General features: G+C 34.4%; 1 pseudogene; it reads right to left on the reverse strand.

Moving 5' to 3' along the window:
• Positions 1-58,756: 58,756 nt before the first annotated feature.
• On the reverse strand, positions 58,757-114,877 carry LOC101441343 (ribosome biogenesis protein BRX1 homolog pseudogene; annotated as a pseudogene).
• Positions 114,878-144,179: the final 29,302 nt, after the last annotated feature.

Here is a 144,179-nt window from a genome sequence, read left to right on the forward strand (position 1 = left end):
GGATTATGCTTTAGCCCTCCATAATTCAGAATCAATAGCTGAAATTGGCACCCAATTATTTCTTCCTCTCCCATTTTGGGAAGTGGAACTTCCATTTCTAGCCATGGAGTAGCTTCTGAGGTGGCTTGGGCTGCAAGTGGAAGATGGGTGGGCACTGGCATCTCTGGTATGGTTTGCTCCACTCATGAATCTTTTCTGCAGATGAGCAGTCTCCCCCTTTCATTCTCTCAAGGATGTTTCAGGATGCTCTTCTGGTCACCTGGAGCCCCACAAACAGGTACTTTAGTTAGCTCTGTATGATTACTCACTGCCCTGATGAACAGAACAGTTGCACGAACTGACTCTAGGAGCTCCTTACTCTGATACGATCTTGCTGGTTGTCTCTAACCATGTTAATTTTAAAACAAACTCTCACATTATGAATTATGTAGGGCAAAGACTTACAGAGACCAAAATTGCCTGTTATCATTGCTGGATTTGTTATATGGTTTAAACATTGCCAGTCAATGAAAAGCAAATCCCTTTGTTTTCTTTTTTTACATAACTATGTACCTGACAGAACTTTAATTGATAATTTGATGATTGGTGGCTTAAAATAGGCCAAGTATTTATACCAAGCAAATTTGCAAATGCTGTGATTCAATGACTCAGGTTCTCTACCCATACCCCCACTTTTATCCCAGAATTATGGTTAAAAAAATTTTCCAGTATACCACTAGTCTTCCAAGAAAGATACTGACTAGAGATTTAAAACTCTAACTATCCCTCCAAACTCTGCTCTTAAACAGAGTTTATTATATATCACTCTGAGTAAAATAATGTGACTGTTTTTGGCTATAAGTGGTGTTTTAATTAGTTAAAGCTGTTCAAAACAGATATCATTAAATGTGTTGGCTTTTATCACTGAATTTATTATCAGCTTATAGTTTTGAGGTTGAAAAAAAATATCCAAACCAAACCATCATCAAGGTGATGTTTTCTTCCTGAAGACTGACTACCAGTGATCATGGAATTCTCTGTCACATGGCAAGGCAAATGGTGATATATTCAGTCTCTCCCTTCTCTTTCAGGTTTCATTGCTTTCAGCTTCTTGCTGCTGTGGCTTTCTCTCTCTTTGTCTGAATTTTATTCTCCTATAAAGGACTCCAGTAGGAGGAAGATTAAGACCCACTCTGAATGAGATGGGTTGCATCTTAAGATCTTACTCATCAGAAGATCCTGCTTACAACAGGTCCACACCTACAAGAATGGATTAAGTGCCAGAACATAATTTCCTGGGGTACATACAGTTTTAAACCATCTTAAGTGGGGAAAATTAAGTGCAGAGTCTTTTAAAGACAGAACTAAAGCGCAAAAGGTAATTATTTGAGTCAAAAGATAAGAATCTGTCAAATGTTCTTATTTTGAGTATAATGAAATTGAGGTACACAGAGGTTAAATAACAGAATTGAAGTCTCAAATTTGGTTTAGTAGTAATTACATTATTTGAATTCTTTCAAACAATTGTCTAAATGATCTCTTTAAAGAGAAATCTACATTATTCTCATTTCAAAACCATGTATGTCTTGTAATTATTCACATATTGAATGCTGATTTTATCTTTTTTGTAAAAACATATTTAACTCTCCATGAGTCACACTGTTCCTAATATAGAAGTCTAGAGACTATTTATTTACTTATTATTTAACCAGCTTCAGCCTCAGGCTTTACACTTTATCAAGGACAAGTAAAAGGCTAAGTTTCTAATATGTTCATAATGTCATTATCTAAAGAGATTTTCTGCAACCATCATTTTGATGCCCTCCCAGTCTTTTTAGATACAGATTAGGTGTAAATGTTTAGGGAATGTATTCTTCTTTTACTTTGTATCCTTTTAATAATATCTGCATGTCTTTGTCATTGTTATTATTGCTTGTCATTTAATTATGTACTTATATTTCTTCTCATGCCCTTCTCTCCTTTGTACATGGCTAGAACTACATCCTGTTATTTTAACTGCAACATTTAAGCCTGTGCTGGACATGTGGCAGTACTGAATATACGTTTTCTGTTTGGATAAGTTAATGAATATCATTCATGAACAGAAAGAGTGAAACCAGGAAATACCTTGTACAAAACCCTAAAAATAATATGAAGCATCTTAGTCTTGAAAACACTAAGGCATGATGAATTAACGATCTAACTCTCACCTGCAGTTTGTTTTCATTAGTGGAAGAAAACAACAAGCTCTATAGTTGATTTTAGGTCTAAAATATTGGAATGAAAAGAGTTTAAAAGCAGATATTGCAAAAGGGAGGGGAGAATACAAGAAGAATGCTAAGGGAGAGATTTTGGTCTTTATTCAATCTCATTTTTGAAGCTTGGGAGGACCAAAATTCCATGACAAAGGAAGAGATGTGATGTATCTCTCTCTCTCTCTCTCTTTTTTTAATAATTCATCAGTTCTATGTCATCAGGCAAAGAAATTAAAGGGTATGGCAGATAAAGCAATCAAAACAATCTCTGTGGATGAAGGATCATTTAGGAATATAGAAGTCAACAGGGAAAGAATTAAGGAACCCAGGAGGGAGGAAAATAAGTTGTTTTGTTAGCCAAAAGCAGCTTCTGTTTAAAGTGACTGTCTAGGGAAAAGCTCATCAGTTCAGGGACTCTTTTTCTAGCCACCTGCTGCATAGCTCACTAAGGAGCAGCTATCCATGTGGGAATGGACTGTGTGATTAGATATAGATTTTTAGCTCTGTTAATTAAATCATTTACCTTTTACTCCTGCTGTCTTGCAAATTCACTCCCAGCAAAAGGAAAGAGGTAGATATTATTTGCAGGACAAAGCTTTCATTGATATTATGAAACTAATACTATAGTTCATAAGAAACTCCATTTTGTTTATTATCAAGATGAAATATGACTCTAAGGAGCAATACATAATTGAATTTATTTAAAATTTCTCTTGGTTTTATTACTGAATGTTTTTTCAAGTGACTGTAATAGCCTGTAAATAAGGGCTGTGATAGAGGTGTATTCAAGGACAAAGGAAGGTGTCTACAATGGACAGGGAGGCTTATGATAGGAATAATAAACTGAATCATTTACACTAAGCAACAATCTTAAAACCAGCCACCACTTTGAGCAATACAATTGACATGGGAAATAATGTAGAGAAAAGAGAATTGAATAGAATTTGTATACTATAGAATGACTAAAATACTAATTATTTGACCTAATTCAGATACATTTTGCCTTACTTATGGAATGTAAATAATAACTCATATTATGCCTCATGATCTTTGCTTTTAATACTCAATCTTTCTGGAATGCTATCCTCCCAGATATAGGCATGGCTTCATTTTTACATTCAAATCTTTTTTGAAATATCACATGGCCAAAGAGACCCATCCTAACCACATTAAATGCTAAATGCTTTATAAATATGTTTTGTAAACTATAAATTTCCTGTGTTTACCTATATAGCAAAGATAATGTACACATTTTCTATTTGTTTGGTGCTCCAATTAATATGTCAATACCCTGTTCTGGTTTCAAATTCCTTTTTTAATCTTATAAAAATAACTCAAAATATGCTATTAGATTTGAATTTTTAAAGTATATCAAACTAGATTTAGGCATATTAGTATTGAATGCATAAATTATTTGTCCATAACTCTGCTAAACTACATAATTTTCAAATCCATAGCTTCTTAATACATTGCTTTCTTTCTACACTATTTTTGGGCTCATTTAAGCTCACCAGTAATAGTCATTGCTTGATACCATTGTCATTTGTTATTTTAAGTATACTTTATGTGACTTTTATATGAATAATGGGTTCAAATAATTAGAAGTCATTATTTTACTAAATACATATACATATATATAATCAAAAAGTATATTAATTGATTATATTATATATGAATATATATTGATTACAAATAATATAGAATTGAATATTTCTTATATAGTCACAGAATTTTGTTATCATTAAGTTCCTTTTTTTTGTATCAGTTAGCAATTAAGTCTTGCTCTTACGTGAAATTACCTCCTGACTCTCCTGAAGGTTTCTGCCTCTGATGGAAACATTTCTCAGATCATTGTCAAATTAAATGTTTGATCAATGATGCTGCAAAATTGATAACTATATTTTACGGAATTTTTTAGAGACAGTGTGAAAAATTATAGTGTATTACCCTACCAAAATGTCTCTTATGTTTGCTTCCTTTTATGTTGCCTGCAGAATATTTTGTCTTCTCTTTGGAATATGTATTTAATATCAGATTATACCTAAATCTAATCTTTCATCAGGTATGGCTGATTTAAGTATATTTAAATTAATTATTTTGCAGCTTTATCATTTTAAAATTTTACTATTTATTTCATTTTAGCTCTCACTTTTATGTTTCACTTTATACGACCCTTTCCATTACTTAATTTTTTCAGTATATATATATGTTTGCATAAGATCTATTTTCACATCCCAAATTGTCAAGTTGCTCTTAATAGCTCATTATCTTAACTAAAGAAAATATAAGGCAACTATGGTATTTTCTTTTCTATGTATTTTAGTCTTACATTAAGTCCTATAATAATGACTTACATTATACATTCAAAAGATGCAGCTGTCATCCCACAAAAGGAGTGAGATAAAAACAATGAGTATGAAAAACTGTGCTAGAAGATATAAAATTATAAGGATGCTAAACTTTGTAAGAATCTAACAAGCATATTTAAAAATATTAATAGTAGTTATCCTATCTTAAAAATTAGTATCCTGAATATTAGTTTATAATTGCTACCATCATTTCTCTCATATCTGACCAAAAGTGAAATTATACTCATTAGGTATTATCATTATATCTCATTAATTATTTCTATAAACTAGATTTTCCCCCTGAAAACAAGTGTAATAGCTTGAATTTCTTTTATGAATCCCAAAGGAGAAAGATTTTATTTATTTCTCTCCCCTTCACCCCCCACCCCCCGCCCCAGTTGTCTGTTCTCTGTGTCCATTTGCTGCGTGTTCTTTTTTTGTCCGCTTCTGTTATTGTCAGCGGCACAGGAATCTGTGTTTCTTTTTTTGTTGTTGTTGCATCATCTTGCTGCGTCAGCTCTCCATGTTTGCAGCACCATTCCTGGGCAGGCTGTACTTTCTTTCACACTGAGTGGCTCTCCTTAGGGGCGCACTCCTTGCACGTAGGACTCCCCTATGCAGGGGGCACCCCTGTGTGGCATGGCACTCCTTGCACACATCAGCACTGCGCATGGGCCAACTCCACACGGGTCTAGGAGGCCCAGGGTTTGAACCACGGATCTCCCATGTGGTAGACAGATGCCCTATCAACTGGGCCAAGTCTGCTTCTCAAGATTATGTTTTTGAACTAATCCATTCCTGTGCTTGTGAGATCCTTTTGATTGGATTTCCTCAGTGAGGCATGATTCAGGGGCCTCTTACTGAGCTGATATAAATGAAGACACAGAGACACAGAGACACAGAGAAAGGAAGTTGCCATATTGATCCTCCCAAGTGAGAGAGAGGACTGCAAGAGAACAAAGAAGAGCTGAAGGCTAAGAGAGGTCCCAGTGTATGGAACCAGCAGAGCATGGAGGCATGAAAAGAGCCCACCCATACTCTCCACCCCCTGAGAGACTGGGCTGAGAAGATGAGCCATATACCTGATGACTTACAGCTGAATTCAGGAAGAAATCAGAGGAGAAAGAATAAGAGAGGAGGTCTGGTAAGAGGCAAGTCTTATTCCTGGTTGCCCATGCTGGGCTCTGGAAGACTGTAGATTCTGGAAGGGAAGGCAGTGACCTCTGCAATCTAATTCTACCTACTTAATAAAAAAGTGTCCTCAAATATTTTATTTATTTATTTATTTGTTTGTTTATTTATTTATTTATTTATTTATGATCTGAACAACTCATGCAAGGTGGGCATCCATTTAGATATTTAATTTTCTATGTAAACACTTAAATCTATTTAGAGCAGCTGACCCTTAACTATGCTCAGCTATCATGTCTTTTGAAAAAGGAAGAGATTTTATGACATAAATGAAATCCATTATTACTATTACTAAAAGTGCATTGTGTTGGACATTTTGCATTTGCATCTTCAGATCATTTTATCCCAGTGTTCACCCTGCTAACTGCCCCAGGAACCTAATTGTAAGAACTACAACAAAGAGTTCTCTTGTCCTCTAGGTTCCAGTTGGATTCAGGCAGTGGAAGCTCCATCAGAAAATTAGAGGTCATCAGGAAGTGAAGTTGGTTTATTCTTCTGCTGGAGTCCTTAGCTATTGTGCCCCTGCAGGGTGTCAATTATCTCCTATCAGAGGCAACAGCTCCTGTCAGGCTAACTTTTCCATACAGCTCTTTCTAGCTTCTAACCTCTCTTTTTATCAAATTCAGGCAAACTGGTGATAATGCTCCTCATCTATGAACAATCCTAGGATCCCCGTGCTCTTTTTCTTTTTTTAGGAATTTCCTGTAACCTTACCCATAGATTGGCAAAATGTTTCTTCACTACATTTTCCTTAATCAACACTTTTGACTATGACTTTTGTTCCCTGACAAGGTCCTCACTGATAAATTCATTCACTAGTGAATGATGCATCACTTTTTAAACAGCTATACATGCTTATAGAAACATAATCTATTTTTGAAAATCTACTATTGATGTGGGCTATGGGTGGAAGGCTCTGTGTCTCTTCAGAGATAACTAAGTTGTTTGACTTGTGGGTGTGGAACAGTAAGAGGTTGCAGTCCTGCCCTTAGGGACAGTGACAGCGGCTCCAGTCCCAGGAAATGTTTAACAATGCAAGGGCTATAAACTTTAAGTATTTAGGGGAAATGCAAAAACCAAGGCTTATCTAGAATGTCTGGAGTCCATGCTAAAAGCTTACCTAAGATGTGGAAGAGATATATGCTAATTGAAGCCTATTGAGAACTGAAACAAAGGGACCATTTGGCCTTTCCTCTCTGTATAAAAGACGTTTGAAAATCTTGTTCGGGGCTCGGGATTCAAACTGAAAGCTCCCGAGTCCGGCCGGCCGTCAATAAACCATTTTTCCTTCTCAAAATCATTGCTGAGTCCTGGCCTCTCTATACTCAAATAATTGAACTTCTCTTAAATTCCACAACACTATCACTCTCCTTCAATTCTAACTTATCTTCTAATTCAAACGAAGTTTACTAACAGGGTCCATGGAAAGTGTATAAAAATCTAACAGTCAGTAGTCAAAGTCTACCATGATTTCTATACTACTCATTTTATAGATCAGTGTGCTGCTCTTTTCTCAGAACCATGCTATAAACATACATCATTAAAATCTCTTTACTCATTTTTGGATAAAAAAATAGGAGAAATCAGTGTGAAAAAAAGGGTGTTTACTGTGTACCTAATATGTATGTATTTGTATGTGTGTGTATGCAATATGCTGTATACTTTTCAATTGCTATTTTATTAGTTTATATTTTGCATGGGAATTAAATTCTTGGCATAGACTAACAAGCTCCAAAAATCTTTATTCAGCAAGTGCAACCTACTTCTAAAAATGAGTGAAGATACAAAGAAAAAAGGATTAATTTGTTTATTGATTTCACTTAGGGTAAAAAAAGACCTTCAAACCTTATGGGATAGTCTTGTTAAAGCTACCCTATAATGGGCTATCAGGTGCAATTATTGCTCTTCTTCTTATTGACATGCACCATCAAGAAGAGTAATTTAGGACACCCTCAAGGTCACTAAGAAAGAGAATGATTTCATTAATGCGATCAAACTTATCTTAACCATTGTTTTTCTCATTATACTCTAACATACCTCTTCTTTACCTGAAATAAAATCAAAATTCAAATTAACTCTAAATGCCTTCACAGTCAGATACTTCTTAGAGAATGTACCCAATCCACAATAACTTTCCAAGCACTCATGGGTGTGTGAAAAGGCAACTACGATTATGAAAAATAAACAAAATTAAAGAAAAAGCATATCCAAAATAGATTTCTCTGTTAAAGTATCTGGTATAAGATATAAAAGAAGAGCAAAATAAATGAAAAGTACAAGTGCATGTTATTGAATGTATTTATCCCTTTTATTGACACTTTTTTTTAATTTTCAAATTTAGCTTCTCCTTATTTTTACACCAAAAGTCTTTCAAAATATAAGACATAATTGTATTAAAACAAAGGAAAAATTTTATATGCCTAATTAAAAACCCTGGAGGGTGTCAGGTGAATTGGATAATATGATTCTTCCTAGCAAAAACAATTTTAAAACAAGAAATAATTTCTGGATGATTTATCTTCAGAGTTTCTTTTTTGTATTATAGAATGAAAATTGTAAGTCATGGAGGGAGATAGAATGAAAACTGGATGGCAGAACTACAGGAACTGCCTGCCCTCTGTGAATCGCACTTGAGTTCTTTAGAACAAACTCATCTGTAAGCATATAATGGTTATTGTTTAAAGACAAAGATAGTAATTTCTGAGCCTCAGCCCTAAAATTACATTTAGTGATGACCTAACACTTTGATGGGCTATAACTTTAAAAAGACAATTCAAATTAGAGAAGGTTCTAATTGGAACACAAATAATGTCATTTTCAGAAATTCTTAGATTCTGTTTTGTTCCTGAAACTCTCATACCCAATATGTGAGACTATTGAAGGCAGTATTTTCATGGTATATTATAGAAATAAAATACTGTGTGTGGCTCCAAATTTAAGATTTTGTCTAAGTTTATTTTTAATTTTAGTTTCTTTAAATTATCCTTGAAAATAAATATTAAAAGTAAGGAAATTGTAAGAATGGTTTAAAATATTTTTGAAAGGCAACAACAGAATATATTCATGGCCTCTATGTGAAATTTTCAATAATATAAGTTTGGGAATTTTACAAATTGACAGCTAAAAGGTAATTTAAAAAGGGACTGTAGGATAAAGTCAAAATTACAAAAAATGCATACATGGGATAGTACAATTAAAACTTGCCTAAGATTTAATAAGAAGAGAAACTTCAATAAATAAAAAACATACTAGTGATGAGGAAAAATCCTCTCCTAATACAGGTGTAAGTGTGAAATTAAATAAATAAGTAGAATAAAAATAATAGAGGAACAACATTTAAAATTCATTGTATGTACAACTTGTTTTCTAGCAGATATGATGGTGGAATAGATGAAGAGGAAGAGGAGAAATTGAAAGCAAAAATAAAATAAATACTAGAAAACACATATTTGAAGTTGTGATTTTTTAATTGTCAAAAGGGTTAAGTAAAACCTGGAGAATAAACAAACACTTTAACATATCCAGATAAAATTGTTTAATTTCAGGAATAAAGAAAGAAAACCTGGACATTACAAAGTGGACATAGAAGTAGAGAGCAAGCTGTCTGTAAACTTCTCAAAATTAAGTGCCAACAGATAAGAGTAAGCAAAACAGAGCTGTATAGTTATAGCTGGATATGGATCTGAGCAATTTATATATTAACTCACTTAATTAGAACATATATTCCCACATTCTTTCTATAAACACAGTATACACATGATATAACTCAGGTAAATGAAAGATAATCAAGGTAAAAAGATCAAACTTAGGAATAACATGTTTGAAAATAATGTAGTAAACATAAACAAGCATTTAAATATAGAACAAATCACTAATGTTTGTACATGTTTGTTAAAAAATGAAAATATTTAGGTACATTTAGTGATGCATCACATAGTAAATTTTTATTACTATTAATGTTGCTATGATTATCATTATGAATAGCAGTTTATAGGCATAAAGCACCAGAATATGCTAAGAAAAACTTTACTGTGGATTAGAAAGGGTGGTTCAGAAAGTGAAAGTATACTAAATTCATCCCCTTCCACAGAAGGGATTAGATAAGATTATTTTTATTTTGTAAATTAATGATTAGAGGAAGGCAGCAGGAGTATGTACACAGATATGCATGGATCTGTTTAAAAATGTAAGATATTGTTTATGAATATAAACTAACACTGCAGAAGTTTGATTGAAACTTTTTACCAAATGACTATTTTTTTAAAATGTTAGTGCATAACACATATAATAAAAACTATTTTTAAAATGCTAGTAAGTAATAATGTTTGTAAAATGGTGTGTATCACTTTACAATCCAAAATACAATAAAAAATATTGGCATCTTACTATAGAAAACAATTTAATAAAATAGATCATATACATAACAAAACTATTTAAAATTAGAAAAATTGCTTATAAAAGAAAGCATAAAAGAGGATCAAATTAAAACTATTTGTATTCTATAATACTACTTTAATTATGGCAAATACCTTTATGAGAGACAAAATTCTCAATTTAGAAGAAATTAAAATCTGAACTTCAAGGTAGTTGGTAATGTGACATAGCTATAAAATTATTTCCCACTTTTCTTTGGAAATAGAATATAAATTATTAATAAAACATAAATTAATAGGTAATTTTTAAAATCTTTTTCAGGATGGCTATAATATAATAGATTCTGGTAGATAGAGTAGCATGAAAGGGGGGAATAAAATCATAAAAGTTCATCTTAAATGCCATCTCAGTGGAAAGAACACTATTCCCAGGATATAATTAGTCAGGTTTTACAGAGTGGGATTGACAGTGAGAATTTCCTTAAAATCATTGGAGTGATACTGGATATTAAAGGTAAACACATTAATTAAGGCAATCTCATAAAAGTCACCAAAAATTCAAAGTATGAAGAAAAACAGTTAGAAGAAGATATTAAATATGGCAAACATGAACATGGTGGTGTTAAGATGCTCAGGGTGCTATTCCCCACCAGAATCTTTGAGCACCAAGCAAAAACTTGCAAAGCCATATTTCTCACAAGCCTGGAAAACTGTTAAAGTGTTGCAGGAAATAGCTGAGGGACAAAACAAGAAAATACAGCTTTAGAAATCTATGGGAGAACTTGTGATGCTTTTGTGGACCCTTCCTCCACCCTTTCCTCCATGTGGGATGGCAGTAGCATTGGCTCCCTTGTGGGTCCATGGCCATGTTCCAGAGGGAGCAGAGTCACTCCTATGTACTCACTGCAGTGTCTAGATATTGGTGCCAATCCAGCAGACAGCAGTCTGAAAGAATGAACCAGGAAAAATCACCAATTAATGCAGAACCTATTACAAAGACCATGAAAGGTTGAAAGGTGCTTTTTGCATTGTTTTATTTATTTTTATTAGCTCAGAGCAATCAAGGAAATCTCTGTCATCACTAGATGGATACACTTAAGGAACAAATAGCTTAGGGGTTAAATACCAGAGATAACAGTTTAAGATACTGAAGTGTACAGTATGGTATTGAAGTGTACAAAAGACTGCAAGACAAACAAAAAAACAGGAAATCAGGGACCATCCAAAGGAACAAGACAAAGATCCAGAAATCTTCATAGAATAAGATCAAACTTTGTACATATCAGACAAAGATTTTATAAAAATGATCCTCTATGTGCTTGAGGAGATATAGGAAAACAGAAAAGAACAAAGAGATAACAGGAAAATGATGAATAAACAATATGATAATGTCAATAAAGAGAAATTTTAAGAAGGAAGCAAAGAGAGCTGAAGACCACAATAACTAAAATAAAAAAATTCCCTAGAGGATTTCAATAGTAGATTGGCTCTGGCAAAATAAAGAATCAATATACTCAGAGACAAGATAATTGAAATGATTCAGACAGAGGAGCAGAAAGGAAAAAAAGAGTGAAAAAAGGGAACAGAGCCAAAGAAACCAGTGGGGCACCATCAAGTATGCCACTATATACATTACAGGGGTCCCAGGAGAAAAAAAAAAAGAGAAAGGGGAAGAAGGAATATTCAAAGATATACTAGCACAACATTTCTTAAATTTAACAAAAGACATGATTATGCACATTCAAGAATCCCAACAAATTCCAAACAAGATAAATTTGCAGAGAACTACACCCTGATACACAGTAGTCAAAAGTTAAATGCCAAGTACAAGAGTTCTGAAAGTTGCAAGAGCAAAGAAAGGTATTACATACAAGAGACCCCCAATAAGATTACATGTTGATTTGTCATCAGAAACCATGGAAGCAAGAATTCATTGGAATGAAATATTTAAAGTGCTGAAAGTAAATAAGTGCCAATCAAGAATTTTACATCCAGCAAGAGTGTTATTCAAAAATGAGGGAGAGATTAAGACATTCCCAAATAAACAAAAGCTGAAAAACTTTGTCAATACTAAATAACCCTAAAAGCAATGCCAAAGGGAGTTCTTCAGACTGCAAAGGGCACTAGACAGTTAATTGAAATGGCATAAAAAATAAAGACCTCGGGTAAATGTGACCATAGAGGTAAATATAAATTCCATTACTATTGTATTGTATTTTTTGGTATATAACTCTATTTTTCTTTTTTTACTGCTTACAGTTTCTAAAATATAAATCCATAAAAAAGTAATGATAAATCTATAGTTCATGGTATAAAATGTATAAAGGTACAATTTGTAACAAAGACAACAAAAATGTCTGTGAAAAGAGAGGTATAGGAAAAATGTATATGCATGCTTTTCAAGTTAAGTTGGTATTAATTTGGCTGTCATGGTAGGGAACTCTTGAAACATCTCAGTGGGATTTCAGAATTGCTATGGATTAGTACATAATTTTTATGTCCCATTCTTCCCTCTGAAAATGTGAGATTTATTTAATGTATACCCTTCCTGTTTCTCATTTGGGTCCAGTTGTCTTTTTCATTCATAAGCTCAAGAGAAAAAGAGTTTCATCTAGACTAAATTTAGAAGATATAATAAGATATTGAATTTGAGGCCAGTGTCATGAACATATAGAATAGTTTTTTGTCTTTCTTTGTGGGAGATGGGTCTGAGTTTATTCCACACAGGGAAGAAGAAGAAGAAATAAATATGTATAACCAAGGGGATGCACTGTAGTTAATTTTTTTCTTGTTTCAAATATTCATATTCACTACTTTATAGCTATCAGGATTCTCAAGGGGAATATCATAATACTCTGCCCTTTTGAAGTTATACTTAACTGTGTGACTTTATTTTAACTAACGAAATGTGAGGAGAAGTAATGTATTTCATATACAGGAAGAAATTTTAGGGGCCATTGTGTGATTCCACCCTAATCAATCTTTTCCCTGCCATAAGATCCTCATTTTGATTCCTGTATGCATATTGAGATAACATGGTGAAGAGCCTTATTCACCCTGAAATAGACATGTAATGTGAGTCAATACCATTGTTTTAAGTCATTAACATATTATGATTTGTTGTTACAACACTGTAATTTCCCCCAATCTGTTTAATATAATATGGATAATCACTAAGTTGTTTATTTACACTATAAATAAGTGCAAAATATAAACATCGAACTCAATAGAATATCAATAGCAATAATTTTTATAAAATTAAAAATTACAGTATTTTCTTTGCTATAATTATTTATAAATATTTCTTTGTTAGTTACAAAATTAATAAACAATGTAGGTAGTTGTTATTTGACCTGGTCTGAAATGAATTTTCAAAAGATAATGTAAAAGTAGATCTTGTGAAAATATTAGGATTTTCTACCATTTTTAAATCATACTGAACTCAGAAGAGAGAAAATAGTGTATAGGAGGTAGCAGCTCAGTGGATTTCTATTTTTCCAATATCCAAAGAAATTTGATAGTATACAAGAAATTTCATGGTAATAAAAACCAGCTTCTCTGAGTAAATAATATCCATTCCTGTCATTGCCTTGGGCAATAATAAAATTAATTTCAGGATTTGACCACTCAGTTTATAGCCATCATTTTTAGATTGTTAGATGAGTCAAAGTATATTGTAGCTGTTACCAGGCACCATTTGTCATCTTCAGTGGAAAGACCAGGGGATGATCCAATGATTTTCTAAATATAAAGTATTTAATTGACATCCAGTCTGAACATCAGAAGAGATGATGTGCTACCATTTTTATTACAATCATAAAACTACTTAAAGTCCACAATGATTGCTTTAAATTTCCAAATTTCTAAGAGTTTGGAAATTTCAGTGTTTTCTATGGAATATGTTGAAATATAGCATAAATTTAGTTAATACTGTTTGCTTTAAATTTAAGCCAGCAGCAGCATTACATAAATTAATTTACTTCTATCTTCCCATTTTTCATTAAGAAATTTGAAAAGCTATCCTTAATGTTTTCAATAAAACATTTTTATTGTCCCCACAGGTAAGAAATTAAACTTCATTTCAAGTGAGTGCAGGAATTACAATGTAAAAATTATATTTCAGGAAATAAAATGTATTTACCACATAATTGCTTGACCAACTGTAACAGTTTGATATTGTCTATGAATTCCAAAATAGATATTGGATTCAGAGGTTTTGTTTTTGCTTGATTAAATTATGATTAAGGCTTTGATTGGGCCATGTTGAGTCCCCACACCCTTGGTGGGCAGGAATTCACAGAGAAAATGACACAACAGAAGAGTTACTTGGAGTTTTGAGCTGGAGACTGGGAAGTAAACACATGGGAGAGAGCAGAGCAGCAGAACCTGGAGAGAGAACCAAGCCCCAAAGAGAGATACAAACTTTAGAGGGCCTGATAGTCTACACCTGACCTTGAGGAGAAAACAGATCAGCTGAACCTGGGGTGAAAATAGTCCCAGGAGAGAGACAAGACTCATCGCAGCCTACAGCTGATATTGGAAGAAGCAGAGACAACAGAGTCTTAAGAGGAGGAGGAAGACTGAATGTCAGCAGCTATCTTGCTCCAACAAGTGGCAACAGACTTCTTGAGGGAAGTAACATGCTCAATGGCCTGGTAACTATAAGCTTCTATCCCACATCAATAACCTTTATAAGAGCAAACATATTTCTGGTATTTCGCATCAGCACTTCTTTGGCTCACTAATACACCAACCCAGATGTAAAATCTATAGAAACCTTCTCTGAATAAAAAAAATTTACAAAAGATAAAGAAAAATGCAAATGATACCCTTAATTTAATGCAAATAAATATCATATATTAAATTTCTATATATTTTCCTGCATTCAGCTCACAAATTGATAACGCCATAATCAAATTCAAGTACCAAAAATAGAAAAAAAAATCTCTGTAATTTGACCAAAAAGTAATTATTCATACAATTTATTTTGTAAAAATAATATAATGAACAAGATAAAAATTTTGTTTTAATTCAACTCTTTGATATGTTAATTAGCAAGAGGTATACAGTTTTCAAATTTTCAGGTGATGAATTAATTCCAGTAACATTGTCATTTTGGTTTTATGAATTTGTAGATATGTTATTAAATGTCCACAGGTTCAGAATTGATGAATCTTCTGGTGAATTTTATTTTTATTATTTTTGATTAATCTTGTTTGTAAAATTTTTTTTTACTTTAAGGTTTATTTATATCCATATAAAAATGTCTGCATTTAATCCTTGGGCCTCTATTTGCCTGGTACCTTTCCAAAACCCCATCTCCCCTTCCTCTTCCCATCTTTATGCCTTCATATTATATCTGACTTTAGGTTCTATACCAGTCTTTTCAAGCAGCGTTTAGAAATACTCTTTTTAAATTTGTAGCAATCTGAATTTTTCACTATAAATAGATTTAATCCACTTTCGTTTATCCAGCAATGAATAAAATTTATTTATTTATTTTTTCTGCATTTCATATTTTCTTTTTCTTTTCTTTCCCCCTTCTTTCTTGCTTGGACTATGCTGTTTTCTTTATTATCCCTTATTTTTATATTTATTTAGAAAAGAAATGATTATGTTCCTCTTCATTCTGTAGTTATCTTAGAACTTTGCTGTGAACACACTTAACATTCAAAGCCTATGGTGTCATATATTGAAACCAAGTGCTGTCTTGGGAGTATGATATTCAAGCAATGAGCAAAACAGACATAATCTATGCTCACAGGTTTTACAACCTGTTGGAGAAAATACAGAATACAGCTCTTACTGGGACATGGAGACTGATTGATCATAAGCAAAGAATTTATTTATTGAGAAGCTCTCCCAATGGAGGGGCCTGAAGAACAGACTTCAGTCCCCCCCACCAGCATGGTGGGGGTCTGAAGAGAGACTTCAGCCCACTCTTGGAAGGGGGGAACTTGAATTTATATAGAACTTTCCTAGGCAGGGAAATGATAGTTGGGGGAGGGGGTTAAGAGTCTGAGTGAGGAGCAGGGACCAATAGGATGCCCTACAGGTGAAAATTTTTCCTGATAGTGACTAGAACATAGTGGGTTAGGGAGTTATGGTTTCTTGGAATGATGCAGGAGCAGATGTTAATTTTCATCTGTAGGGATTAAAGGACATGTAAATAGTGAAATTTCCATCTCAGTCTCCCTCTGATATGCAGGTAGAGGTAGTAAAGATCTCCATCTCCCTCTCATATGCAGATGGTGAAGATCTCTATCTTCCTTTACTCCTGTCTCTATGGGGTTCCTTTGTTTAACCTGTGGGAAAATGCTCTGCCCTCAGACACGGGGGAGGGGGTTTACCTTTATCCCAGTGCATATCAGGGAAACTGAGGTACAGCTTGTTAATTATTACAAATCTCTAACACAACATATTTCGAGTGAGAAAGACTAGAAACACAGAAACAAGTAACTGAATATTGAAACCTAAGGTGATATGTATTATTAAAGAAAAATATAAATAGAAAAGGAAATGGAAATGATGATATGGGAAGATAGAAAGATTTCACCACAAAGTGGTAACAGGAGAATTTTCTGAAGAGGTGACATCAGAACAGAATCCCTAATGAACTGATGAAGCCATTCCAGAGATCCATAAGTACACTTTGGTGAAAATTGTAAATTTTATTCCAATTATTTATGGAACATTTTCAGAGTATTGTGTTGTATAGTAAAATGATGTGATTTATATTTTAATTGGATAATCATATTCTTATGTGAATAATAGACCAAAGAATAGGCAAGGATAGATGAAATAAGGGCAGTTAGGAACCTATTTTGTAATTCAGTTGGCAGATGATGGTAACTAGGCCTATAGTAGCATCAGTTAAGGGGATTAGATTTTGGACTTATTTAGAAGTGGAAGTTTATTTTATTTGGCTATGAATTTATTATGGATATGAGAGAAAGAGAATTCATTTTTAAAGTTATATTTTTGACATGTTAATTCTGATATGCCTGTTTAATATCCAAATGAAGAAGTCAAGGAGAGAGCCCAGAGAAGAGATCAAGAATGGAGTTATAAATTGGGGAGTAAACAATGTGTAAAAGATTTTGAAAATCAATGGATTGGATAAGATTACTCAGAACACACACATACAGAATTCCAAGGGATTAGTACTGGACATTCCAAAGTTTGGAATTCAATGAGATGAGAAGGAAATGGGAGGAAGAAGCCACATACTATGAGGAAACTTTTTTAAAAAATTGCCACCTGGAAAATCAAGTTTAAAAAGTCAAGAAATGGTCATGATCAATTTTGTCAAAGCCTTTTGTTAAGTTGTATAAATGAAGGAGAGTTGACCTTTGAATTTGCTTATGTGGACATCATTGATCAATTGGAATAGGTCTATGAGAGAATGGAAGAAGATGCAGTGGTGAGAATGAATAGTGATGATTACTTCCTTGAAAATTTTGCTCCAAAAAGAAGTAGAAAAATCAAGTAGTTGTAGGAATATGAAAAGGAATTCAAGATTATATATATAATCTACTATTGTATTCTTGAAAACATACATATTAATAAATAAAAAAGGATGGGAAATAGAACATGCTGTTTCTATGTTGATGAAATTAAAGTTATTGGGGATAACTGATATCATATGGAAAGTGAGAGCATTTTTGCAGCAGCAAAACACATGGAATAATTGAGAAGAGATGTGATCCTGTGAATTGGTAGAGTTGGCTTAGAAAGGATCAATGACAGTTTATCTAAAGATAAACTCCAAAGATCTCTCTTATTTGTTTTAAAAATGATATTTTTACTTCTGTTTCTGATTCTTTTTGATGCTCTTAGGTGATGTATGGTCTTTGAGAAGAGAAAGGGAAAATAGTAACTTTATTCAATTAATTTAAAACTAACACTTGCCTATGTATTTATATTTTTCTTTATATTTTATGCTTTACTATCATTTGTTTGATGCAGAGAATACCATCAAAACATGACACCAACTTGATGAGATGTTCCTTGTAGCACAATTTGATTATCCCACCTTTTCTCTCCTCTTCATTATGTCAAATATATATTATATAAATTAGAGGGGAATTGAATAAATGTTTTACCTGAATTATATTAAAATTAATATTTGGTTGAAGCAGATTATGACTGTAATGACATAATTTTCTGATACACCAGAATGAATCAGATTTTAAACAAATATTTATTACTGTAACAATGTTATAATAAAATTTAATAAGGCAATATTGTTATTAAAATTTAGTAGTAAAACAATTATATTTTTATATCACTCTCTCTGCCTGGTTTCCTCTGTGGTCACTCAACTGTGCATTTTCCATTAATAAGAATATATGCCTTATTTTATTTCCTTTAAAGAAATTTGAAACCAGGATTGGTACTTGTTAAGTCTTTTAAAAACCATTTATTTTCATTGATTAACATTCTATAGTGTTTGTTTTAGTATTAAGGTCCAGTTTACACACTGTGAAAGTCAACTGTTTAAATTGTACCAAGATAAATTTTTCTTTAAAATTTTACCTACTAAAAAGACTGTAAGTGCTCATTTTTCCTAAAGCACATATTTGAATTATTTAATTTGAAATTTGTTGGTGAAAAATATTTTGAGTGCATTTTTCTCTAATTCCTTTCTTTGTACTATTTTAATCCCGAAATAAATTTTATGTCTGAAAGGAAGATGGCTTATTGTGTTATTTATTTTTCCTCAAAATAAATTGAGAGTAGAGAGGCAAGATGGTGTTAGTTTAAGTGAGCACTCACCATCTCTTTCACATATACAAAAAATGGCTGAGAAGGGACAAGATTCTGCCTGAGTGAGCTGTTTTGGGGACTCAGAGCAGGAGGATTCAGGGCATCAATCTGGAGGGAATGGGACAAGGAGATAAAAAGTACAAAGGAAAACCATGAGTTTTTTTTGCCCTGGTGGCTGGAAACAGTGGGCAGCTAAGCCACACCTTTAAGGCAAAAAGCCACTGTGAACCCCAGGGCTCCCACCAGCCACGGAGAAGCGACGAGCATTCTCCAAGAGTAAGAAGGTTCTGGTTGAAGGGTGGATGGGGTTTCCTTTCTGTGGGTTTGGTTATCTGGACCCCTCTGAACTTTAGGGACCATACCAGCTGGGAAGAGATGGCCCTGGGAAGAGGGGAGAGGTGAATCTTCTCAAGCCGTCTGATTACCTAGCTGACCTGGGAGAGAGAAACTTGGGCTATGAACAGGCAGAGCCAGGCAACTGACTTGTCTGGTACTGAAAACTATCAATATTTCAACAGCCCTAAGGGAGGTGGGTAGTAGGACATGCTTAATAAACACCCAAGGTCCCCTGGGAGGAAGAGGAAGTCTGGAAGAGGCCTGAGAATCATTTCTCTGCATGTGTTTAAATACCAGGGTTCCATGTGAATTTCAGAAGGGAATTAAACCTGACCAGGAGAAGTGAGGGGAGATATGATCACACAGGCTATCACATCCTGTTGCCCTGGGAGAGAAAGCAATAATAATAGAAAAGGGACAGGGACAGATAGGCTCCTAATCAGCAGGACTATACCAAGATGCAGAGTCAAACCTGCCCTAGGAACAGTGCTTGGATAGCTCTCCAGCTAATAGACCCAATGAGAAAATGCAGTGCAGTGGAGAAGTCTCTGCTTTGTTTTTTCTTTTCTTTTCTTTTCTTTTCTTTTCTTTTCTTTTCTTTTCTTTTCTTTTCTTTTCTTTTCTTTTCTTTTCTTTTCTTTCTTCCTTTCTTCCTTTCTTCTTTCTTTCCTTCCTTCTTTCTTTCCTTCTTTCTTTCTTTCCTTCCTTCCTTCCTTCTTTCCTTCCTTCTTTCTTTCTTTACTTTTACCCATATAACCCTCTCCCCACCCCCCCACCACATTTGAATATTTGAGTTCCCTGGCTCAATTCCCAGCTTTTCTTAAAGTAGAATGGTCTGCAGGGTTATTAAACACCCAGCTGATATTTTAGGACAGGGAACACATAGAAAGTATTTTTGTATTATCTTATCTTGAGTCCCTTATTTTTCTTTAAAAAGTTCCTTTTTTAAAATTTAACTTAGTTTATTCACTAAAATCCATTTCATAACCTGAGAAGGCAGGCAGCAGGGTAACTGATTGATGAACACCCGCAGCCTGAAAGGCTTCTCAGAGGCCTAAGAGGGAAGGCTGTTTTTCCTAAGATTTTGTTTGATTGCATGTTTGTTTGTCTTTTGTTCTTTTTTACCCCTCTTTCTTTCCTTCAACCCAGGTTTTGTTTTGTTTTGTTTTGTTTTAATTAGGTGCTGCTGGCTTGTTTCTTGTTTGCTGTGTCTCCCCCTTCCTTTGTGTCCCTTTTTTATATGCCAATTTTGTCTACCTACACTATTTCTTTTCTTTCCTTCATCTTATATTCACTTTGTTTTTTTTTTTGTTCTTACTTTAACCTCTCTTTGTTTAATCTTCAATTTTTCTTGTTTTTATTCCTATTTCCTCTATTGTCTATTTTCTTTCTTTTTAAATATTTTTTCTTATTGTCTTCTCTCCCTCTTTTCTTATCATTGTGGACTTTTCATTCATTCTGGGTACCTTTTTCTATTCAGTTTTTCATTTCATTGTTTGTCCTTCCCTTTTAAATTCTTATTCCTCTGCATTTCTTACCCTTTCTCTCTTCTTACCCCTTTCCCTTTCTCTGGCCCTAATCTTTTTCTTCCATGGGAACATGGACAACAGCAAGCAAATAGAATAAGAGAAAAAAGTACCGAAGAGAATACTTACCACACACACACACACTAAATAAAACCATAGGGAGAAAAACTCATCAACTGAATAAAGCCATCAGGATAAAGAGATGTGTAAACACCAACAAAAAAGTTGTAAACCAAACTAAGAAATAGGAAGACATGACCCAGTCCAATGAACAAACTAAAAACTAAGAGGAGAGGCAGAACATGGAACAACTAATTAGTGCTTTCCAAACAAATGGCATGAACCAACTTAAGGAAATTAAGGAAGAGATGAAGAGTTTTAAGACACTGGGAAAACATACTGAAGAAACTATAAACATACATAAAGAGATAACAGATATGATGATGATGAAAGGCAGAATCCAAGAAATCAAAAATACACTAGAAGCACACATCAGCAGATTTAAACAGGCAGAGGAAAGAATTTGTGATGTGGAAGACAGTACATCTGAAATCAAACAGATAGTAGAAAAGAGATAAAAAGAAAAAAAATCCAGCAGGGACTTAGGGATCTGAAAGACAACACAAAATGCTCAAACATATGTATTATATGAATCCAAGAGGGAGAAGAGAAGGGAAAGGGGACAGAAGGAGTGTTGGAGGACATAATAGCTGAAAACTTCCCAACCCTGTTGAGGGATATGAATGTACATGTCCAGGAAGTGCAGCACACCCAAACCAGTATACATCCCAAAGGTCTACTCCAAGGCATATACTTGTCAAAATGTCCAATGCTCAAAACAAAGAAAGAAAGCTGAAGGCAGCAAGAGAAAAGAGAATCATTACATACAAGGGAAGCTCAATAAAATTAAGTGCTGATCTGTCAGCTGAAACCATGGAGGCAAGAAGGCAGTAGTATGACATAGTTAAGATGCTAAAAGAAAAAAAAAAATTTACAGCCAAGAACTCTATCCAGCAAAGATGGCATTAAAAAATGATGGAGAATTAAAATATTCACACACACACACACGAAAACAGAAATTAAGAGAGTATGACAATAAGAAATTTGCACTTTAAGAAATACTAAAGAGAATGCTGCAGGTTGAGAGGAAAAAATGAGAGAGAGAGTTGGAGGAGAGTGTAAGAAAAATTTTTAAAAGGAGAAATAAAAACAACATATGATGCACATAAACTCAATATGGCTAATATAAGTAATTCCTTGAGAGTAATAACATCAAATGTTAATGGATTAAACTCACCAGTCAAGAGACACAGATTGGCAGAATGTATAAGGAAATATGACCCATCTATATACTGTCTACATAGTCTACCTTAGACCCAGGGATTCAAGAAGGCTGAAAGTGAGTGGATGTAAAAAAATTTTTACAAGCAAACAACAAGCAAAAATTGTTGGGAGTAGGTACACTAATATCAGACAAATTAGACTTTAAGTGTAAAACTATTGTAAAAGACAAAGATGGTCACTATATATTTGTAAAAGGGGCAATCTTTCAAGAAGAAAAAACAAACATAAGCATTTATGCACCTAACCAGGGCACATCAAAATACATGAGGCAAACACTGGAAAAACTAAGTGGAGAAATAGATGCCCCTATGATTATAGTGGGGGACCATTATCACCATTAGACAGAACATCTCAACAGAGAATCATTAAAGAAACAAAGATTTTGAATAATACATTAGAGGATCTGGACCTAATAGACATGTACAGAACACTACATCCAAATATAGCAGGATATACTTTCTTCTTGAGTGCACATGTGTCATTGATCAAGATAGACCACATGCTAGGCCACAGAAAAACTCTCAGTGAATTTAAAAGATTGAAATTATACGAAGTAATTTCTCTGACCACAGTGGAATGAAGCTGGAAATCAGGAAAGGCCAGAGAACCAGATTAGGCACAAAGATATGGAACTTAAACAACATACTCTTAAACAAACATTGGGTTAATGAGAAAATTACAAAAGAAATCAGTAATTACCTTGAAATGAATGCAAATGAAAACACAACATATCAAAACTTACAGTATGCAGCAAAAACTGTACCAAAAAGGAAATTCATAACTATAAATGCATATATCAAAAAAGAAGAAAGAGCTGAAATCAAAGACATAACTGCACTCCTAGAGGAATTAGAAAAAGAACAACAAACTAACCCCAAAAGAAGAAATAAAAATCTTAGGGCAGAACCAAATGAAACAGAAAATTTAAAAAACACTAGAAAAAATAAAGTCAAAAGCTGGTTCTTCAGGAAGATCAATAAAATTGACAAACCCATAGCTAGACTAACAAAGATAAAAAGAAGATGCAAATATACAAAATAAGAAATGAGGAAGGATATATCATCACAGATCCCACAGAAATAAGGCGTATCGTAAGAGGATACTTTGAAAAATTATATGCCTACAAAGAAGGATAATTTAGAGGAAATGGACAAATTCCTAGAAACATACAAGCAGCCCACATTGATGAAAGAATAAATTGATGATCTTAACAGACAAATCACAAGTAACACGATTGAAATACTTATCAAAAATCTCCCAACTAAGAAGAGTCCAGAACCAGATGGCTTCACAGGTGAATTCTACCAAACATTCTGGAAAGAACTAACACCAATCCTGCTTAAACTCTTCAAAAAAAAAAAAAATTAGAAGTAGAAGGAACATTGCCTAACTCATTCTATGGTGCCAACATTACTTTAATACCAAAGTCAAACAAAGATGCCACAAGAAAGGAAAATTATAGAACAATCTCTCTAATGAACCTAGATACTAATATTCTCAACAAAATACTTGCTGATCATATTCAACAACACATCAAAAGAATTATACACCATGACCAAGTGGGTTTCATCCCTAGTATGTAAGATGATTCAACATAAGAAAATCAATCAATGTAACATACCACATAAACAGATTGAAAGGGAAAAAATCACTTGATCATCTCTACAGATGCAGAAGAAGCATTTGACAAAATACAGCACCCTTTCCTGATAAATATACTACAGAGGATAGGAATAGAAGAAAACTTCCTCAACATGATAAAGGGTGTATATGAAAAACCCATGGCTAACATCATATACAATGGTGAAATCCTAAAAGCTTTCCCTCTAACAAGCGGGAACAAGACAAGGATGCACACTATCACGGTTCCTATTTAACATTGTGTTAGAAGTACTTGCGTGAGCACTTAGGCAAGAAAAAGTTATAAAAGGCATCCATATTGGATGGGAAGAAGTAAAAATTTCACTACTTGCAGATGACATGATCCTATATATAGAAAGTCCTGAGAAATCTACAACAAAGTTTCTAGAGCTTATTAAAGAGTTCAGTAAAGTTGCAAGTTATAAGACCACAAATATCAGTAGCATTTCCATACACCAATAATGAGCAATCTGAGGAAGATATCAAGAAAAAAATTCCATTTACAATAGCAACTAAAAGAATCAAATACCTAGGAATAAATTTAACTAAAGATGTGAATGACTCATACACAGAAAACTAAACACTGTTAAAGGAAATCAAAGACAACTTAAATAAGTGGAAGAATATTCCCTGTTCATGGATGAGAAGACTGAACATCATGAGGATGCCTATCCTCCCAAAACTGATCTACAGATTTTATACAATCTCAATAAAAAATCAACACAGAATTTTTTTACTGAATTGAAAAAACTACCACTGAAATTTATTTCGAAGGGCAAGAGCCAAAGACATATTGAAAAAGAAAAATTAAATTTGAGGAATCACACTATCTGACTTTAAAACATACTACAAAGCTACAGTGTGCAAAACTGCATTGCATTGGCACAACAATAGACTTACCAACCAATGGAACCAATTTGAGAGTTCTGATATAGATCCTCATATATACAGTTATCTGATATTCAACAAGGCTACCAAGCCCACTCAACTGGGAGAGAATAGCCTCTTCAACAAATGGTGCTTGGGGAGCTGGATATCCATATCCAAAAGAATGAGAAAGGAACACCATCTCACACCTTATACAAAAATCAACTCAGGTGGATCAAAGTTCTATATATAAGACACAAAACCATAAAGACCTTGGAAGATAATGTGGGGAAGATACTACAGGACTTTTTAATAGGAAATGGTTTCATGGACTTCACACCCAAAGCATGAGCAGTGAAAGAAAAAATAGATAAATGGGATCTCCTCAAAATTAAAAACTTTTGCACCTCAAAGGAGTTTGTCAAGAAAGGGAAAATACAACCTATCCAATGGGAGAAAATATTTGGTAGCCATATATCTAATAGCAGCATAATATCCAGCATATAAAAAGAAATCCCGTATCTCAAAAATAAAAAGACAAGCAGCCCATTTTAAAAATGGGCAAGTGATTTCAACAGACACTTCTCCAAAGAAGAAATGCAAATGGCTAAAAATTACATGAAAAAATGCTTACCATCACTAGCTATTAGGGAAATGCAAATCAAAACTACAATGCACTATCATCTTATACCCATTAGACTGACAGCCATTAAAAAAAACAGAGGACTACAAGTGTTGGAGAGGATGTGGAGAAATGGAACCTTCATCTACAGCAGGCGGGAATGTAGAATGGTCCAGCCATTGTGGAGGACAGTTTGACAGTTCCTCAAAAAACTAACTACAGATCTGCCATATGATGCAGCAATTCCCCTGCTGGGTATATACTCAGAAGAATTGAAAGCAAGGATACGAACAGATATATGCACACCAATGTTCATTGTGGCATTATTCACGATTGCCAAAAGTTGGAATCAACCCTAATTCCCATCAACAGATGAATGAATAAACAAAACGTGGTTTATACATACAATGGAATATTAATTAGCTGTAAGAAGAAATACATTACTAACATACATGATAACATGGGTGAATCTTGAGGACCTTATGTTAAGTGAATCAAGCCAGGCATTGAAGGACAAATATTACATGACCTCACTGATATGAATTAAACAAATTGAGCAGACCCATAAGATAGGTTTATAGAAAGTAGAATGGGAGAAGAAGGTTGTGAGCCAATGCCCATATGGGCAAAATCTATGATAAGGTGGAATTGAGTAGTTGTGCAGTAAAGGGGTATGACAGGGCCATAGTGACTCTACTGGTTTGGGCAGTGCCGGTTTGACAGGGGGTGGGTTGGGGAAGGTGGATTGGACAATCCATGAATTGGGATAGGGCTGGGGGAGGGAACAGGTGAACACTGGGGATTGACAGGTATGTGGCAAAAACTACAATGTTGGAAAAGCTTGTTTGGCAATATGACAAGGAAGGGTTACTGGTTTAGGGTGTTGGGTGGGGGGCATTCAAGACAGGGATCACCTGGGGTAGTCTTCTAGAGAATGTTCAAGTGATCATTTTGTCATAGTGTGTTGTTTCAGTGGGAGACTCACATAACGAGTGGGAAGGAGTTGGACTACCATCCTGGGGAAGTCCAATATGTTCTCAAACAGAGGGGTGTCTCGAGAGCATGGGTGGTTCCTAATTGGGAAGGACAGACCAGTGTGTCAAACACTCAATGTTGCTGCAAGTAACTATGAATCTTGTCCTTCAAGGAGTGAAGCCTGGTGCTCGCCATGGGCCCTGAGGGGAGAGGGAGGGAGGAATAGAGTAGATGGAAGATGGGTTAGTTAGGGGGCAATGGAAGTGTTCTTCATGATCTTACACCGATGGATACAGGACATGTTGAAATTCACCAGAAATTTATAATAGTGTATGGTCTAGAGTTTAGACAATAATGTAAACAATTGACCTTGATCTGAGGCTATGTTTCAATATTTGTACATCAATTGTAACAAATGTACCACCCACATATAAAAAGATTATTGATCCAGGGAGGAAGGGGAAATGGGGAGGATGTTGGGTATATGAGAATCCCTTGTGTTCTGTATGTAACTTTACTGTGACCTAAACTTTTTAAAAGACAAAATGAAAATACATTAAGACACCCAGGAAGAAATGGAAGAAAATGTCACTGTACATACAGGACAACAGATATTAAAGTGATGAAAGGCAAAATGTAAAAAAAGATTAATTTTTTTCATTATTTTTTAATAACCCAATTTTAAAATTTTATTTTAGTTTTAGTTTTTCTAAGTTATTATGTGTTTTATTTCTTATGTTTAAACCTATCATTATTTCATTTTCCTATTAATTGTATTTGGCAATATTCTCAGCTTCATTTTTGAAGATGTTTTGGGCCACTGAAGGATTACAACTGTGGCAGGAGAGGATCACTGATGTGGGGTGTCAGGGATGGGGGATACATGAGAGGAAGTTCACCCGAGCATACCTGTAAGGTATATAAATGTGTTCAAATGTTCGTGGGGCATTGTCACAGTAGGTGGAGATTCACACAATAGCCAAAAGAGTATTGAATTCCACATTCTCTAATGGAACACCAACAATCCCTCAAGTGCAGGGTAATGACTAGTGAAGAAGGATGGTGCATTGATGGGCCCTTGATATTGACAGTTATGCTTATGACCCTTTGCTCTTGAATTTGCAGTTTAGCCTAGTGCTGTAGGGTGCCTAAGAGTTACCTCCTAAGAGCCTCCATGTTTCTCAAATGTGGCCTCTCTCTAAGTCAAAATCAGCATATAAATGCATTACCTTCTCCCCAGTGTGGGACATGCTAACAGGGATGAGCCTTCCTGGCACCAAGGGATTACTACCAAGCACCAATCAGCAATGCAACTGAAAAAAGACCTTGAATAAAAGGGGGAAAGATAAAGACAAATGAGTTTGTATGGTTAAGACTTCAAAATGAGTTGGGAGGTCATCCGAGAGGTAATGCTAATGCACATCTCAGTAGGACCTCATAGATTGCCAAAGTAGAAAATCCCAAAGAGTGGGGCTCCTGAAGGTTCTGGAGACACCTAGGTCCTATGATCATGGCAGATACCTCTGGAGTTTGGTGCCTTGCTACTTTGGAGTTTGTGCTTCTGAGTGGGACAGAGTTGGGCAGATGTGACTTCTCTACAGATGCCTCTTCTGTCCCTTCTATTTGAATCTATAATTGGTGCTGGAGTTGGTAGGTGTATGTTGAAGAGACTTGAATCTTCAGACTGTCTATGTGCCAGCTGGGCCCTGAGACTCAGCAGAGTTGCAATACCTATTCTGCAGTTCACTGGACTCCCAGGACAACTAACAAGGAGGTGAGAATGGGCAACCTCCAAGGAACTGAGAGACTCTACAACTGCCAGCAAGAGAGTCCCATCCATCAGCAATATGGAATTGAGGTCCCTCTCAATTAGAGATGAAGTAGGTGTTACCATCCCAGAATCCTCAGGATTGAGGCATAAAATATGGACTAAAGTGGACTTACTGGTACCCTATTATAGACTTATTGTGATTCTAGCAATGGAAGAAATTATATCATTGATGTGGAGACAGTGACCCCTGGAGGTGCTGAAGGCAAGGAGATGAAAATAAGAGGTGTAAGATGAAGGCATGTTCAGGACTTGAAATTGTTTTGAATGACATTGCAATGACAGGTAGACCATTATATATCCTGCCATAACCTACAGAATTGAGTGGGAGAGAGTGTAAACTACAATGTAAACTATAACCCATGCTTTTTGGCAATGCTCCAAATGTGTTCATCCAATTGCAATGAATAAACCACACTAGAAAGAAGTTGTTAATGTGGGGAAGGGTGAGAGGTATGGGGAGTGGGCATATGGGAATCCCTTGTATTTTTGTGTGTAACTTTTTATGTAATCTAAGTATCTTTTAAAAAATAAATAGATTTTAAAAAAATAAATAATAAATCAAGGTGGAAAATTTGACATTTAATTCTTCCTAAAATATCTGAAGAATTTCATATATAACTATTTTGTGAAATAGTTACGAATAATAACACTAAAACACTAGAATAGAGATCTTTAAGATTTTTTAAAATATGAAGAATTGTAATGCTCAATTATACAATGATGAGAATTTTGATATAACAATCTTTATTCTTCTGCATTTATTTTTGATACATTTTGTAATTTATTTTTTTATTCATTTACTCCCCCCCCCCCCCCTTGAGGCTTGTTCCATTCTTTTTCTATATCTTCTCTGTGTCCATTCACTGCATGTTTTTCTGATTCTGCTTGTCTCCCTCTGCTACATCATCTTGCTGCACCAGCTCTCTGTGGTTCATGGACCGTCAGCTCTCCACGGCACATGGGCCAGTTTGCCTTCACAAGAAGGACCTGGGATGTGAACCCAGAGCCTCCTGTATGGTAGACGGGAACCCAACTAATTGAGCCACAGTCGCTTCCCTATTTTTTGATACATTTTTATAAACACTTGAGGAAATACAGACTGTTCTTGATAGTTATTCAACAAACTTCTCATATATGTCTTGACTTTATATCTATTTCCTATTTAAATTAATTATTTTAAAAACCTTAATGATTTTGATCAAACATAAACTCATTGCTTTCACAAATATTATTGACAATCACATATTGTTCCTTGAAGTAATATTTATACATGTATACATCGCCTGGTTGATAGAATTTCAATATAGTAACCAATAAGGTAACCTTCACTCTAGTTTTATCTTGAATGCTTTCTTAGATTTCAAAGTGAAGATATATAGTTACATCAATATGAATAATACGTCTTGTTCTTTATACTGGACTTATTGAAACTCTTATTTAGATATAGTGCCAAATTAAACAATCACATGGTCATTGATAATCCCTTAATTTAGGTCAGGGCTGCCCTGAAATGATGTTGAGGTGACATTCTTCCATTTGGCCTTCCAAAGATCAAGGCCAGTGCCAATAACAACTAAGAGATTTGAGACAAATAAAAAGGTGAAATTGAACTTAATACTTCATATCACCAGTTACGTTTTCTGCACTATCAGTTATACTTTATGTTCCTTCTCTGAGAGTTGATTTATTCCTGGGTATTTATTTACTTACATTAATTTTCTATCTCTTAGCTATTAGAATCTTTCTTTCAGATTTTAACTTGGATATTTATTTAACAAAATGAGTATTAACTCATCAGTATTCCTGAGGAAAGTGGGAGGAAATCTAGATCTAACTGCAACCCACTTGTAGAACTTATATTCTGTGTGATCTTTTTCTTTGAAACTTTAGAACCATGTTATGCCCAATCTCTCTTTTGAGTGTGGTTCTAATTCACAAAATGGGTGAAACTGGCACATGATGGAGAAGTCTAACTTCATTGCCCCCTTTGAATACAAATACTTGGTGTTTTTCATTATAGCTGATTCAAATTTTGTCCCTGAAAATCAAATGTTTAAATGTGCTCTTCCAATCTTACCATCTTTCCCAGCCTCCAGTCCCTGACCTTATAAGTCCAGAGAAAGTGTCGAACTCCTTTTGACTTTCTCTGCTTCTGGAAATGAAACATAAATATTGCTTTCTCAAATAGATAGTCCAAGTTAATTCTTGTTTTAGTTTGTCAAAGATTGCCTTTGCAAAAATTACCAGGAAGGGGTTGGCTATTATAATGGGGATGTTTTAGGATAAAAACTTACATTTCTGAGACTGTGAAAATGATCAAATCAGGATATCATCAGAGATAATATTTCAGCAAAGGTTGGCTGCTAGAAGAACCTGGAGTCTTGCAAAATGGCAGCTCTCCATCTGGGGCTCTGCTTCTCCTCCAGTCTGCTTTCTCCTCAAGCTCATTGCTGTAGGCAATCAAGCACATGATGTGGCTCATCTCATCAGCTTTCAGCTGCTGCCTGGATCTAGCCTCTCAGGGGCCTCTTCTATGCCTCTGTGCTTTGCTGATTCCAGCCTCTGGCATCTCTCATAACCTCTCAGAATTTCTCTGGCATTCTCTCTCATCTGTAGCTGATCCTGGATTCCTCTTTCACATGGCAGGGTATAAATGGTGGCTGTCTTTCTCTGTATGTTTCTGTTTTCAGTTCTCAGTTTATATAAGACTACAGAAGAGGATGGAGAATTAACCTGAGTCATGCTTCGCTGATAAAGTCAAATCAAAACACTCTAAGGTGATCTAGTCAAAAAGTCCCTTAACTGAATCTAATACAATCAATGGGTCCCACACTTAGAGGGTTGGATTAATTCTAAAACATGATCTTTTCTGGGATTCACAAAAGAACTTTGAACTGTTAAAATTCTTAATATAATCTGCCATCTGGTTCTCTGCAGTTAATAAAAAAGTAAATTACTGCTATTATAGGCATCTTCCTTTAGTTAAAGGTGCTTAGGTATGCTCATCTTGTTTTTGTCCTTTGTTTAATCATTCTAATTGGAATTTGGAAGGTGGATAATCCACATTTCCTAGACAGTGGGTAGTATTGTAACATATACCGTAAGTATACAAATTAAAAATGTGCTATTAAAATTGTCTTTAACCTTTTAGAGAGAGATGAACCAGAAGAAAATTGCACAGTTTATATGAAAGCCCAAGACAAGCATATAATGTCTCTAAAAGTTTTAACTTATTTAGAACATTCCAGTTGTAAATCTTAAGCTTTCTACATTTTGATCATTCTATTATTAATTTTTCAGTTAAATAGGCTACAGACTATGACATTTCAGTATATTCACCTCTAATTTGTAATAATACAATAAATGAAAGCTAACCTAGAAATTATCCCCTAGTTACCAATGACTAATCCATGCTTGATTTTTATTGGCTTAATATTTTTATTTCATCTCTTAAGATAGAAATTCCTTTATTCTTTATGAAAACTTCATGGTATACTGCACCACTTGAATGCTTGATAAGTAATTATGTTATATAAACAAATGACTTAACAAACTTTTGAAATGGTAGGGTGTGGCAATGTGAGTTTTGAAAAATGGGAAATATAAAACTACTTCTTTGAAGAAATTTGAATCCCTAAATTCTGTTCCTAAAAATTCAGGACAAAATTTGGCAAATGTTTTTCTGTAAAGGGTGAAAAGAATAAATATTTTAGGCTTCACAAGCCTAAGATCTCCATAGCAACTACTCAATCCACCTTGTCACCCCAAAAGCATCCACAGGCAATGTGTAAACAGATGAGTGTAACTGTGTTCCAATAAAACTTTACAAAAACAAGCAGAGAACTAAAATGTCCTGTGGGCAGCAGTTTTCCAACTCCTGATTTAGGAGCATGATATTGATGATTAAATAAGTGAAAATAATAACCATCGGTATTATATACACACACATACATACACATAAATATCCAAAAATGCATATAGATAGATAGATAGATAGATAGATAGATAGATAGATAGATAGATAGATAGATAGATAGATAGATAAATAGATATAATATCACATCTGACTGAAACAAAGGTTAGCACATTAGCAGATCCTGGCAGTGTCCTGTCCATATCCCCACAAACAGTTGTATAGCAAGACTGGAATTGAGCATACAATCCCCTAGAGCTGCTCTCACTCAATGACAGAGGATTTGGTTTCTAAATACCCAGCTCCCTCCCCCTGAGTTACCCACTTTATACCAATCTCTAATCCTCCAGTGGGATAAAGCCCCAGTTGCCCACAGTGGTAACTTGCTTGAACTCATCCCCCATTGTCTTCCTTATCTTTCCTGTCTTACCTGGCTCCTATCCATGAGTGTTTTCTCAGATCTCTTCCAAATTTGCAATTTCATCCCCACCTTAACTTTCTTCTTTTACAGGAACTCAAACAAAAACACAAACCACAGTAAGTAAATAGTACTTGTATATACAGAAGGAAAAATAATTGGAAAAATTTGAAAATGATTAACAGATGAATGCAAGTAGACTTTATATTAAATGCTGTGATAATGTTTAATTTCTTAATTCAGAGCTTCTCAAGAGGGGTTTGGCAGCTTACTGGTGTATCTCAGTCAATTTACGTGTGTGTCAAGATAATGATTGTCTCATCTCTGCCTGATCAGAGCCCCTGATTAAGGCATCTCTACTCAAAGGCAAACTCATCTGTTTACCCTACTGTACTATATAAATATTATCACACCCTGAATGTAGCAATAATTATAAATATTTTCACAAACTGCTGTCATCACATTTCTCTGCAAGCTATGTAATAAGCAAGTTTCTATGAATATAAACTGAAGTTAGCATCTCTGTCGTCATAGCAGGTTTTCTGCAGTCCTTTAGTCATATTGAGGATTACATTTTTGGCAATTTCCCATGGATTAAACAAAATATAAATATATCCAAATATAATCTTTAAACTCATATAAATATTTTCAACATTATTGTTGTCTCATGATTTTGATTAATGTTATTTAAGATTTAGCAATTCTCAAAGAGATATTTAACCTAGTAAAAATATTAATAACCAGTGCTGTAATTGTCTCTGCTGATGGAGAGAAGAATATTAGCTGGGTGAAGCAATAAGATCTTAATGTCAACCTAACCTCACTCTCCTTTGTGAAAAGTGCAAATTACTATCCTTGCTCATATAAAATATAAATAAGACACTACTCTCATATGTACAAAAGACATGCTGAATACTCTTCTCTGTACTGTGTACCAGAGATAAAGAGTAAAATTTTTCTTACTATGGATAAGGTCAAATAAAATGTATTCTCCCACAAGAAGATCTTTTAGGGCAAAAAATCTCTAGAGAGTTGCAAAACTTCAGAAAAGCTAAAAATTAACTGAGCATGCTTTTAATATTTTCTTACTGTTTGGAACTAACTCTACACCCCAGTTTAGTGTATACTTGACCATTATTATATTGATCACATTATCTGCTTCAACTTTATAGTTAGTTGTTATTGTATTGTAAAATTTTAGTTATAGAGTCTAATATCAAAGGAATGTGTGTAGGGGAGCGTATTTGGCCCAAAACGGATAGGGAGTCCACCTACCACATGGGAGGTCCAAGGTTCAAACCGAGAGCCTCCTGACCTGTGTGATGAGCTGGCCCATGCGCAGTGCTGATGCACACAAGGAGTGCAGTCCCACACAGGGGTGTCCCCTGCATAGGGGAGCCCCATATGCAAGGAGTGCGCCCTGTAAGTAGAGTCACCCAGCGCAAAAGAAAGTGCAGCCTGCCCAGGAATGGCGCCACCCACACGGATAGCTGACACAGCAAGATGACACAACAAAAAGAGACGCAGTTTCTAGGTGCCGCTGACAAGAATACAAGCAGACACAGAAGAACACACAGCAAATGGATACAGAGAGCAGACATCTTGGGGCAGAGAAGGGGAGAAAAATTAAATAAATTTAAAAAAAGGAATGTGCGTAAACTTACTAAAATAAAATTAAATGCTTAAATTTTAAAAGAAAGCAGAATCACTCTAAGAATTGAGGAACTTACTACTATTCAGCATTTCAGATGAGTCAATTAGAATTTTAAATTCTAAACATAAGACTTTTGCCTTTGTGTTATTTAGAATTCATTGCATGGAATACAGACTTAAAAAGCAAGTATATTTTTCCTGTGAAAATATTTGGCAAGAATTAATTTTTAAAGGATGTTACTACATCTATAATTGCTTAAAACACATTGGGTTGCATAGCAGATAATGACTTGAATTATGTTTTACAAAGTGTTTCAAAAACTCCCTCTATGAATAGAAAGTTATTTTTCAGTTCCTCTGCAAAGTCTGAAAGCCTAATTTTACACTATAAGTCAGTCATGAAAATAAAGAGTATTGGGGAGTTATATATGAAAGTACTAAGATCACAGTATTTAAGTCAGAGATTTGCAAAATGACTCATAATGCATGCTTAATCATAAACTGCAAGGGTAGTGTGTGAAAGTATTTATGTAACATGCTTTTTAAATTCCTTATTCCACTTTAAAAGTGATTACATAAAAATCTCCTTTTTATTTTATGAGTATATAAGTTCCAAAGTGAAAAGAATTCAGGTAATTGATAGGAAAGTAATGTCTAAGGTATATTTGGCTCTACGATCTTGTTGATCAGTTATTTCTATTGATTAGAAGTCTTTTATACACATTCTGTCAATTTATCATTCCATCAGAAATTGTATTACTCCCCAGTTCTATGACTCACAGTTGCAGTTCAATTGCTATTTACCTGAACAGGTAGGCAGTATTCAAAATACCTTGAAAACAAAACTTTTTACATAATAATATAACCAAACATTTATTATCCCAGGATAACATGTTTAATGCTATGAAGTTTCTTATAGTACTAATCAAAGCATTAAAAAGTTACCATAAAATGGAGAAAATTATTTGAAACCTGAAATGTTGTAGAAAATTTAAGTGAGTCATTTGATCTTTATCATAAATCACTATTAATTGAGGGATTGTGTAAAGATAAAATTATAGCTGGGTAATTGCCTAAAATAGTATTTTGCTCAATATATATATTAAGCTTTAGTTGAAACTTGGGAAATCTTTACCCAAAAAGTCGATCATAGAGATAAGAATCTAATTAATAAAGCAAAGGCAGAGGATAAATTCAAAATAATTACTGATCCAAGCCAATCTATGCTAACATGAGCCAGATTAAATGGAATGAATACAGAATTTTTCCTGTACTCTTTTTATATAACTTGTGTTTAAATCTTATATTTGCTATGTAATATTGCATATATAGTCTACTTTATATTAGAATCGCTCTCAAATACTTGGCAATTATTTGATACTCTATACAATCTATAATATATTTGCTGTAAAATTGTTCAATGGCAAAAGAGGTGATAGATGATAGATGGGAAAAAAGAATGGTCACCATGGGTTGAGCATAGGAGCTTGAGCTGGGCCATGGAGACTGTATGCTACCGGGAAAAAAATTCAGAGTATAAATGTTAAAGCATTCCAAGAAATAAAACAGCATGAAAGGAAAAAGGAAGCAGGTGTGCATGTAGTATGATTGGGAAACAGTGATTATACAAATTTGGATGAAACTAAGATTCTGAAAAATAAAATGAGAGAATTATTTCTTTTTATAACACTACAATACAAAAAGAAAGTATTCAGATTATGGTATTTAGATAAAATGTATAGAGGTCTTTTTTTAATCTGGTAAATGAACGGGGAGGGCACAGCCCAGACTTGGCAGAGCTGCTCGCAACCAGAGAAATAAGCAATTGTATCCTCATTAATTCCCAACTATTCTTTTCTGGCACGCATTAGCGAATACAATGATTGAGTAATTCTATGATGTTAAAATCTGACAGCTCTCCTGAAAGTATTTCTGGGACGGTATTTTTAAATGGTTTTGCTTCACCAGCTGGCAAAGGTCTCAGAAACCTCTCTAAAATGTAACTATCTTCATCCTTTTAAGCCATTAGTTTATTGGTGAAAGTGATAGCAGGCCCAGATCCCATGCTGAGGACATCTGCATCTGAACATCATAAAGCAGCCTTGAACCTACTACAAACTTTAGTTAAAAAACTGACTACTAGCATTTGGCTTGAATATGAGTGCAGAGACTTGGATTTCTTTTTTCTTTTTTATCTCCAATAACTTGATCTGATGGTCATTGCAAGCAGTATTCTAAGTTGATGAAACATAATTAACTGCTAAGGAAAATGGTAAAAACTAAATGAATGAAATTAAGGGTAAATTTGAGGGAGATCACTTTCATACTATCACTCCCATGTTCATGTAGTTAATCTATTCCTCAAAAACAAATTTTATAGAAAATGTAGAAAAATATACATAAGGACTGGAAAGGTGATTCCAAGAAAAGTTTTGAAAATTAAAATTAAAATCAAGTGTCATAATTTGTTATATCTGAATGTCAAGTCTTAGATATCTTTTTCTTTTCCCTTAAGTATCCTAATTATTGGGAAAAATTACATCATAAAATGCTTTTCAAGTGAGAGTAGTTTCTGCTTTGATTCCAGACAAGATCAGGTTTTTAATTTATAAGCCTTCATAGCACTGTGGATATCTTCTGAGCACTTTTTATAGAATGTTAAAAGTAATTTTCTCCACTAGACACTGAAACTCCATAAATGTAGGGAAATTCTCCAGTTGGAGCACTACATTTATCATCAGTGTAAGCCATTGTCCACAAACAGCGCATAGTGTAGACTGAGTTGCTATGTGGTGTGTTGTAGGAACACAGGCTTAGGCATGACAGACACTTCAACAAATGGCTGCTTTATTATCTACAGAACACAAAGGATCTAAAACAGCAGGGGAAGAGATTTCATCATGGCCGGTCTGAGGAAGACAACAGCTTGGGCCAAAGTTGGTGGATGGCAAGTCCACATGCCCCTACTCATGTAAGAGAATAAAACCAAATCTGTGGAGTGCATGGTAAACTCAGGAGGAGGTCTATGACAGTTCCCATCCTGATAAGCAGTTGGAACTGTATGTTCCTGGTTTCTATGTTTTTAAGTTATAGTCAGGCATTTTCATTAGACCTCACATCTTCCCTAGGCTGCAGAATGGAGACAGACAGAAGCAAGCTGTAGGTGAGGGCTGGGAGAAGGCTACTAGGTGTGTCCCAGACTTTGCCAGCACACAGACTTAAGTAACTATTACGTGAATACATCCGTTAGGTAATTACAAAAATACTGAGTGTTACAAAGAAGGAATGAGGGTGCTCAGTTCAGTAGGACCTATAGGAAGTCACATTTAAGCTGATACTTGAACTATGAATAGAAATTAGCTGGGAAAGCAAAGGAGGAAATCTTGGCTAAAGAAAGTGTTATGTATTCAATAATATCTAAATTACCAAATAATGATGTGTATTTCTATATACATGTCTACCTATATATCTTTCAAGATATATAGATTTGAAATATAAATACATGCTTAAGAACTTTTTATTTATAAAATCTGTAAACAATACTTAGGAATATGAGGATCCCTTCTTATCTGTTTTACCTTCTCAAGGATCTTCAATTCATAGGTTTTGGAACTACTAAAAATAATATCTTAAAGATAACTCCAAAGACCTATAGAAGTAAATGGAGTCAAAAAAGTTAACTTGGCACCACTTAATTTTAGTGATTGTTTCCTTCTTCTGAAATGTTTCTTCCTAGGCCACTGTGATAATATTTTCTCCTTGTTTTCTGACTCTTCCTTCTATGTTTTCTCACTGGTTTTTCTTCCATTTTTCATCTCCTGAACTGCACTATCTCTGGCTATAACTGGGACTCTGCTCTCAGCCTTTATGTAGATGTCTGAATCTCCTTTCCTCTACTTAAAAAAAATCCATCTGTTTCTTTTCATCCATTTTTTTCTACTGTTTTATTGTCAAATCTGAGACATGCTGTTTTATTTAAATCTCTTATATCATTTCAAAGTTTCAAAATCATCACTAAACAATTCTACCTACATGAAATGACATTATGTTAAAATATGAAGACACATGGGGAGAAAATGTATGGTATAAATAGAAAAGGGTAAAATATGGAATTCTGGGAATAATCATTATTTCCATGCAGGGAAAACAGAAACTGTAAAGAAGCTGAAAATGAGCTAGTAGAAAATAATGTGGAAAACCTGGGGAGTGATGTCAAGGAAGTCAAAGGAGGAAGGGTTACTGAAAAGAGCAGTGATGTCAAACATTATCAGATGCTATAGATAGAGAGATGATGATAGAGGAACGGATAGACAGATAAAGATAGATACTATCAAGTAAGAAAAATCAACAAGATGGTTCATTAGCTTTAGCAATTAGGACATTATATGTGATTTTAAGTAGAGTTTCCACAATTGGATTGGCAAGTAAGGAGTTAGAATTTGTCAAGCTATGAAGTGAATGGACAAGGAGATGTGGAGACAGAGAACAGATCTGGTCCTTTAGGAAGTTTCAATTTGAGGTTGTCTTTGATATAACTATAAACAAAAGAAAGCATACTGGAGGGACATAAATTTCAACCTCAGTCCTCAAGAGGGTCCCTTAGGGGGGATTCTTGAGCTGAATCTTAAAGGACATATTGTGTTTCCAAGATAAAAAGGGTGATCAGAGTGTTATTGTAGAGCAAAATTACTAAAGCTCAAGACATCATTAAGAATTTAAGTAGCAAAATAAATGCTTTATGTAGATGGAGATGGGGCTGGAAAGAAAATAAAGGGCCACTTGGTAAAGGAGTCTTACATGCCTTGCCAAGAAACATGGACTGAATAATGAAAATATTAATATCAGTCACCATAAACTTATTTTGTATCAAACTATGGTAAGTTTTTAATGATAGTTTATTGACTTCTTCAAAAACAAAAACAAAATAAGGCGTAGCTTAAGAGTATGACCTCTGGGTTCAGACTGCCTGGGCAAATTATTTAACCTTTCATTGCTTTACTTTCCTAAACTATAAAATTAGAGTATTAGTACCTACTTCATAAGGTCATTGTAAGATTTAATTATGATAATTCATGTATAGCTTAGAAAAGCTGATAGTGAGCAGTTAAGTATTTATTAGTTACATGTATGCCAAATTCTCAAATTCAAAGCTTATTTTAATTGATAACTTCATAAACAGAGCATTACTAAGAATACAGAATATCTAGGCACAGAGTTCATATTACCAATATAGGGACTCATATTAAAATAAGAAATATAAGAAAAAGCCAGTGCCAAAGGAAAAACAAATTACTTCATTTTGGACATAGTAATTTTGAGATACTACTTTGACTTCAAAGTGTAGCCCAGTAGAAAGAAGGTGTTCAGGTCTGCTATTCAAGACATAGATCTGGATATGGATACAGAGTTGGGAGTTGTCAGCAAAGAGTTGCCATGGTCAATGAAGATATGTTCTAGGCCATACTGACCACAGATTTGATGTAGCTCTAAAGGAAAGGTTGGTCAGAAATAGAGTTTCACCACCAACATGGTGAAAGTAAGGCTTTAATAAAGGAGCTCAGGAAGCAGTGGCCCAAACCTTTGAAGAATTCTTGTCAAAAAGTTTAACCTAAATCTGACCATGTCCCTATATTCCTACCTCCAATTTATAGCAAATACAGAATGTAGAGAATGCCACCATAAATATTCAGGAATTGGGAAAATTCCCCGTTACTTTTACAAATTAATTGATAGGGTGGGTGAGAGAGAGATGGAACTAAAAGCTTTTAGGTTAAAAGGAACTTAAAGACACAACAATCAGTCACAAACTATAAACATTACTTGAATCCAGCCTCAAACAAAATTTTATATTAAAAAAATTGAAAGGCAATTGGAAATGTGAACATTGCCAAGAACAGCTGATATTAATAATTATAGTTAATTTTATATATACCAGAATATTTTGCCATTATATATTTTAAAAGAATATTTACTTATCTTTTAGAGATGTATGCTAATGAAATAATATGCTATCTAGGATTAACTTTAAAATTATAAAGGCCAGGAAGTTTGGGAATATAATGAAACAAGATTGCTGTGATTTGACGATTGTGGAAGTTGGAGGGTGGACATATGGGGCTCAATTATACTATTCTGTCTACTTTTGTATATATTTACATTTTTTCCATAATTAAAGAAAAACTAAAATAAAAATAAAAGACTTTCCAGAGAAGTAAAATTATAATTAGAAGGATAAGTGAAGGGAGAAAATGATTTCAAGAACATGAGCAAGGCTAAAGAAGGATCAAATAAAGTAATAGGATGGAGTCTAGTGAATTTGATACTAGTGAAATGATTGATGGCCTCACTGTTTTTTATTGTTTACACAATTCTCCCAATCACATACTTGCACATTCATAATCCTTGATTTCTAATTCTCCCCCAAATAAACATTCATTTCTCACTTGGTCCAAAGTTATGCAGAGGCACATTCTAGTTTATCTAAATGCTACACCATTTAGTCCCAAAGTGTCTTTTTCAAGTAAATATAGTCTCTTATCCTGGTTATTATTTCTATGTCATTTATTACTTGAAATTATGCAAATATCTCAGCTTCTCTAAGAAACATTCTTCTGTTATGTAAACCAGAAAAAATACTTGTAAGATAATTAATACATGTAAAATGCTTATATTGCCTAGCACAAAAATGTTTTTAAAGTTAATTATTAGTGGTATTATTATTAGCATTAGGGTCTGATAGGCAAATAAGAGCTTCCATTGCTCAATTCCATGGTACTTCCTGTGTGAGAAAATTAAGCCTTCCCTTGGCCCCAGAGGTACTGGTTTTTTACTTTGTGCCCATTTGAAGCATAATTTCTTATGCCTTATAAATAAAAGAACATTTTATTTTTCATTGAAGACAAAGAATTTAAATCAGCCTTAATTAAACTAGAGTGAGAATTAATGAATTAAATAATTTTTCAAGCTCTTTAACAATAAGAAATCTGTGTATTCACAAGTTGATGTCTTTCTCCAAAATACCAAAGTAATAATATTAGCCACTAAATAACATTTTTTTCCACTTTATATATAACTCCGTTGTAGTGCTTATAATGTCTGATAATCGTGATTGAAATAAACATATGGATTTTCTTGTGGGTAACTGAGACTATGAATAAAATTGGATGCTTATTGTGTGAATGAAGAAGCACTGAAAAAACTGCCATAGGATGGGTAGTAAAAAAAACACCAACAAAAAACCCTAATATGTATTGGGCATTTAGTGCTTTGCATATCAAGATAAATAAATACATGTTAAAACATTTTATTAATCCTTATTACATTCTTCATCCATTGTCATGTTCTCATCTTTCCTTCTTCCTACTTCTGAAGCTGAAATTTTGGCACCAACACATACTGGCTGTGTCACTTCATTTGATTTATTTAAATTCGGTATGATATGGAAATTAGAAAAAAGTGTTTGGACCCAGAAGTTTTTTATAAAAACTAAATGTGATACAGTATGTATAACAGTATCTGTCACAATGGCTAGCATTCAACATACATTTCTTTTCTTCTCTCCTCTTAATTAAATTTGACCCATTTCATTTGAAATGCAATCTAGAAGTGGTGTGAAGTTTAAGAAATTTTGTGCCACTGTGTAAAATTAGTATAAAAGTAATAATAATCTTTACATGTTAAATGTTGCTAAGTGCTTTACATGATCTCATTTAATACTGACAAAAGCCCATTGAGACAGAGGAGGTTAAAAAAAGGTGCCTGTGGCTATACAGCTAGTAAGTGACAGAGAGAGACTTTGATTTTGCACTGTCTGATTGGGAGCTCTTAATCACTACATGCCCAGCCAGCACTGAAATATAAATTTGAAACTCATTTTTAAAATTCTTTTAAAAATTTTGTTTTTATTAGAGAAGATGTGGGTTTACAGAACAATCATGTGTAAAATACAGCATTCCCATATACCACCCCACCAACAACTTGAATTGGTGTGGATCATTTATTTTAATTGGCGACAGCACCTTTTTATAATTATTAAAGTTATAATAAATTTATAATAATTTATAATTATTAGACTATTAAACTTTTAAGTATATGTTGAGGTTGATTTCAGGAAAACATTGGTGTTTATGCTAACTTGTTCCATGCTTACTGTTTATACATTTTTAATAATGGAAAAAAATAACTTATAAAATCCCTAGACTTACTATCTTATCCAAAACATTTCCAAGCTACATTTGTTATGTATTAAGACAAAGACGATATGCTTGAACTTCCTATAATTATAAAAGGTGAACCAAATAAACACAGGGAAATTTTACACGGACAAACCACAATAGGGAAGAAAAAAAGTTAATTTTGGATGCATTGTTTATATCCTTAAAGTCTTATTTTGCTTATACAAATAAATAAAAGATTTTCATAAGCCAGGTTGTTTTGTCTTTCCTCATGCCATTAAAGTCTCCTACTCATTTCAACCACCCTTTGTCTTCTTGTACAATTCTGTCATTATACACACATTAGCAGTCATTTAGTAGGAAAATGGATGGCATCATTTTGATTTATTTTTCTCTGAGGTAAACAAACACAACATGCTTGAGAGAAGTTAATGGTTATAAGCAGTTTGATAGTAAAAAATATATAACTAATATTTCAAGCACTTTGTAGCTGGCTGGCTCATTATTTTTATTTTTTTTCCTCTCATCTCTCTGACTCCATACTATCTCTATCTCTGTCTTTCTTTCTCTTTCCCTCTCTCTCTCTTTCTCTCTCTCTCTCTCTCTCTCTCTCTCTCTCTCTCTCTCTCTCACACACACACACACACACACAAACACACACAAACACAGAGTGGATATAATACTAAAGTCAGACAAAAAATCAGTTTAAATGCCAGTTCAGCTGCTCACTCTCTTTGAGACTATGGAGAAGTTAATATCTCTATGGTTCATTTTCCTCATCTGTAAACTGAGAATAAAAATACTAATCTCACATAGTTACTGTGAATATCTCATTAATGGATTTCCGTAAGTGCACATCAGTTAGGTTTTATATAATACTATGTAACCAATGAAGTACTGTTATGATCATAGTTTCCAGACTAAGGTTTGATGTTATTTATTTAAGAGTGCAGAATGTTTTTTGCAGTAGGTATATAATTTATAAACATAAATGTAAATACCCACAAATAATACTAACTATTGCCAAAAATTGGACTATAAAATCCTGGGAAGAAGAGTTAACAAAGGTGCTGCAACTGACTCCAGCTTTACCTTGGCATGGCCAGGGTAATAAATAACCTCATCCAAATCACCACATCATTGGCTTCAAATAAACCACTTTGTAAATACGTTGATGGCATTTGCTAGTGGAAAAATGTTCCTATGTAGACAATAATTTAACAGGCGTTACCTGCTCAGATAGAATTGATTATTGTAAATAAACTTGAATTTATGGATTCAAAGGGACATAGCTCTTTGGAGAATGGAAGGTAGGCACATAAACATGTTTTCTTCGGTAATTTACAAAGTATAAAATGGAAGAGTATCCAAACCAAAATTGCCCCATTTAATAAACTGTTTTGTGAGCAGAACTGGATCTAGATCCTCTATCGTGCCTTTCTCACAGTCCTTGAAGAAATTAATGAATCTCTCTGTGCCTCTTATTCTGTCTTTGTAGAGTGTGGAAAATTATTTTCATCCTTCATTTTTGCTCTGATTATTCAAAATTATATACATGAAACATCTGTTATATAGTAGATATTAAAAAAGGAAAACTGATTCAGTTCAGTTAAAACCAAATCAAAATGTATCATAGTGCAGGGTACAAACAAGCCATGTTTTTCAAAGCTGTATGTGATATATTAGAGCACTTTTAGAAAGTAACATCTTGTCTATGCCTTGTGCTTGCCTGTATCATATAAGTCTTTAGAAAAGTCCAACAGGAAAGATCCATGATTTCTGTGTATCTACCTTGACAGTTCCACCCTTTGTGTTAATACAGCATCTGATATGACTGTACATGCACATACACACACACATACACACAGAAAGAGACAGAAATCACTTATCACTATATAAAACTAGCAGTAATATTTCATTATTTTTATGTCCTCAACTTCCCTTATTATTCTTTTAAATATCACTAGGAAAGTGATGTTGTCACATGCAAATATATCCACTCTATAATTCCCTGAAATACATGAATTCTTAATTACCAACCAAATCTCATCTAAATTGATAAGCAGCTGACAATTCTCTGAATGGATCACATCAAATATAATTAAATAATAGTTATGGGATGATTGACATTAAGAGATTTATATGAAGAACACAGAGACAGAGAGGAACTCACAGTCACTGAAGAAAAAGTCACAAGAGTAAGAAATTGAAATCAATGGACCCAGAGAGAAGCAGTAAGAAGCTGAAAGCAATGGTACCTGGAGGAGGAGGGAGAGACCAGCAGATGCCACCATGTGCCTGATCACTCTCAAGTGCAGCTCAGGAAAAGACATCTCCTGATTAAACTTTGATTTGGAACTTCCATGGCCTCAGGGCAATAAGCTTATCGACTAATAAATCCCCATTATATGAGCCAACCCATTTCCAATATCTTGCCTTGGCAGTCTTTAGCAAACTGAAACACTATCTAAGGCATACAAGTGAATTTTTGTTTTCTATGTTTCATTATTCCAACTATAAAAATTCAAAAGAAAGCTTTAGTGTTTATTTCACTTAATTCACTTCACCTACCCTGACAATGTTCACACACATTTGCTATCCTTTTACTATTTTTGCAGATAAGGAAATTGATGGTAAATGAACTTAAATATGATTCCAAGGCACCACAGTTTATATTTGGAGCACAGGGAAAATCACAACAAAGAGAAGAATCTGAGAGCCACTTCCAAAGGCAGATAGCATTGCTCCTAGCTGACAATTGGTGCACTCAGTGGATTACTATGTGTGGGCTGTGGAGGAGAAAGGAAGTGGCTTTTTACTATATTTTCAGACATCCCTAAGAATAGATAGACCAGAAAATTGTCCTATATAATTATTATAGCAAGACATGTACACTCTTATGTCCATCTGTGTCTTCTTTTTAACTAAATGTATCACTTAAAAAGCCAGGGTTGGGGGTACTAAAATGGAATTAGGTTGATTAATCCTAGAAACTAATTTAAAAAGAGAGATTTGTAATGAGCAGATACCTTTGTTTCCATTCCTCTTTCTGTTGTCCTGCTTCGTAGCTTTAAATCATCTGTCTTAATTTCTCAACTGCTATTACAAATACTACCAATGGATTGGATGAACCAGCAGGGTTTTATTGGCTCACAGTTTCAGAGGCTAGACGTCTTGCTTTTTCCTCAGGCTGGTGGTGTTCTGGCTGGCTGGCAATCTTCATTAGCTTTCCCATCACATGGCAATATATTAGCTTTTCTCCTCCAGTTTCCAGCTTCTGGCTCCTCTCTGTGGCTTTCCTTTTGACACTATTTCCAGTAATATAGCACTTAAACCCTTCCTGATTCACTTGGGGCTCTATTTGCAATGGGCTCATACTCACAGGAATGAGATTAAGAACATGTACCCCATCTGGAATCCCACCAGAGGGTACATAATACATCTACCACAATGTCTTAAACTTTCTGTTTTACCAAAAGGATAGTGTATTCACTATTACAGCATTTTTTTTCCAGATAGTTGACTAAAGTGTTTATTCTTCCTCTTACCACTGCCTACAAGGCTTGCGCAGCAGACATTTGCATGTCTAGTCCCTTTTTCTCAGTCAGGTCTATGGTGATTGACTTGTCCAGATTTCATCCCAGGCAAACTGGGCTGTGAGCCACACTAAGTCTCTGATCAAATATCACCTCCTTGGAGAGAAATTCCCCCTTCCATCAATCAAAGTAGTCCCTCCTACCCCACAGCCAGTCAGATTCTAATAAAAACCTGCTTCAGTTTACTCAAAGCAACTATCCCTATGTGACATCAATTTGAGTATGTGGTATTTGTGTTTTGCACATCTCTCTTTTTTTGTCAGCACTTAAGTGATATAAGGGCAAGGACACTTTTTATTCATTCCTAGAATCCAAAGACTTTGCTGCCTATTAGGTGCTTGGTAAATGTACATCTACCGAATTAAGTAGAACTTTCCATTTTTTAATTTATACATCTATTGATATTTCATATGGGCAGTTGATTTTGGGATCTCAAAGATGTTTCTGAGTTTCAAGTACTTATTTCCTTATGAGGCTCACTTTCCTGTCACAGGGATTGTGGAAGCACATGTTGTGATGAAGACTCTAGAACCACCTGTCCCTGCAGGTCAGGAAGAACAAAGTCCTTCTTCTCCCCACCTCTCACAGCATTGGACAGGGACCATAAGAAAGAGCTACTGAAGATAGAGCTTTTGCTACCACAGCATAAGGTAACTGTTGATGCAACTGGATCTACAGGTTGCCATGTCCCCAATCAAAGATTTTAATGTTGAAGAGAAATATGTGTGTACTATGCAAATCAATATATTCTAGATGACCAAAAAACCACAATAAAATTAAACACGAGAGAAGAATAAGAAATGACCAATTCACTCAAAATTAGAAATAGATATTGCATAGGTACGTGGGTGTAAGGAAAAGAGAATTTCACTAAGAGTCAAGAGAACTCTTCCAGCTTTCCTCTTTCCTCTTTCCTGGTGTGCCATGGTAAATTGTTCAATCTCCTTGAGACTGTTTTCTCTTTCAACTGGGAAGGAATGTACTAATATATTGCCTTTCTGTATTATGGAGATTTACAAAGATAAAAAGAAACATGTATCTGGATATATTTATATATTCATATCTTTTTAGAATTTGTTCTGTATATATATGTGTGTATACACACAATTCTATAAACTATAAAGTGTTTATGCAAATGTAAATGATTACTATCATTTAGTATGTACCTTTTATGCTACCTTTCACTTGGCACTAAGGTTTGCCAAGTGTTTTTTAAATAATTGCTGTAATTTTGGCAGAATTTCTAAGGCAAAATTTCTGTCCTCATGGAACTCGTAGTTTAAAGAAGGAAAGAAAACAAAAAGAGCAAGGCAAATGTGTTTTGTAAGAGGAAAGAATCAGGCCAAATTATGTTGGAAAGTTAATTTTTCAGATTTTGTATCTTAAATAGCAAACTTTCTCTACTATAGAATATACAAACTGATCATACAATATGAATCTGTGAGAAACTCATAAGTTATGTTTTATCTTTTTTCAGACTTAGGAGCTGAAGAAAACAAGTTTGAGAAGCCTGTAAGTTAAAGATCTTTCTTGCACACAGGTTAGCAGATCAAGTCAACTTGTCATGCCTTCTGGATAAGTGCTTTACTTAAATCCGTTCAAGGAGAGCATTCTGGAATTAAAATTCTGTGCTTCCTGTGTTCTTTAGGAAGGTCAACTAATTCATTATGTATTTTTCATCTGAAAAAGGTATATCATGGAAATATTTTAAAGAGATGTGAACATGAGCAAAAGTGAATAAGTACATTCAGTTTAGAGAGAAAACATATATGATTATGTGACCTTCACTATTTCTCTTACTCAAAAAATTCAACAATACATATCTAGAATCAAAGATATGCTTGGCACAGTCTAGGTGTTAGAAATCCCATAGGAATTAACACTTCCTTGCCTTCCATTACTTACATTTTAGCTAAACAAATAAGCACATAATACAAAGGCAATGATAAATGGTATAAACAATAGTAAATGTGGGTGAAGTAGATGGGAAAGGTCTGGATAAGGATGTGGTATTTTAGTCATGTCAGTGAGAATTTCCCCAATAAAGTAACATCTAAGCAGACAACTAAAGAAAGTGAGGCAAAAGAGCACATAGGTTAAGTGGAGAGAAAAACAAGCAAAGAGGGAAAATGTGCAAAAGCCAATGAAAGGTTTGTGTATGACCTGTATTTTGAATAAAAAACAAGGATCCCCACCCCCTGTAATATCATAATCTGACATTTCCAAATGACTAGAATTAAATGAGCATGAGTTTAGGAGAAGAAAAATTTAGCGAGGTCAGATTATGGCTCTAATACAAAGTCATTATAGAAGGGATCTGAGAAATTTGTCATTTTATCTCCTGCTTAACACACATTATTATTTTATTTCAAAATGATACCTATTAATTATGTAAATAGAAATAATAGAATATGAATAAGTGCTGAGATACAAAAAATACTGAATTCTAAACCTACCGTCCAGTAATAAATACTATTGATATGGTGTATAATATATTCCTTTCTTATGACTTGTGTGTTTGTGGATGTGCTCTCATGTTTGTATGGGTTTCTTTGAAAACTGCATGACAAAGTAGAATTCTATAATTTGTATCCAGCTAATTTCCTCATTAAAATTCCACCCGGTAAATTTTCCATTATACTCAGTTACTTTTTTTTTTTAAGATTTATTTTATTTATTTCTCTCCCCTTCCCCCCCACCCACCCCAGTTGTCTGTTCTCTGTGTCCATTTGCTGCGTGTTCTTTATTGTCTGCTTCTGTTGTTGTCAGTGGCACAGAAATCTGTGCCTCTTTTTGTTGCATCATCTTGTTGTGTCAGCTCTCTGTGTGTGCAGTGCCATTCTTGGGCAGGCTGCACTTTCTTTCACGCTGGGCGGCTCTCCATACAGGGCGCACTTCTTGCACATGGGGCTCCCGTATGCAGAGTGCACCCCTTCGTGGCAGGGCACTCCTTGCACGCATCAGCACTACACATGGGTCAGCTCCACATGGGTCAAGGAGGCCCAGGGTTTGAACTGTGGACCTCCCATGTGGTAGACAGACACCCTAACCACTGGGCCAAGTCCGCTTCCATTATATTCAGTTACTTTTAACAGCACATTTTTTAATGCTTAGAGGTATTAACCCTTATGAATGATGCTACGGAAGCAGAGAGATTCAGTGATCATGTATGGACGCTGGACCACAGAAGTAGAAATGGTTAGGTGTCTGCAAAGGCGGCACCTTTCTAAAGTTTGTGGGGAACAGTGTTTATTTATTTATTTATTTATTTATTTATTTATTTATTTATTTATTTATATGTGTTTATATACATATTTTTAAGTTATTTTATGCTGTTGGTTAACCCCAGAGAGAAACTGCAATAGACAACAGGATTAGGCATGAATTGTTAATAGTTTTTGTGGTAGAGGAGAGAACTGAGAAAAGGCATTTCTCTTTTCAGTTAAGCCAAAGGAGATGAAGAGGCAAGGTTTTTAAAGGGAAGTCTGGTCTGTCTTTTTCTTAGCAATAGGCATTTGGGCTAGAGTTAAAGGAAACAGTTGAATTTGACATAGACACTACTTAAGTTTCTTTCTTGAAGACGCATCCCAGGCTGTTCAATGACTGGCACTCGTATGTTTTGTCAGGTGTTTCTGGTGAACTGGCACTCTTGGGTAGCTGACTTTATTTAGGATTAGACACCAAGCTGGACATACTTTTAGTTTTAATAGCTGTGGGAATGACCATAACTATAGATTTTTATATTTTGGATTTAATTGAGCAACTCTTGATAAAAAAATTTTTTGGAAAACCCATTTGGCTAAGCTGGTTAGGGTATTCCTTCTGAGATGAGTGCCTTGGTGGAGTTTATGAAGGAGTTTTACTGCATTGTCCCTGGCAGGTAGACTTGAGTATTTTTAGCAATCCACCTATCGATTTCCAGGGTACACCCCAAGCTAGTTGCCTGGTTACACTGTGGAACTTGAAGTATTAATATAGGGGCTGGAATAAGTTTGATACACCCTTATTTGTACTTTGGGGGTTTTTAGTAATTGAGTTTTGTATTAGTTAACTGACTACCTGTAAGCCACTGGTGGCTCTGGACTCAAGCACATTTTTTTACCTGGTGTGGGGTGAAGACTGTGAGAGATTGCCCCCAAGTTCATCTGGTGGTTTTTTAAATTAAAAATATGTTGGCTTTACTGCTTTTTCATAAGGTGGCCATTTTTTATCTTATAGACATGTCTATTAACTATTTAGAAAATGAAGTTGACCAGGAATTTTAACATGTCCAATGATTTTCTGCATATGATTTATCAGAATCATTACCATAGTTATCAGATATATATCTAGAATAGGATATAGGTACAGTACTTAATACTAATTAATGTATTACTTAATGGATAAGTTGTTTTTTTTTTAAGCTGCAATTAATAGCTTTAAGCTTCAGGTTTGCAATACCATACAGATTTTTTTCCATGGGAGCAAGCTATAGTGCCAATTGTTCTTAAGTTCTGCTTATACAGTATTCTGGTATTTATTGTTCCACTTTGTATGTTCTTCACAGAAGCTGCAGCACTGCTGACTCAAGAGAGAAACTAGGGAGCAGATTTTACTGGCCTGGTGCATAGTGTTCTCTGGCACCATAGTGCTAGTTTGGAGATGATATTCATTGTACATTTGGCTATACTTAGCCACTGTTGGCTGCTGCAGGAGTTTGAACCTGCAAAGTAGTTCTCATCCACTTCAGGAGCATGACCAGAGATGTGGTAGTATTTTTATTGTTTTAGGGGTCAGTGACCAAATTAAGTAATAACTCACAAGGAGAACCCTGAATGTACAAGAGGCTTTGACAATGTTGAAGTTTATCTTTTGATTTTTATATATCTTAAACACTTTTAATGCAATGTGTCATATATTAAGTGAACTTTTAGTACTTTTTTTATTTTTATACTTTTACCACGAAGATGTTAATTACACAGGTATTTTATTTTAGCAGTAGAGGGAAAAACACTTTTTCATTTTTGAAATAAAAACTGAAGATTCCTAATGGAATCAAGGTAACTTTTTACTACCACCACTTGAATACGCACATTGAGGTGACTTTTAGACAGGTTTTATTGTTATAAAGTTACTTTTTGCTATTAATACCAATGCAGATTTTTAATTAATAATGGCTTTTTTGAACTAGCCATTCAAATGTTTTAATTTGGAAGATGTTCTTACAAACTTTTTATACTTAAACACAATTACATAGACTGGTTAATTTACTTTAAATTATAATTGGAAACCAAAGAATTTTACTGTACGCATTTAGGAGTGGGCATATTTACATTTTCTTTAAACTCAATTTTATTAAACATGACTAACAGCTTTTTATTATTTTAAAGATTTAATACATATAATTCTAACTTATTAACCTAGTATCTTATAAACAACACTCAGGCTAAATAAGTTGAAACTGTTATTATTTAAACATAGAATGTTGCTTTCTTTTTTATCTTTTTTCTTTACAGGGGTTAAACTTCTTGTCTTTGATAAAACTTTAAAACTACAAATAATCTTAAAAGCATACTGACTTCTAGGCTTTGAAAATATCATATAATTATTTGATTTGCTTTAATTATAATTTAGTAAGGATTTTTTCATAGCTTTCCCAATAGTTTTTATATTCAGTTTTCTATATGACTTTTCTATACCACTTAGTCTAGTTTGGATTCTGGGAATATTTATCACATGTATAACTCCATATTTAATTTTAACAATTTGAGCAAATAGGCAGACATGAATAGTTTGACATGGAAACACAGCTTAGTTACTTAAAACTTTTCTTTTTCTTTTTACAAAACAAGTTTAACTGTAAAACAGCACTTAAAAGATTTTCCAAAAGGCTTTTCTTTGCTGGCCTCTCCAGACAAGGGGTTCACGGTTTCCCCTCTCTGTGGCTTTCTTAATCAATGGCTTATTACCAAAATGTTTCTAATGTTATGACACAATTTTTCTTTGTTTTAGAACCATGAGCAGAGGCAAGGAGTGAGCCCAGACTGGCAGTAACTGTAAGCAAAAGTAAACTTAGTTTTTGATTACCATCACAATAATTGAAGTCTAGGAGTAGGTGAGGTTGGTTATAAAATAACTATAATTAAAGGTAAATTTAAGTTATAATTATTATTACTATAGTAAGCACTAAATAAACTTGAAGTAGCCATAAACAAAAGTAAATTAGTTTAAAATTACTATTACAATAGCTGAAATTTAAGCTACATCTATTCCACTGTAATAATTTCAGTTATTAATTTTCTTTATATATATAAGGGTACTTATACAGTGATTTCAACTCTTAGTTTCTAGAAAGTTTTTACTTAAAATTAATTTGGGTACCTTTATTTATTAATTATGCAATTAAAGCAATTTTATTAGTAACAACTCTGTGCAGTTCTTCCACCTTTCCAGCAATTAAATTAATTTCACTTGTGAGTTATACATTAAATTCACTAGCAAGACAGTATTGGCATTTAAAGATTAATTTTTAGGTTACTTTTCACCATAATCCAATTTGAAACAGGGGGACCCCAAATCTGATTTTCTAGGCACAAGCAAATTGACAAAGTTAAATACAGATTTTAAAGTTGAACACAAGGTTATGCATAAGTCAAAACAGAAGAATTTTATGTGCTTAGCATTTGTAGGAATTCTTTTACCTTAATTGATAGCACATGAGGTTTTTTTTTTTTAATTTTTTAAGGAGACACAACATGAGGTTTCTGGGTTTCAGATTTATCTATTCTTTTTCCCCTTACACTGGTTTAACTGGAATTCAGGGTTTATACAGAGGCTGCTCTCCAATTCTCATTACTCCAGGGAATCAAACCACTGCCCTATGACCCAGCCATCCTGACTGGGATCAGATTTTACAAGCCTGGCTGTGTGGCATGGACATGGACATGGAGAATTCCTGAGCCCCAGCAAATGGCGAGAGCAGTGCACAAAGGGCAGGAAAAGGTTCAGAGGCAAGAGAGTGGTTCACATACACTTTCAGGCTCCACCATCTGCTTTATAAACTATCAATTATTCTACTCCTTTGCTAATGGCATGGGAGGGGTTCCAGCTTAACCAAAGTTCATTATTTTACACAATTCAGTACCACTGTCTGGAGGCATGAAAACATATACCAGCATTGAATAAACTGACAAACACTAAAGAGCTATGGCAAACAGACAGAAACATAAAGCCCATTAATTTGACTTATAATTTCCATTTTTCCAGTATGGCGATTTTTAAGCAACAGCTTGTTAATTATTACAACCCTTAGTGAGGGGGAACTTCTAACACCAAACTTTTAACAGGACTTTTTGCCTACTCTTGCTGTTTACAAAAAAAAAAAAAAGCTTATTTGCAATCTAGCACCAAAACAAAAACTTATTTCTGGCTAAACCTTTCCACTGTTTAACTCATATTCAGACCAAGCTTTATTACAAAAACCAATCCATTTTTCTGTAACTAATATTTTCCACATCCAGACCAATTTTTCAGGATGCATTCTAGTGGAAAGTACTGGGATATGGATGCCTTATTTTCTATGGTGGCAGAAAGTGAGAGAGAGAGAGAGCAGCCAAAATAAGCACACAAGTGGCAGCAGGTGGTTTTTCCCTTTTTTTTAAATTTTAAAGTGAGGTAGTGAGCAGGACTTAAACCCATCACTGCCTCTTCCACTGTAACCAAATCTTCACTATTTTAATAAAGGCAAAACCAGGTACCAACCTGCAGTTTGCTAAACCAAACATCAGGCTTTTTTTCTTTTCTTTTCAGATGTGGAAGACGGCTTCCCCCCAAACTTTTGGAGGTATTAGGGTCTTCTTCAGGAGCTGATCAGGCCCCCCTTCTAACATTTAAAGTTAGGTTTTTCTGACATTATGTCCCACAGGGGTTCTTACCTGTCTGGCATGCAGAGGTTTTTCATTCCAGAATTTCCTTTTAGACCTTCTGGTGCATCTGATTTTCCTGAGAGAACTCTGGTGGCCCCCATCCTCTTTTTGGACTGAAAGGAGTCCAGAGGCACTCAGATTTAGGGTTCACTTGAGCTCTCCTGTCTTCCTTGGAGATGTCCAAAAGGGGCAGCGAAGTTCTGCCATCTCTGGTCTTCACTGTGATCCCAGATGAGCCCCCAAGAAATGTTATGGAAGCAGAGAGATTCAATGATCGCATATGGAAGGCTACAACTCAGGAATATTTTTGAGAGGGAAAATTTATTAATGACTGGTTTGGCATGGCAGACTCTTGTCCAAAAAGGCTGAGCCCTGAATATCAATTTTGGGTCCCTTTTATACAGAGGATGTAGGAATAGGGAGTCAAATGGTGCTTTGAGTACCAGATAAGCTTGAATTAACATATATCCCACACATTCCAGGTAAGCTTGAATTAACATATTTAGTCTGCATCCTCCCTGAATATCCAAAGCCTATAGAGCCTATATTACTAAATTGGCTTTCTGGGAACTAGGCAGACTGGAGTTGTTGGCATGGTTACAAAAGGCAGGGCAGCAGTTCTTATTGTTTGCATGCACACATGGCTGATGCTGGAATCTTAAGTTTTGGAAAGTTTACACACACAGCCCCCACACATAGCCCATATCAATGACATTTAGGATCGTATTGACTTTTCAATGTAGTAAATAATGCAAGTATAGGAACAAGCTTGCACATATACCCACACACATAAATACACAAAAAGTATTGCGCATACTTTTTTTCACTTTCTTAATATAAATTAGAAGCAACTTCATTTTGCCTCACAAAATGAAAACAATTATGTTGCTTTGGCAACATATTCCCAGAATATTCTATAGTTCATTTGTATGCCTACCAGTACCCTTTATATTACTTTATAAATGTCAGAATAAGGTTTTTAACATTAATATTGAGAGGTGAGGGATTTTGTTTTTTTGTCTGTTTTTTGTTTTTCATTATTGAAATAATGAAAATGCGCTAATGGTTGATATGATGAATACACAACTCTATAATTATACCAGATTCCGTTGATTGTACAATTTGGATGAACTGCATGCTTTATAATATGTACCAATAAAATAAAATTTTATTGATTAAAATTTTTCAGTCACATTGGTTAAAATGCATATTGCTGTTTTATATTACATACTCTATTCATAAGCCTAAAATTTTCTTTTCTTTCTTTCTTAAAATTTCTTTATCTTGTCCATCTCACTGTTTTACTGTGTGCTTATTCCTATTGATTCATTTCATTTTAACAGATTATTTTTATTTTCATATATATTTAAGTTAGATTATACAAGTTTCCATTTTCCATTTATATATGAACTGTGTTCATGATTTTTGAAGTGCAAATAGTTTCTTTAATTTCATTATATTATATTAAGTGTACAAATTATCCCAGTACAATGCTTTTCATAACTTTGATACAAAAATATATAATTTAATAAGTACTCATAAGAAGTATCAAGTTATTTTAAGTTTTTAAAATTATATATTATACAACATTTCTACTTCTTCCATTTATTTATTTATTTCCTCCAAACTAAATTATAGTACATGGCCCGTTTCAGTCCTGTATAAGTTTGTGTGCATGTTTATGAATAATAGAGATAATAAAATTTATTTAATAATTCTTTTAATAAATCATAAACCTTAAAAATGTGCTGAATCATATTGTTAAATAATTTTATTTTTCAAATATATTTTTAAATTGAGATGCAAAAAAAATATGCTGATAAGAAGAATAGCATTTTTTTTTTTACAATTTTTCTTCAAATTTATTTCTGCTTTATTATTTACCCTTTAGGACACTACTATTTTTCTAGTCTGTGCTTTAGTAATCTTTTTGTCCAGCTTTGTCATTACAATTTTATCTGGAGAATGAAAATATTTTAATGGTATCCTTTCCTTATTTGTGCTGCATCTATTATTGTAGGAGAATCTAGTTGTATGAACTCTACTTAATTTTCTTAATGTCCAAGAAGAGAGATTGTAAAGGAAATATATATTATTTTCTTTTCATAGGATAATAATTTACTCTAAGGAATAGATTGTTTTTTTATATTTTTTCAAACTTATTTTTCAAATAATTTCTTCCAAAAACAATTTCCATATTCTCTGGAAAATAGTCAATTACTTGGTGAGGTTCAATTGATTATTTCAGCAATATTTTATTACTTCTCTTCTTAACAGATATATAGTGAAAACTTGGTCATGTCTAAAATAATTATCACTGAATTAACCATGTGAATTTAAAAATACATATGCTTTAAAAGGGAATGTTTGCTTACTAACTTACAAAATGGAAGGAAATAACTCTTAACTGTCAACAAACATCCTCATAAATGAGTGGAAGAGGCTATGTCATCAGAGTATCCTTAAATTTTAACATTAAATTTTAATATCCTTATTATTCACTTTGGAATGTACACCATAATAAAATATTTAGTTTTAGTGCCATGATATTAAAAAATGCAATATAAAAGTAAGGTTACTTTCTGTAAACCCACAACTTCTTTCATAAAAAAAAAATGACATTACTGAGAAGAGAATTGAAAAAGAATATATATAAATAATATATTTTTCTTTATTTGCTTACATACACATATAGAATATAATATTTATTCATTTATTCATTGATTCACCCAATATATATAAATAAATTCTTTAAAATAGACGTTGTGTTAAAGGCCAAAACAACCACCACCACCACAACAAAGCAAAATCAATGAAAGGTGAATGAGGCCTTCCCATTAAGGAGCTTACATTTTGGTGCGAGAGGAAAAATAATATACAATGACAGGGTAATACTAATAATATTAACAATTAGCCCTACATCAAACTTGTGATGTAAGTATTAATTTCCCCCCATTTTATATATGAATGAAATTGAGATATAAAAAGTGATTAATTAATTAACCCAAGGTCACACAGCCAGAACATAGCAGAGCTCACATTCAAAATATTGCTCTTATCCCACCACTCTATACTGATTTGGAAGGAACCCTACAATAAGAGGAAATTCTTGCACATATTTTAGCAGATAAAAGAGGATGCTGACAAACTCTTGAGGACGAGGGAGCCATTAGTGGAGTTGACATTAAAAAACAATTTTATTGAAGTGTAACTGCCACTTAATAAACAGCACATGTACATTTCAGTACTGTTAGTTTTCTAAAGTGTGTAACAAATTTCACACAGTTAATTATACCCATTTATGATCTCACAGCTCTGTACGTCAAAAGCCTGGTATGTGAAGGCTTGATTCTCTGCTTAGAATAGGATAAAATCAAATCAAGTTGTTTTTCAGACTGAGTTCTTGGTGGAGGCCCCGGGAAAGCATCTACTTCCAGGCTTGTACTTCTTGTTTCAGTTTCTTGTGGTTGTAGCACCCATGTCCCTGTTTCCTTTCTGAGTGTCATTTGAGGGCTGCTCTCAGCTTTTAAGTGCTGTTCATATTCCTTGCCATGTGGTTCCCTCCATGTCCAAGCCAGCAAGGTCACACCAAATTTCTCCTGTGCTTCAAATTTTTAATTTCTCTATCTCTGAATACTATATTCAGATTTCACGGTCTCACCTGATGAGGTCAGACACACCTGGGTAATCTTAGAGTATACTGATTTGATCTGCAAATCCCATCACAGCAACTCTTATATTAGCAATTGATAGCACAAAGTGTCATCACAATCAGGGTAATAAACATATAGATTACCCCAAAAGTTTCATCAGACCCCTTTATCATCCCTCATTCCTATCCTTTCCTGTCCCCTCCACCATTCCCTTTCCCAGACAATCACTAATATTTTTGACATTATTAGGTCATTGTTTCCAGTATTTTATCAAAATGGAATCATAAAGTATGTACTTTCATGTATGCTATGTGTAACAATACTTTATTCTTTCTTATTCCTAAATTGTATTCCATTATATAGATATATTGTAATGTTTTTATCTATCCTCATGTTTATGAGCATTTTAGTTGTTTCCAGTTTGCAGATTTTATAAATAAAATTATTATAAGCATTCATGTACATGTGTTTGTAAGGATATACACTTTCATCTATCTTATGTAGATTCCTAGAAGTTGAATGGTTGGGTCATATTAAGTGAACTTTTGCTTCTCTGAAAAACTGCCATACAGTTTTCCAAAGTGTTTATGTCATTTTACATTCTCACTAGCAATGTGGTGTGTGAGTTCCAGTTTCTCCATATCCTCACCAACACTTGCTGTGGTCAGCCTTTTAATTTTAGACATTACTTGTTTTAATTTTCAATTCCTTAGTGACTAATGATGTTGAGCATAATCTCATGTGCTAATTTTCCATTTGCACATCATGAAGTGACTTTTCAAAATTTTTTTAACATTTTTTACAAAATAAGTTGTTCCATATTGTTAAGTTTTAAGAGATCTTTAAATATTATAGATAAGTCTTTTGTCAAATATGCAATTTTCAAATATATCCTCCACTTTGTGTATTGTATTTTCATTGCCTGAAAAATCATAAGACAGAAATTAATTTTGATGAAGTCCAAATTTTCCATTTTTTCTTTTGTATGATTATTATTGTCATGTCACATACAAGAAATATTAACTTGAATCTTTTCGTCTTCATTCTAGTGATTTCAGAGTTTTAAGTTTTACATTTTAGGACTATGATCAATTTTTTTCTGGGGTTATTTTATTTAGAAAAACAGGACTATTGAAGCTACAAGAAATTCTTGGCATTTATTTTTCTTTCATTTAAATGTCACACCAATTAACTTTAAGACAATTCTGGGTAATGGAAGTATTTACGCCCTAAATACAAAATGAATATAAAATAACTGAAAAAATTAGTTATTCATTGATTCATTTTGTATTCCCCCGTTCATCTTCTGTTTCAATTTTCATTGCCATTTGCACTTTTTTTTCTTGCTTCAAATTGACTTTTGGCTCTGTATTTCTATGGGTGTTCCCTTAACTGGAATAGCAAAAAACATCTTCAGTGGAGTCATGTAGAAAAAAAGTCTTTGGTTCTTTCTTCTCAGTTTCTGCATATAATTCACTTGCTCTTTCTCTGTATTTTGCAGCTGTGGTGGATCTCATGATATGCCAGTGCATGTTTGGTGACCAGTAATGAGGCTTTTCATATAAAGTCGGTCCTCCAAAACTTCCCTGGAGTATTTTTATGAGATTTAAGACAAAACGAGGTCCTATTTCTACAAGAACAGCATCTTCTATAATCCAAATTTCCAAAACCATATCCTATTACCCAAAATGGTGAAAGTAAACACATGGTCCACAGATGGCTGGCTTTTGGAATGATACTATGGTGTACAAAAATTCTGAATTAAGAGTTCTTTTAGCAAAGCATAATGTGTTAAAAACAAAAGAGGCCAAGAACCTTTCAGTTTCCAGTCAGCTTTAGTTCAGTTAAGGTATGAATATTTTAAAAAGGGAATTTATCAGGTGGCCCATGAGGTGAATTTGAAAACCACCTATAGAGATCTTGTTTTTTCTTGGCTTCAAAATAGGTACATTTATTGCAGTTTGTCATTTCATAGATCTCATTAATAATAAGTAACTTATCTTTATGATCCACTTTAGGATCTGTTTTAGAATGAGGCATCAACATTTTTAAGTCTTGCCTTAAATGTCATGCTCTGAAATTTAATCCTCTGGAAGAAAAGGTGAGCATTCATTCCTTATACTTCCACTTGCCCTTGCAAACAGGGCCTAAGGTATACTCTCTATCTTCTTGCTCTGCCTCCTCTGCCAGGTCTTATCACAAAGCCCATAGCTCAACATCTCCAGCATCTTTATTCATTTCTTTTTGCTTTCTTTGCCTAGATCACCAAGCCTCCACAATGTTTCCTCTTGATTCAAATCTAAGGTAACTTTGTATATGATGTGAGGTTTGGGTTGTTGTTAATTTTTATTGACAAATGGATATCCAACTGTTACAGCACAATTGTATTAATCTTTATCCACTGAATTCCTTTGTACCTTTGTTGAAAGTAAATTGGACATGTCAGACAATTTTTGTACAGTCTATTTTGTTCCACTGATTACTTCCCCTTTATATACACTAAGGCCAAACTATCTTGATTATTGTAGCTTCATAATAATCAAGAACATTAGATAATTCCTCTATTCTTTTTTCTATTTTAAAGTTGTTTTGGCTATTCTAGGTCCTTCATAGTTTCATACAAATCAGATTGACTGTTCCTGAAAGTAATCCTTGTGTAAATATTTTGATTGAGTTTGTGTTGAATTTGTAGAGCAATTTCAGGAGCACTGAAATCTTCACAATATTTAGTTTTTTGGTCTATGAATACAATTTATCTCTCCATTTATTATTTTCTTTAAATTTTCCAGCACTATTTTTGTATTTTTAATATATAGGTATTTGCCAGTTTTACACTATAAATATGTCTACTGCTATAGGAAATGTTATTTTAATTTTGATTCTGAAATCATTTTAAATATGAATACAAATAAGTTTTGTTCATTGATTTTTGTATACTACAACCATACTAAAATCAATTGTGAATTTTAGAGGGTATTTTTTGTACAGTTAAGGATTTTTGCATAGATGATAAATTTTTGACAACAAGAATTTTACTTTTTCCTTCTCAATCTGGATGTTTTTAAATCATTTTTCTTTCCTTATCACATTGACCAAAGTTTATATTGCAAGGTTGAATAGAAGTGGTAAGAGCAGACATTCTTGCCTTGCTAAAGAAACTTTCCATTTATCATTAGCTATGATGTTGTCTTAAATGCCATTTTTCTGATCAGGGAAATTCCCAACTATTTCTAAGTTGCTGAGAGTTTTTATCAAGAATGGATATTGGATTTTCTCTACCTGTTGAAATAAGCATAGTAGTTTTTTTTTTTCCTCTTTAGTCTATTAAATATGGTGACTTTTCTTTGCAAAGGTCTGAACAACCTTACGTTCTTGGGATAAACTAACTTATCAGGGTGTATTGACATTGGTTTTCTCCAGGAACCAATTTTTGGTTTCTTGATTTGATCTATTATTTTTCTCTTTTATATTGTTGAATTTATATTATATTGAATTTATATTTATTATTTTTTCTTCTGCTTACTGTTTTACTTACTCCTTTTTAAGATTTTAAGATGTCAGCGGAGGACATTGATTTGGGACTCTCCTTTTTTTCTTACTATAAATGTTTAGTACTCCAAATGTTCCTCCACACACTGACTAAGCTACCATCCACAAATTTTGCTATGTAGTGTTTTGATATTCATTGATTTATTTTAGAATTTTAGTTAGGCATTCTTTTGACTGATGATTTATTTAGATTTGTATTATTTAGTTTCCAAATATTTGCATTTTTTCCCCAGAAAGCTTTTTGGTATGGATTTCTAATTGCATTCTAACTTAGTTTTAATCAAATTAAACCCTAATACAATTTAATTCCATTGTGATCATTATCTTTATTTTGTATTACTTAAATCTCTTTACATTCATTGAGACTTACTTTAAACCCAGAATATAATATTTCTTATTTTATGAGCTGGGTATACTTTAAAGTAACATGCATTCTGCTGTTGTTGAGTGGAATATTCTATAACATCAACTTATTAGAGTTATCTGATGGCATTGTTCAAGTATTCTATAACTTACTGATTTTCTCTCTACTTTTTCTACCATTATTGAAAAAATGGTGTTGAAATCTCCAACTGTGATTGTGAATTTGTCTCTTAATTCTTAGAGTTCTATCAGATTTTGCTAACTGTATTTTAAATCTCTGTATTAAGTACACAATTCTTTAATACTTTTAACAACTTTTTAAGAATTAGTTACTTAATCATCTATTTCTAGTCTTTATCCTTAATAATATTCTGTGCTCTGAAAACTATTTTGTTTGATATTTGTGCAGCAATTATAAATGTCATTTGATCATTGTTAGGATGGCTTGGCTCTTCCCATTATTTTCAATTCAATGTAATTGTGATTTTATATTTAAAGTAGTGCCATTATTTTAGGCAGCAAATAGTTGGGTTTTGCTATTCTTCTTACTCAACTAACAATACCCACCTATTAATTGGTATGACCCAATATATATTTTATTGACCATTTATAGTTAATGCGATCATCCATATGGTTGTGTTTAAATAGAGCATATTCTCTTGCTATTTGTTTTCTACTTATCAAATATGTACTTTTCCCCCTCTTTCTTTTCTTTTTTTGGATTGATTATTTCAATGATTTCAATTTTCCTTATCATCATAGCAACCAAATTCTTTCCTGAACCTTTGCTTTAATATTCATTATATGAATTTTTTATTTATTATAATCTAAATTTGAGTGATATTATACCACTTCATATGCAGGCTAAGAAACTCCCAATTGAATTTCTACCCACTCACCAGGCTTTATTCTATAGCTACCATAAATTTTAATTCTACATACATAATGTCCCACAATATATTACTATTATTTCTGCATCATTCAATCACCTTTAAATACTTTTAAGTTATAAAAATTCTTTATACTTATATTATGTGTATATATACTTATACACATTTACCTTATCAGAGCTTTGTTCTAAGATACAGCTAAATTGCTTGGAAATTTTGTTTCCTCAGAGGCCTGTTTTTAAGTTTTGTATGTAGCTTTTTATATAAAACCTGAGCAGTCTGACTACTTTTCTTGAGGCTCTGTGATTTACAATGTTTTCCTCTTCAAGGGATAGGAAAAGGAAAAATTCCTCACATTTTGTGATCCCACGGATTGTTCCCTCAGCATCTTTCAGATGATTCTGCCCCTAACTTCATGTAGTTTTTTTACATTCAGATTCTAATCAATCCTCAGTTAAAATTTTGAGGGGACTTTCTGAAGATCTTGGAATCTCTCTCTCTCCAATTCATTCTTTTCTAATGTTTTTCCCTGCAAACACTGCATATGTCAGACTTCATAGGCTCAGCTTTGTTTCCTGGCATCCACCTGATTCCTCTACCCTGTGCTGCAGCCTAGGAATAATTTCCAGCAAGTATGCTGGGATTTGTAGGACAAATCATGTCTCTTTATCCTTTCTCAGTGATTAGTCTCTTGCACAGCCTCTGTCCAATGTCTGAACACTGGATTATTTTTGTCTAATATATTTTTTTTTGAAATTTAGTTTTTCAAGCAGGAGAGTAAATCCAATTCATGTTATTTCATCTTGGCCTAAAATGGAAATCCTCTTTTTTTAAAAAATTTATTGAAATATATCACTCATACATAAATATACATACACAATTGGTGTATATTAGTTTTGAACTTACAAAACAAGCATATATAACATCAAACAAACATATATAACATCTCACCCTACCACCAGTAACTTACATTGTCTTTAAACCTTTTTAACTATTGATTAAAGAGCACTGTCAAAATATTACTACTAAACAAAGTATTTTCCCCTGACGAATCCAATTATTATTATCTTTATATCATTTATATGTGAACATACGTAAACAATTAAGTGTATAGTAAATGCTGTGAACCCACAAAGCAAACATGCATAACATCATACAGGGATCCTATATATCAACCCTCCACCAACACCCTGCATTGTCTGAGATGTTTGTTGCAAACCATGAAAGAACATTGTCAAAATCTCACCATCAATCATAGTCCTCATCTTACATTTGGTGTGTTTCTCCCCCAACCCACCCCATTATTATCTTTTAAATATATTTCTTTATGACAGAAGTTGTAAATTTATAAAACAATCATGCACATGTGCAGAATTCACAAACAACACCCCTCCACCAACACACCACAATGTGGTGTGTCATTTGCTACAGATAAAATACAGATAAAATAAGATCATCTGATCACCACCATGTCCATAGTGTACACTTGGCTCACACCTTCCATACTTCCATATCAACACAGTACAGCTTTTGCATAGATGCAAGAACATTATACTATTACTACCAACCACAGTCCACAGGTCACTCCAGCTATATTTTTCCCATGCTTCTCCACACTCCCAACACCCTGCAGTAGTGAAATACATTTATTCTAGTTCACAAAGGACACTCTTGCATCTGTACCATCAACCACAACTCTCACCCACCTCTTGGTTCACTGTGCTTTCCAGTCCCTTGATTGTTCTCAAGCATTCTGTCAATTGGCATTTACATAACTAGATTACCATTTTCAGACACATCCCCATTTATAAACTAGCTGTTACTCACTGTGTGTTACCATCCACTCCATACATTTCCACAATTTTAAAATAAAGCCAATCAAAACTTCCACACACATTGAACATCAGTAGTCCACTCAGCCCTTCTCTAATTTCCTTTAAGAATCCACCACCTACTACCAGGTCTTGAAGATATTTTTCAATAATTTCTTCTAGATGTTTTACCATTCTTGCTTTTATTTTTAGTTTTTTGACCCATTTTGAGTTAATTTTTGGATAAGGTGTGAGATAGGGGTCCTCTTTCCTTCTTTTGGCTATGGATGTCCAATACTTTCAGCACCATCTGTTGAATGGATTGTTCTGCCCAAGCTGTGTGAGGTTGACAGGCTAGTAAAAAACCACTTGACCATACCTGCGAGGGTCTGTTTCCAAACCATAAACTTGGCTCCATTGGTATTTTGTGTCTGTCTTTAGAACAGTACCATGCTGTTTTTACGACCATAGGTAGGTATTATAATTTGAAGTCTGGAGATGAGGGTTCACTTTTCCTTTTTTATGATGTTTCTGGCTATTCAGGACTTCTTACCCTTCCAAATAAGTTTAGTGATCATGTTTTCAATTTTTTCTTTAATGCTGGTGGAATTTTTATCGGGATTGCATTAAATCTGTATACCAATTTGAGTAGAATTGATATCTCAATGATAGATAGTCTTCCAATCCATGAGCATGGAATGTTTCTCCAGTCATTTAGGGCTTTTTAGATGTGTTTTAACATTGAGTTGCAGTATTCTGAATACAAGTGCTCTACATCATTGGTTAAGTTTATTACTATTTGAGATTCATCTGTCATATTTAATTTTCACCACTCTTTTGACACTTTTAGTTACTTTTATCGATATAATCTTCATTTCTAGAATCTCTTCCTGGCCTCTCTCTTCTGTTTTTTCTTTTCAGGCTCTAGCACACCCTTTAGTATTTCCTGAAAATCTTGTCTCTTGTTTAGAAATTCTCTCAGTTTCTGTTTATCTGTGAATATTCTATTTTCACCCTCATTTATGAAAGACAGCCTTGCTGGATATAAGATTCTTGGTTGGAAGTTTTTCTCTTGTAGTATCTTAAATCTATCGTACCACTTTCTTCTTGCTTGCATGGTTTCTGGTGAGAAATCAGCACTTAACCTTATTGGATACCCCTTTTATGTTATGCATTTCTTTTTTCTTGCTGTTCTTAGAAGTCTCTTTGTCTTTGGCCTTTGACATTCTGATGAGAATGTGTCTTGGAGTTGGTCTATTTGGATTTTTTTTGGATGGGAGTATGTTATCCTTCTATGGGATATCTATGTCCTTCAATAGAGTTGGGAAATTTTCTAACATTATTTCTTTAAATATTCCTTCTGTCCCTTTTCCCTTCTCTTCTCCTTCTGGGACACCCATGACATGTTTGTTTGCACACATTTTGCTGTCATTTAGTTCCCTGAGACCTTGTTCAATTTTTCCATTCTTTTCTTCATCTGTTCTTTTGTATGTTTACTTTCAGAGGCCATTTCTTCAAGCTCACCGATCCTTTCTTCTGCCTCCTCAAATCTGCTATTATATGATTCCACTGTTTTTAAAATTTCATTGATTGCACCTTTCATTCCCATAAGAGCTGCTGTTTTTCTATATATGCTTTCAAATTCTTCTTTGTGCTCATCCAGTGTCTTCTTAATATCCTTAATCTCTTTAGTCATCTCATTGAATTTTTAAAGGAGATTTGTTTGAACATCTGTGATTAGTTGTCTCAACTCTTTTACGTCTACTGGAGGATTATCTTGTTCCTTTAACTAGGCCATAGCTTCCTGTTTCTTGGTGTAGATTGTAATTTTTTGTTGGTATCTTCACATCTGGATTACTAGAGTATTTATTCTGGGTGCAGTTTTTCTCTTTAGTTTAGGGCTTCCTATCCATTCTCCCTTGCTGGTAACCACAGTAGGAGACAAGCATGTAGTTGGTGCTGTAAGTTGTGGAGGCTCAAGCTGCCCTCTTTGAGCCAGGGACCAATGAAGCTTCTTCCAACTTTTCCCTTTGCCAGGGGTAGGGACAGAGTCACAGCTGTGTGGAATATTCCACATGTTGGCCTAGACTGTAGTTGCCCAGAGAGACTGATGAAGCTTCACATCCCTTTCTCTCCTGCCTGCGGCAGGGATGGAGCTGCAGATGTGGGCAGTAATCTATGCAGTACAGGTCCAAGATGACCACAGTTGCGCTGGTAGACTTCTGGTTTTCAGTCTATGCCAACCAAAGTTACCTGCAGTTACCTATATAGGCTGGTGCAGGGCTCCTCAGCTTCCTCCCTGCCAGAGGTGGGGCTGAAGTCTGGGCGGGATGCAGGCTGATCTGCATGAAAGAAACTGGTTCCTGCAGACACTGAGAGTTTCAGTCAGCCTGGCTTCCCCTCAGGCTGAGGTGGAGTCTCAATGGTGGCTACTGTCCTCTTTCTGACTTGAGCTCATTCTCACCCCAGCTGTTCCCAGGGTTGTGTCTTAGCCAGCCAAGTATCTCATTCAGTAGCCAAAATTGGTAGCCAACCATCTCCTCCTCCCCTGTTTCTGGGAAAGGGAGCTTCCAATTCCTGTCACAGAACAGCTCCTGGGGTGGCTTCAGCCACCAGAGTAGGATAATCACTGGACTCCACAGCTTGGCCAGTAATTTCTGGAGAGGCTGGCGCAGGTCCCGGCAGCTTCCTCCCTGCTGGAGGTGGCACTGGGGCCTAGGCTAGACCTGCAGTGTAATCTGGATGGAAAGAAGCCAGTCCCCACCAGCACTGGGATTTTCAGTCCACCCTGCTTCCCCTTGTGCCAGGTCCGGAGTTAAGATGGTGGCTCCCAGCCTCTTTCTGACTTGGACAGGCTCAAACTTCAGCTGTTCTCAGGGTTATATTGTCGCCCACTGAATTTCCTCATCATAGCTGAAATTGGTGCCCAACTGTCTCTTCCTCCCCCATTCTGGGGAAGCAGAGCTTTCAATTCCAGCCACCAAACAGCTCCCCAGGTGGCTTGTGCCTCCAGTGGAGGATGGGCACCAGCTCCCGTGGTGTGGAGAGCTCTATTTATGAGTCTTCTCGGCAGATGGGCAGTCTCCTCCTTCCACTCTGTCAAGGATGTTGCAGGATGCTCTTCTGGTCTCCTGGAGCCCCTAAACAGGTGCTTCAGATAGCTCCAGAGAGCTCTGGGTGTTTGCTAACTGACCTGTAGCAGGAGCTGACTCTAGGAGCTCCTTACTCACCGCTATCTTGCTGGTTCTCCAAAATCCTCTTTTTTATTTGTAATTTTATGAACTAAATTTAGAAGCATTAACTGTTTCAGAGTCCTTGTATTTATGCAAAATGTAATAGAGTAAAAGTGTTGATTATGTCTCATATTTATCATATCAATGATGCTCTGTGTTTCCCACAGAGTGTTATAATAATTAATGGAATTTTTATGCATTACTACTCATCCTACAGGTATTTGATTCAGCACAAGTTTATATATGTAAGATGTAAAAGGCAAACAAAAGTATCCTATGACATGAAACATATATCAGAAATTCAGTGGACTAGTAAAGGCCAATAAAAGCTCAATTGAAACTAACAAGCAATTTCTTTGAAAATATAAGCCAATGTAGCAGTTGCTGAAATTTAAAACAACTTTATTAAAACCTACCAAAAGCAAATGGAAAAAAGAAAAGTTCACTTTAATTCCTCTGGGTAACATAAAAGTACATTTTTACTGTCAGAATATTTGCAAGTTATATTTAAAGATACCATCTTTGTGAATATTTATGTACTGTGAACATGACTCTCCTAGTAGTCAGAAATGTGTGCTCAGCTGTCACTCAGCAGTGGCTACTTCAAGGATGCCTGCTTTGAAAAAGTCATTGAAAGTTTGAAATGCCTTTCTTCAAGGATGTCCTTTTATTGGAAGCAGAAGGGCACCCTGGGAAAACACCCAAGACACAACTTTGCTTCCTTTTTTAAGGAAAATAACCTAATAAATACACAATCAAGTTTCATTTACTATCTATGTTAACTTTTGATGGGGCTCAGTACTTGAGCCTGAAAAACACTTTCAGAATATGGAATTTCTTTTTTATATGAAGAACTTTATATAATTTTTTGTTTAATCACTAATAAAAAATTTAAGATGAGAAAAATTAAATGAAATTTCTAGTGCAATTTTTTTACTGCTTGTGATGCATGGGGTTAGTGACTATCTCTGAGATTTACTTTATTCATTGTAAAATGTGTGTTATACCTACCACATAGATTTTCTCTGACAATTTTGTTGATATTTTTATTTTTATTTATTTTAGTATAGTTTCAGATTTACACAAAAGTTACAAAGATTTCATAGAAAGTCTCCATATATCTACATCCCAGTTTCCCTAATATTGACATCTTACAATAGTATGGCACTATTAATATGTTTCAAGTATGAGCTAATATTGATACATTATTAATTATCATCCATTTTATATTCAGATTTTATTAGTTTTCACCTAATGTCTTTTTTTTGTGTCCCAGAATCCTGCTAAAAACATCACATTACATTTAGTTGTTCATGTCTCCTTAGGCTTCTCTTGGTTATGACATTTTCTCAGACTTCATGTTTTTGATGACTCACACAGTTCTGAGGATTAGTGGCCAGATGCTTTGCAAAGTACTCCAGTATTGGAATTGTTTTATGTTTTTCTCATGATTAGGCCAAATTTATAAGTTTTGGAGAGGAAGATAATAGAGGTAAAGTGTCATTTTCTTTGTATCATATCAAGGGAACATAGTTCAACCTACTTATTACTGCTGATGTTGATTGTCAGCTGGTTCACATAGTTGTTTCTCAGATTTCTCTACTGCATAGTTAATATTTTCCACCTTTCCATACCTTACTCTTTGAAAGGAAGTCACTATGCATATCCCGCACTTAAAGAATGGGACTTATGCATCATTACCATGAAGGCAGAGAAGCTACATAAATTGTTTACAGTTCTTCTACACAGAAGATTTATCTCTTCTTATTATTTACTTATTTACTTACCTTTGGTTTATATGAGGATTAATTCATGGACATTTTCTTATATTTTGGTTTGTAATCCATTATTTCATTATTTATTTTGTTATTCAAAATTTTCAACCTTTGACTCATTGGGTCCTCTTTCACTTGGCTCCTCTGTGCCTCTGGCATACCCCATCATTGCTTGTGGGTTTGTTTGCTTATTTTTTTGAGCACGTTCTTACTTTCTGGAACTATACAATTATCCAGGATCCTCTAGTATATTTCCTGACCATGTCCAGGAACTACTTATTTCTCCAAGGAGCCCTTGTAACTTTTAATAGAAAATGATATTACAAAATCAATGTCTGTTTGCTAGGTGTGTTCATTGATATACGAGAGTTATTGTTTCTAAGCACTCTCAACTGACAGAGTAATCAATATATGTTTGTATACCAACCCTGTATGTACACTTTCTATTATCTATCTATCTATCTATCTATCTATCTATCTATCCTTCTATATCACTCTCACTCTCTGTCATCTGTCAAATCTACTCTACATAAAACTAAACATAAATTGATACTGATCTCTCCAACTGTAATTCATTACTACTGCATGGATCATTCCAATGTCCTCATCTTGCTGCCCTGTAACCTCCCCGTCCAAGTGAGGGAGCTGGCATCCATCATACATTTACTAATTGTCCAATACAAGCATAAATGTATGGTGGAATTGTTTATCCATACAGTGTGGGAAATATATTTTCAACTTTTTTACAGTGCCTATATGCACTTTTGTTTTTGTTTTGTTGCCTTAGACCCCACTCATTCCCAAAGTTATTTAGATCGGTACCTTTTCTGCAGTTCTTTCAGTTAGGTTACTTCATAAGTTAGTTTCTTTTGTCACAATCTGAATTCCATTCTGGGATTCCCTGACCTTTCAAACATTTTTTCCATAATTTTATTTTATTAACCTTCACAGCTTATGCTGTACAGTTCTACAAGTTTTGACAAATGCATAATATCATTTGTCCACCATTACAGTATCACACAGAATAGTGTAAATGCCCTAAAAAATCTACCTAGTTTCATGTATTCAACCCTCCTCCAAACCCCTTACAACCACTGATCTATTTATAGTGTCTATAGTTTCCCCCTTTGCGGAATGACATATAATTGGAATCATAGTGTGCAGCATTTCAGAGTGGTTATTTTCACTTATGATATGCATTTAAGATTCATCGATGACTTTAAAAGGCTTGATAGCTTATTCTTTTTTATTCCTGAATAATATTTTGTTTTATGGTAGTATTGCAATTTATGTATCCATTCCATTCTTGAAGGACAACTTGATTGTTTGCAGTTTTTAATGATCATGAATAATTCTGCTGCAAGCATTCACACAGGTTTTTGTGTGCAGGTAAGTTTTCAAATAACTGAGAAAATGACCAGTATCACAACTGCCAGACTGCATGGTCAGATGCTATTCAGCTTTGTTATAAACTGCCTAAGTATTTGCAATGTGGCTCTACCATTTTGCACTCACACCAGCTATGAATGAAAGTTCCTATTGCTCTGAATCCTTGCAACAATTACTGTTGTAATATTTTTGCATTTTAGCCATTCAAGTAGGTGTGTAGTGGTATTTCATTGTTGTTTTGATTTGCATTTTCTAATGACAAATAATGTTGAGCATATTTTCACATGCTTATTTTTCACCTGTATATATGTTCGGTGAAGTGTCTCCTCAGATATTTGCCCATTTTTAAAAATGTGTTCCTTTTCTTATCATTTAGCTTTAGGTATTCTTTGTATATTTTGGATTCAAGTCCTTTTGTGCACATTTTTTGCAGTCTCAGGCTACTCTTTTCATGCTCTTTACAGTGTCATTCGTGGAGAAGTTTTTAATTTAAGCAAAGCCTAATTTAACAATTTTTTCTCTCATGAATTGTACTTTTTGGTGTTATGTCTAAAATACCATCCCCAAACCCAAGGTCACACACATTGTTCTCTACGTTTTCATGGGAAAGTTTTATAGTTTTGCATTTTAGTTTTGCATTTAAGTCCATTGTCCATTCAGAGTTAATTATTGTGTAATGTGTAAGTTTTATTCTAGATTATTGCTCTTATTGTTATTCTGTTTTTTGCAAGTGGATATCCCATTGTTCCATCACTGTTGGTTGAAAGAGTCTCTGTTCTCTATTAAATTGCATCTGTGTTTTTCTCAAAGTCTATTGAATGTATTTGTTTTGGTTGATTTCTCATCCCCATCCTTTAACTTTAATCTTTTCAGCAGTATCATGGGAGCTATTTTAAGTCTTTTGCCTTTATATATAAACTTTAGTATTAGTTTGTTGTTTTCAACAGACCACCTTGCTGAGAATTCAATTGGGATTGCATTGAATATATAGATAAACTTGAATAGAATTGACATCTTAATAATATTAAGTCTTCCAATTTATGAGTATGGAATATTTCTCCTTTTGTATAGAGCTTCCTTGGTTTCTTTCTTTTTTTTCTGAATAGAAATTTGGTATAAATATTTTAAGATTTATAGAAGAATTTAGGCATTTTTCACTCTTCTTCTGCTTCCTGGAAGATATAGTGTATAATTGATGTTTTTTTTCTGCTGTAAGTATTAGAATTCACTTATGAAATCATCTTAGTCTGATGTTTTCTTTTTTGGAAATTTAAAATGAATAATTCAACTTCTTTAATAGTTATTGGACTATTCAGGCTATTTCTCCATGTGTCAGTTTTGGTGGTTTATGTAGTTCAAGAAATTAATCCTTGCTATGTAGTTTATCAAATTTGTGAATGGAGACATTTGTAGTTTTCTTGTATAATAATTTTAATGTCCATCTGATCAGCAGTGATGCGTCCCTTTCATTTATATTTTTTTAACATTTTATTGTCCTAACTTGGCTAGCCTGACTAGAGGTTTATGAATTTCATTGAACTTTTCAAAGAAGTAGAATTTTAGTTTCATTGATTTAGTTTCATTGTTGTTTTCCTCTTTTCAATTTCATTGATTTCTACCCTTTTCTTTTCCTTTCTAAAGGCATAATAGCAGACTGTTGGAACCCTGCTCACATTTCCAAACTATGGATCAGGAAGTGAGACATTATTTCCATCTCCTAGGCAGGAGACTCACTGCAGAGAGGCTAGCAAAGGACCTAACAATGCCCTTCACCCAGACCAGCAATCCCAGTATCCCAACCTAGTAAAAGCATGACTCAGATAATCACTGATGGAAAGATGTTCACTCACTAGAAAAGAGAACAAGGCCAGCTTCACTGGTGGGCATTGGTATATCTCTGACCAAAAGGTCCCAATCCTGTCTGTGACAGACAGAGGAAGAAGATTTGATTTAAGCCCAGCCCTGATGTGCCATCCTGGAAGGATCCTGCCTCCTCCCCTGCCAAGAACAGACATATATGCAGGAGGGTGAAAGGGCTTAGCCTGATGTCATAAAACATGCCCACTTTAGCCTGTCACCAGTGAATGTTATATATACTTGGAACAATAGGGAAAGAAATTTGCTGACAGTCACTTATCTGCCAAACAATGTCTTTATACGTAGGCATTCTTAAAAAGGGAGTCATCCACATTTATCATCTCATCCTAGGAGCCACGCTAATACAGTTCTAGGCACAGGGTTTATTTATGGGTCACAGGGAAGCTGTCAGGCCGAGATCAGACCATCCCCTAGTATGGCAGTTTGATATTATTGGTGAATTCCAAAAAGAAATACTGATTATGTTTGTAAACCGATCTGTTCCTCTGGGCTAGATTATACTGGATTCAGAGGTTTTACATTTCCTAGATTAAATAATGATTAAGGCTTTGATTGGGCTAAGTCAGCAGGACATTGAGTACCCACCCCATTGGTGGGCAGGGACTCACACAGAAACTGCACCACAGAGAAGGGAGGTTGGAGTTTTGATCCTGGAGCCCGAGAAGTAAATACACAGAGAAGTAGATGCCTGAGGAAAGAAAGAAGGCTCTCTTAGACATGGTAGAGGTCCCAGGAAGAGAGATGAGCCATTCGCCTGATAGTCTACAGCTGATCTTGTGGAGAGAACACAGCAGCTGAGCCTGGAGAGGAACAAGCCCCCAGAGCCTATAGCTGATATTGGAAGAAGCTGGGACCATGGAGCCTTAAGAGGAAGAGGGAGCATGAACCCTTGCAGACACCGGCAGCCATTGTGCTCCAACATGTGGCAAAAGACTTTGGTGAGGGAAGTATTAATAACTTATGCTTTATGGCCTGATAACTGTAAGCTTTTACCCCAAATAAATGCTGACTAATATACCCACCATATATAATTTTTTCTTTCCTATTTTCTAATATATGTAATTAATACAATTGTCCATTCTACAAATTTTGTAAGTTACATTTTCATTTCGTTTAAAAAAAATTTAATTTCCAACAAGATAAATTCTTTGACTCACTGGATATTTAGAAATGTATTGCTTAATTTCCAAATTATTTTGAAATTTTCCAATATTGTTCTGTTATTGATTTCTAGTTTAAGGCTATTGTGTTCAGAGAGCATATATTACATAATTTCTCATTTTTAAAATTGGTTAAGGTGTGCTTTATGACCTAGTCCATGGTAAAAATTGGTGAATATTCCTCGTGAGCTTCAGAAGAAAGTATATTTTGCTCTTGTTAGATGAAGAATTCTAATATGACAATTAGATTAACTTGATTGATAGTGTTGAGATCAATTATATCCTTACCGATCTAACTGATTTATGTATTAATTACTGACAAGGATTTTGAAGTCTTCAATTATAATAGTGGATTTATTTCTTCCTCTTTTCAATTCTCTCAGTTTTGTCCTCATATATTTTAATATTCTATAGCTAGTTGTCCTACTGCTAGATGCATATAAGTTTAAGATAATGTTTCCTTGGAGAAATAATCCCTTTATTATTAATGCAATTCTTCTCTTTATTCCTGATTGTTTTCCTTGATGTGTTATCTGCTTTGTCTGAAATCAATTCATGTTATCCAGCTTTCTTTTGATTAATATTAAAATGGTATATATTTCTCCGTTCCTTTATTTTGACATTTATCTGCATCTTTATATTAATATGGATTTTTAAAGAGAGCATACAATTATGCTCTGGTTTTTGTTTCTTTGTTTTCTTTTATCCATTCTAATACTCTCTGTCTTAATTAGTGTATATAAACCATTTATGTTTAAAATGATTATTATACAGTTGGGTAATATCTACCATGTTTGTAAGAATTTCTACTTATTGTTCTTTCTTGTTTTCCTTCCCCTCCTTTTCTACCTCATCTGTATGGTTTTGGTGAGAAGCTAATTGTATTATCCTTGCTTCTCAATAGGAAAATTTCCCAGACCCCAGCTTCTTTCATGATTTCCTCTTTGTCTTTTAGTTTTTGTAGTTTGAACAAAATATACCTGGGTATTGTCTATTGGTATTTGTATGACTTTCCTAGAGATGTTGTAGCAAAATATCACAAAGTGGGGAGCTTAAAAAAACAGAAATATGTGCTCTAATAATTCTAGAGGCCAGAGCATCAAAATAAGGAGTTAGCAGTGCCGTGCTCTTTTTGAAGGCTCTTGGGAAGTACCCTTCCTTGCAGCTTCATCGCTTCAGTTGATTGTTGTCAATCTTTGACATTTCTTGGTTTGCAGCTGCATATACTCCAAACACTGCTTCAGCGGTCACATGGCCATCTTCCCTGTTTTACTATGTCTCTGTCTCTTTATTGGAACATCAGTTATTGGATTTTGGTCCAAAGCTAATCAGTATGTCCTCATTTTAAATTGATTACATCTGCAAAGACACTATATCCAAATAATTTCACATTCACAGGCGCTGGTAATTAGAACTTCAGCATACCTTTTGGAGCAGGGAGGGGCAGGCAAAAATCAATCCATAATAATATTTAACCTCTTTGGTGTTCTCTGAACTTCCTGGATCTGTGGCTTGGTTTCTATCCTAAATTTTGGAAAGTTCTCAGCCATTATTGCTTCAAATCTTCTGTTCCATTCTCTCTTTTATTTTTGGTATTCAAATGTGAATATGCTATACCTTTTGAAATTTACAATTGTTCTTAGATGTTCTGTTCCACTTCTTTTCTTTCTTTTTACTCTTTGCATTGCAGTTGGGAAGTTTCTTTTTACTTATTTTCTTTCTTTGTTCATATCAAGTCCACTGATGGACCCATTGGATGTATACTTCATTTCTATAACAATGTTTGTGATTTCCAGCATTTCTTTTATATTCCATTTCTGCTTACATTATCCATCTGTTCTTGCATGGTGTTGTCTTCTTTTTCATTAGAGCTCATATAATATTAATCACAGTTATTTCTATATCACCTGTATTAGTCAGCCAAAGGAGTACTGATGCAAAGACCAGAAATCCGTTGACTTTTATAAAGGGTATTTATCTGGGGTAGAAGCTTATAGTTACCAGGCCATGAAGCCCTCACTAAAATCTGTTGCCACATATTGGAGCAAGATGTCTGCCAATGTCTGCAAGGGTTCAGGCTCCCTCTTCCTTTTTGACTCCATTGTCCCAGTTTCTTCCAATATCAGCTATAGGGTGGGATAAGTCTCATCTCTTTCCTGGGGCTCATTCCTATCTGGGCTCAGCTGCTCTGTTCTCTCTACAAGGTCAGCTATAGACTATCAGGCAAACAGCTCCTCTCTTGTCAGGGCCTCTGTTGTATCTAATGTATCTGTTTCTCTGTGTGTTTACTTTGCAGGGCTTCAGCTCAGAACTCCCACATTCCTTCTCTGCTGTGTCATTTCTCTGTGAGTCCCTGCTCTGACATGGCCCAATCAAAGCCTTAATCATTATTTAATCAAGTAAAAGTGAAACTTCTGAATCCAATAAAATCTCATATGGCCAGAGGAACAAGCCAGTTTACAAACATAAGCCAATATCTACTTTTGGAATTCATAAATAATATCAAACTGCTACATCACCTGATAATCTGAACAACTGTATAGAACTAAGACTGGTTCTGCTGATTGCTTTATCTTTTCAGACTGTTTTTTCTTGCCTTATTTATGTCTTGCTATTTTTGGTGAAAGATAGACATAATGTACTGAGTAGTATTGGGCTTTTGGTGTATGATATATTTATGTTAATTTGGCTAGAATTTGGGCTGTCTTTAATGGCTGATGTAGCCTTATGTGCCAAAGGCTACAAATACCTCTGCAGACTTTGTTATTGTCTAGTCTGGGTTTCCTAAGTACTTTTCCTCAAAGAGACACTGTACATTTCAAATCTGTCTGCTGCAACCCACTATTATTATACTGGAATTGTTTTGGTGTTGTGATAAACTGTGAGGTGGGGGATCATCCTATAATCTTTCTATTAAATCCCAGTGTTTTAATGGGGCTATGTCTATGGTGTATATCTTTCAAAAGGATTTCTCCAGTCATGTAGCAATAATTCTTTCAGTCCCCAATTCCTTCCTTGACTGTAGTTTCCCCAATCTACTTTCTTGAAGTATTGGCCTTTGTGACTGTGTTTTGTTTTGTTTTGTTGCCACTTTGGGTGAGAAAAGAGGTTGAAGTGTGTTGGAGTAAAAGGAATTCTGCCAGACAGCATTTGGCTAGATTTCAGTTTTTACTCTTCCCCCTCTCTTACCAGAACCACCGGGATTTTTCTCAGTCTCTTAACATGAGAACCTGATAGAGTTCCTAGAGGTAAAGCCTATGAAAGTATGGGGGCATCCTTAAGAATGTGTAGGAGTTAACTCATCTCACCTTTGTTCACACTAGATCTCTAGAAATTTGTCAGAATGCCATTGGAATATTTTTACCAGTTTATGGCTCCAGTAGCTTCTGATCTGGATAAGTAGATCTCAGCTGTGGCTGTCCAAATTCACCTGGATCTCTAGGTATGGGGGTGGCAATTTCCTTTCAACTTCAGTTCTCTACTGACTAAAAGAAAATTATTTTAAATTTGTTCAGCTTTTTCTTGTTGTAAAGACAGGGGTGATGTTTGCAAAGTGCTTTAAGTGTCATAGTGGAAACCTACAGTCCATGATTATATAGTTTAAGTACATAAAATATTACCATTATCTGTATTACACAGTAAATAATGAATAAATATCAGTTCCATGATCTTCTTTCAATAAAACTAAATTGGTGGACACCCACCAATTTCTGGGTATTCAGCAGGGTAATCTAGAAACTGTAGTGACACCACTTAACTTTGGTCTTCGAAAAGTCCTAGTGGTTTTACTGCTCTCTCAGTCTACAGCAAATCATTTTCTCAGCTGCAAAGAACTCACACTCTTCATCATCTTCCCACTTAGCAGTCTTAAACTCAAACTGTATTTGCACTTAGTAAGCATTTTTATTTTCATTCATCTACCATAGCTACCATAGCAACCATCTAACAGTAGCAATGAGATATAGAAGCTGCAAAGATCATAGGTAACTTGAAAATAAAAGTAGATGGCTCAGAATTTATTAGAACTTTTTATATTATTCAATTGTTAGAGCATATGTAACCAAACCAAAGCTTCAGAATTTTTTTCACATTGTACAATGTTGTAAAAGAGTTTCCCTTTCATGAATATCTAAACCCATCTCTGAATCATATTTCATAACACAGAGTAATAGGTGTCTGTCCCATGTGCATATGCAATTGACATCCTTAATATGGTAGTCATCATCTGGTACAGTTATACCACTCACGCTATAAAGTTACAGTTGTTTCAAAAGGATTCTTCAAAAAAATCCATGTTTTAAAATCAGAATCCATTATCATATCTGAAGTGGTAAAATGATCTTAAGTAATGCATTTTATGTAGTTAGCAAAATTTAATCTTGATATCTATTAGTCATTTCTCATATTATGTGAAGACATAAAGACATATTAATGGCCAAAATATATAATGGAAAATGTTAGGGACTTTCCCTCAAATATGTGTGCATGAACCATTCAGGTGAAAGGGAAAAAAAGCTTTGAAAATGATTTCAGAATAACTAAGAGTATGTAAGGCACTCATTACACAAGCAACTGCATTCAGTTCTTTTTATTCAAGAATTGAACGTGTGTTAAGAGTTAAACAGCCTATTTACCCATCATTTCTCAAAACCTCTGAAACTGTCTCACTTTCTATATTTATGCTTTTGATACAGAACCAAAATAAAGTTTTGATGTGGGGCAGAAAATAAGATTCAGGTTGAAGTCTAGTTTTATTCTCCTATTTCTCATATCCAAAAAGACTTCTAATACCATTATTCATAATTACATTTTTTATCTACAATTTCTCCTTGACTTATGACATGTTTTCAATTTATGGAAAGTTTGAGAGTTATGAAAGTATATTTTTAGGATTATTTTATTAATTACAAATAATTTAAGGGATGTTTTAATCTTAGTTTGGGTTTATATCCATCTGTGATAGTCCCAATTCTCTTGTGTGTATAATATTTTCTTCCTTTATTTTTTTATTATTTTTTTTCACTTTTAAAGAAGCTTTAGATTGCATAAATGTTCCATAAAAAATATGAGGGATTCCCATGTGCCCCACTCCCTCCCCCTCCTACACTTTTCCACATGAACATCCGTCACTAGTATGGTACATTTGTTTCAATTAATACATATTGAAGCATTGCTACCAACTATGGATTACAGCTTACATTATAGTTCACACCCTGTCCTGCTCAGTTTTGTAGGTTATGACAAAATATACAATGGTCTATATCCATCACTGCAATGTCATTCAGGACAACTCCAGTGTTCTGAAAATGCCTCCATATTACATCCATTCTTCCCTCTCCCATCCTTCCCATCCCTCTGGTGGCCACTGCCTTTATATCTATGATAAGAGTTCTTCCATTTCTAGAATAATAAGTCAATAGTAGAATTATAATAAGTCTACTTTAGTTTATTATTCATTCCACAGCCTTAAGAACCTTGTGATGGTGATGCCCACTCTGCTTCTAATTGAGAGGGAGTATAGATCTCATGGGTCAGATGGATGCAACTATCTTGCTTGCAGTTACAGATACTCTCTATTCCTCTGGATAGGCTTTGCCCATCATCATTCCCTTATTAATAGTCCTAGGTGAGTCCAATGAACTTAAGAGTATGTGTTGCAACTCTGCTGAAATACAGGGCTCAACTGACACATAAATGGATCAAAGATTTAAGTCTCTGAGATACACATTTATCAAGTATAGTGCTAATTAAGTTTCAAGTAAAAGGGGCAGAAGAGCCAGGTATACAAAACCTGTAAATGAGTCTAACACTGTTACATTGGGTAGCATAAATTTCAAAGTAAGGTCCACTGACAGCGTGCCAAATTTCTGGAAAGAAGGGCATCTTATAATGATGACAGGCACAATGTCTAAAAATTTTTTTTAAATTTTTTAGTATGTCAGTTTCTTTAAAAAATTTTTTTTTGTATTTTATTGGTTACTTTAAAAATTATTTTCTTATTTTATTTGGTTATTTTGTTGGCTTCATTTTTGGAGGGGTTTTGGATCACAGATGGGTCACAACAGTGGCAGGGGAGATCACTGGCTGGTACAGGGTATCAGTGATGGGGAGATCCATGGGAAGGGGTTCACCTGGGACAACCCTCTAAGACATAAGAATATGTTCAAGTTTCATGGAGCAGTGCCTCAGTGGTTGGAAATCCACACAATAACCAAAAGAATATTGAATTCCCATAGCGGGGAGTTCTGCTAAATTCTCTAATAGGGCAGCAAGAATCCTTGTGGTGCAAGGGCAGTGCCTAGTGAAGAGAGACAGACCATTATACCAGTCCCTTGATATTGATGACTGTACTTATGAACCTTTTCTTGTTAAGTTGAAACTTAGCCTAGTATTATATACTGCCTAATAATTACCTCCTGAAAGCTTCCTTTTTGCTCAGATGTGGCCTCTCACAAAGCCAAAAGCAGAATTTAAATGCACTACCTTCCCTTGTCATGGGACATAATTCCCAGGGATGAGCTTACCTGGCACCCAGGGATTATTACCAAGTGCCAACTAGCAATGCATCTGGATAAAGACCCTGACCAAAAGGGGGAAATGGTAAATACAAATGAGTTTTTATGGTTAAGAAATTCCTAATTCTCTTAACATAAGTGGTCTCCCTTAATCTTTCCTGTTCAGTCTTTCTCTCTCTCTTTTTTTCTCTTTCCCAACTTGACCCTTAACTCTTCTTATTCCCTCTTACTCTGGCTCCTTGAGTTGTCTCTGCTTGCTTTCTACTTCCATTTACTTCTTTACTTAACTTTTACTCCTCCATCAATTTTCTTCTGTTTTGATCCCAACACATAAACTAACATTTGCCCTCCAAGATTTCCTCATCTCATTTGAAATTTCTATTTACAGTTTGTAATTCCTTTCATATTAATACTTTTCATAATTGACAACAAAATTATCTAATTATTTTCTTAATCTTCTTGCTATCCCTTCAAAGATGACTCTTTCCTTACTTCTGCTTTGAATAATTGAGATACTCCTTACTTTTTCCTTGGTCCTTTTCTCACAGCACACATTATCTGGACAGTTTTATCCATATTCTTCACTTTAAGAATGCCCAAATCTGTATTTCCATATTGTCTCTTTCTGACTCTTAAATTTCAGAATAATATACTGAAATTTAAGAATTTAAGTATAAGCCACTCATCTCTATGTTCTTCTATTCCTAGGTGTTTGACAGTCAAATTACCCTTCAATTTACCAAAGGGGAACTCTACATCTTCTATCACTAATCTATCAATCCTTGTTTCATCTTCCTGGATTTAATGATGCTATCCAAATCAGGAAGTTAGAAGTCACCTTTGACTCTTTCATTCCCATCCCCATCCAGATTTAATTTAAAAAAGAGTCAATAATATATCACTAATATGTATTGATCCTATTCATTTTTCTACAACCTCAAAAATTATCCTCTCATTCAAAGTACATTAATTGTTGCAATAATATTTATATTCCTCTCTTATTCCAAGTTTCCTTTCTTTCTAATCCATTTGACACTTTGAAATCCAGGATTATTTGTTAAAATATACATTTGGTCACATCGCTCCCCTCCTTAAAACCCTCTGATGGCTTCCCATTGCTTTCTTCATGAACTCCAAATTTCTTAATCTGGACACGATTCATTAAAGAGTTATCATTTCCTAACACCTCAAATTTATCTCTTGATATTTCTATACCTCCCTAGAGTGCATCCAGTCACTTTGTACCCCTTCCAGTCCTCCAAGTCAGTCATTCTCTCTTTCCCCTACTTTTGGTTGTCCTCATACTGCAGTGCAGTTCTAACCTAGACCTTTGTTGCCACTTAGTTTCCTTTGCTTTTTGAATACCTAATGCCCAAGTATCTTTTATAATTTCCCATAGGTTATTGCTTACTTTTCAAAATCATTTTCCAGTTATAGCCCTGCATCATATTTTCTGTGTATGATTTCATAGCACTCCATGCTTACCTCTGTCATAACATTTACAACATTCCTTTTCAATTTTAGTTATTTATTGCTCCCATTAGAATATAGGGAGTTAAGTGGCAAGGATATTAGATTGTTCATCATTGTACTATACCTGGTCCATAAGGATCTTAATAAATAGTTGTCAAAAGATTGACTAGATTGTCATCTTTATGAAAGCTCATTTAAAGTTTACTTATAGTGCAAAATAATTATCTCCTTTACTTGCTCAACTTTCTATTTTAGCTAATGCAACTGTTATCAATCCATCCACTGACTCAATTTATAAATATGAAAGTGAACTAGCACCTAACACAGTGTATTAGTCAGGGTTCTTTTGGGAAACAAAATCAACAAGAGATATCTGTAAATAGTATGAGATTTATAAGATTCTCTCACTTGACTTGGGGATGCCCAAATCCAGGTTCGGCAGGGAGGCTGCAAACCAGGGGCTCTGAAGAAAGTCCAATGAAGGTCCTTGATGAGTATCTGGAAGATGTTGGCTGCCCAAAGACAAGCTGGAAAATTCTCTCTGCATGCTGGAGTCACTTCCTATTTAAGACATTCAACTGATTAGATAAAACATCACTCATTGCTGAAGGCAGTCTCCCAGGCTTATTGCAGAGGTAATCAGCCTTCTATGCAGTAAACTCATTGATGGCTAAAGTCCATAAATTTCCTTATATTACAATTAACTCAGTGCTTGTTTGACCAAAAACTGGGCACAATTACCTGGCCAAGTTGACACATTCACCTAACCATCACACACAGTGTCTGCCTTATAATGATTATTTCACAATTGTGCAATCAATGAAAATTATTGAATCCTAAATTATTCACGATACCCTTATTATCAGTATTCCAGCTAATTTTTTTTTTAAATTTCAGATCGCTTGAATCTTCCCTTTATATAAGACTGCCTTAACTAGATCTCATTATCTCCTGCCATGACTATTAAAAAATATTTTTTACTACTTTCTTCAGTCCTCCAACCTCCAATTCATCTTTTAATTTCAACCAGGGACACTTTTGCTACCCTCCCCAGGTATGTCTGGCAATGTCTAGGACATTTTTGTTTGTGACACTGATGTGTCGGTAATGAGTGGATCAGGGACTGCTACTGACATCTAGCTGGTGAGGTTCAAGGATGCTGCGAAACATACTGCAATTCACAGGACAGTCCCTCACAATAAAGGACTGTATGACTCAAAATATCAATAATGGTGAAGTTGAGAAACAATTTGCTTGAATGTTCATTCTAAAATATAAACCTAGTCATGTTTATTTTTGTTAAACGGTCTAAAACATATTTTCTAGAAACCCTGGTATTCTATGGGGGTGCATCAAACATTTAACTAGAGCAGTTTTGGCCTTGCCTTCATTTTGCAACTGCTACAAAAAAATATCACACAATGGTGTGGTTTAAACAAAGGGAATTTATTGACTTAGTTTTGAGGCTAGAAGTCCAAAATCAGATGTCAACATGGTTATACTTTGTCCCCAAAGACTGTGGCATTCTGGGGCTGGGTGCCTATAATCCATGGTCTTTGGCTTTTCTGTCACATGGCAATGCACACGGCAATGTCCCCTCCTTTCTCTTCCAGGTTCTGTTGACTTCCAGCTTCTTGCTTTCCCCCATGGTTTCCTTCCTGGGGCTTTTTCTATAAACCCTTCAGTAATAGTATTAAGACCAGCTTGATTCAAATGGTCAGACTAAAACTAAAATTAACATTTTCAAAAGATTTTATTTACTGTGGCTTCATAGCACAGGACATGATTATGAACATGCTTTGTTGTTTTTTTCCCACCTTGGGGTATATAACTCAATGAACCACATGCCTGTGGTGTGTGGTTATTAAATTGGGATTATTAGTGAGATATTGTAACAAAGATTATTAATTGTCCCCAAGTATCTCTTTCTTCTGTCTTCCTTTCAATAACAGAAACTTCCCACCAAAATTTTAGAGGTTCACGACAGCAAAGTTAGAAACTATATTTCCGAGCCTTCCATGTGTGCTCCGTGATTAGACTTGGTCAACAGAATGTGAGTGATGATGTGCACAAAGCCACTTGAGCTGAACTATCTTTTATCCTCTACTATCTGCATGTGAAATGGTGATGACTGGAACAACCCTAGAAATCATATTTAGAGGACAGCACAGCCAGGCTAACAATTACGGGCTCCTCACCTTTGATTTGTTTCTTGAGAAAGAACTTCATTTTGTGGCATCAACTACTTAACTTATATTCTCACAAATACAGATGAAATGACTGCTTTTTGATAAGCAGACTACTTCTTAAGTATTTTTGTGCTGCAAGATGACGCTTGATACCATATCATGGTATACAAGACACTTTGTAACATGACCCTTGCTTGCAAATCTTCTTCATCCTGATAAAAATTAGGTATTCTGGGCGGCGGACTTGGCCCAGTGGCTAGGGCGTCCATCTACCACATGGGAGGTCCGTGGTTCAAACCCCGGGCCTCCTTGACCCGCGTGGAGCTGGCCCATGTGCAGTGCTGACGCTCGCAAGGAGTGCAGTGCCACGCAGGGGTGTCCCCCGCGTAGGGGAGCCCCATGAGCAAGGAGTGCACCCTTAAGGAGAGCCGCCCAGCGTGAAAGAAAGTGCAGCCTGCCTAGGAATGGTGCCGCACACACGGGGAGCTGACACAACAAGATGACGCAACCAAAAGAAACACAGATTCCCGTGCCACTGACAACAACAGAAGCAGACAAAGAAGACACAGCAAATAGACACAGAGAACAGACATCCAGGGTTGAGGGGGAAGGGGAGAGAAATTTAAAAAAAAATTAGGTATTCTGTATGTTTGACATGCCAAATGTAAGAAAGTCTCAGCTCTGTCCTTTTCCATCCTATTCTTTAAACTGAATATGTCTTTTATTTAAAGGATTTATTTATTATTTATTTCTCTCCTCTTCCCCCCCCCCCCCACCTGGGTTGTCTGTTCTTTGTGTCTATTTGCTGTATCTTCTTTATCCGCTTCTGTTGTTGTCAGTAGCATGGGATTCTGTTTCTTTTTGCTGCGTCATCTTGTTGTGTCAGCTCTCCATGTGTGCGGCACCATTCCTGGGCAGGCTGCACTTTCTTTCGCGCTGGGTGGCTCTCCTTACGGGGCACACTCCTTGCACGTGGGGCTCCCCTACGCGGGGACACCCCTGAGTGGCAGGGCACTCCTTGCGCGCATCAGCACTGCGCATGGGCCAGCTCCACACGGATCAAGGAGGCCCGGGGTTTGAACTGCAGACCTCGCATGTGGTAGACGGACGCCCTAACCACTGGGCCAAATCCGCTGCCTGAATATGTCTTATTTCACCACGTTTATAGTCTCAGTGCTTAAGACCATTCAAATAGAATTTGCTATCAATATATTTTTCTTAAATGAATGACTTGTGCAGAGATTTTGAGATTATACAGTAGTCTAATCAGTACAAATGTCTATGCTTAGACTTTCAAGACATAGGAGATTGGTTTTAATATCTTGGAGTCTTACCTTAGAAAGTATCAGAGACTACATGTTTAATTATATAGGTTGAATGTGATATTATTTGATAAATATGTTGATAAACAAAACGGAGCTTCAATTACAATAGAAACCTGAATTTTGACATCTATGTTATCTTCTAAACTCTACATTTTGTTTCTTTTCAGGTTACTAGTTGGTTTGGAGATTGAATTAATTCTAATTTGATCTGAAGTCCAGGTGTGCAATCATCCTTCAATCAAAAAGTTATTTTCCTTTAATCAGTTAGTTCTGGTAAAATGAGAAAGCCAGATTAGAGTGCTGCTCAAGATGTCACATATTCAATTTACTATGAATATTTTAGTCAAATAACTGCATTATTAGTATGATTATTTACTGAAGACCTTAACTATAATGCATTTTATATGTTATTTAGCAGACATGAATCTCCTCAGTGAAAATTTTCAGAGCAGAAATAATATAAGAAATAAGTTTACCGTATGGTGGGGAAGTCACTAATATGCATTGAGGCTATTTCTGAACCCTGACACACTCACAATCCCCTTTCCTATTGTGTGCAGGTAGTCCAATGTTTCCATTTAGCAGTGCAGGGAGAGACCTTACTTTAATGGAGTGGCCTGACCATATCTTAAACTCTGAAACTGGGAACAAGCAGCACCAGCTGCTTATAGGGTATGACCTCTCAGTGGCAGGCCCCCACCCCACCCCACCCCCGCTCTGGTTATATAAATACCCCATAACTGGCAACACAGATTTGTCTCTCCTATGGAATTCAAAGTGGGGGAGTATGGAGCTGCCATCCACAGACCCTGATCTAAACATTTGGTCTCCCTGGGAGACTGGCCATGATGGGATCTCTTCCCCTACTCTTTTGGACCCTTTATAATATGCAAGTAATAAAGTTTTCATTCACTTTATTGTGGTTGGGCCTGATTCTTAGGCCCTGATCATGCAAGAGTATGGTTTGAAAATTACTAGTTTCAGTGATGGAGGTTCATTTCTAATATCCATTTTGCTAATTAGTAAATCTCCTCATATTGACTCAAGTTATACATTGTGGAAATACTAGAGAAGGCAACCTCTACAGTATAACTTATTAATTAAATGCTAGTCAGCCACACTTGGAGAATGACTTGTTGATGTATAAAACTGAATGTCCTTAGGCTATGAATTAACACATACATTTATTTCATATTCTGGATATTTTTATTCTGAAATATTTTTAGTATAAATTATAGGTATCATAACATTTTGTTTTCATTAAATTATATTTTGAATTTAATAAAATTAAAGAATCTAAACTGTTCTAAGGAATCTAGAGTGTTTGTCCATGGGCTACACAGAATTATAAATGGAGTTGATTAATTTTTATTTTGCCTCTTAAATTAAAAATCAGACTAATATAAATCTGGAATAACATAAATTTGAGAATCAGAGTAGCCTACACCAATCTTCCCTCTTGTCAGTGGCTCTCCAAGATGCAAAAAGAAGGGTAAGTGCCACATAAAATCTGGTATTTCATAGAAAAGATGTGGAAGGGATTTTCTACAGGAATTGATCTACCAGTTATATTTTTCAAAAATAGTTGCTTAGCATAAAAATAATAGAAACAATATTTTCAAAAGCTCACTTATGACAGACACTATTCATTGAGGTTTTACATGTGTTTATTTATTCATTCCTCAAAATATATCCATAAGTTAGATACTATTATGGTTGTTTTTCGCAGATGAAACCACTGAGGCAGAGAGCTAGTAAGTAACTTGCCTAAAATCATAGAGCTAGAAATATCACTAAAAGAGAATTAATACTTAGATAGTATGACTACAACCAGTATAATCTATTGACCCTGTCACCATGTGTGTCCAGGACTAGCTTCATGGGTGTGTGGTGCGTGCAGTTGTCCACAACTCCATGCTTAGAAGCAACCTATATATGGTTTGATGCCCTGCTGTTTCTCTTTTGAAATTCATAAATTTGTGAACAAGGAGTCCCACATTTTAATTTTGTACTGAACCCCACAAATAGGTAGCATTCCCAGTATGTGACCTTCCTATCATTAGGAGTCTGTTGCTGATGGATATGTTTAGATGGATAACCTAAGGAAGCCCTTCTGAGTTACAGTTATCAGAATGTATAATTCAAACAAGAGGGGAAAAAAATGAAGCTGTCAGTAAACAAAAAATCTTATGAGAAATATAGAAACAAATGAGCTGTTATTAGAAACAATTAAGAAACTCGCCTAAATCACACCTTTCTTACAAATATAAGCACCATAAATATGTTAATGAATACCTCTGTAAACTATGAAATGGAAGATTCAAAAAATTCAAGTATATCTGGAACTTAGACACACTTACGTAGCCAAAACTATGATTAGAAGAATGAGACTCACTAAAAACTGAGATGAAGACATAGTGCTTGAAAATAAAATTGCAAATAAAATCTAATGAGTGAATATACTAATTCTTCTCACTTGTAAATATTAACAGGAAGAGGATATTAATGTTTTCAAAAGCTGAAAAGGGATACAATTAACTTCGCACTATCATATCAAAAGAACTTAGTACATTATATAACCTTGTGTTTCATATATGCATGAGGAAAATATCATCTTTACTGATTAGTGGATAAAAGATTTAGGAATAAAAAAATGTCTCAAATTAGAAACAGCAGTACTGCAAAATCTTAAATGTTTCTTCTTTCCTGAGAAGAAAATGAGCAAAATCAATTCTTTGTACAACAGTGGTAAATTTCAGAGCACATTTAAAAGACAGAAAGAAAGAATAACACAGAGATGTGAGATGAGCTTCCACGCCCTCTAGAGAGCTTTGTATAGTGAGTTTCTGTGTTTAATTTCCCCCCATCTAAGCCATGTAGCTTAGCAATAGTGTCATTATGCATAAATATACTTCTTTTGCAAACAATCTAATGCAGACTTTATGGATGGCTTATTTACACAAGTTTCCTTTATGCCATCTTGAATTTAGTGGAGTTTTATTTGACTTTATTTGATACATGTATGTATGATCAATTGGATTTGCATAGTTTAAGGTAATAAACCTAATCTAACTTTTATATTGATCTCCAATTTATCAAAGTGAATGGGAAATGTCAATAATCTTATCCCTGAAAAAATGGAAAATGTATTTAGTAAACATAATTAATCCAATTAAGACCTCTCAAAACATTCTTTCATATTTGAATCCAAATTCTTGTTCAAAATTATCTGAAGTAGACCAAACTCTCATAAATATTAAACATCATTTTCTAGTTAAAATAATTAACTGGTATCACTAATTGTCATTTACTGATGTGTAAAGGAGTAAAGGATTAAATCATTTCTGTTCAGGATACGCAATTCAACCAACATAAGTTCTGTTCATTAATGGCATGAAACAGTAGGAGATATGAATCACTGAATTAAATCTTATTAAATTCTAAGATCTTCTGTTCTAATTACAATTCACATTGTAATCCTTAATGCATAACTTTAAAAATACCTTAATAATTAAATTGATGTAAAATGCCAGACCCCTTAGAAGTTGTTCAAACTCATTAATTTTTACAGATTCTTCTAGTTCAAGGTACTATCCTTTCTCAAAAATATGTCTGACTGCTTTAGCTTCAAGTTATTCTTGTATCAACAATACCCTAATGGAGAAAATAATATATTATTTAAGGGCAATGAAGAACAGTAGAAAATCAGTCCATATTGTTGGATAATGAACAATATAACAATGTTTATATCAAATACCAAACTTTTGATAGTACTGTGGTAAAAATTAAATGGAGTGACAAAACAGGTATGCAAGGTAGGTTCAACACAAGTCAATCAATTAATGTAATACACTATATTAACAAAACAAAGGGAAAAACATATGATTATCTCAATTGAAGCAGTAAAGGCATTTGACAAAATCCTGCATGCTTTCTAGACAAAAACAAAACAAAACACCTTTATAAACATAGGAACATTACAAAAGGGCAGATATGAAAAACCCACTGCTAACACCATACTCAATGATGAAAGACTGAAAGCTTTCCCTCTGAGGTCTGGGACAAGACAAGCATGCCCACAGTCACCACTGTTATTCAAAATTATACTGGAAATTCTAGCCAGAACAATTAGGCAAGAAAAAGAAATAAAAGGCTTCCAAATTGGAAAGGAGAAATTAAACCTTTCACTATTTGCAAATGACGTGATACTATATATAGAAAATTCCAAAAAAACTACATCAGAGCTACTAGAGATAATAAATGAATTCAACAAGAGGAGGGGTACACAAAAATCAGTAGTGTTTCTATACACTCATAATGAGCAACTATGAAGGAAATCAAGGGAAAAAAATATTTTCAATAGCAACTAAAAGAATCAAATATCTCAGAATAAATCAACCAAGTATGTAAAGGAGTTATACATGGAAAATTACAAAATTTTGTTAAAAGAAATCAAAGAAGATCTAAATAAATGGAAAGACCTTTAATACTCATGGATTAGGAGACTAAATATTGTTGAGATGTCAGTTCTACCCAAAATGATTTACAGATTCAAAACAATCCCAATAAAATTCCAATAGCCTACATTGCAGAAATGGAAAACCAATCATCAGATTTATTTAGAAAGGTAAGGGACCCAGAATAGCCAACACCAACTTGAAAAAGAAGAACAAAGAGGACTTGGAAAGGTAAGGGACCCAGAATAGCCAACACCAACTTGAAGAGAAGAACAAAGAGGACTCACACTTCCTGATTTTCAAAATTATTACAGAGATTACAGCAAGATGGCAGCAAAGTAAGGAACTCCTAGAATCAGCTCCTGCTACAGGTCAGTTAGTAAACACCCACAGCTCTCTGGAGCTAGCCGAAGCACCTGTTTGGGGGTTTCAGAAGGCCAGAAGGGCATCCTGAAACATCCTTGAAGGAGTGGAAGGAGGAGATTGCCCATCTGCAGAGAAGACTTGTAAGTAGAGCACTCCACGCCGCAGAGGCTGGTGCCCATCCTCCACCGGTGGCACAAGCGGCCTCAGGAGCTGTTCCGCGCTGGAATTGAAAGCTTCACTTCCCAAAAATGGGGGAGGAAGAGACGGTTGGGCACCAACTTCAGCTACTGATGAGTAAAATTCAGTGGGCTACAGTATAATTCTGAGAACAGCTAAAGTTTGAGCCTGTCCAATTCAGAAAGAGGCTAGAAGCTGCAATCTTAACTCCACGCCTGGCACAAGGGGAAGCAGATGGACTGAGAATCCCAGTTCTGGTGGGGACCGACTTCTTTTCATCTAGGTCAGATTGCAGGTCTAGTCTAAGACCCAGTGCAACCTCCAACAGGAAGAAAGCTGCAGGTACCTGTGTCAGCCTTTCTGGGAAATTGCCAGCCAAGCCGCAGAGGCTGATGATTGTCCTACTCTGATGGTGCAAGCTGTTCCAGGAGCTATTTTATGACTGGAATTGGAAGCTCCATTTCCCAAAAAGAGGGGAGGAGGAGACGGTTGGCTGCTGATTTCAGCTACTGATTGGGAGACTCAGATGGCTAAGGAATAACCCCAGGCACAAATGGGGTATGAAATTGTCCAAGTTGGAAAAAGGCTGGTGGCCACCATTTTGACTCCACCCCCAGCCTGAGGGGAAGCCGGGCTAACCAAAAATCACAGTGATGGTAGGAACTGGTTTCTATCACCCAGATTAGCCTGAAGTCCTAGCCTAGACTTCAGTTCCAACTCTGGCATGGAAGAGGCTAGCTAGCTCAGCACCAGTCTATCCAGGCAACTGAGAATACCTTTGGCTGGCACAAACTGAATAATTAAAAGTTTACTGGGGCAACTGCAGTCATCTTGGACCTGCACTGCACAGATTGCTGCCCACCTACAGCTCCATCCATGCCCAAGACAGGGAAGAATGGGAGTGAAGCTTCATCAGTCTCTCTGGGCAACTACAGTCTACACCTGCATGACTTGGATTATTACACACAGCTGTGACTTTGCCCCTACCTCTGGGAAAGGACAAAGTTGGGAGAAGCTTCATCTGTCCCTGGGTCAATGAGCGCAGCTTGAGCCTCCACAGTTTATAGCACCAATTATACCCTGGTTCCTCCTGCACAACCAGCAGGGGAGAAAGGACAGGAAGTCCTAAACTAAAGAGAAAAACTGCACCCAGAATAAATACTCTAGTAAGCCAGATGTCAAGACACCAACCAAAAATTACAATCCACACCAAGAAACAGGAAGCTATGGCCCAGTTAAAGGAATAAGATAAGCCTCCAGATGACAAAAAGGAGTTGAGACAACTAACCATAGATGTTCAAACAAATCTCCTGAATAAATTCAATGAGATGGCTAAAGAGATTAAGGATATTAAGAAGACACTGGATGGACACAAAGAAGAATTTGAAAGCATGCATAGAAAAATAGCAGATCTTATGGAAATGAAAGGTGCAATAAATGAAATTAAAAAAAACATTGGAATCATATAATGGCAGATTTGAGGAGTCAGAAGAAAGGATTGGTGAGCCTGAAAAAAATGGCCTCTGAAAATGAACATAGAAAAGAACAGATGGAGAAAAGAGTGGAAAAAATTAAACAAGGTCTCAGGGAACTAAATGACAGCCAGAGATGTGCAAACATACATGTCATGGATGTCCCAGAAGGAGAAGAGAAAGGAAAAGGGGCAGAAGGAATATTTAAAGACATAATGGTAGAAAATTTCCCAACTCTATTGAAGGACATAGATATCCATGTCTAAGAAGCACAATGTACTCCCATCCAAAAAAGTCCAAATAGACCAACTCCAAGGCAAATGCTACACAGAACGTTAAATGCCAAAGACAAAGAGAGAATTCTGAGAACAACAAGAGAAAAGCAATGCATAACATGTAAGGGATAGCCAATAAGATTAAGTGCTGATTTCTCACCAGAAACCATGGAAACAAGAAGACAGTGGTCTGATATATTTAAGATACTATGAGAGAAAAACTTACAGCCAAGAATTTTATATCTAGCAATACTATACTTCAAAAATGAGTGCAAGATTAAAATATTCACAGATAAACAGAAACTGAGAGAATTTCTAAGCAAGAGACCAGATTTTCAGGAAATACTAAAGGGTATGCTCTAGTGTGAAAAGAAAAGACAGGAGAGAGAGGCCTGGAAGAGAGTCTATAAATGAAAATTATGTCAATAAAAGTAACTAAAAGTGTCAAAAGAGTGGTAAAAATAAAATATGACAGATAAAACTCAAATAGTCATGAATAAACTTAACCAGTGATGTAAAGCACTTGTATTCAGATGTTGTTGTTATCATGCTTCTCCCCTTGGGGTACCCAGCCTGGATGAGTGCGCTGGAGCCAAAGAACCACCCACAGTGAACACTCCAGGGGCACAGGCTCATGGCACAGGTCTAGTTTATTGAAAAAGTGCAGTGGTATATATGAGTGAGTGAGGGGAGGGTGGATGGTGTGTAAGAACTGAATTGGTTATGTTAATTTGATAAGGCTGATTGGCACCAGAGGTCTTGTTACTGAGGACAGGGGCAGTTTAGGCAGGCTCAGTGGTTGTTTACTTGAGCACTTCAGCGCCATCTTTGAGGAGTGAGTCTTTTGTTTCACTCACATTCAGAAAACTGCAACCCAATGCTAAAAGAAATAAAAAAAGTCCTAAATAACTGGAAGAATATTCAATGCTCATGGATTAGAAGACTAAATATCATTAACATGTCAATTCTAGTCAAACTGATATACACATTCAATGTTACCCTGATAAATATTCCACCAGCATTAAAAAAAATTGAAAACATAATTATCAAATTTATTTGGAAGGGTAAGGGGTCCTGAATAGCCAGAAACAACATAAAAGGAAAAGCAAACCCTCATCTCCAGAATTTTATATCATACTACCAAGATATACTGGTAAAAACAACATGGTACTGGCATAAAGACAGATACATAGACTGATAAACCAAATTGATGGCTCAGAAACAGACCCTCACATGTATGGTCAAGTGATTTTTGAGTAGCCTGGCAAACCCACACAGCTCAGGCAGAACAGTCCATTCAGCAAAATAGTGCTGAAAGAACTGGATATCTATAGCCAAAAGAAGGAAAGAGGACCTCTATCTCACACCTTATCCAAAAATTAACTCAAAATGGATCAAAAACCTAAAAATACAAGCAAGAACCATAAAACTTTAAAAAAAAATTGTAGGAAAATATCTTCACGACCTGGTGGTAGGTAGTGGATTCTTAATGGAGATAAGAGAAGAACCGAGATGGATTACTAATGTTTACTGTATGTAGAAGTTTTAATTAGCTTTACTGTAAAAGTGTGGAAATGTGTAGACTGGATGGTAAAAATAGTAATAGGTAGTTTATAAATAGGGATGTGGCTGAAAATTGTATTCTAGGGATGTAAATATCAATCGACAGAATGCTAGAAAATAATCTAGGAAGTGGATAGCACAGTAAACCAAGAGGTGGATGAGAATTGTGGTTGATGGTACAGATGCAAGAGTGTCCTTTGTGAGCTAGACCAAATGTATATCATTACTGCAGGGTGTTGGGAACACATGGGAAAAATACAACTGGAATGACCTATGGATTGTGGTTAGTAATAATATAATATCCTTGAATCTATGCCAAAGTTGTACTGTGTTGATGATGGGACAGTACGGAAAATGTGAGCCAAATCTATACTATAGACATGGTAACAATAGGATGATATTATCTTATCTGTAACAAATGTTCCACCACAGTGTGGTATGTTGATAGAGAGGTGTTGCTTGGGAATTTTGCAAATGTACATGCTTGTTTTATAAGTTTACAATTTCTGTAATAAAAAATATATTTTAAAAGTAATAATAAAGTGTGTTGGGGGAAAAACACACCAAATGTAAGATAAGGACTATAATTAGTAGTAAGATTTTGGCAATATTCTTTCATAATTTGTAACAAACATTTCATGACAATGCAAGGAGTTAGTGGAGGGTTGATGTATGGGACCCCTGTACAATGTTTTGCATGTTTGATTTATAAGTTCACAACTTTTACTATACATTTAATTGTTTATGTATGTTCCTATATAAATGACATAAAGATAATAATAATAGGAAGGGCAGGGGAAAATACTTTGGTTAGTAGTAATATTTTGACAATGCTCTTTAATCACTAGTTTAAAAAGTTTAACAACAATGTGGGGTGTTGGTGGTAGGGTGAGTTATGTGATTCCTGTATGATGTTATATATGTTTGTTTTGTAAGTTCACAAATATTACTATATGCTTATTGTTTATGTATGTTTGTGTGTGGGTGATATATTTCAATAAATTAATTTTTAAAAAATTACTACAAAGCTAAATTGATCAGAACAGCATGGTAATGGCACAAGGACTGATACAGAGACAAATGAATTGAATGGAGAGTTCACATACAGACCCTTATATCTATGACCAATTGATTTTTGACAAGGCAGCCAAGTCCACTCAATTGGGAAAGAACTGTCTGTTCATCAGATCGTGCTGGGACAACTGGAAATCCATATGCAAAAGAATGAAGAAGGACCCCAACTCACACCATTACAAAAATTAACTCAAAATAGAACAAAGATCAAAATAAATAGCCAGGACTATAAAATCCTAGTAGAAAAGTTAGGAAAGCATCTTCAGGATCTTGTATAGACAGTGGTATCCTAGACTTTACACCCAAAGCACAAGAAAGAAAAGAAAAAACGGATAAATGGGACTTCATCAAAATTAACAACTTTTGCACATCAAAGGACTTTATCATGAAAGTGAAAACACAGCCTACTCATATTTGAAAATATATGGAAATTACATATTCAATAAAGGTTTAATAGCCAGAATATAAAAATAAATCCTACAACTCAACAACAAAAAGTCAAACATCCTAATTAAAATTGGTCAAAAGACTTAAATAGACATTTCTCCAGAAAGAATATACAAATAACTAGAAAACACATGAAAAGATACTCAATATCATTAGACATTAGGGAAATGCAAATCAAATTCATAATGAGATACCATTTCATATCTACTAGAATGGCTACTATTGAAAAATTCCTGAAAGTTACAAGTGTTGAAGAGGATGTAGAGAAATTGGCATATTCATTCATTGCTTATGGGAATGTAAAATTTTGCATCTGCTGTGGAAGTCAATTTGGCAGTTCTTGAGAAAGCTAAATGTTGAAATAGCATATGATTCAGAAAGCCATATACTAGGTATATACCCAAAAGATGGAAGCAACCTAAGTGACCATCAAACAATGAGTGGTAAAAATAAAATGTATGTATAGATATAAAGGAATATTATTCAGCACTAAGGAATGGAGTTTTGATTCATCCAATAACATGGGTGAAAATCGAAGGTATCGTATTGAATGAAATAAGCCAGACACAAAAGAACAAATATTATATGATCACACTGATATGAAATAATTAGAATAAGCAAACTCATAGAGTCAGAATCTAGAATATAGAGAATCAGGGTTTGGGATGGAGGTGGAGAATGGGGAGTTAATGCTTAAATTGTACAGAATTTCCATTTGGGTTGATTGTAAAGTTTTGGAAATGGATGGTGGTAGTGATGGTACAACAATGGGAATGTATTATAATTTGCAGCACTGAAATTACAAATATTAACATGACTAATGGGAAAATTCTAGGTTGTATATATGTTAGTAGAATAAAAATTAAAGCAGAAAGCATAGGACCATACAACACAGTGGAGTCTATTTTAAATAATGACCTATATAGTTAATAGTGCAATTATAAAAATATTCTTTGATGGATTGTAACAGATGTGTCACACTGATGCAAGCTATTAATAATAGGGTGGTATATGGAAAAAGTAACCCTAATGTAAACTATGGAATATAGTTAGTAGTACAATTATAATATTTCATGAATTGTAACAAAGGTACCACACTGTAGCAGTTTGATATTATTGATAAATTCCAAAAAGAAATATTGGGTTATGCTTTTAAACTGATCTTCTCCTCTGGGAATGTTGGATTATATTGCATTCATAGGTTTACTTGATTAAGTAATCAGGTAAACCTCTTGTGCCAGTAGGGATTGAGTCCCCACCCAGCAAGGGTGACATGGCAAAGGACAGAAATGGGGAGTTCTTAATGTTGGAGTATTGATGTTGGAGTTTGATGCTGAAGTCTTAAGCTGGAGCCCCAGGAAATAAGCTCACAGAGGAAAGAGAAACAAGCCCTGGGAAGAGAGGACCTGAGCCTGGAGAAGCAAGCCTGGGAAGAGAAAAACCCAGGAAGCCTGAGCCCTGGCAGACGTTGGCAGCCATCCTGCTCCAAAATGTGAAAATAGACTTGGGTGAGGGAAGTAACTTATGCTTTATGACCTGGTATCTGTAATCTCCTACTCCAAATAAATACCCTTTATAAAAACAAACCAATTTCTGGTATTTTGCAGAAATACTGACTATAACACACACTAATGCAAAGTGTTAATATAAGTGGTATATGAGAAATATGTATTATCTGCATGTTTTTTCTATAAACTTACATCTTCTCTAATAAAAATATATATTGAAAGTAAAGAAATGCTTGTATTGCCATCAGTGAGATAATATTAAAATTCATGAACAAATCATAAAGCAAGGCAAAAACTCATGATAACTAGTGAATGAAATATAGGCTTATTATAATAAAAGAGGGAAGAAATCAATAATATAAGTGTTAATGTTTAGATCTTCCCAATGTTTGCTCATGTTTTATTCTTTATTATTATATTAATCACATATGACAGAGCTTCCTTTTTTCCTCCAAAGCTAGCCACCCCTACTTATGCTCATGACCTAGTTATCACTTGCTTTATTATGACCCCATTGTTTTCCAAACCCCATTCCAGAGGGTCGCTTGTCATCTTTTATGCTTTATTTTCCTCTCCCTCTGTTCAATTATGAGTTCCTATAAATAATATACATTATTAAGTATCTAAAGACATCTTTAGTTCAATCTGCTACTTTAAAAATCTGTTACCATATAATTTCTCTATACATTTACTGTCAAAGTTTCCAGATACATTGTCTAGATTTCACTAGACTTATTTCTGCCAATTAATTGGAGGTTCACTTTTCTCAAGACTTACTACACTAGATCAGTCATACTGTACTCATTAAGTATTGCGATGTTAGAAATTGTGGATCATTCATAATCAAATAGATATTGGAAAAGTAAAAAGATAATTTAATTCTAAATATCAGGTCATGGATAGTAGATATCTGAAAAGGGTTTTTGGTCTTACCTTGGTAAAGAAGACTTAAATAAATTATGTAAACCTAAAAGATGTGAGCTGTATGTCTAATTCCTATATATATGTAGCATGTCTATTATAATGACATAGATAGAGGCAGAGAGTATCACCAATAACGGCTGAAAATGAATTTTGTCTTGGGCATTAGTGTGAGATAGAGGGGTGAAGAATGTCTCTAGTCACTATGTAAGTTCAGGTCCCGAGAAATTATTGGTCAAATGTTTTCTTGGGAAGGCCAACTTCAAAGTAGGCAAGTTCTTCATAACCCTGAAGATATTTAAAACTAAATATAGGTGGTGAAATAAAACTACTTAAAATGTTAAGAAATAATCTATGAATATTTGGTATTTTATGTGTATTTGTATCTTCAAGAGAAATCACCCTTTAAGACAACCTGATATACATGTGAGTTCAATTAAATTTGTAATTAAACAATTGACACAGAGTTAATTTAGTTTGAAATTGCCCAAATATATAAATGTTACTGTAATATTTAAGAAAATTAAAGCCTTAGTTTAAATTTCAGGTTGCTAAGAACAGTAATTTATTGGGCCATGGTTTGGCTTGCTTCCTTCTGGGCTTGGTAGGATTCTGGCTGACTGGTAATCTTTGGGTTCCCTGGCTTTCCCTTTGCACCAAAATGTCATCTCCTTTCTTCCCTGGGTTCTGTTGATTTCTCGCTTCCAGCTCCTCCCCATGGCTTTCTTTCTTTCTGTCTGAATTACATTGTCCCTATAAAGGACTCCACTTATCCAGGTTAAGTCCAATCTTATTTAGTTGGGCCACACCTTAACTAAAACATCCTTAATACATCTTAGGTGAAATGAGTTCAGTCATGCAGAATACAGATCAAGACCAAGAACATGTCAAATTTGGGCCACACAGTACAGTCCACCACAGCCTCATATATTTATAAATTTAATGGGTACATACTTGGGAAGGTTTTGTTACTCAGACAAGTGAAGAATATAAAAATAAAAATACATTATTTATAAATTCAATTTAAATTGTATAGTGGAAATTGATTAGCTAGATTGTAAAGCTTCATTAAGAGCATTAGATAAATTGTACTAGATTTATAAATTAATAAGATTTCTAGACTAATCTTAAATCTTTGGAAGTACTTACTCTTTTAATTAGTAATTTTATTAAAGTATTAATTTTTAAAAGAAACTGCTGAATAATTTTTGCCCTGCAAAGAAATATTGCTCTCAAGAACCACTGTAAGTTCTACTCACATATAAGAATGCTTTTTTTGTGCCAAGCATGACATTCACTTGACATCCCTCTCTGTGTTTTCCTACACCACTAGCCAAGAATACCTTCCCTTATCACTCTATTTCTACCTATTGAAATACTAAGCAAACTTCAAGGACCAAATTTAGATTCTATCACTGCCAGAAATATTTTCCACATCCCATCTTTTAAAATAAGTATCTTCCCTCTCTGTATTTTTCTCTTTTTACACAATGATCTTTATTTCACTATATTTAGCACGTATCTATTGATTCTTCTATGTTGTTGTAATCTCCTTGAATTAAAAGGACAGTCATAAAGTTGTCCTGAATAATGACCACTAGATTCTGATGTAAAATCAACCCAATCTTGCCAAGACATCCAACTAAAGAATATTTTGGTTTGGTCATACAAAAAAGAATGTATTGCATTTTAGATGGATGAGTAAAAAGTTACCAATACGAGGTAAATTCAATTCAAAAATCTATATTTTAATACTTATGATTCAGTTTAGCATCATTTTTGTTATGAAACAGTTACTCAGTGACTGTTATGGAGCCCTTTTGTATAAAAAATTGCTCCAATAAATATAATATATTAAGTAACACTGAGTTGAGTAAGAAGGAAGTGAATAATTGAAGTCACTTAACTTTATAGTCAATATATAGAAGCTTAAGTTCTCCACATTTTTAAGGAATCTAGCAAACAAACAAGCAAAAAAGTCAAATATTTCCTCAGTTCATTGAATAAAAACAGATTTAATGTGTGAGAAATATTAAAGCTTTTAATATAGGTTATGTCATGATGCTATATCCATAAAACTTAAAATTTATCTTACATGCTAGTCAGAGTATTTAAAACTAAATATTTTGCATTTAAAAATATTATTCCCCCTTTTTTTGGAGAGCAATGCATCTAATGAAGTTACATGTTTAAAGGTACACATAACCTACAGGATTTTATGAATATCAAAATCTCTTACATTTAGAATTAATAGTTGCGAGTTGATAGTGTTAGAACATGATAATTTATGTTCTCTATTGTAATACATTTGCCATAAAATTACAGCTAACTTTTTCATTTTTTCTTCTTCCCAAAATCACATTTGTCTGCCATCTTGCTCAAGGTTTTCTGAGAAAGTCTAGAAATTGGTTATCAGTCCTCACTTATTGAGGCTGGTGCTGCTGTATTTGAAGACTATCTGCAGCCAAAAGAAGAGGGAGCAAATACACTGGAAAGAAATCTATAGCTTGTTTTTAATTTTTCTTAACTCCCACTCTTTCCTATCTATTTGTTACCTGAAGACCTTTCAATATTTTTCCTAAGATATTAAGTGCTTTGAGAGTAATGAGATGTTGGTATTGGTGAACTTCAACATACAATATAGTAAGAAGTAAATGTAGAAAGTGTATGGTAGGGGGGTGGACAGCTTACAGTTTCATTTAGTGAAAACAACTCATTATTATGCCTTTATCCCATATACATTATAGGGATAACATGACTGTAATTTTTGCCTCTAGCTCAAGAAAAGTCTAATTTCCCACTTGTAAAACATCATGCACACAATATTAAATTTGCATATCCATACTTATGAAACACAAGTCAAATATTTCATTTGAGTATCAACAAATATTTGAATATTCTATTTATATAACTAGGAGCTATTCAATACTATATGATAACTGCTGTGTTAGGTCCTGGTAATACTTGGCCTATAAGGGACTAAACTTTGTTAGACAGAGCATAAAGATACCAATGATAAAAAAAATAATGTTTATATGCTTAGAGAAACATACTATTAAAAGTGCTAAGAGAATACAAATAAATAAGTGATCTACTTTAATAAGTATGGGAGAAGCAAGGAACAGTAGTTTAGAAATGTTTTCTTGCAGATGTAAATTTGAAAACATCTTTTCATGATTAGTAAATATAGTCAGATGGAGAAGAGGTAAATATTATTTAAAGGACTAATAATGACATAAACAATATCAAAGAAGTACAACAAGATACTATATATTTAGGAAACTAGATTGTTCAAAATGGCTATGGTATAGAATAGTTGTGTTAAACAGAGTGTCACAGTATCAGTATATAAAACTAGAAATATAACTGCACATATTTTAAAAACAATATTAAATAACTTTTCAGTGATTTGGGTATTATCTGTAGGCTTTAAGGAGACATTTAAAGTACATAGCAGGGAAGACCTTCAGGGGAAATAATTTTAAAACATCAAATTAATTATCCTCATAACTTCTTCTGGGAAGGCAAATTTGCCAAAAGTCTACTTAGTATCCAGAATCAAAAATTGGAGACCTGTGATTTCAATAGTGTGTTGTTAGTATCATTTCTTCAGAGAACAATAATAAATGCTTGGGGAAGGTTAGAATTTTGATATTATTGATGAATTCCAAAAAGAAATATTGGATTATGTTTGTAAACTGATCTTTCCCTCTGGGAATATTAGATTATATTGGATTCATAGGTTTACTCGATTAAGTAATTATGTAAACTTCCTGTGCCTGTAGGGCATTTAGTCCCCACCCACCGAAGGGTGGGGACTCACAGATGAAAGGTTTGGCAAAGGACAGAGTTGAAGAGTTCTTAATGTTGGAGTTTTGATGTTGGAGTTTGATGCTGAAGCCTTAAGCTAGAGCCCAGGAAAATAAGCTCACAGAGGAAAAGGAAGCAAGCCCCAGGAAAAGAGAATCCCTGAGCCCAGGAAAAAGAAACCTGAGGAAGGGAGGAACCCAGGAAACCTGAATCCTGGCAGACATCGGCAGTCATCTTGCTCCAACACGTGGAAATAGACTTTGGTAAGAGAAGTAACTTATGATTTATGGCCTGGTATCTGTAAGCTCCTATCCCAAATAAATACTCTTTATAAAAACCAACTGATTTTCTGGTATTTTGCATCAGCACCCCTTTTGCTGACTAATACAGGAAGTAACGGGATATTGCCATTTATGTAGTTTGAGGCCAGAGTTTCAAAGAAAACATATCAGCACAGAAGGTATGAATAGTCTTAGAGGCTTTCTTGGGCTGTTCAACAAATAAATGGAGAAGGAGAATTTCTCCCAGAATTCCAGATGGGATGCCTCCTGAGTACTCTACTTCAGACAACTTTAGCATTTTTAAAAAGCTTCCTTTGATTGGACATGGCAGGTTGTGTGATTACTAGAAGCCTGATTGTCAGACATTCTTACTAAATCCTCATCGAAGTTACATGTCTCACTTCACCACACCCAACTGTCTATAGAGATTCTTCATCCATCTTCTCTACCTTGACCTCCCTGAGAAGTGATGTTTACTTCGTACTGCAGATTTTTCTCTACTGTTGATAACTTTAACCTATGATGACATTTGAACCATCATCAAAATATAATATTATAACATCCAATTAACAAATAAACTTTGTTTTTACTTTATCATTTTTGATCATTTGCCATTTCAGCAAAACTTCCTGGAAAATACCTTTTCCAAATTTTTCTTCATTATCTAATCAACTCTGTCATTACTAGGCCACTGGTATAGAGCTTGTTAAGCTCTTCAACAAATTCAAATCATTAAAACAAATGTTCAATTCAAAGTCTTCATTTAACCTGCTCTTTCAGTACCAACTGATGCAGTTTATCATCCCTGTTTTGGGGGACAGTGTCACTAGATTTTCAGGTTGCTATGTTCAATATTTGTTTCTCCTCTCACTACATTAATCAGTCTTCCTCACTCTCCTTTACTGGTTTCTTATTTTTTCCCAAGCTCAATACTTGGAATTCTTCTCTATCTAACCAAAATCCCTTTATGATTTTTTCCAGTTTCATGAATTTAAATATTCTTCACCTGATGATGACCTCCGAATTCTTGTCTCCATCTTGGACTTCTCAATTTAACCCCCATCCTATAAATTTGAATGCTTACTTGATATTGCCTTGGAAAATCTAATGGGCCTTTTGAAAATATATGCCTAAAACAACTCCTTATATCACTCCCCTATCCCCCACCCCATATATCAAAACTGTTTCTACCACAATCTTCCTGTCTCAGAGAAGGAAAAGCTGATCTTTCAAGTTGTTCAGTATGCTTGCAATCATCCTCAGTTCTTCTGTTTCTCCCACAGCTCATACAAAATCTCTTGATTTTCTTCTCTATTTCAAATATGTCCTGACCCAACACCAAATTCGCCACTGCTCCACATGGAATCAAGTCACTATCACCTCACATTTGGATTATTTGCCGTACCCTGTTAACTGATTCTGTTTCTTCTACTCTTGTCTCACTGCAATATAATCCTAACACAGTGGTCTTTATTTTTTTTATTTAATAACTCTCTATTCTTTCCAAATATACATAACACTAGATAAACAGCACGAACAGAATAAGAATGGAAGACAATATATCATAGTATACAAAATGATTAAATGATTTCCTGTCTTCTCCTTCCAGTTTCCATAATTCTCCAAAAATATAATATGTTTATTATTATCGTTTTTCAATGCTTCATTTCATAAATATAAGTACATTTTTATATATTTAATTTAATCTCTTCATTTCTTGTGAATGGTAGCATGCCAAATTCCATAGTAACTAATATGCATCTTGCCTTTTTCTGCTTAACACTATATCTTAGAAATTATTCCATAAGTGTATAATATATTAGTCAGCCAAAAGTGGTGCTGAAGCAAAGTATCAAAAATCTGTTGGATTTTATTAGAGTATTTATTTGGGGTAAAAGATTACAGTTAGAAAGCCCTAAAGAGTCCAACTCAAGGCTGATTTCTCACCCAGTTATTTGCCATGTGTTAAAGCAAGATGACAGGCATTTCTGCAAGGATTCAGCCTTCCTTTTTCCTCTTGAGGCTCTGTAGGCTTGCTTCTTCTCATCTCAGCTATAGATTGGCATATGTCTTGGCTGCTCTGTTCTCTTCAGCTACAAAGTGTCAGGTAAATGACTCATATCTCTTCCGGGGACCACAGGATCAAAGTTTTCTCCTCTTCAGTGCCTTTGGAGTTCTCTCTCTTCCTCTGTGTATCTTTTTTCTGTGTACTCTTTGATGGAGTGTCCAATTATATAGCCCACCAAGGGGGCAGGGACTCAACCCTGATGTGGACAAATCAAAGCCCTAATCTTAACATAATTTAATCAAAGACATCTCAGCTGAATCTAATATAATCAAAGGGGATCACACCCAGAAGAACAGACCAGTTTACAAACATAATCTCTCTTTTCGGAATTCATTAATAAGCTCAAACTGCCACATAAAGTAATCTCTTTCTGCGTATTTTGTAGTGCCACATATACTTAACTGTGTGGATGCAAAATGGTTTGCTTAAAAATTTGTTTTCAGATTTTATCTTTTTGCACGTAATACTGAAATTAATACTACTTTTGCGTAAGTTATATTTTCCCACTGTATCTTTTGAATAGATTCCAGGAAGTTGAGTTGTTAAGTCACAGGGGACATTCGTGTTATTTTACTAGATGTTATAAAATTTCCCTAAAATGAAAATAAGCAATATATGATATTGCTTACTTCCCCATCCTTTGCAACAAAGTTAGCTGTCAAACTTTTGGATTGTTCTTAATCTAATCTTCAAGAAATAGTTTCTAATTGTTGTTGTGTTTTGATTTTCCTCTTACAAGAGAAAGGTTGAACATCTCCTTAATACTTTTAGTGATATTTCAATTTTTCCTGAAAGCTGCCTGTTCATTCTGTTCATATATTTTTTCCCAATTTTTTCTATCAAGTTTTGATTCCTCTGAAATTTTAGGAATAATTTACAGCCCGTTTCTGTGTTGCATTAAACTCTTAACTCTTTCTGTCAATTTTTTCTTTATTGTTTGTGCTCATACTATTAAAACAATATATTTTATGTGCAATTTTATTTTTAATATTTATATCTATATTTTCTTCAAGTGCATCTTATGTTTATGTCATAGCTAATATTCTCCCCTTCCACATTATAAAAAGAAATCCATCCTCTTTTTTTATCTTAGTTTGCTATAGCTACTACCACAAGTAAAAAAAAAAACTGATTTTGGCTTAACAACAGCAATTTATTGGCTCATGGTATGAAGCTAGATGTCCAAAATCAAGTTATTAGCAAAGTTTAATTTCTTCCAGAGTCTGTAGTGTTCTGTTGCTGGCAATCTTTCGGATTTTTTGACTTGTATCTTTCTTCTGTCACACGTAGATAACCTCTCCCTTCTCTTTTGGTTTCATCTTCTTGCTTCTTCCTGTGTGGCCTTGTTTCATGGCTTACAGTTTCTTCTTTTTATAAAGCCTCCAGTAATATGGATTAAGACTCACATTGATTCAGCTGGTGACACCTTAACTAACTGCACCTTTGAAAGGTCTTATTTGCAAATCAACCACACCCACAGGAAAAGGGATTAAAGAACACGTCTTCCATTGAGATACATAATTCAACCTGCATATTCTTCAAATACTTATAAACTTTTATTATTTTATTACATTTACATTGTTGAGCTATTAGAATTCATTTTTTTGTGTGAAAAGTTTGATGAATTCGTCTCATATTACCCATATATTTCCTTTTAAAGTGACTTATTTCTTATTTTTTAGTTTTTTGATAAAAAGATTTAAATTTGTTTCTTAATTTGAAATTGTGTTGATTCATTTATGTTAACATAAATCTTCCCATTTTCATTGAACATTATTTGCCATTTACCAGAATTTCACTTTGATTTTTTAAATCCACTAAGATAAATTTTGGTCTCTACATTAATAAACACAAAAGAAAGTCACTCAAGTACACTTGTATAAGCACCAGCTAACTAAATTCTTAACTTTTATATTGACTTCCTTCTTATTTAACTGCTAAATCTAAGTAAATGATTTATTTTGCAATTGTAAAATGAAATAAAAATTTTAGCATGTTAATGATATTGTTGTTTTCTTAACAAGAAGAACCTTATTATTTTAAGTATCATTAAATGAAACAAAAAAAATTTCACAATATATAGGCAGCTACAGAAAATTGTGAAACATATCTCTTTCTTTCCTTAAACTCTTGGAACAGAATTGACAAAATTTAACATAAAAGCATAAACTAATGACTAAGTGAAAAAATTTTTTAAAGTTCTGACAATATTAAAACACATATACATGAAAGCCTTTCAATTCTGAAGGGGAATAAAAAGACTTATTTTGAAAATCTGATCAAACTAAGCACCAATAATGTTGATTTCTAATAGTGAATACTCTAATTTACTTCCAAGACACTTTTTAAACTGCAATCAGTACAAGTTATTTTGGGTTTAATTCTTAATAAAAGGTATTGTTTTTAAGGTTTCTTTACTGAAATATAAGAGCACACCCATATGCAAAAGCATGTGGAACTTATTTGTGTTTATGACAAACTATTTCAAGCAAATCAAGAGAATTTCATTAAAATCAATACACATATCCCGATTTTCTGTACATAAAATTATATTTCTGATAAAGTTTTGGGGAAGTTTTATGCCTATTTTCATTTTTTTTATTTAAACAAATCACATTGTTTAGTTATATATTTTTTTTTCCTTTTTACCATTCAAAGCCAAAGCATTTTGTTTACTCACCAAACTTGCATATTAAAATTGACAAATATCTCTTTCTGAGACTACATTCCATTCATCAGTGTTCTCCTTTTTATCTTACTCTGCTTTGTCTCTTGAATCAGGCCATGTATTTTTTGGTCACCATCCTTGTTATCTGTAAGATAAATATATACATATTCCTGTTTCTTTATTTTTCATTGCAGTGCTTGATATTTTATTTTCCTCCACACTTCCAGTGTTTGTTACATGCATACTCATGCATCTATGTTCTAATTAAAGTTATGTGTTGCTTTAGTCAGCGTTTCATTTGATAGTACATCGCTAAAGCAGGGAATGAGTTGGATTGTAAATGTTTCCAATGCATTTGAAGAAATATGTTGTTTCTTTAAAGGCCTTCAGAATAGCAATATTGTTCACACCAATTTTGTGTTTTGCATACTGTGGAAGACCTAAGATTATGAAGCTTGCTCATGTGCCCTTGCTCAGGATGGTCATATTTTTATTCTAATCTGGTTTTCAGCACTCGGTCATGTGTTTCTTCATTATTATACACAGGATCTGGTTGAGGGATAGGTTTTTTGTGTGCATGTGGCATATCCACAGAATGGTGATAGTATACTATTATCTTACCATCAGATGGCAAAGAGAACTCACTTTGCAATTACAGTAATCTGGAAGAGAAGAGTATGTGGATTTATGGCAAATGCAATATAAAGCTCCATTTTGAATTGGAAATAAATATTTCATAATAGTTCTGCTTGATGTCTCCTATTTTACTGCTTCTACTGCCATAGCGAATCAAGATGCTTCTCGTATGGTATAAAAAGACATGTTTTAAAAAGAAACTACTATTAAAATCTGCTTCTAGGCACAGTATTTTCATACCCACCATTCTGGGTGGCATGGGAGGAGTACAACCTATGTCTTCTGGCCATGAATCTCCACAGACTTCACTGCAATTTCACCATCCTGTCTCCTTTCTGCATTTTGTTCTGTCTTCTGTGCTCTATTTTATTGCTTTTCTCCTTTTTTCCTTGCATTCTCAAATGAGGAGATTTCTTATAAGCAAAGATAGTCTTTGGATTCAAATGCTGTTTATTCCTGAAGTGATAGAATACTGTTCTTAGATTACATGTTGACTAAACAATTAATAAGCCTTCTTATCTCTAGTTGTAAACTTGTAAGTGATATTGTGAAAGGTGTTGTATATAGTCGTCCAGAATTCACTGACCAGGCCAATGCTAATTTGGCCAAGATATATGCAGGAAAATCATTTTAAGCCATTGTCTTGTCAGAGTTCTTGACAGTAGGAATTTGTGGCACCAAACATCTGGTATGTCATGTATCACTAAGCTTTGTGCTTCCAAATATATCTATTCCTGGACTATCCAGAATTCACTAATTTAAAAATAACAATCTATGCACTGTAGAAAGAAGAGACATAATTGAAGAATTCCACAAATTAACATTCATATAGAAGATATTTTATCTTAAGGCTTGCTACAGAAAAACAGAAGTCTTTTTTTGCATGTATCTGTAACACTCAAAATATTACATCCTTTATTAACATTAAATTTTTACTAATATGTATATAACAATCTAGAGTATAGAAAAATTTCAAATTTATTATACAATTTAATTCTCACAGATAATATTTAACATTTTATTTCATCTTCCTTTTACTTAGGAAACATAGGGTCAAATAATTTTGAAACTTGACTTTGATAAGAGAGTTGAACATTGTATAAGACTAAACTCAGGGCTTTTTCCATTCTCTAATATAAAGCTTCTCCTACTTATACACACAGATGATCTGTGGGCATGATGCTAAACTTAATAATGAGATCAATATTTTCAGTGTTGGTTTATTTAAAGAATCAAAAGGTGGAACTTCTAAAGGTTCTGCTATTCTCACTTGACAACTTGAATAATAAACTGGGTTTACTGTAGTGATATCAATAAATGCAGGGATTTCTGAGTTTCTTTTAAACAATTAAGTATTTCAATATTTGTTTCCCTTCTAATAATTAAAATTTCATTTTATAAGTGAATCAATCTTCAAATTTGTGGAAAAGCTATTGTTACTCAGCTCTCCTTATTTTATGTACCGTGGCCCCAAAAGTTAGATTATTAAATAGCCTTTACTCTTTAAATTAACTTTTTGAAAGGTGTCCTTCCACAAAAATCTTCAGAATGTTACAAGTGATTGCATCTGTAGAGAGGTTAGAGATTATGTGTCACCATTATAAATAGTCCTAATATATTTCATCCTCCCATGAGTTTCCTCACTACTGTGGAAATTGTCCTTGTGCAGACTGTAAGTATTTCATGGACAGCAGTATTAAATGTAAATTGTACACTAATTTTTAATTAATTATTCTGTTAATAGCTGGATTTTTCTCAAGTTTTATAATGGCATAAGTATGCAATAAGAAATGCCTAGTGTCAATTTAATTTTGTTTATTGGAAATTAAATATATACCACTGACTCATTAATAAACAATTTTTCTAGTCCCAGAAACACATTTGAAAAATTTTAAGAGGATCATTACAAAAATATTATGTTACCAAATTTAGAAAATGTTTGGGCATAAATTTCAGAATGCTAAAAACTCTTTATTACTGTAAGTAACACCTTTATAGTGGATATAAACAAAATAAGCTATTGTCCAAGTAGCCATTGATATTATTATCTTTAACCAACATTGTTTTGACAATAGAGGTGAAAAATTGATTCATAGCTATCATGAAACAGAAGTCATTGAGGTATTTTTAATGGAAATATTCAGGAAAAATTGACTTATCTGTAATTTATCTTCCACCAATTAGTAATATTCTTTGTGAAAACTAGAGCAAGAAAAATGTCTTTCCCACATTTCTAACTGTTTATATTTGCATATGCTTATTTTGTTTCCCGCAAGCCCCTTCTTTTTAAAAGACACTTCTTCACTGTCTTTATTCCTTCTCTGGCATTATTAATTTCTTATGCAATCTGGAAAATAAGAAAATTGGGGGAAAAAGCTTATCAGGAGTGGAAATAGATATAATTTATAGCATTTTTTAACAGACCAATGATTGCCCCTTCTCTTTAATAATCAACTCCAATGCACCTGAATTGGTTGCTATTTTAAATTGTCTAGAAGGAAACAATATGAAATATGAGAAATGTTGGCTCATAGCCTTACTTTTTTTTATAGAAAAGGAGAGATAATGTACAATAAAGTACATATTAATATTCTGTATTGGATGAATAGACACTTAAAGGCTTCAATGTGATGCCTTTAACTCAATTTATTGTTGTCAATTGTTGTTGTTATAACTCTATGAGATGACTTAAAATTTAATGTAGTTCCTCATATCTTTTGAATGTAGCATTTAAACAAATAAAAAGAGGGAAAAAGTTTAATGTAGTTGACCTCTGATCAACAAAGATGGCAGCATAAGATATCCCAGTTTTCTCTTCCCTACAAAATCTTTGAACATAGCTACCCATAACTGATAGAGTTGTTTGACTCCAAACTCTGGAAAACAGTTAAAGGGTTGCAGTAACTGGACAAGAGTCAAGTCAAGAAAAGGCAGCTTTGAAACAGTAGAAGAAGCTCATGGTGGTCTTGTTAGCCCTTTCCATGCTTATCCATAGTGTAGTGTGGACTCAGCCTGCACGCCCATTGTGGGTACTCACTTCTGGAGGGAACAGTTAATCACCATGCACCTACTGGTGTGTCTGTATGCTGTTTTCAATCAATCAGGTGGCATTCTGAATCTAAACTAGAAAACTGTTTCTTGGTTTCTCCTTCCAGAACTATATTGCAGGCAGAAGCAGCTTATAAGCAGCTCAAAGAGTATGAGAAATAATTAAGTCAAAATGGCCTGGAGAAGAGAATTACTATTTTAAAGTCAAACAAGGTGGGGTGGGGGGGTGGGGGAATCTACTCACAAGGAGTAGATGGGCATTCAGATTCCTGAAACAGGGGCATTCTGAATGCCATGAGAAAGCACAAGTCCAGGACAAGACAGTGACTCAGAAACAAGCCCTGAAACAATGGACAGGACCTTGTACTTCACATTTGCCTTGAGCTGATCTTCTTGAAATAGCTTTCAAGAAGAGATTATTTTTCAATGAAATCTCTTTCACATCACATTAAAATATTGAAAAATACACTGTGCAGTGAAATATTACATGACAAACAAACAGGAAATGATGATCCATGGAAAGGAAGAAGATAAAAATATAGAAACTAACAATAAAGAGGACCAACTTTAGATATACCAAAAAAAGCTTTTAAGAAAATGATCCTCCATATGTGTAAGGGATAAAGGAAAACACAGAGACAGAACTAAAGGATATCAGGAAAACAATGGACAAAAAATATGAAAATCTCTGTAAAGAGATTGACATTTTAAAAAGGAATCAAACAAACATACTGGAGTTCAAGACCAAAATAAGTGAAATGAAAATTTCCCTACAGGGTTTCAACAGCATATTAGAGTTGGAAAAAGAATCAATGAATTAGAAGGCAAGAACATTAAAATGTTTCAGACTGAGGAAAAGAAAAAATAATAATTTTAAAAAGTAAAAAAGTCTAAGAGATTTGTGGCATACCTTCAAGCATAACCAATATATACATAAGGAGAGTCCCAGAAGAAAAAGAGAGAATGAGGCAGAAGGAATATTCAAAGAAACAGTGACAGAAAACTTCCAATATTTAACAAAAAACATGAACAAGCAGATTCAAGAAGTCCAATGCTCCTAAACAGTATAAACTCAAAGATAACCATGACCAGAAAGCTAGTAGTCAAACTGTCGAATTCCAAGTAGGACAAACTGTCGAATTCCAAGTAGGACAAACTATCAAATTCCAAGGACAAGGAGATTTGAAAACAATATCTTATGTACAAGGGAGGCTCAGTAGGATTAAATACTGTTTTCACATTAGAAAATATGAAGGCAAAATGGCAGTAGAATGAAATACTTAAAGGGCTGAAAGAAAATAGCCGAACAAGAATTTTTATTCTCCAAGACTGTCTTTCAAAAATTAAGGAGAGATAAGATTAAGTGTATCAGCTAATCAAAGCCGAGGATGCTTACCACAACTAGACCTCCCCTAGAAGCAATGCCAAATGGTATTCTTCGGATTAAAAGGAAAGGACATTAGATTATGGATCAAAGTGACATAAAGAAATAGCCTCCTGGTAAATATACTAAATGAAGAAAGATTATTGATAAATCTAAATTTTTTGTACATACTATTTACAAAGACATAATTTGTAAGAAATACAATAAGAAGTTTTAGAAGTAGAGTATATGAATACAGTTTCCTGCTAACATTAACTTGGTATGAAAACAAAAGTGATTATTATAGATTTAGAATGTTCAGTTTAAGCCCACCTGGTAATCACAAAGAAAATGTCTGTAAAATATAAAACACTTTATAAAATATAAATATAAAGTGAAGGGACTCAAAATGGTACACCACAAAAAATCAAATAAATATGAAAGTAGGCATTAACAGAAGAATGAAGGAACAGAAAAGTTAAAGACTTACAAAGAACAAATACCAAAATGTCAGAAAAAAAAAAGTGCTGCATTATCTGTAGCTACTTTAAGTGTAAATGATTAAACTCTCCAGTCAAAAGGCAGAGGTTGGCTATAAAAACATGATCCAATTATATGTTGCATACAGAAACTCACCTAAATTCAAATAAAAATGTAGGTTGAAAGTGAAAGGATGGAAAAATATACCATGCAAATAGCAACCAACATATGCATGAGGTGGCTATATAGGTAAAATAGACTTTAATACAAAAATCTTATGAAGGAAAAGAAAGTCACAATAGTTCATAACAATAGATAGATAGATAGATAGATAGATAGATAGATAGATAGATAGATAGATAGATAAATGATTGATTGATTGATAGAGAATGATAGAAAAATGGATATATGGATCAATTCAACAATAATATGTAACAATTATAAATAGATGTTGTATTAGTCAGCCAAAGGGGTCTGATACAAAATACAAGAAATTGGTTGGATTTTATAAAGGGTATGTATTTGGGGTAGGAGCTTACAGATACTAGGCCATAATGCATAATTTACTTCCCTCACCAAAGTCTATTTTCATGTGTTGGAGCAAGATGGCTGCCAATGTCTGTGAGGGTTCAGGCTTCCTGGGTTCCTCCTTTCCTGGGTCTTGCTTCTCTCAGGGTTCAGGGTTCCTCTCTTCCTAGGGCTTCCTTATTCCTGGGGCTTGCTTCTCTTTCTTCTGTGTACTTACTTCCTGGGGCCCCAGCTTAAGACCTGAGCATCAAACTGCAACATCAGAAACCCTCAACTCTGTTCTTTGCCATGCCTTTTATCTGTGAGTCCCTACCCACCAAGGGGTGGGCTTTTGAAACCCTTAATCATAACTCAGTCATGCCTAGGTACATATCAGATAACAAACATAACCCAATATCTATTTTTTGGATTCATAACCATATCAGACTGCTACAGATGTGCACTAACAGCAGAGCTGCACAATATTTTAAGCAAATATTGACAGATTTGTAGGGAGAAATAAACAATTCTGTAATAATGGTACAAGATTTCGATACACCACTTTCCATAATGGGTAGTATATCTAGAGAGAAGATCAATGAGAAAATGGAAGACTTGATCAATACTATAACCCTACAAGATCTAACAGAGTAGAACACTTCATCCAACAGCAGTAGAATAAAAATTCTTATCCATTGCACATAATTGTCCAGGATAAATCATATGTTAGGTCTTATCACAAAACAAGTCTCAATAAATTAAAAAAACATTGAAATCGTACAATGCGTATTTTCTGACCACAGTGTGAGAGGGGGGTTCTTCTATGAATTCCACCAGCAGAGCCTGTTTTGAATCTCTGCTCTGGAGCTTCAACACAGGAACAGAGGAAAGCTCAGAATGAAACACCTCTGTGGAAAGGTATGCTGGAGAGTGCCATCTGCTGGCCAGTTTAGAAATTGCAGGGACTAAAACTGTATCCTTACCCCTGGGAGAAAGTCTTTGCCACACTAGTGCATCCCTGGCCCAATTTTGATAAATTAAGCCAGCTAATTTTAAAGACTTAGAATAAGTTGAACCAAATATCAAAGAAGAGCTGTGGGGGGCGGAGGGGAATGCAATAGGCAGGAAAGAGAAATAGCTCATCAGAGTAAATTCACCAATTCAGATGCTTAGACATCAGCAAAAAATTATACTCCATACTAGGAATCAGGAAGAGATGGCCCAGCCAAAGGAACTAACTAAATATCCTGAAGAGATAAAGGATTTAAAACAATTAATCAGTGATAATCACACAACTCTCCTAAATCACTTCAAAGAATTTAAAGAAAGTATGACTAAATCAATAAAGGATATTATGAAGACACTGGGTAAATATAAAGAACAATTTGAAAGCCTGCAAAGAAAAGTAAAAGATCTTATGGGAATGAAAGACAAAATGAATGAGATTAAAAATCATTAGTTGAGGCATATAAGAGCAGATTTGAATTGCGTAAAGATAGAATGAGTGGTTTTGAAGACAGAACATCTGAATGGAAAAGACAGAGAACTGAAAGAAGAGAATGGAAAAAATGAAACAGAGACTCAGGAAATTGAACGACAATGTGAAACACAAATATTCACATTATCAGTGTCCTAGAAGAAGACAATGGAAAAGGGCAGAAAAAATATTTGAGGAAATAATGACCGAAAACTTCCCAACCCTTATGAAAGATATAAATATCAATATCCAAGAAGGACAGTGCACCAACTGGAATAACTCTGAATAGACTTACCGTGAGACACTTACTATTCAGAATGACAAATATAAGATAAAGAGAGGATTCTGAAAGCAGCAAGAGAAAAGCAAAGCATCACAAACAAGGGAACCCTGATAAGATTAAGTGCTACCTTCTCATCAGAAACCAAGGAGGCATAAAGAAAGTGATTCACATATACAATATAGGGACTCCCATATATCCAACATCCAACTCTTTTCCCCCTTCCCCAGCGATGATCTTTTTATATGTTCATGTTATATTTGCTGCAGCTGATAAACAGATATTGAAACATAGCTTTCAAACATGGTTCCATTTTGGTTTACATTATGGTTTATATTTTAGACTACAATTTTCTAAGTTTTTAGTTACCTTATGCTTTACATTATGGTTTACATTTTGGCCTATAAACTTTTATACATTTTTTGGTGTAATTTAACATGCCCTATATCCATCATTGCATGATCTTGTGGGCCAATTGCATTGCCCCCCAATTACCCTGATTCCATCTATACTATACATCTCTCCCCCTCCCCTTTCCCACAATGACAATCAATTTTCACTACTTGAAGGACCAGATTCACAGATACTTGCAAGAATGCTGAGGGCTTGACATACTGGACTGCCCTAAACCATTGGGAGCCACCAATTCTCTCAAGAGACACAACTCCCTCTGTTTGAGAACATCAGACCTCCCCAGGATGTGGGTACACCTTCACACTCATTGTATGGGTTTCCACCCACTGATATAACATACTGTGACAAAATGAGTACTCACACAATCCCTAGAAGCCTGCCCCTGTGCCAGATGCCCCCCCCCCTTAAGTACCTTAAACAGGTAATCCTTCCTTATTATATTTTCTAAAGAGTTCTCAACATTGTACTTTCAATCACATATTTGACAATCTCCCATGTTCAACTGTTCCCCCTAGCCTTCCCCCTAATTCCTTGGGCCATCTGACACATCCTCCCAATCCTAACCCCCTGCAAGTCAGCAAAGCCCCACCCAAAGGTATCCCTATGCCCCAATCTTATCTCTCCCTGTACAAATACTTACCTCCAGCTTATCATAGATTTCACCCATGTTGGCATCAGCTCGCAACCTGGGTCCTGAGTCTCATCAGAGTTGCAACTCCTACCCTCTGGTTCATTGGACTTACCCAGGTCAGCTAACAGGGAGGTAAGGATGGTTGACCACCACACCAGGGAACTGAGAGTCCCTACAACTGCAGGCAGAAGAGTTGCATCAGTCATCCATGTGGAATCTAAGCCCTCTCTCGATATAAAGGTGGAGAGGACATCATCATCCCAGAGACCACAGGATGGAGGAATAAAATATGGATTAGAGGGGACTTCCTGATATTCAACTATGGAACTATTGTGACTAGTAATGGAAGGAATTGTAGCATTGATTTCAAGAAAGTGGCCATGATAGTTGCTGAGGGCAGGGAGGGGGAGGAGGAGATATGATGTGGGGCATTTTCGGGACTTGGAGTTGTCCTAAATGATATTGCAGGGACAGATGCTGGACATTGCATGTCCTGCCATAGCCCTCTGAATGTACTGGGGGAGAGTGTAAACTACGATGTAAACTATTGTCCATGTGGTGAAGCAGTGCTCCATGGTATATTCACCAAATGCAGTGAATGTACCACAATGATGAGGGAGGTTGATGTGGGAGGGATGGGGGCGTATATGGGAACCTCTTATATTTTTTTAATGTAACGTTTGTTTGTGATCTATGTATCTTCAAAAAAATAAAATTAAAAAAAATTGATGGGGTGGGGAGTTGGGGTATATGGGAACCTCTTATGTTTTTAAATGTAATGTTTTGTGTGATCTATCAACTTTAAAAAAGATAATTTAAAAAATAAATTTAAAAAAGAAGAACAAAGAATACTGTATCCAGCAAAATTCTCCTTCATAAATGAGGGTAAGTTCAAAGACCTCACAGACAAATAAGAATTGATAGAGTATGTTATCAAACAACAGAATTATAAGAGATACTAAAGGGAGTGCTTCAGTCAGAAAGGAAAAAAAAAAACAACAAGAGTGAGAGACTTGGAGAAGAGTTTAGCAATGAAGATTATTAGGAAGGGTAAACTAAAAGGGTAAGAAGACAGACAACAGAATCATGTGACAACAGAGAGCCAAAGGACAAAATAGACGAAGCAGGTAATGCCTCTATAGTAATAACATTGAATGTTAATGGACTGAACTCAAAAATCAAAAGACATAGACAGATAGAATGGATTAAAAATATGGGCCATCTACATGCTGTCTACAAGAGACCCAACTCAGATGTAAAGACACAACCAGGTTAAAAGCGAAAGGTTGGAAAAAGGTATTCTGTGAAAATAGTAACCAAAAAGGAGCTGGGGTACTGATACTAATATGGGACAATATAGATTTCAAATGCAAACTGTTATAAGGGATGAAGAAGGCCATTGTAAATTAAGAAAATGGGTAATTCAACAAGAAGAAATAACTATACTAAATATTTATGCTCACATGAGTGCCCCAAGATAAATGTGGTACACACTGGCAAAACTGAAGGAGAACCAGATGTCTATACAATATTAGTTGGAGACTTCAATACACCTGTGTCAGTATGGGATAGAGCATCTGGATAGAGTTTAAATAAAGGAACAGAGAACTTGATTAATATGATAAGTGAACTAGACCTAGCAGACATCTATAGAGCATTGTACTCCAAAAAGCAGGATATACTTTTTATCAAATGTTTGTGGCTCCTTCTCCAAGACAGACCCTATATTGTGTCACAAGACAAGTCTCAATAAATTTAAAGATATTGAAATTATACAAAACACTTTCTCTGATCATAACAGAATGAAGCTGGAAATCAATAATGAATGGGAAAATGGAAAATTCATAAATACATGGAGATTAAAGAACACACTATAAATAATCAGAGTAAAGGAAGAAATTGCAAGAGAATTTAACAAATATCTTGAGACAAGTGAAAATGAGAACACAACATATCAAAACTTATGGATCACTGCAAAAGCAGTGCTGAGAAGGAAATTTACAGTCCAAATGCTTACATTAAAAAATAAGTAAGAGCGAAAATTGAAGAACTAACTGAACACTTGGAAGAACTAAAAAAGAACAGCAAACTAATCCCAAACTAAGCCAAAGGAAAGAAATACTAAAGATCAGAGCAGAAATAAATGAAATAAAAAACAAACAAAAAAACAAAATGAGAATCAACAAAATCGAAAGTTGTTTCTTTGAGAAGATCAACAAAATTGACAAACCCTTAGCCAAACTGACAAAGAGAAAAAGAGAAGAGATGTAAATAAATGAAACCAGAAATGGGAGGGGGGCATTATCACTGACCCTGCAGAAATAAGAAGGATCATAAGAGGATATTATGAACAAGTGTATGCCAAAAAAACTAACAAAGTAGAAGAGAGGGACAAATTCCTAGAAACACAAAATCCACCTATGCTGACCCCAGAAGAAATGCAGGACCTCAACAAACCAATCATACGTGAAGAGATTGAAACAATCACCAAAAACCTCCCAAAGATCCAAAGCCCAGAACCAAATGGCTTCAGAGGTGAATTTCACCAATCATTCAAAGACGATCTAATATCAATCTTGCTCAAACTCTCCCAAAAATTGAACAGAAAGTATGTTACCAAACTCATTCAATTCAGACATCACCCTAATACCAAAACCAGATAAAGATACTACCAAAAAAAAAAATACAGACCAATATCTCTAATGAATATAGATGCAACAATCCTTAATAAAATACTTGCAAACAGAATCCAAAAGCACCTGAAAGAATTATATATCATGATCAAATAGGTTTTATCCCAGGTATACAAGGGTGGTTCAACACAAGAAAATCAGTTAGTGTAATAAACCACATTGATAAATCAAAGAAAAAAAATCACATGATCCTCTCAATTGATGAAGAATAGGTATTTGACAACAGCACCCTTTCTTGATAAAAAATACTCCAAAAGATAGGAATAGAGGGAAGCTTTCTTAATATGGCAAAGTGCTTATATGAAAAACCTTCAGCTAGCATTGTACTCAATGGTGAAAGACTGAAAGTTTTCCCAGTGATATCAGGGACATGACAAGGATGCCCATTGTCACCATTGTTATTCAATATTGTTCTAGAGGTTCTAGCTAGAGAAATTAGGCTAGATAAAGAATTAAAAGGCATCCAAATTGGAAAGGAAGAAGTAAAACTTTCATAATTTGCTGAAGATATGATCCTATACCTAGAATTTCCTGAAAAATCCACAGCACAGCTACTAGAACTAATAGATGAGTTCAGCAAAATGGCAAGATACAAGATTAATATGCAAAACTTAATACCGTTTCTATACACTACAGATATGCAATTTGAGGAGGAAATCAGGGGAAAAAATTCTATTTATAATAACTAAAACAATTGAATATTTAGGAATAAACTTATCCAGGAACATAAAGCATCTATATTCAAAAAATTACAAAACATTGCTAAAAGGAACTGAAGAAAACAAATAAATGGAAAGACATTCTGTGTTCGTGGATTGGAAGACTAAATATTGTTAAGATGTCAATTCTACCCTAACTGATTTACAAATTCAGTGCAATCCCAATAAAAATCCCAACAGCCTTTTTTGCAGAAGTGGAAAAACCAATTATCAAATTTATTTGGAAGGTAAGGGGCCCTGAATAGCCAACAATACCTTTAAAAAGAAGAATGAAGTTGAAGGATCTCATTTCTGAACTTTGCTACAGTGGTAAAAACAGCATGGTGCTGGCATAAGGACAGGCACATTGACCAATGGAACCTAATCAAGAACTAAGATATAGCCCTTTATATCTACACTCAAGTGATTTTTTTAAATTTTAATTAATTAAAAAATTTTTAAACTAGCTTTAGATTATATAAATACTACATAAAAATATAAGGAATTCCCATATGCCCCACATCCTCTCCCCACAACACTTTCCCACATCAACATCTTTCATTAATGAGATACATTTGTTACAATTGATGAACACACATTGAAGCATTGCTGCTAACCATGGATTACACTTTACATTATAGTTTACCCTCTGTTCTACATAACATTGTAGGTTAGGACAAAATATACAATTGCCTATATTTGTCAACATAGTGTCATACAGGACAACTCCAATGACCCAAAAGTGCCTCCATATTACACCTAGTGATTTTTGACAAGGCAGTCAAGCCTTGCTAGCTGGTCCAGGATAGTCTATTCAACATATGGTGCTGGGACAACTGGATATGCATATCCAAAAGAAAGAAGAACGCTATGTCATACCTTATACAAAAATTGACTCAAAATGGATCAAGGACCTAAATATAAAAACAGCAACCATAAAACACCTAGAAGAAAATGTAGGGTCATATATGAGTTGCAAAGAAGGCACTTTATCTTTAGGTTATGAAACACCAATATATGTGCATAAAATCTCAGTTTTAGGGGAGCCCAGGAAACGCTTTCTTATATCCCACTGGTCACATAGATAAGGCAGACTGTGTAAGGAGTTACATCATTGGAGATAATGTAAATAAGCTAGTCCTGGGTACCTTGAAGGGATGTTTGAACCCTAAATGACACTTGAACCCTAAACAGTACAACATGTATTATGAGTTAGCCTATCTCATCCTTATCTTTAAAGGGAGTAGCACAAGATTCCAGCATAGAGCAGTCCCAGGCCAGCTGTAAAACAACTCAACTTTACACACTTACTATGTGTGATGCTCACTGATATTTTTAATTCAATTCTATTGTTTTTCATTCAAAGTAAAACCTAACCATGAAACATGATTCTATTTACAATCCTCATTTTGAAAAAGAGACAGACATAGAGAGAGAATGTGGAGGGAAGAAGACAGGGACTGGCTCCTTTGAAACACCAACAATTAAATTTTAGATAAAGAGGAAATAGGGAAACATTGAGAAAACCACCAGAGCCATAGGAAGAAATATAGGAGAATGTGGTTTGCTGAAAGTTAAGAGAAGAAAGGTTTCTGGAAAGAAGGAGTTTTCATCTGAGTGTGGGCTGCTGAGAGACGTGGGAAATTGCAGACTGAAAAATGAACATTTCTTCACAAGGTGAAAATCTTTGGTGATCCTGAAAATAATGGCAACTGTTAGGAATGAATTGAGAAGAGAATGTGAAGTGAAAAATCAAAGACTGGGGGAATAAACAATGTAATTAATGATGGTTTGCCCTAAAGAAGAGCAGGTGACTGGGGTGATGATTGGGTAGGGTCATGGCATCAGAAGAGGGTTTTATAGGCTAAATTACAGCATGCCAATCTGTCAAGGGTAATGACCTAAAAGAAAGGGAAAATGTGATGATTTAAGAGATAAAGAGAAGATAACACAAAAGAATCAGAATACAAGGAAGGGTACTGCCCAGCAAACAACAGGAGGATTTTTCCCTAGATAGGAACAGCAGTTTATCCATTTCAATAGGAATAATGTAGAGAATACGACAACAGATTCAAAACATTAGTAAGGTGGATGGTGTATATTGAGAGAACTCTCCATTGGTCACTCCTAATTTCACAGGGGTGTTCCTTCTATGAAAATGACATAGAGGAAGAGGAGCATGAGGTCTGAAAACAGATTTATGATTAAAAATATTCATCTGAGAGAGTGGGAAAATAAATTAATAGATGAATATAGCAGGTTTTCTGAGTATCTCTGAGAGCCCACTTGAGTTTTTGAAGTCAGACCAGATGGTTACATACTTTTCCATAAGCATTTTCAACTGCTTCTTTTTAGGCAGAGAGTTAGGGAAGGGCTGGTAAAAGTAGAGTTGACGGTGTGCTAGGAAACTGTGGTAGAATGAGAGAAGAGCAAGAATTGAAGGTGTAGACAAGAAAATGAACAGAACTACAGACTCTAAAGTTGAGTAATGAGGCAAATGAGATCATGAGAATAATGGTGAATAAAGAAAAAGGGTAGAATAAAAATGTAAGTAAATTATAGCCAGAGTAAGGGTTTTTAGAGGAAGCAAGTTCTAAAGACAGTTGGTGAGCAGAGAGCAGAATTCTTGAAATATTTTTGAAGATGGTACAGTTATTGATAATGAGAACAAAAGTTGTATTACTTTGGGAGTTGGTGGTTGAGATAGTGTAAGGGGAAAGAAAGGTGGAAGTGAGGAAATAAAAATGTGAGTGTTCAGAGTGCTGAAAGATTGCCTACATGGATTTTGACATCTCCGTGAAAGAAGACTGATTTGGAAGGTGGAAGACAAGCAGAAATGACATTTTTTGCTCCTATAACAGTGGTGTACCCTGACTTTCATGGTACAGAGGTGAGATTTTGCCAGTCCCCAGTGTGTGAACCTTCAGACTGCTGCCTGGAAATCACTTGTTTTTCTCTGGAAGCTGAGATATTCCACAGCTTTCTTCAGTTATGCTACTTAATTTCCTGAAAGCTAACAAGAGTTTTGCCAATCTTGACTTTCTTAGGCTCTAATATCAGCTTTGTGCCCCTCAATACTTAGATAATACCTCTTTGCCAACCTCACATACTGATGGCTGGCATTTTTCTAATCCCCATTTAATGGAAGGAGCAGCTTTTTGAAACTACTGTTTGTGCAGGTACTCTGTCCTGTTTCCTGCATTCATGATGCTGAAAATTTCCTCAATGCAATAATCAAAGCACTTCTTGGCTTAAAAAGCTCTCATAGATCCTTGGTGATGACAAGATAAAATCAAAACTCCTTGAGTTGACATACTGGTTCGATGACTATAAGTTTCATCTAACTTTTTTACCCTTATCTTGCCCATATTCCTTTTACTTCATTCTGCTTCCCAGTGTAAGTGAGGTCTATACTGACGATTTTACCACACTAATTCACTAAGCTGATTTTTTAAATACATAATTTCCCTCCTAAAATATTTCCTCACTTTGTAACCTGTGTAATTTCTAATCATTCTTTAAGACCCAGTTCAAACCTTTTTCTAAGTCAACTAAGCCTATCCTTATTTCTCCATTCTAATTTTTCTAAAACTCAATATTCCTGCTTTTCTAATTACTGACTTTCATCATAAATATATATTTATCTTGCCCACTACCTTGCAATTTGATCAATGAATATCTATTTGTCTTTTTGTTTGTTTTTTCCATTGCTTATTACAATTCCTGGAATACAGGAAGTACCTAATAAATCACTGGTGAATGAATGAGTGAATAAAATAAGTGACCGTTTGGACTTACAAGTATCATATTTAGGCTGCATAATATCATGGTATATATAAACTTAAAAGACTTTAGTAACAAATATATATTTGGAGTCTTCTTAAAAACATATTTTGTCTATTTTTCAATGAGTATTATCAGATTCAACACACATAAATATCAGCTTACAACCATAGTGTCACCACAAATATCATAGTGACAGAGGCAATCGAGTAGCCGTTCTTTTCTTAATTGGTTGAATCATATGCAGTCAGAATTTTTGTGGTCACAAATGGTTGAATATTAGCTGTTTCCTATGATTCAAACTAAATATCTTTCAGTATATAAAAAAAAATTTCTTCATGTACTTTAATCTTGAAGAAGTTTATGAAATTCTATTTAAATTCTTCAGCAAACTTTAAGTTTGCACACTTGATTTATGCCAAATATCCTTCTGATAGGGATGATATAAATATCCTATTGCCTTTTTGGTCAAATTTTGCATAGTAAGGATCTTGCATTTGAACAATGCTGAAACAGCATAATATCAGTGTAATTGCATTGACATCATAACAGTTCCTTGGCAGCAATCGTGCTCTCAATAATGCAAATTTAGTGCATAATTAAGGTAGATGATACTACCATGATCAGCAGAACGCCTCCTCTGGAGCCTATACAACGCTCCTGCATTAGTGCTATGAGAGCAATGATTGCATCCGCAGCCTTCTGAGAAAAACACATAATGTGCAATATGTGAGTATAATAAATGGTGGAAACCGACATGTACAGCAGCTGTATATCTTGGTTTCTTCAGATATCTATTCATAAAATACACATTGCTCTTCTCAGTCTGCCCAGATACTATGGATACACAAAAATGAAGAACAGATTTTTTAAAATGAATTTTACTATTTTCTGCATTTGAAAGTGTTTTAAACTGAGCCACTTATAGTTTTATAAATTATTTGTTAACTTATAGTGTATAAATGAAAAAGTATTTTATCAATGCTGTAAAAACCTTTTTTAAATCTTTAATAACACAAACCAAATTCTACCTCACTTTCATTTATTGAGAGTTTCCTCTCTGCAAGATATTATCTTAACTTGTTTCATTATTTTTCTGTTTCTGTTTTCTCATCTGTAAACTGAGGAAGTGCAACATGTACGTAATGTGGGTTTTATTAGATTTAAATGAGATAATGCATGTTGAATATTTAGCTAAGTGCCTGTCACAATGCAGATATTCAGTGACTTTTTATTATTACTATTTTCATTTATTAACAGTAATAGTACTTATACCTTGGCCAATTGATTTTTGACAAGGCTGCCAAGTCCACTCAACTGGAAAGAATAGTCTCTTCAAAAAATAGTCCTGGGACAATTGGATTTCCATATGGAAAACAATGAAAGAGGACCCCTTTCTTACACCATATACAAAAATTAAATCAAAATGGATCAAAGACTTAATATAAGGATCAGGAACATAAAGTTTCTAGATGAAAATGTCTGGAAGCATCTTCAGGATCCTGTGTTAAGCAATGCTTTCTTAGACTTTACACCCAAATTACAAGCAACAAGAGAAAAAAAAAATGGGACCTCCTCAAAATTAAAATATTTTGTACATCGAAGGATTTTGTCACACAAATGAAAAGACAACCTATTCAATGGAAAAATATATTTAGAAATCACATATCCATTAAGGGTTTAATATACAGAATATATAAATAAATCCTACTCAACAACAAAAGGCAAACAACACAATTAAAAAAAAATCAAAGTACTTGAATAGACATTTCTCCAAAGAAATTGACAAATAGTCAGAAAGCACATGAAAAGATGTTCCAAACCATTAGCCATTAGGGAAATGCAAGTAAAAACCACAATGAGATACTAATTTGCACCCATTACAATGGTTACTATTAGGGAAAGAAAACACACACCCAGAAAATTACAAGTGTTGGAGAAGATGTGGAGAAATTAGAACACTCATATACTACTCTGGAAGACAGTTTGACTGTTCTTCAGGAAACTGAATATAGAATTACCATGACACAGCAATATCACTACCAAGAAGAACTGAAAGAAGGACTTGAACAGATATCTGCACACGGATGTACATAGCGACATAATTCACAATTGCTTAAAGATGGAAGCAACCCAAGTGTCCATGAGTCAATGAGTGGATATTATTATTCAGCTGTAAAAAGGAATGAAGTACTAATGGATGTGACCACATGGATGAACAAAAGACAAATACTGCATGATTTCACTGATTTGAACTGATTATGATAAGGAAACTCATAGAGTACAAATCTAGAACATAGATTTCCAAGTGTTGGACTGGGAAAAGAGAATGGGGAGCCAATGCTTAATTTGTACAGAATTTCTATTTAGGTTGATTATAAAGGTTTGGAAATGGATTTTAGTGGTGGAAACAAATTATTGTGAGAGTAATTAACAGCGCTGAATTATGTGTGTCAATTTAGTTGAAAGGGGAATTTGCTGGGTCATATATGCTAGTAGAATGAAATTTATAGGATGAAACATGGGACAGTATAACACAGCAAACCCTGTAGAAAACGATGGACTGGGGTTAATAGTACAAATATAAGAATATTTTTCATAAATTATAACAAATGTACAACAATAAAAGAAGGTGTTAATAATAGGGTGGTAAATGGGAAGAAAATACACCTAATGTAAACTATGGGCTATAGTTAATACCCCTGTTTTAATTTTCTTTCATCACTTTTAACAAGTACTACACTAAAGCAAAGTGTCAAAAATGGGGGTTATATGGGAATATTGTATTTTTATATTATTTTTCTGTTAACCTACAACTTTTCTAATTAAAATAATAATAAATTATTATAAGTGAAAGAAACAAGACACAAGTTACCAAATATTGTATTATTCCATTTATATAAAATTAAAATATAAGTAAATCTAAAGAGACTAGGGTAGATTAGTGGTTATGTAGGTAGGGCTGGGAAAGGATAGAGGGATTGAGAGGTGATTGCTAAGGGGTATGGGGGTTTTCTTTTTGGAATAATGAAAATGTTCTAAAATTGATTGTGGTGATAAATGTACAACCGTGATATACAAAAGTGAATGATTGTACTCTTTGGATGGATTTTATAGTATGTGACTATATCTCAATGAAACAGCTTTTAAAAACAGTAGTAGTAAATACTTCCTATCAGTTAATTTAATACTCAAAGCAAAACTCAAGAATAGAAGGTCCATAAAGGTAGGCTTTCTGTCTGTATTGCAATTCCCTGAATTTCCAATATCTCAAAGAGTTCTTGGCACACAAACAACATTTACTTCAAATCTTTTGAATGGATTAATAAATCCTGTTTAGCACGTATAATTTTAAACAAAATCTCAAAGGAGGGACTTCACGTGTCTAAACATTCCTAGAGTCTCACATCTTTTACATATGCAGGCATATAAGGTTCTATGAATTGACTGAAGATGCGTATGTAGGAGAGGGAGATTTAAAAAAGAGATCTGATTTTTTAGCATTTCTGGTCTGATCATAATTAGTTCAGTGACTCAAACATCATGGATGTCCTTAACCATGACTTTAAAAAAGTACAATTAGGTATAAAACTAAAAATTTTCTGTCTAATACAACATAATAGGTTGTAAAGAAACTTGCTATGCTGTCAGGATTCAAGATGTATGATAAATATTCCTTACAAGAATTTTATTATTATTATTCTTATATATTATTAGTATTGGGTTAGTTCGTTAAACATGGCATACTAAATAGGATTGGTTAAAGCACACTGTTGAATTATGATCGACCTTGATGACCTATTGAATTTTATCCAAGCCTGAGATTCTGTTAAATTCTTCCATCTTCTGATATTTTAATTATTCTCTGAAATATTAATTACAACAACATTGCTCTTTACCTGCCATCCAAATTTTTTTTCCATTTGATTGTAAAGCAGCATGATGTCTTGGCAATGATTTCATTCGTGTTTGTAAATTTGGTTGTCCACGAAAAACAGTTGTTTCTGTCTGCAGAAGATAGTAGTCAACAATAGGTGACCTGAGAATTTAAAATCACCTGTGGATGTTATGGCGTATAGAAAACTTAATGTATTCTTATTATGGCCAAATATTTTATCTAATATTTCTTTTTGACCTTAGCAACAATTATTCTTATATGCTAAGTAGTAGGTTGAACCATATAAAATTTTCCATCTTTGATCATTTTTATATATATAACTGAATATTTAGTAATGATCAAATGAATATTATTATATCATTATTAAAAACAAAATATCAAGTTCAAAGAGATTAAGAACTTGCTGCTATCAAGCTTATATCTGGTAGAATATTTATTTAAAGCTAGTTCTGTCTGGCTTAAAATTATTTTTATGATATCATGAGTTAAACATTTTTTCCTCCCGTATTTTTTCTTCTACCCTTATAAATTCATTCCTTTGGATTAAGGATTTACTTTTCCAGGATACTTTTTAAAAAGTGAACATTACAAAAATGATAATTTAAGAGGGCATTATCTTTGTTAAATAATTAGTTATCTTTATAAATTTTTCATCTGGTTCATTTCCAACAATGGCCAAATAAAAAGTTCCAAGGGAGAACAATAAAATAAATAGAGAGATTCTGAAAAGGTAGTCTTTTTTTAATCAAAGAAAAAGTTTTATACATAATTTTCTCCACAGTCTTTAAGGAGCATCTTCAGGAAGGAACAAATTACATCTCACATATCTTGAATATTCTTCCCATGTAATTTTTACCTCACTATTTATACCACCTCTTCTGATACTTCTATATCTCTGAGAATAATTCAGTATTAAAAAGAGATTTCCCTGCACTACCCTACTCCCAAAATTAAAAATAATAATAATAATAAAAGGTGTTACTTTCTCCATAATTCAAGTAGATATTTAATGGCTTAATCAATTACTCCTGGTTTGAAGGGGGAAAAGGTCAGATTGTTTTGGTGTGAGAATATCAACGATAGCAATATACACTCAGCATATCTGAATCTTTTCTCTTTTCTGAGAAGAGTGAAAAGTTCCATCCCCATAGATTCAGAACAAATTACTCTCCCTTTTGGCTTTACCTTAAAGGCAGAACAAACCATATGCAAAATAAATCTGCAAGCATAAATATCACGGACCTGGCATATTGGTGTCCTCTTTGCTAGGCACTGCTCATGTACTCTAGAGATTCTTGCCATTCTATAAGAGAGTGTAGCAGGACTCCCCAGGATAGGAATTCAGTATTTGGATGGTTATTCTGTGAGTTTCCACCCTCTGAAACAGCATGCCATGACCACTGAACACATTTATATCCCATAGAGGCATTCCCCAGGTGTACCCTTCCCCACACATCCCCCCACCACTGACACCCCGCACCAGTGATCCCCCCTGCCACAATGCAACCTTTCTGCAACCCCAAACCTCCCCAAAAACAAAGCCAACAAAATAATAATAACACAATTTTTAAAAATTAAATAAAATAATTTAAAAAATCTTTTTTTGCATTGTGCATTTCATCACTGTAAGATCTGTTATCTTTTACGTATATTGACAATTTCTGCTGTATGTTCCCCATGCCAATTTTTTTTTTTTTGCACTTTATTTTCCAAAAACTTTTAGGTTACAGAAAGGCCCTTGATATTGATACTTGTACTTATGAACCTTATTTTTTTGAAATTAAAACTTAGCCTAGTAACATTTATTGCCTAAGACTTACCTCCTGAAAGCCTCCTTGTTGTTCAAATGTGACCTCTCTCTAAGCCAAACTCAGCATATAAATTCAGAACCTTCCCCGCTGACATGGGACATGACTCCTGGGAATAAACCACCCTGGCACCACCCTGGCACCACCCTGGCACCAAGCACCAACTAGTGATGCATTTGGAAAAAGATCTTGACCTAAAGGGGGAAATTTTAATTTAATATTTATTAAATTTATATAATTTATAAAACTCATAAAATGAGTTTTATAGCAGAGATTTCAAAGTGAGTTGGGAGGGTCTCACTGACTGCCACAGTAAACAGTGCATGGTGTGGGGTGCTCCTGAGGGCTCTAGAGACATCTAGACATGATAAGCAGGGCAGACAATCCCAGGAAATCTGTACCCCATCAGTGGGTCTTACTGTGGAATATATGATAACCTATCTCCCAAATTTATCAGAGTTAGACTCATTTATAATTTTCCTATGCATGGTTCTTCTGCCCTATTTATTTGAGCCGACAGTTAGCACTATACTAATGAAATATATATCCCAGAGACTTAAATCTTCCAGCCATTCATATGCCAGTTGAGCCCTGAATCTCAGCAGAGCTCTAATCAGTACCTACTCTCCAGTTCATCAGACTTGCACAGTACAACCAATAAAAGTATGATGACGGACAAGGCCTATCCCCAAAACAGAGAGTATCTACAACTCAAACAAGACAGTTTCACCCATCTGCCCCGTGGGATTTAAGTCCCCTCTCAATTGGAAGCAGTGTAGACATAAGCATCCTCACATTCTAAGATTAAGGAATGAACAAACATAAGGGGGGAATGCAACTATGGACTAAACTAGACTTATTATTATTACAGTAGTGGAGGAACTTGTTACATTGATATTAAGACAGCAGTCACCAGAGGTTCTAAGGGGTGGGAAATGAAGAATAGTTGTAATATGGGGCATTTTGGGGACATTAGAATTGTTCTGCATGATATTGGAATAACAGATATATGTTTTGTCAAATCCTATAAAATTGCAAAGTATAAACCATAATGTAAACTTTAAACCCATGCTTAGAAGCAATGCTCCAATTGTGTTCATCAATTGTAACAAATGTACCACACTAATGAAAAATGTTGTTAATGGAAGAAAGTGTGGCAGGCAGAGGAGGTGGGGTATATGGGAATCCCCTATATTTTTGATGTAACATTTATGTAATCTAAAGCTCCTTTAAAATAAATAATATATAAATAAATAAACAATATCTGCATGCGCCCTCCAAAATTGACAATAATAAAAATTTTTTAAAGTATTGTAAAATCATAGGGTCATGTTTCAGGTTGATTTGACTTTTATTTTAATGGAAATGGATGCTGGCCTAAATATCAAGAAGTAAACATTTGAAACACTGCCATCTTTAAATGATCCATTAACTTATATTAACCCAACTTTCTATATTTCTATGGTAACAGGGCCAAAAAGTCAGGCAGGGACTGAAGAGAACAAATTTAAAAATATTGTTTTTCTATGGAAAAATCAAGTCTTAATATAGAGAAAATATCTAAAGTCTTTTCTCAAAATCTGGAATGCTTTTATAGTTATTCAGTTCATTTGTAAAATACAAGACTAAAAGTAGAGATATATAGTGTCTGAATCTACATAGCTTGTGTTTTTAAGCTTACAAGGTTACCTTTTAACTAAATGTTTTTAAATTATGGTTGTAATATACATTTAAATTCTTCATAGGTCTGTATTGTGTACAATTTATAGTTATGTAAATATATATAATTATGTGTATTTACATAGCTATTTATACTTGATACATATCTTTCTTCTTTCATTTTTCCTGTAGATCAGGCATCAATTGAATCAATGTGAACGCTGAATATTTTACATATCCTTTCAGTGTATAGGATATTAGGTCAGGTTACAATTTCTTAATTTTGCTCTTATATGGCCTAAGCCCTTATACCTTTGAACTATCTTATTTGACAAAATATATAACAAAGGAAAAAAGCATTCCCTGACAGCAGTAAGCTACACTGTCCTGACTCAAATACCCATAGCATAGAGTTTTCCCGTTAAAAGTAATTTCACAGAATACTGAAAGCTGACAAAGTCACTCTATGACAGTGATGGACTGTAACTCCATAATAATGACTGAGCACAAACAAGAACTAAAACATTATCCAAAGTACAATGATAATCAAATATCACCCTTAATATGAGTAATTATTACTTCTTTACCAAAAATTTTTAGCCTCACTTCATTCCTTCAAACATCTAGACAAAAGCTGATACTCAACCAGAGGACTGTCCCCACTGACTGACAGTGCCCTATGCAGAGAAAAATTATACTTCCTTTAATCCTGTTCAAAATCACATAATACAAGTCAAAGTCCTATGTAAGGCCTTCCCAGTACTATTTCGCTGAAGCACCTCACATTTGCTCATGATCTGTTCTTTCATTTGTTGCAATGAACCAATAAATCTGCCATTGACTGGACTATTTTAACAAAGAAAATCCTTAAAATATGCATGCAATTAATGGTTGTCATTGAATATCTGACAGCACTATGCATTTTTCATAGAAAAGGAAATGTAAAAACAAAGGAATATATTTATACCCGTTTTCTGTCAAGCATCTTGTTGGTAACTTACGTGCTGAAACTTCTTAACATCCCTGTGAAGTTATTAATATTATTTTCATTTTGCAAATAGGGAACTGGGTCAATGATAATAACAGAATCAGTATATAAAGCAGTATCTTTCTGATATACCATGTCATGCAATACAACAAAGATGTATAGCATTTCCCTATATTCATATTCTTTACATATAATGGTTACCTCAGAAAATCAGCCATGACAGAGGAACATCTCTTCTTTCTAATGGTGTCCTTTTGGCTTCCTCTTTACCTCTTAACTCACCTCACCTAATAATAGTCACAGTTTTAACTTCAAATCATGATTGGACCAACGTGAAATTTCTACATACAGAGGACTGCCTTTAACAGATTTTGTTATGGTTAATGATAGTTTGAGGAAAGAAATTGTGAAGCCTTCTTTACTTTTTTATGATTTGAAACACTTGCTGATAATATTACCTCCCTTCTCAACCTGGATATCAGGGTTAATCTTTCCTGCCTTTTAACTATAAGACTTTTGTTCTCCTTCTCTTCCTCCACCTTCTTCTTGCATTTCCTTTTGCCCCAAATCCCATTATTTTCCATTTTGCAGATGAAGGATTTAATGTCCAGCAATTTAAGTAAAACAGAACCAACAAGATATATGTGTGTGTATATATATATATATATATATATATAAAATCTCTAGTAATATATTTTATTTCTTTATATATATTTCTTATAATAAAGAGATTGATTATAAGGAAATGACTCAAGTAACCATGAGGTCTGGCAAGTCCAAATTCCATAGGACAAGCTATATGCTCGAAACTCTGATAGAGGTGATGGTGAAGTCTTAATATAAAACCCCAGGGGAAGCAGGCTGGCTGGAAATTCTAGCAAGACTCAATGTTGAAGGTAACGCAGAAATTATTCTGACCTCTGAAACCCTCATTTCTGGCTTTTAATTCTGCAACAGATGGGATGAGGAGATGGCAAACATTGCTGAGGGCAATATCCTTTGTAGGTTGTAGATACAATCAGCAGGTTATAGATGAGATCAACATATTGTAGATGCAAATTTCATCTACAAAATATCTTTACAGTAACAAGTTGGACAGTATTTGACCAAAAAACTGGACACCATATCCTAGATAGGATGACACATGAATTTAACCACCACAAGGATATACGCTGGCAAAGTAGAATGTAATTCTGATACTCTGTAAGAGTGCAGTGAAAAGGGAATTCACAAGAATAAAAATGCTTAAAACCTATATATGTCAAATGCTATTATTTATAATTAATTTTGTGCCTTAACATTATCAAAAACATACTAGCATTAACTTAATTTTTTCAGATGCCAAATTACAAGCATCATTAGGCAAAAGAAGTTTTTTAAACTGCCTAATGTAAGCCTTTCTCAAATGTCATTTATGGTCCCACAATAAAATCCTTATGATTCTCAGGAGACTGTAATCAACTTGTGCAAATTTTGAGATGCCCACCTCAAAGACAGATTTATATGATGATATGCCAACCAGACCTAAATTAACTTAACAAATTTGGCCTTCTCTTCTTAAGTGAAATGAATCCCAACAACAAAATAATGCTGTATTCTAATAAGGTTTGTACTTAAAATATTCACAAGTGCCTGTAACATAAAGCCTTATTAAAAATATGTTGAAAATATTTAGAGAAGAAATACCAATTTTGTGCTAGCATGTAGAAAAATTTTCCTAAGTAAATGATCAAAAGATTGAAAAGATTATGTAATCATACAAAACCAATACTTCAGAAAATCATTCTTGTATGACATGAAATGGAGATTTAAAACAAAAACTTTTAATAAATAACTGAGATTCTGCCAACTATGTATTACTTAAAAATACTCTCAATATTTGCATTAGGTATTTAAATGCATTATCTTTTTAGATACACAATGATATAATAAGATGTTTTATTTGTATTTTTTCTCAGAAAATGAGATTTGAGAAAAAATAAACACATTCTCCTCACAGATTCCAAGGCAAGAAAATGTACGAGTTTAAAGATCCTGAAAACTGGTAAGATAAAATTTAGAAAGAATTAAAATGTGGCCATCAGAATTAACAGCATGGAGGGGAGTGGATGTGACTCAAGCAGTTGGTCACTCACCTACAACATGGGAAGTCCCAGGTTCGGTTCCTGGTACCTCCTAAAAAAGACAAGCTGATGCATGATGCAGCAAGAAGATGCAATGAGATGACACAATGAGGTGATGCAACTAGAAGTCACAGTAAGAGACATGACAAGCAGGGAGCAGATTTGGCTCAAACAATTGGGCACCTCCCTCCCAAATGGGTGGTCCTGGTTTTGATTCCCGGTGTCTCCTAAAAGAAGACGAGCAGACAGAGAGCAAACAATGAACAGACACAGAGAGAAGACAGTGAGTGTGCAAACAATGGGGGAGGGCAGATAAATAAATAAATCTTTAAAAACATAATTAGCAGCATGGAAAACATAGGGATTATTAGTGACATATTGGAGATGGATATACACTTGAAATCGGTTTATAAGGAGATATTTGCATGTGTAAATAAAGTAAGAGGTACATGGTGAATACATTGGATTATAAACAAGTTGGTTTGGAATGCATGTGTGTGTTTGCTTAAAGAGAGGAAAACTTGCAGCATGTTTAAATATACATGGGAGTGATCCAGGAAAGGTTAACTTTTAATACTCAAGAAAAACAAGAAATAAAGAAAGAGCCTGAAAAATGTCCAGGTTACAGGTGAGAGAACTGGTCTTTGAAAGGAGGAAAAAAATATGTTCTCTTTTTAATAGCTGAGAGGGATGAGATAAGATAGATAAATATACAATTATGTTTGCTGCTATGGTATTAGAAATTTGATGAAGTTACTCAAATAGTTGGTCATTATTTCATCCTTGTTTTATGTGACATGAGGTCATCAGCTATAAGTGGAGACATAAAGGAGACAGCTAAAGTATGAGAAAAGTGAAAAGTTGTTTCAAAATGTTATTATTTCAAACTTGACTGTGAAATTGTGGAAATGGATAGAATTGATGGTAACACATAATAGGGAGTAGAACTAATGCAGATCATTTATAAATGGAATTGTGGCTGAAAAGGGTAGTCTAGGGATGTAAATATAAATTGAAGGAAAGCTAGAGAATAATCTAGGGACTGAATAACATTGTGAACCCAGAGGTGGATGAGAATTGTGTTAATAGCACAAATACAAGAATGTCCTTCTATGAACTAGAACAAATGTATATCACTATTGCAAGGTGGTAAGGATGTGGAGAAGCATGGGAAAAATACAATTAATGTAACCTGTGGACTATAGTTAACAGCAATACTGTAATATTCTTGCACCAATATCAAAGACGTACTGAGTTAAAAAAAGGAGGGTATGGAAAAAATACACCAAATTTATATTAGATCATAGTTAGGGGTATTAATCTGATGATATTATTTCATAATCTGTAACAAGAGTTCCATAACAATGTAGTACATTGGTAGAGGGGTGTAGTTTTAGAATTTCACATATATGCATGACTGTTTTGTAAGTTCACAACTTCTCTAATAAAAGTAAATTTTTAAAAATAGTAATTATTTCAGAAAATTAGCTATTTCAAAACCTAAAAAAAAATAACAGTCAAGTACTGAAGGCCCAGTTTGAGATTTATGATCATGGATTTACAGTGAATGCAGTGTGATTAATTAGTTTGCACGAACCTAAAAAAGAAGTTACAGTACAATTATCTTAAAATTTGAATAGAAATCTGTTAATTTACACGGAATAAAATACTAATATTGTGAACAATGTTCGATCACAGTAATTAACAAAGAAATGCAAATTAAAACATCGATAAAATATTTTACTTACTATATTAGTGAATGTACATATACTTCTCTCCCTCTCTTTTTTTCTCTATATATTCTCCTCTGGCTGGTGTGAGGAAGCACACAGAAGTGTGAATGGAAATCATAATTTCAAAATGCCATTTAATTATTTTTAAGAACTAGATCTAGGCATATAGTGAGTTTATTCCAAATAATGTTTATTTTTAATTCTAAATGGCAATGGGAAATGAGTGAATTAATAATGACATTTATATAATGTTAACAGTCTTTATGCTGATGCTTAAGAAAATTAATTAAATTATATGCAGAATGGAAGGTGATTACATAATTTCAAACCCTATGAAATAAACTAAACTGGCCTATGTCTGCCATCACTGAACCAATTATTACAGCAAAAGGACTTGGATTTTGTGGTTATTTCAGGTCTATCAGCGTATCTTTGGGGCAGAGTTAGGATCTCTCCCACCTAACCTGCCTGCCTGGGAACTTAAAAGCTATTGTTAGCAAGGGGGAGAAGGCAGATGCGCAAGGTATCTTGAGGGCCAACAACAAAGCTCATTACATCATGTTTATGAAAGAAAGAACATATATAATTCATGTTAAGTATGTCTAAATATATACTGAACTTCAAAAAAAAAGGATTCTTGTCTAGAAAAGAATGCAGGTACACAAAACTGTCCTTGGTTTCTGATCTGAGTTCACAGCATTTTTTAATTGTTCTATATATTTATGAAACTTTCAATTTGTGATATAAATAATACTTTCAGAAAGATGTATTTTTATTATTTATGATAGAAAACCATATTTCAAAAGTAAATATTTTTTACTAAACTGTGAATAATGCCATTGTAATTTAATAAAATCAAATTTCTTCAAATATTTGTTCATTGTCTTCTGTGAATTAACATCATGGGCCATCTTGGGAAATATTCTCAACTGTACATTCTTTTATTATGTTCTCTTAAATTTATTTTTAATTAAGCAAGTAATATATTAACCAATCTTGTCAAAGATTTAAGTACTCTCATCTACCCTGACTGCTCTCACCCAACCATGTAAGCAGTTCACCATCATTATCAATGTATTTTTCTAGGCATTGTTCTATGTATTTATAGAAGCACTTTGAATATGGTTTCCTTTATACTTCTAAGTTTTTACATTGTACAATGTTGTAAAGATGTGTGTATTTTATTCTACTATGTATCTTCTAACTTGCCAATTTTGATTCTAAATGCCTATTTATATGGTCCTAATATTAGAAAGCCAGAATACTCTAAAGTGCTTATGAAGGACAAAACTCATTTCCCACAAATTAAGAAATTAAATATAATTCTGTCTCCTTAAAAAATTCTTTGCAAGGCTTCCCATTGTCCTAGGCATAAAATGCAAATGGTTTTCTAAGAAACCCTCCACGAGGTGTCCTCTGGTTATTTTTCAAGCCTTTCCTGCTTTTCTTTATTCTAATTCAGAATGATCCAGTCACAGCGATCTCTTGCATTTATCCATTTTCTGTTTCTTTCTGCCACAAGAATCCATGTCATTCTTCCCGCCTAGAATCATCATCCTGTACTTTTGACCCCATACTATTCATCCCTTCATATCTCAACAGTACCCATTCCTCAGAGCAGCTCCCCCTACATGTACCCTTGCCTCTCAGAAATTAAGAAAGGCAGAAGTGAACAAGTGGGATGAGGACAGCAGAACATGGTGGAGGCAGTTCCAAGTCTGGGTCTCCCAAGGAGCTCTCCAACCAGATTCCTGACTGCCCTGAGGAAGGCCTGGGCAGTCACAGCTCTGGGAGGCCCAGGGCAGGTGCAAGTGGGTTCTGTTACAGAATGGCTCTGGGTTCTGGACTTCTAGGTTCTTGGCTATGCCACATAAAAGAATTTAAGGACATGCCATAGGCTAGGCAAGGGAGTAAAGAGATTATTAAGAAACAAGAAAATGAGAAAAGTACAAGGTCAGAGGCATAGACCAAGGGCCTGCTCAAGAGTAAGAGACGCGCATTTGGGGGCCCCAGGTAAGGCCTTTTAAGATTTTTACTCCACCCCCTGCATAATGTTGGGGAAAAGGCCCCAGCTGTTTGCTGTTCCCATTAGTTGCCTCACCTGCCAGTTCTCAGGGGGCCAATATTGAGGTTTTTAAGGGTATCTGGTGCTTTCCCTTGACCCCAAATGGAATCTCATCCCAATCTTGATTCCAAATGGGTTTCTCATGACTGGTCTGTCTGGCAGCCTTCTTGGTGGTGGTCTTTCCCTTAGGGGGTTTCCAGGCATGACAAGTGGCCATGTTTTCTGCCAGATCCCAGCTGCGACCGTTTTTTCTCTCCCTAACCTAACCAGCCTCAGGTTCCTTGGCCTGGAAGGAGTGAACAGGAGGGCAAGCTGCTCCAGCAGGAGGCCAATGGTCTGGCCAGCATCTAGCAGACAAGGGCTGCCAAAGGCAGCCTCTCAGGCCCCCAGACCCTCTGTCCGTAGTGCCTCTAAGCAGGAATGAGCTGTGGGAGGGCACAGCAACCAGGGGATGGAGGGCACCGATGATGTGGGCAACTACAGCACTTAACTCAAGCCCACATGCCACTCTGCAAGCAGACCCCACTTCTCAAGCTGCACCGGACATGGGAAGGCACCTCTGGGCCTGCCTGGGGCACAGACAGAGACAGCCCTGACAGGAACCAGCCAAGCACCTCAGGAAGTCTCCCATTATTGGTTTACAGCACTTTGTTATGAAAACTGCTCAATGAGTAAAGCAGCCTTCAGTGGCAGGGAAAAAAAAGACCCAAGACCTTAAGGCTGTGTTTTGAAAGTGGAAATTCCATGTTGAGAAATTTACAAATAGCATCAACACAAGGAGAAATGGAGAAGCAGCTGGATGGTGTTTTAAGATTTGTGAGTATATTTTCTTTTAAAGACTGTCATGGCACAACCTAGAAAATTTTACTCTCATTGTAGACTAGGTAATACATCCACTGTCACAACCTTGACCAACTGAGGAATAATATTTCTCGTTGCCATTGTTAAATATGCTAATATAGCTTTGATGCTTTATGTACCAATAATGAACTAGAAATTAGACTACAGCATCCTCTATTGTATAATTTTATGGATCTAGACATTAGTAGTTTGATTATATATGAACTTCATGATGATTAATTCAAGGTGAAATATATTGCCTTCAAATTTCACCATCAATATTTTTACCAGATTGTCATAAAAAGAAATATTTTAAGTGCCTTACAGACATTATTTTTGAAGCTTCAGTTTTTGGAAGTCTTCTCATGCTTCTCTAAATATTTGTCTCCTTCTAAAAAAGAAATCAATAATTTCAATAGAATCCAAGAAATTTTCTAGTAGTACCTTAAACTAATTCATAATAACAGTTTTCCAGATGTTACTTAAAGAGAAATTCCATCATATTGTCTTTACCATACACTGATCTGATTATCACTTCTGCTGCAGGAAATTAAAATTGCTCAGCTGTGATCCTCACGGATTAAGCTAATACTTTGTTTTACCTCTTCCTGTCACAAATCTTCATCTTCTACAATGGCAAAGCTTGTGATTTGAATAAATATTCATTAAATATTTTAATCACCTAGTAAAATGAACTGGGTGAAAGCTGAACCATATCTGTCATTTTTCCAACACATAAAAACACACATGTAAGCAAAGGCACATATATATGATCTTCTATCAACCATGCTGCTTTCACTAAACAAGTTTGATTCTAATTAGTTGTGCATGGGTCTTATTCTCTAATTACCATCTAATTTGAAAACTAAAAACCATTGCATAGGATATCTCCAGTCTTAATCATGGACTGGAGATGCTGTTTTCTGAAATTCAATTTGACAGCCTTTTCAAATTCAGAAATTGGCTTGCTAGAGACCCCAAGGTCATGATCCTTCAAAGCACTGTTTGTCAAATCTCCCTGACACACCTCTTACAGGAAAAATTATTCTCTGACTGTTAATGTGCTATGGAAAAGTGACAAAGACTCACAAATTGATCTTAAAGATCTAGAAGAAAGAAAAATGACACAAATGAGCAGGTAAAATTACCTTGAGTTAAATCACACATGTGAATGTGTATGAGTATGATTTGATATGTAATTATATCTGAAAAAAAGAATTCTGTGTTAAAAAGCATTGCAAATGTGTTAGACAGTAATGCATAATAGTTAAAGTCCTAATATGAAACTTATGGAATATTTGTAAACATAGTATTGCCTTCACAGCTGTAAATAATTATCAATAACATTGATTTAAAAGTTAAAGTATATAAATTTATATGGTTCAGACTTCATAAAGGAAAGAAAGAATTATAGTTCCCTTTTATGTTTCAAGTAAACAAAAATATAATCAGATTTATTATACCTTATTTTCAAAACTGAAAAGAAAATTAAGTACAAACCCATAGGTGCCTATATTTGTTGTGTAGAGTCATAGTCTAAATATGTATATATGTGCATATAAAATATATAATACCTATAGTTAAGGGTTCTTATTTTTGTAAAAATAGCCTCTATAAATGAAACTTTCTTGATAGAAATCTTTTCATGAAATTCAAAAGCATATAATAATACACACATTTATTATTGTATACATGTACCTATATACATATATAGCAGTATATAATTTAGATTTAAATTAGAGTGGAAGAATATTTTCAAAATATTTATGCAGATTAGATAGGGAGAGCTTTACGGTTGGCCAATTTTTACTGCTCTTACTAATGCTTACCTGGTTCTTTTTTCTGCATCCACACTTAAACTACAATGTCCTTCCTCCTACCTGTGCTACCTTTTTTTCTTTGCTGAATAGATAATTGCTTTCTGAACCATCTCTTACAAATAATCACACTTTGGCTGTACAAGAAACATTAAGAACCATGTGATCTCCCACCACCTTGTAACCTCAAAAGATATTTCGTATGTATATGAATTAATCCAACCTTGTACACTTAGACTAAGGTTGTTTTATTGGAAATTCAACGGCAAACTAAGGGAAGAATGAAACAAGGCTTTGTGTGTGTGACTAACTGATGATACAGGAGGGGTAGGTATGGAGAGAAAGAAGAGAAAGTGACAAATGCTTTGTAACAATAGAGTTTGTTATTAATGATGAAGTATACAAGTCTGGAGTCGGAAAGCCAATTTGGAAATTTGGAGATAAAAGATGTTAAGTCCATTTTAAGATATATTTTTGTAGAGAGATCAACAATATTTACAGGAGACATCAATGGCATTATTTATAACACAAGTGTAATTTTGGTCTAGGCTCTGGAAATATTGGAACTGCTTGTAGTTCATTAACCCTTTTGGTGGTGTCCATACCACCAGAGGATTGAAGTGTCACTGCCAAAGCATTTAACATGATGTATGAATATTGATCAGCTAGGTTATAAATTTCTTGAAAGGGACAGATGCTGTTTTATTCTTTTATTTCTAACAGCTTATATTGACTGACACACAGACTTTCTACAGCTGTCTATTAAACTGGACACACTGGTCTAGAAAGAAGTAATTAAATGTTTTAGCTTGAGAACTGTGTTTAAAATCCATTTAAATCAAGAGATAAATATTCAAAAGTCCTCAGTCATGGGTAAAGCTGATTTTAACAAAATGTGAGAAAGTATTCAATTAGATAAAACTAGCAATAAGTCAGATCATGTAAAATTCATTTTTTAAAAAACCAGACACCAAAATATTCTACTAAAAAGACATACTTTAAACTTATTTCAAAAGTTTAAATTTGATGGGAGGATTGCATCCAGCATCCAGGTGGAATCTGAGCCTCCTCTTGACATAAAGGTGCAATGGACACAACCAATCCAGTGTCCACATAGAAGAGGTGGCATTGGACTGGGAAAAGTGGACATAATGGACAAAGGGTATGGGGAAAGGCAGGAAGAGATGAGAGGTGGAGGCGTCTTCGGGACATGGAGCTGCCCTGGATGGTGCTTCAGAGGTAATCACCGGACATTGTAAATCCTCACAGGGCCTACATGATGGAATAGAGGAGAGTATGGGCCATGATGTGAACCAATGTATATGAGGTGCAGAGGTGCCCAAAGATGTACTTACCAAATCCAATGGATGTGTCATGATGATGGGAACGAGTGTTGTTGGGGGGGGGGAGAGGGGGGGTGGGGGGGTGGGGTTGAATGGGACCTCACATATATATTTTTAATGTAATATTATTACAAAGTCAATAAAAAATTAAAAAATTAAAAAAATAAATAAATAAATAAATGAGACTATCTGGTGTAGAAAATTTACCATTTAAGAAAGTTTTAAACTAAAGACCTAAAACTAAACTGCAGGTAAAGAAAAATTATTCTTTAGAGGTAAGGACATGTACAGTAGAAAACTTCTATTAAGTGGTCTGTATATCAGTTTCCAAACAAACATGCAGTAATGGCGGCACCCATTACTAATGAACCTGTTGACAGCCATTGATAAAAATAAAATAAATTGCATTTGCTATGTCAGTTTACAAAATAAAAAAAAAAAAAAAAAAAGTTTAAATTTGATATTTTATGTAAAATAACACTAGAAAACATACAAAGTATTTATTTTTGTTTCTAATAAAATGTTATTTTAACTACATATATGTTTTAAAAATTGTAAGCAGAACAATGAATCCTAAGTTGAAGTTTTCTTGAGTAATCTTTTTCTGACAAATATGATAGAAAGATACAACATCCTTAACTTTATATTGGATTCTTTCCTAAAATGACTAAGAAGGTAATTTTTACAAAAATATTCTAGTGTTTCTTCTGTTCTCCAAGGATTTCACACAATTCCTAGATATTCCTAGTCATTCCCATCAGAGTTCCTTATGATGGCACCATTTTTGTTCCTTTTCCCATGCTTTAAGATATTAGAGACTAACTGTCAGAACCTTATTTATATATGGCTTTCTGAGAGATTGGGGAAGTTATCTCAAGTCACTCTAATTAACTTCATTATATCGAACATTATTTGTAAGATTTTTTCATTTTTATTGCTTTGTATTATATTATGATATATTTCAAATGCTAGTCATTCAGAAATAGAGAAGTCAATAAAGAATTGACAAGGTGCTGATGTGGATAGATTCTAGTGCTAAAGGAGAGAGAGATTGTAGTGGGACTCTAATTTTATAGGTATGTAGTTCTTTAGTGAATATTATGCTCTTAAAAGGATTGTGTTGCTTTGGGAGAGATTTTATTAATAAATATGCATAACTAAATAAAGAAGTTTTTTGGATAATCACCAACATATCCCTTCCCCAAGTGTAACTGCTCTATTAATTACACAGAATAATGCATAGAGCATATCCTATTTTGTATCACAGTGCTAGTTACTGTGATATATGCTTAATATGTACAAATTTATAATAGCAAGACCCTGCCCCCAAAGAGCTGCTCATGGTAAACTTTGTACTCCACTGTGCACTATCTCTGTGCAATCCTGCCTACGGTCTCTAGAATATAACAGGCTCGTCCGTAGCATCACATAAAGCCTAACTTCCTCCATTGTTTTAAAAATCCCCATAAAATCACACATTTTTTTCATGAACTTTTATTAAGCTACATGAAAGTTCATGTGTTCTTATTGCTGATGTAGTAGTTATACAATTAATATTTATTTTAACTATCTCAAGCAAGAAAAATAAACAGTAACATGCAGATTAAAACTAGAAAAGTATTGATAAAGCCTATATAATATGTATGATTCATAGTATATTTCAGTTAAAATTAATATTTAAACATGGTCATTGCATCTAGAGGGAATGTTTAGACTTCTCATATGCTCTGTAGGGCAATATGTAATGCTTGTAATATTTTTATTATAATCTATTTTGCACTGTTTGTATTCAAATAAAAGGTATATTTAATATTTATTAAAACTGTCACCTTATTGATGGAAGTGATTAAAGCAGCACCTTATTGATGAAGGAGTTGGAAATGAAGGCTTAACATCCAAGACTGTCATTCCAGGAGGGGAGAAAATATAGGAAGTGAAATCAGAGTCTTAAAGCGAATACTCTATGAAAGAGAACAGAAGCTTGCAAAGTGAATCATCAGCTAAAACACATATGATTGCTTGTGGGTATGTTTCATTGTTCAACCATAATCAATATGACAATCCAAGTCAGATGCTGTAATAGCATAACTTTTAAAAAGTCTTTGAACAGTTATTGCTTATCTCTATTGCATGTCATTTCATTCATGGTGCTTCAAATTTGAAACAATCTGAGCAGAATGTAATCATTGTGTTTGAAATTGTTAGCAGAAGCAATTCTAAGAACAGTTCACTTTTCTACTTGACACGACTGCTAGTATTTTAAGCTTTGAAATAAGGCCAACATAAATATACTTAGTAAAGGAAATGCCACTAACAATACATATATTTTAACCTGCTTTTATATTTGTAAAATTTCCTTTGGGGAAATACTCAACATGAATACCCCTAATAGATTTAAGCAAAGCAGATTAGTTGAAGGCAAGGATTGTCTTTCCTGATTCCTCATTTGCATTTCCTCTTTGTTTCTTATCTTTCCTGGTCTTTGCTGAGTAACTTGGGAGAAAACAGATGAGGAGAACTGAAGAATCTACAGGTTCATATGGGGAAAACTATAGAACCTGGACAGCAGAGGATGGACAAAATCAAGGCTTATGTACTATACAGATCAGCTCCAAATAACTCTAATATAGATATTAGAGATGGAGATTTAATTTCAACAAAATAGCTATTATGTATACTTAGTCAAAATAAGAAAGTAAGCATTGTTTTGATTTTGCCTCTTCTACAGCTTTTCCCCAAACCCACAAAATTCAGAATCCTCTACTGCCTAATTTTGGACTCTTCTTATAGTGAGACCCAATATTTATCCTATGTTCCTTTATTCATTGTTTTTAAAATATCATTTGTAATGGAAAGGTAAAAATTGTTTTAGATATTGTAGATACTTATTCTTAGGAGTTTTAAATGTAGTTGAGATAAAGCAGATGACAAATTTAGTAGCAGTATGAGTTAAATATGAAGGAATAAAATCATATAGGAGATGATAAAAAGGAAATTAAGATAATGTTTCAATTATGTGAAGTATAAGATGCAAACAACGTGTTTCAATTTGGGAAAGATTAGTAAATTCGAATAGCTACATATAGCGAAAAATCTATAAGTCATACTTATTTTGCATGTGATGTTTAAACTATGATTACTTATTAGACAGTGTCACAGATTGAGTTTGCTTGAAAGCATATTTTGACCATACCTTTGTAGAAATCAAGGAAGCAGAGGAAAACTTTGGGCAGCAATGCAATCAAGTCAAATGGCCCAGACTCTCCTATAGGAACCTCTTCAGTTGGGGCAAATGGGTAATTATACTCCTTTCCTCTACTACTCATTGGGTAGAGTGACATTGTCCTCTTCAGCCAAGGTGAATGGACCTCAAGGTTATTTCAATTTGTTCAGTGAAGGGCAACTTCTGGGAGGGGGAACTCAGCACCAAGCTCTGGCCATCAGCATTCTCAGTAGTTGGGAAAATATGAGTCTCATAATCCTGAGATGGAGACCTGGTCAGGATACCACAGAGTTTACAAAAGACCCTGTACTAAATCCTAGGTATATCAAGAAAATAATTAAAAACAACTTCACCATTCAGATTTTCAGAATCTATGGTACAAGACTGTGGTAGTTTGATATTATTTATGAATTCCAAAAAGAGATATACATTATGTTTGTCAACTGGTCTGTTCCTCTAGGCATGATATCCTATGATTGATTTAAATTCAAAGGCTTTACCTTTACTTGATAAAAATCAAGATTAGGGCTTTGATTTGACCACATCATTAGGGCATGATGTCCCACCCCTTATAGCTAAATAAATGGACACTTAATCAAGGAGACACACAGAAGTAGATACACAGAGGAAGAGAGACAGCTCCATAGACACAGCAGAGGCCCTGGAA

The sequence above is a fragment of the Dasypus novemcinctus genome, chromosome 14 (assembly GCF_030445035.2).
Source record: "Dasypus novemcinctus isolate mDasNov1 chromosome 14, mDasNov1.1.hap2, whole genome shotgun sequence".
Lineage (NCBI taxonomy): Eukaryota > Metazoa > Chordata > Mammalia > Cingulata > Dasypodidae > Dasypus > Dasypus novemcinctus.